Raw genomic sequence first — 144,179 nt, forward strand, 5'->3', positions numbered from 1 at the left:
TAACTTTTGAGTCCAAACTCTATCCAAAATGAAGCCAAACTTTGCAATATCATAAAACTCAAATGGGTTCTTTATTAGTCATATATTAAATTTCATTACATTTAATCGTTCAGGTTTATTAAGTTTTGGGTATATTGTAGTAATATTATTCTACCAACATCTATGCATTTATATCCATATACTATATGCCTATATAAATGTTCATATTTATCTTTGTATATATATACATATATATTTTTATATATATATACATGGGAAAACATGTGGTACCCACAATCGCAGCAACTCTTACACTGTGTAGCCATAGTAGTGAGACACTTCCATATCTCTTTGCCTCTGAACAAAAAACTGCAGTTTCCCCAAAGCAGTGTATTGGGCAGCATTCTCACGCTCTTGCTGGGCCCGCCTTTTCATGGCTTCACGCTCTGGCCTTTGCTCCTTGGTGATGGGATTTGATACTACAGGGCCAGGAATATCGGGTTTCCTCCATGGAATTGGTTGGCGGCTGAAATCTTGGAGTAGGTACTGGTTATGAGGCTTAGGCGGTGAACGGAACTCGTTCCCAGCAGTGGAAACAGGCTTGTGCTGGACAGAAGCGCTGGATGAGGTTGAGTGGGGTTCAGGCCTAGCAACAGCAGACTGAGATACACTAGGCTGGGGAGCATTGGCCAATCCCTGTGTGTATGTATTGGTTACACTTGGCTGAGATGCTTTGGTGGAACCTCTGAGACTCGTGTTGGCAGAAGCTGGTTGAGACAGGCTGACTGCGGTAGGTTGAGCCGTGGTAGCATGAGGCCGTGCAGGGTATGGTACAGTGGGCCTCCTGGAGGCCAGAGACTGTGGCCTGTGAGGAACGGGTCGAGCCTGAGGCTTCTCTGGGGTTAGAAAAGGCAAAGGAACCAACTTGACCTTGCCAGGGGGAGGCAGCTCATCCTGGGATGGGGATGGACACTGGCTTTCACTCCTTTCCCTTTTCTTGACTTGAATGTTTCTAGGGCCTTTACCCTCATGTGGAATATCCAGCCATGATTTCATAGCAGAGTCTCGTGTGCCGCTTGCAGTTTTCTTCTCATTCTTCTTTCCTAGGGCATGAAAAACCTGCACTGACTCCCACATCTGCACGCCTAGGTTGGTTCGAGGTCTTTTGAAGGTCTCTTGGCTAAGCTCAGGGTGGCTTCTCTTGTGCTTCATCTTGGGAATGCTTGCCTTCTCTTCTGTTTTCAGTTTGTTCCCTGACTGCTTGGTTTCTTCACATTTCTTGGGATTGCTTCCCCTGATCCTTTTGGGCTCATTCTGCCCATGGCTCTTTGTTTTGCTCACCCTGCTGGATGCAGGCTTTGGAGGCTGGGCTGTGTTCAGGGAAGCCTTGTCACTGGCTGGGGTGCTACACTAAGTTTCCTCTTTCTTCAGCAGGCCCCGTGGCTGCAGCTGATGGCCTTTGGCCTCGGGAGTTCCATCCACACTTTCCAAGGCGTCGTGCTTGTTCTTGGACACTTGATCAGTGGAATACTTGGTGACCACCGAGTTTTCCTGCAGCAGAATCTCATTGATGGTGTCTGTATCTTTGATGTGGGTTATAGTAGAAATATTGGATTGCTGAAAATCTGTGAAGGAGGTGAAAATCTGGTTAAAATGAATGTCTTGACCATCACAGTGATATCTGTTAGCTACCCACTGTCACATTCCATTCCATTTGTCTCAAGACTCAGAGTATCTAAATTGGCCTTGTTCCATGTAGACTTCTCTCTTGGCCCTAAGGTTAATGTCGACCTGCAGCTGCTAAATGTCAGGTGGAGCATCCTGACTTTCTATTAGTTTCTCAAAGGCAACCAGAGGCTTTCAAACCTTGCTTTCAATTTCATCCTAATGCTTATTCTCTGTGTCTGGATTTGCTGGAGGCAAGACCAAGGTACTAGGAATGTTTACTACTGGATTGATATCGGAATGTCTCCAAAGTCAGGTGACACATGTTTCTCTCAAGGACTTCAACATTTATGCTTGTAGGACTTGGGTTGTCTGCAGTTTGTGACTGGCAAAATTTATGATTCTAGAAAGTTGTGATTCTAGAAAAGTGTATGCATTGCCATGGAAGTTTCTACTGATGTAAAGAAATCACAGCAGAAATCAGTCCCTGGTAAGTAAGATGCTCCATTTATGCACCAATGATTTAAGGGCATTGTCATCACTGAGCAAGGTGTTTCTAGCAGCTAGTTTTAAGCACCATGGACAGGATCGTGAGTTGGAAGATCGTGATAGCTACTCTATGTAAAACTTGTGCTAATTCATTGTCATTATTTCTTTTCCCTTTTCCTCTATAGAATTGTTGTCAGTGAAATAAAAATGAAAGAAGTTTTAAAAGTAGGAAATGATTTGGACATCATGTATGGGTCAGAAGTAAAGTAGTTCCTTACTGTGTTCTTGACTCTGGGTTCAAACAACAAAAAAACCAGCTTTATAAAGTGTCATCTATTTATATAGTTGTCGATTATTGCCAGTGTCCTGTAAGTAAAATAGGTGTTGATTCTCACCCTGATCTGAGAGAACGGCAAGTGAGGGGCAGTCAGGGAGGGGAGGACAGGTTTAGCATGTTTTGAGTGCATTTCTGAGCGTTGAGTGTGTGCCCATGTGCATGTGTGTGTGAGGGAGAGACGGGGAGAATAGAGAGCTAGAGAATGTGATCATGCACTGGATGCTTCTGGGACTTGAACTCAGCCTTTTTTCTTTTGCTGCTTGACTTTTTCTTAGGCCTGATGTATTCTCGCTTTTTTTAGGCATCTATTGTCTGCATTTGGGAACTGACAATGAGATGTTGAAAACACTTTGCAGGCTGACTTTGAAATTTGTTCCTCAGCTCTCAGGCTCCTGATTAGCTAGGCCACAGGCATGATTCAGTGGTGCTCAGCTTCAGGGTGGAATTCCTGCCCATGAAATATGCAAAATATATATTCTCACCTGCTTCCTTTGGGCAGGTTCTCTGCACACAGTAAAGCAAGTTTATCTGCTATTATCAAAACTAATGTTTGACATATTTTCCAATGAAAGCAAAGAACTCGAACAAGAAGGGGATTAATTAGGGAGAATGGATTGTGAGGACAATGTAGACCATGGCCTCACTGAGTGTGCTTTGGGTGGCATCTAAGAGCAGCACAGCCATATTTCCTCACTTATGTATTTACTTAATTATCCAGTGCAATTAGTGGCAGCACTGAGGTTTGAAGCAGTCAGTGCTCCACCACTGGAGCCATACCCTTGGCCCTCTGCCTCATGGCAGAAATTGGAGGTCTCCTTGTGAGTGTGGTGGGTGAGACTGAGGATTTAGACTATATTTGTGGAGTAGTGGAGACTCTATGCAGATGCAGGTCAGCCCCTCCTTTTTGTGCTGCTAATCCTGTTCCTTTCTGTTGTCTGTGCTTACCTTGAACACTGGTTTCTGGGTGGTGTTGAGCAGACACAGAGTAGTAGATTCCAGAAGTGGAGACTGGTGGTGGGACATTTGCGGGCTGAACCTCTTGGAGCATCATCACGATTTCTGGCTGAGGAGCAAAGACCCTGCTCCCTGTATAGGACACAGAGCCATATGATTGCAGGCAGGGACCAGGTTCTCCAGATAACAGAGGGCCCACTGTGCTTCGGTTATAGTAGTAAATTTGGCTGTTTCGTTGGCAGGGAAGTAACAAGCTACTACTCTCTTGTTGTGGGATGTGAGATAACGTCCCCTGAACCAGGCTGGCAGACAGCGATGGATACAGAGGGACTATGGCATTTGCATCCGCATATCGAGATGTCATAGTCATTGAAGGGACTGCTGTGCCCTGGTCAATGAGAGTCACTGTGAAGTCTCCCAGTGCAGAGGACTTTTTATTGTGTCCTGTGTACTCCCATTCAAAAGCACTGGCACAGGAGGAGGCGGCAGTGGAGATGTGGTTCTGGCCAGTAACCCCTGACAGCATGGGTGTGCTGGAATGTTGGCAAAGACCCGTGAGTGGCTGCAAAGAGGTGCCAGAGGTTGATGGCAGTGGCCATGCTGAAGTGAAGGCTGGGGTGGAGACTGTGGAGATGTTGCAGCTGTTGCCTGTTAGAGAAGTGGCATCGTTCTCCACAGGAAGAGGAAGCTGTAGTGAGTTTGCAGCTCCAAGTAAAGATGCATGCTGGAAATTGTCTGCAAGAAGCAAGGGGTGGTTAAAAAATGGATAAGGTTGCCCAACTCTCCCTGTTTTGGAGGAACAGCATATTGGAAGCTGGCTGTGACTGACTGGGAATGCTCTCATTCCAATAGCCACCCACATTCTTCTGATGAACTTTGCAAAGAGGTTCAACAGGAGACACCAAGTGGTTCCTGTGCTGTTTCCTAGGCAGAAGCAGGCTTCTCCTTCTTGTCCTGACTTTCCCTGAGTCACTCCTAACTGTGTCCTAGCATGTGAGCCTTTTGAATCTCAGGTATCCTCAGTGTACTTGTTAGATCACCCATTCACGAGCAGGAAACCTAGGGGCAGAGGCCAGCCTGATTGGCTCAAGTACTTCTTTTGAATTACTATGAGCACCGTGTTCCAAAGGGTGAGCAGGTGAAGAATGCCCAGAAATCAGGAGAACTTGAACTTCCTATAAGCCAGTGGATGTTGGTCTTGAGAAAATAGTTTGCATTTTTCTTGTTATTGTGTAACCTTATCGAAATCTCTGGCCATTTTTAGTGCTTACTTAAAACACAGACCAGAAGATAAGTAAAGAATACAATGACCACCTCAGAGTTCCCAATATACTTTTTGTAGGAAACCTGAAACCCTCTGCTGGGTTGGGTGGCTCACTCCGGTAATCCTAGCTACTCAGGAGGCTGAGATCTGAGGGTTAAGGTTCAAAATCAGCTGGAGCACAAAAAGACCTGAGACTCTTATTTCCAATTAAGCTCCAGAAAACGGGAACTGGGACTTGGCTCTAGGGTAGGATGGTAGCTCTGAGCTGAAGAGCTGAGGGATTCTCCCAGGCCCTTGTCAAAACCCATGACCCACACAAAAGAAGAAAAGGAAGGGGCCAGGAGTTTGGCCTAGTGGTTGAAGTGCTTGCCTAGCATGCATGAAGACCCGGGTTCGATTCCTTGGTACCACATACACAGAAAAAAGCTAGAAGTGGTGTTGAGGCTCAAGTGGTAGAGCTCTAGCCTTGACAAAGTCCAAGGACAGTGCTCAGGCCCTGAGCTCGAGCCCAGGACTGGCAAAAAAAAAAGAAGACTGAGACGTTCTGAACTTCAAGTCACTCATCAATGATATATTATACATGCTGAAAACAATGATATCAGTAATAATATTGAATAATGAATGTAAGTGACATATTATACATGACTGATATGGAACAAAATAGAAAGACATTAAAGCTAATTTGGATGTATGTCAAATATTCATTATAGTATACTTACCAATAAATAAAGTGATCTTATTACATATGCAATGTTGTGAAAACAAACATTTTCTCATCTATTTCAGACAAAAACCATCACAGGATTAGAAAGTGGTTTTGAATTATATGTGTGTGTCTGTGTGTGCCTGTGTGTGTGTGTGTGTGTGCGTGTGCACGTGTGTGTGTGTGTGTGTGTGTGTGTGTGTGTGTGTGTGTGTTTTGTATTCTGGGAGTTGAACTGAAGTTGGTATAGGTGTAATGTGTGTGGAGGCAGAAAAATGCATTAAATGTAAATATTCAAGCAGTCACGCTTTGTTTTTGCTAGTCCTGTTCTTGAGCTCAGGGCCTGAGCACTGTCCTTGGACTTTCTCAAGGCCAGAGCTCTACTACTAGAGCCTCAGCACCACTTCTAGCTTTTTTCTATGTGTGTGATACCAAGGAATTGATCCTGCATCTTCATGCATGCTAGGCAAGCACTCTACCACTAGGCCAAACTCCCAGCCCCCATGCTGTTTTTAAATACAGATTTTATTCTTATACTTCTGCATGTGAAATGTTTGAAATTATACTTTCAAGATAAAATTCTGGAAAGGACTATTTTGGACAATAGGGCCTAATATGTGCTATGTAACTGTTGTATCCTGTTTACACGGTGAAAGTTTTCAGAGCTCAGAGGCTCAGAATTTCTATTTTCTGGTCTTTCTCAGCTTGTGGAAGCTGTTGAATTTCCTTAGCGAAAGCTTTCTTTCTCCACTTAAAGGCATACCACTCCAATCTGTTCTTATATCGCTCATCTCTCATTCTTCTCCCTGGATTGACAATAGTGAATCTTCCTTTTCATGAACATGGATAACTCTTCATTTACTCGACTGCTCCTTTGATTTTCTCACCAAAGCTTGGTAATTTTCAGCATGTACATCTTACACATATCTTTTGTAATTATTCTAAGTATCTCATAATTTTGGTAGTATAAATGGCACTCTCAATTCAATTTCCAGTTGCTTTTTGAGAATGATTAATCATTGTCTTCTGACCCTATATCCTGGAAGTTAGGTAACTTGTTTTTTTTTTACATCATCCCTCATGCCATATACATGGTCATAATTGACATAGATCAATATTTTTGAATGTGCAGGAGACCTAGTATCCCTAGCACATGGGATAGTGTGGTTAGACAATCACTTTTTTTTTTTGCCTGTCCTGGGCTTGAGCTCAGGGCCTCGGCACTGTCCTTGGACTTTCTCAAGGCTAGAGCTCTACCACTTGAGCCTCAGGACCACTTCTGACTTTGTTTTTTTTTTCCAATGTATGTGGTACCAAAGAATCGAACCTGGCTTTTTCGTGCATGTGAGGCAAACACTCTACCAGTAGGCCAAACTCCTAGTCCCAGACAATCACTTTTGTCAGGACATTAATACCAGATTGGACAATATAGCACAAATGTAGAAAAGAAAAAATCAGAACAAAGAAAGACAAACCAAAATGATTTCTCTAAATATCATACCTCAATGTAAAGATAGTAATTGTTCTAGCTGGGTATTTAAATCAATTTAGTATAAATAGCAGCATCAAAAAATCTTTAAAAACCGTTTGAAATGGGAATTAATGCACCATCTATCTGGCAAATATCATGTAACCCTTATATAACAGTAAAAAAAATATATATATAAACGTTTGAAAACCAATCTGAGAAAAATATTGATACAAATGTAAAATAAACACTTAGAAGTCTATCATTATCATCATTATTACAGCTTTTAGTTGAAACCTGCTTCTGATACAAATTAGAATACTTTATTAAAAAATGCATGTTCAGCTCTCATGATTCAAGGCTGTAATCCTAACTACTGGAGCTTGAGGTTTGAAAATTATTATTTCAAGCCAGTCCTTCCCATAAAGTCTGTAGGACTCTTATTAACGGTTAAATATCAAAACCTGGAATTGGAGACCTGATGAGTTGTAGAGCTCTACCTATAAGCTAAAAAGCTCAGAGACAGTGTCAAGCTTGGAGTTTAAATCTTGGTATTCATACAAACACACACACACACACACACACACACACACACACACACACACACACTTCCATGAAGTCTAAATATAAGAATGAAAAGTAATGTTGAAATATATTACAGAACCTTCTGTGTAATCCCTCTCAAGAAATATTCCTTAAAATAATTTGGAATACATATCTAAAATGTTTACATTGGAAACTGTCAAGGCTCAGTAGCTCCCTTCTCTAATCCTGTTTGGGAAACAGTCTGCTGGACAGTGGTTTGAGATCCATCTAGGCTGGTTACTGAACACCTCATCTCAATCAAAGAAGCCCTCTGTTAGTAGATCATGACTGTGGCCCAAGGTACAAGAGAGTCCTTCCTAGGTGGTAGGATCATGGTTCAAGATTTGCCTGACCTAAAATTTCATATCTTCAAAAAAAACCTAAGTAAAACAAAGAAAGCTAAAGGAGTGGCTGGCACCTGTGCCGGCCCTAAGTTAGTCAGGTTGACAAAAGGCTCGTTCAAAGCATCATCTGTATTCAGAGTCAACGACAAAAAAAACAAACACATAACAAACCTAAAGCAGGAACCAGCTAAAAGTGACATCTCAGAAACTGCTTTTAATGATTCTCTGTTTTAACCTTAGTTGGCTTTTGGTCCATCAATGTGGCTAACACTAACTTCATTTTGCCTGGCTCTGGTTAGATTGCCCTCGGTTTTCTGTGTGTGGATTTAAAAATGTTTGATCCTCTTCAACATTCTATTGAAACCACCGCTGTTTTCTTGAGAATGTCTCCATGCTCTTCATGTCTTTGGCTCTGTGTTATTTCTCATCACCTTCTTCATCTTTTCTTCACCTCTAGTTCCTGGTGAACCTTTCCTTCTAGATCATCTGCCTCATTCTAGTCCCGTCATCCCCTCTCTCTTCCTGTTTTTCTCTTTACCTTGTCTGAGCAGAAATATGGAAACACACACTATGCTTAAATTTACGACATTTGATATAAACGTAACTATATAGACATCAAAACCTATGACTCTAGAGACATAATGTTTTATTTCATAAATTAATATGTTTCTATGACATACAATCCCTTAGCCTAGTTTTGATTAAGTTCTAAATACTAAGTCCCAGTGATTGTAAATAGAGATTCCCTCCTGGAACACTTGTTGGTTAAACTTGTCATTTAAAATATGATGTAAAAATCAATGTTAATAAATTCTCCAATTAAAAAATTTTTACTACATTTGAAATACCAAAGTGGAACTAATTTTTAGAGGATACTGTTAAAAATGAAGTATCTTGGTATAGGGATTTCAACACGACTAGGTTTCCTTCTCCATTAGTTTGTTTAAAATTGACTCTCTGAAGAAATCTGTAGCTTCATTCTCCATTCATAAATGTCATTAAAAATACAGTGCTGGAGGGCCGGGAGTTTGGCCTAATAGTAGAGTGCTTGCCTAGCATGCATGAAGACCTGGGATCGATTCCTCGGTACCCCACATACATAGCAAAAAGCTGGAAGTGGTGCTGAGGCTCAAGTGGTAGACTGCTAGCCTTGAGAAAGTCCAAGGACAGTGCTCAAGCCCTGAGCTCAAGCCCAAGACGGGCAAAAAAAATACAGTGCTGGAAAACAAAGCTATCACAAGATAAACAATTCATTTTCTTCATGTTGCAGACAAAGCAACAGATTTTTGTCACAAAGTAAATCATGTGGCTAAGTCATATATACCTAGTAAACATCACAGCCCAACATTTCTAATTCAATACTTGAAGCTGTTTTGATTCTACTATTAAATTTAGGGAGCAGGGGAGTCTAATGAAAACTCTAAATCCCTTTTTCTTCTTACCTGACATACTGAGACAATGGGTAATATCAACTGGAGAAACAAGGGATGAAGAATGACACTAGAGGATGTGTGCGTAGCTGAAGCTAAAGAGCAAGAGTGTGTCCAGTACGGAGCTCACTGGACACTGGTCACTAGCGATGATCCAAATATACGCATGGACGATGCCATGGAAACCCCAAGATTCTACCAAGTAGTGATAGGTTCAGTGGGAGAATGATGTCATTACTCAGGCAGTTGAAAGGCCTGGAGTAGCCAATCACAACATCAGAATCTGAACCAGAAGCTGGGTTTGGGTAGAGAATGGCAGGAGAGCTCTAGTAGCTCTCTAATGCTTGATCTTTGGTGACTGCAAGACAGACAGGAAATCCCCTTTCGTCTACGTTCTTATATTGAGGACATCACCTCTGTTTCTCACCAATGTTCATTAATAGTTATTTTTAATTTGCTTATTTTGCTTTCTATATTATATGATAATTACATATTGCATATATAGTTCACATGTTTGAGGGATAAGGAAAGGGACTTTGAGATTGAAAACTTCATTGTTCTGAAACCGTTTAGTTGAGCCATTTGAATTTTCAAATAGTAGAAGCAGAATGAAAGAGCTTTTACCTAGTTGAAGAGTAGTGTTGATGATACCTTGTAGAGGATGATGTCATCTAAGGCACTTGCTTTCTAGTTTCTTGCCCCTGAAATCCTTATTCTGGGTTGTTCTAGCCATGTTGGACTTGGATCCCTCTTTATATTTCTCTTGTTCACTTAGGAACTGGTTCTTGGAAAACCTATTAGGTTTTGCATTCTTTTTTATTTCATTTTAAAACTTAATTTACTTTATTCTTATTGTAGTGGTGGTATACAGAGGTATTGCAATTACACAAGTCAGGTAATAAGTATATTTCCATTTATACAGTATCTTCCCTTCCCTCATGCTCTCCCAGTCCCTCTTGTCTCTATCCACAAGTTATGTAGCTCACTTTCGTTGGTGTCCAGTGGGCTCCACTGCTCTGTTTTTGTCATTTTACCCTTGAGTTCTGTACACCTCCCAAACCCTTCTGAAGAGGTATACTTGAATACACCATACATAAGGTAAAGAAGACAGATCATCAAAAATTAAAAACTAAACAAAAGAAAGGGGGAAAAAGCATGTTTCTTCCCTCCACCTTTTGGAGTTCATTTCTGAATTTTATATGAATAAAAAGAGGCACATGGGCTTTGCATTTTTGTTTCTCTCCTAATGGTGCCCTCTTTTGTTCTCAATGTTTGTGATTATCTAGAATCCTTTCTAATTTATATCCCAATGCATTTTAGATCTCATTTTTGCACATCCAAAAGAATATGCACGATTTGTGTCTCTGAGTTTGGCTTAGCTCACCTAACATGGTTTGTTCTAGTTCTATTTCCTTGCAGATGATATTACTTTATTCTTCCTAATGGCTGTGTAAAATTCCATTGTGTATAGGTACCACATAGTTTGGATCCACTCATCTATTGTGGGGCATCTGAGTTGCTCTATATCTTGCCTATTATGAATAGCGAAGCAATAAAAACGGTCTGTGTTTAGTTTTTTTGAGGAACCTCCATACTGCTGTTCAGAGAGGTTGTACTGCTTTACATTCCCACCAATATGTAGAAGAGTTACTTTCCCCCCAAGATTTCCACCAATATTTGCAGTTCAAATTCACAATGTTGGACAATCTGACAGGGGTGAGATGGAATTTCAGAGTTGTTTTAATTTGCGTTTCCTTTATGGCCAGGGTTGATGAGCATTTCCTCAAGTGTATCTTTGCCATTCTCACCTCTTCTGAGAAATCTCTACTTAGCTCTCTTGCCCATTAAGTGATTGCTTTATAAGGTTTGGTAGGGGTTGGTTTCTTAAGCTCTTTGCGTATATTGGATATGAGGACTTTCATATATGGCTTGAAAAGGAAGATCTTTTCCCAGCAATCCTTTTTTTTTTGCCACTTCTTTGGCTTGAACTCAGGGTCTGGGCACCATCCATGGGCTTCTTTTGCTTAAAGCTAGCACTCTATCACTTGAGCCACAGCACCCCTTTTGGCTATTTCTGTTTATATGGTACTGAGGAATCCAACTCAGGGTTTCATGCATGTGTGGCAAGCACTGTACCACTAAGCCACATTCCAGTCTACTTGTAGTTTTTGAATGGCTGATTGGAGATAAGAATCTCACAAGGACTTTTTTTGGGGGGCCAGTCCTGGGGCTTGAAGTCAGGGCCTGAGCTTTCTCAAGGCTAGAGCTCTACCACTTGAGCCACAGCACCAGTTCTGTCTTTTCTACATATGTGGTACCGAGGAATCGAACCCAGGTCTTCGTGCATGCTAGGCAAGCACTCTACCACTAGGCCAAACTCCAGCAATTCTTTTTTTTAATTTTTTATTGTAATTAATAAAAATTTTACATGATATTTGCCAGATAGAAGGTGCATTAATTCACATACATTGATACACTTTCACATGTCTTGGTACCCATTACCCTCCTCCCCACCCCCCACCCGTGTGGTTTCCCCCCCCCCACCAATTCTTTTATAGTTTATTTTTTTTTCTGGATTCTGTGCCTTGAGCTTTTTTGATCAAGGCTGTGCTCTATTGCTTAAGCCATAGTACCACTTCTGGCTCGTGGCTTAACTGTACATAAGAGTCTTGTCACAGACTTTCTTAACTGGGATGGCTTTGAACTGTGGTCTTCCTGAGTAGCTATGATTACAGGCATGAGCCCCTAGTACACCACGAGTTGTGCATTCTCATACTCATAGATGTCAACTCCTAGAGATACAGGTCTCTTTTTTGCATAGCCCTGATACTTTGAAAAGTAGAAGCAAATACTAAAGAAATGGAATACACAGAGGAAGGCAGACTTCTGTCTGACTTAAAAGGCTTTTATTGTAAAGATGATATACATAGGGGTTACAGTTACTTAAGTCAGGTAACGAGTACATTTCCTTTTGAACAGTGTTACCGCCTCCCTCATTCTCCCCCGGGTTTGCCTTCTCCCCACTTGAAGTTATATCGTTCATTTCCAACATAGTGTCTAGTCCGTGTCACTGCTAAATTGGCTTACCCTTTATCTCACCATTTCTGTGCTTCTTCCAGTGATAGCCAGACCAGTCCCCACAATTTGTGTCAGAAGAAAAGGAATGAATATGGAATCCAAGATAAAAAGGATGTCATTCTAGTTGAAATTAACTGGTTTTGCTTAACATGAAACTATCAATCATATTCTGGAGCAAGGCTCCTATTGCAAACTCTACATAGTAATCTATTGGTTTGTGTACTTATAGTTGCTGAGAAACATTGCACAGAAAACCAACTAGCGTTACCTTTCTACAATTGTGATGATTATTTCTATGTCAAGATGACTTTACTCCTGCCTAGGTAAATCAGTACTATCCATGGTAATAACTGGCTCAACCTCATGAGGCCTGACCTCTCGAGCCTACATCTCCAGCCCAGCTTCTGTGATATTCCCCAAGTCTCTGCATGTTTTCTGTATTGGGTAGACAGCATATGAGTAGGCCATCTGTTCAGATTGTTAGCAGAGTCCACAGCTACTGTAGAGGCATATACACAAGACACATTTATTATAGAAACAATCTTTGTTTTCATTCTTGTGTATATTTTTATTATCTTTAAATAGTTGTACAAAGGCAGTATCAACCATCCATTTCCCATCAAGAGCTCCAGAAATCAAACCAATGGCTTAGTGATTGTCTATTTTAAGAAGATGGAGTCATAGGATGTTCATTTGGGATGTTCATGTGTGACATGAGGTGTGGGACATCACAGACCAGCATTCCACATTTTGTCTTGAAAGTAGCAAAAGAGCCAGGTGCTGGTGGCTCATGTCTGTAATCCTAGCTACTGAAGAGGCTGAGATCAGAGGATCACAGTTTCAAAGAAGCCTGGGTACCATAGTCGAGGAGACTCTTATCTCCAATTAACCACCAGAAAACTGGAATGGCACTGTGGCTCAGAGACAATGCCCAAGGCCTGAGTTCAAACCCCTCGATCAAAAAAAAAAAATCAAATAGCATTTTCCCATTGGGTATGATCCAACTAAGGCTGTGCTGTATTGATGAAATCTACTCTCTTAGATACTATAGTTACAATACCTGGTCATGTGAGACATTCCACCAATGCTGGTTAAAAGGATGGGGGATCCATGAGGGATGGTATTTATTTATTTATTTATTTATGAGCCAGTCCTGTAGACTGAGCTCAGGGCCTTTGCACTGTCTTTGGGCTTTCTCAAGGCTGAAGCTCTAGCACTTGAGCCACAGCACCACTTCTCCCGTTTTCTATGTATGTGGTACCAAGGAATCAAACCCGGGTCTTCGTGCTTGCTAGGGAAGCACTCTACTGCTAGGGCAAACTCCAGACCTGGTCCATGAGCATTTTTGTTCATGATCAGACCTCTACTGAAACTGCAACTCTCATTTGTGATTAACTAGAGATAAGAGCCCAAGGGGCTTTCATGCCCAAGCTGATTTCCAACCCCAGTCCTCTGATCTCAGCTTCCTGACTTGCAAGAGTTAGAAGCAGAAATCTTTTCATTTGGTTGGTGGGAAAGATTTGTTAATAATTTAATGTGAAGTATAAATGTGCTCAATTGTAAGTTGCAAACCAATATGATATTAGGGATTTCTTTTCACTTTCATGTTTATTGAAATTTTATAATCAGGGAAGTTTTTCATAATTGTCAATGTTTGTTGTAACATTGCCGCCTTGACAATGTCTAAGGTACTGATCAGTTTCTTTTGTGCCGTTATATATACATTTGTTCATTTCTTTTCATCTCTCTTTTTTTTTTCTTTGCCAGTCCTCGACTTGAGTTCAGGGCCTGAGCGCTGTCCTTGGACTTTCTCAAGGCTAGAGCTCTACCACTTGAGCCTCAGCACCACTTCCACCTTTTTTCATGTATGTGGTACCGAGGAATCGAACCTGGGTCTTAGTGCATGCTGGGCAAGCACTCTACCACTAGGCCAAACTCCCGGCCCTCTTTTCATCTGTTTTTTTTGAAATTTAAAAATTTTTACTGTTAGGGTGATTTACAGAGGGGTTACAATCAGATAAATCAGTTAATGAGTACATTGCCTTTTAAACAGGATTATCTGCTCCCTCATTATCTCCCAGTTTTTCCCCTTTCCTGTTCCCTGCCCCTGCCAGATTATAGAGTTCATTTACAACAGTGGCTAGTGAGTCTCACTGCTGAATTGGTTTAGCCTTTGTCCTACTGCTTTCCCTTCTCCTCCCCAAACCAAATGAACGTATATATAATACAAAGGATACATATATTTTAAAAAAATGTGACAAAAGAGAATATACCAAGGAGAAAAAAGAAAGAAAAAAAAGAAAGAATTGCAAACAGTACAATAAAAAAACCTCTTTATTCCATTTCTTGGACTTCATTTTGATCCTAGAGAACGTTCTATGATCATACGTACATAGCTATTGAGCCCTTGTGATCCTCTCCTAAGAACAGCTTCCGGTCCATTATATGATGAGTTGTCTCTGTCCCAGTGTAGCCAGGTGGCCTGTGGGCTCCATCCCTGGTGTTTACGTTCCTCCTAGAGGTACGTGGATAGCTCCAGGGCTCAGACACAACCACCACTGCAGCCACTGCTGTTGTGACTGCTGGCACAATCAGTGTACGTGGGTACTGAATTCTGTCTTCTTCTGCAAGCAGTTTATAATTTTCTTCTTTGGTATAAATCTCTGTATAAAGAATAGCTACGTTGGAGTGACTGTCTAGATGTGAAAAGCTTGATGGGACCCTCAAGTTCTGCTTCCTCAGGGGACTTAGTTGGGTCAGTTATCCATCTGCCATCTTCTCCAAAATTCAACGTTTTAAAATCAATTTATTCAATTGTAACGGCTTTGTGAAAATGACTAGTAGGAGAAATGATACACATTCAGGTGTGTAAAAGTAGGGAGGTACTGGTGAACCATTCTAATAATCCTCAGGAAGCTGGGACCCGAGGATAGTGGTAGAAGTAGATATGGATCAAGTGACTGTGCATTGGCCTCAAGTATGAGTAAAAAACAATGCAATATAGACTACATTTGGTTTCATTCTGAAAATGTACTATTGTGCCTCTGACTAGTGTACGTCTAAATGGTGTGATGAATTATATTTCAGGAAAGTTTTTTGTTTTATTGTGTGGGTCCTGTGGTTTGAACTCAGGGTCTGAGCACTCCCTCTGAGTTTTTCTGGCTTAAAGCCAGGTCTCAACCATATCAGCCAGAGCTCTTCTTTTGGCTTTTTGATGGTAAATTAGAAATAAGTGTCACACAAAATTATGTCACAGGAATGATCATTCCTGCATAGGCTGTCATTGAAGAGCAATCCTCAGTCCGCAGCCTCTGCGCTAGCTAGGAATACAGGCACGAGCCAATGGCTCAAGAAATGGTTTTCAGCACAATTTAGTAAGCTTCCTACAATGATCCTCCACCCTGTGTCCTTCTACTCGGTTCTCCTTTCCTGTCCTCTCAGTCACCATCGCCTACTCCCCATCCAGCTGTGCCTCTTGTGGCCTCTGAAGTGGAACACAGGGCCCTGCAGCTTGACTGCAGTGTCTCATTGCTGTGTCTCCCTGGGGTTCTCCCGGAATAGACACTAGGAGCAGATTTTGCTTGTGCTGGTCCTTTGCAGCGAGTGGTGTGGGAACCAGCAAGGCAAGAAGGAGCAGTGCAGGACACATTTAGTGTTTTGTCTACTTCACATATTTGATCTTGTCCACCCATTAACTCCAGATCCTCAGTTGGGAAATTTAGGTTGGAAATCTAGGTGCACTTGCATTCTCTGAGGAATTCAGACACTCAGGCCTCCATTGGAGGCCTCGACCTTTGAATTTAATGTGATCCCAGCCCACAGCTGAACCTCACAAATCAAGTGGACCAGTGATACTAGCCCTGTGTGTTTAGTGATTAATTGAAGTATTATAGCACATCTTGCTGCCCTGAATAATTAAATGGGTACTGAATAAATAAATAAATGATCCTAAATGATGAGGCCATTCTCAGGGTGGACTTTATGCTACTTTGCTTCACTGACTAGGCCCCAGGATAGCCTTTGTCCCCAGGATAACCATGAGCTCTTGGCTCTAATGTGGTAGATTTCTCTCATATCATGCATTTGCCTTTTCTTCTTCTCATCTTAGATAACTGCATCGTGTGTGTGTGTGTGCGTGTGTGTGTGTGTGTGTGTGTGTGTGTGTGCCAATACTGGGGGTAGAATTGAGGGCCAGTGTGTTTCACTTATCTTTTTCACTCAGTGCTACTGTAAACTTCCCTTTCCACTCTATGCTGCTCAAATTACAATGAGCTTATGACTTATTTGTCTGCCATTGCTGCCTTAGAGTCTCAGTATTCATCTCTCAGTCTCTTGATTGGCTAGGATTACAAGGAAGAGCCATGACCACCTGGCTTCAAAGTGTGTGGGTCCCCTGCTTCACCTGCCCCCTAAAGCTCAACATCTTTCACAGTACCCCAGAGCCTTTTACTGTACTTTTTCTTGCCACTCCTAGAGCTTGATCTCAGCACCTGAACACTGCCCTTGGGCTTCTTTTGCTCAAGGCTAGCATTCTAACAGTTGAGCCACTGGGTGATTTCCGGCTTTTTCAGTGTATGTGGTAACAAGGAATTGAACTCAGGGCTTCATGCATGCTAGGCAAGCACTCTACCACTTGCTCATGCTCCAGGCGCTGTTTTCTCCCATTTTTGAAAAGTATTTTCTAAGTAGTATTTAGAACCCAACCTTAGAAATTCAGTCTTATAACACGGCTCCATGATTCTTCTAAAAGACAAAATGACCTTTCCTTTTTTCTTCCTACTCTTGGACTCTGTTGGTTCTGATGTCTTTAATCCTCCCATGCACAATTCAAGTGCAACTTTTCTCCACCCTCAATCCAATTTCTTCTTTCAAGTTTAACTTTTGAGTCCAAACTCTATCCAAAATGAAGCCAAACTTTGCAATATCATAAAACTCAAATGGGTTCTTTATTAGTCATATATTAAATTTCATTACATTTAATCGTTCAGGTTTATTAAGTTTTGGGTATATTGTAGTAATATTATTCTACCAACATCTATGCATTTATATCCATATACTATATGCCTATATAAATGTTCATATTTATCTTTGTATATATATACATATATATTTTTATATATATATACATGGGAAAACATGTGGTACCCACAATCGCAGCAACTCTTACACTGTGTAGCCATAGTAGTGAGACACTTCCATATCTCTTTGCCTCTGAACAAAAAACTGCAGTTTCCCCAAAGCAGTGTATTGGGCAGCATTCTCACGCTCTTGCTGGGCCCGCCTTTTCATGGCTTCACGCTCTGGCCTTTGCTCCTTGGTGATGGGATTTGATACTACAGGGCCAGGAATATCGGGTTTCCTCCATGGAATTGGTTGGCGGCTGAAATCTTGGAGTAGGTACTGGTTATGAGGCTTAGGCGGTGAACGGAACTCGTTCCCAGCAGTGGAAACAGGCTTGTGCTGGACAGAAGCGCTGGATGAGGTTGAGTGGGGTTCAGGCCTAGCAACAGCAGACTGAGATACACTAGGCTGGGGAGCATTGGCCGATCCCTGTGTGTATGTATTGGTTACACTTGGCTGAGATGCTTTGGTGGAACCTCTGAGACTCGTGTTGGCAGAAGCTGGTTGAGACAGGCTGACTGCGGTAGGTTGAGCCGTGGTAGCATGAGGCCGTGCAGGGTATGGTACAGTGGGCCTCCTGGAGGCCAGAGACTGTGGCCTGTGAGGAACGGGTCGAGCCTGAGGCTTCTCTGGGGTTAGAAAAGGCAAAGGAACCAACTTGACCTTGCCAGGGGGAGGCAGCTCATCCTGGGATGGGGATGGACACTGGCTTTCACTCCTTTCCCTTTTCTTGACTTGAATGTTTCTAGGGCCTTTACCCTCATGTGGAATATCCAGCCATGATTTCATAGCAGAGTCTCGTGTGCCGCTTGCAGTTTTCTTCTCATTCTTCTTTCCTAGGGCATGAAAAACCTGCACTGACTCCCACATCTGCACGCCTAGGTTGGTTCGAGGTCTTTTGAAGGTCTCTTGGCTAAGCTCAGGGTGGCTTCTCTTGTGCTTCATCTTGGGAATGCTTGCCTTCTCTTCTGTTTTCAGTTTGTTCCCTGACTGCTTGGTTTCTTCACATTTCTTGGGATTGCTTCCCCTGATCCTTTTGGGCTCATTCTGCCCATGGCTCTTTGTTTTGCTCACCCTGCTGGATGCAGGCTTTGGAGGCTGGGCTGTGTTCAGGGAAGCCTTGTCACTGGCTGGGGTGCTACACTCAGTTTCCTCTTCCTTCAGCAGGCCCCGTGGCTGCAGCTGCTGGCCTTTGGCCTCGGGAGTTCCATCCACACTTTCCAAGGCGTCGTGCTTGTTCTTGGACACTTGATCAGTGGAATACTTGGTGACCACCGAGTTTTCCTGCAGCAGAATCTCATTGGTGGTGTCTGTATCTTTGATGTGGGTTATAGTAGAAATATTGGATTGCTGAAAATCTGTGAAGGAGGTGAAAATCTGGTTAAAATGAATGTCTTGACCATCACAGTGATATCTGTTAGCTACCCACTGTCACATTCCATTCCATTTGTCTCAAGACTCAGAGTATCCAAATTGGCCTTGTTCCATGTAGACTTCTCTCTTGGCCCTAAGGTTAATGTCGACCTGCAGCTGCTAAATGTCAGGTGGAGCATCCTGACTTTCTATTAGTTTCTCAAAGGCAACCAGAGGCTTTCAAACCTTGCTTTCAATTTCATCCTAATGCTTATTCTCTGTGTCTGGATTTGCTGGAGGCAAGACCAAGGTACTAGGAATGTTTACTACTGGATTGATATTGGAATGTCTCCAAAGTCAGGTGACACATGTTTCTCTCAAGGACTTCAACATTTATGCTTGTAGGACTTGGGTTGTCTGCAGTTTGTGACTGGCAAAAATTATGATTCTAGAAAGTTGTGATTCTAGAAAAGTGTATGCATTGCCATGGAAGTTTCTACTGATGTAAAGAAATCACAGCAGAAATCAGTCCCTGGTAAGTAAGATGCTCCATTTATGCACCAATGATTTAAGGGCATTGTCATCACTGAGCAAGGTGTTTCTAGCAGCTAGTTTTAAGCACCATGGACAGGATCGTGAGTTGGAAGATCGTGATAGCTACTCTATGTAAAACTTGTGCTAATTCATTGTCATTATTTCTTTTCCCTTTTCCTCTATAGAATTGTTGTCAGTGAAATAAAAATGAAAGAAGTTTTAAAAGTAGGAAATGATTTGGACATCATGTATGGGTCAGAAGTAAAGGAGTTCGTTACTGTGTTCTTGACTCTGGGTTCAAACAACAAAAAAACCAGCTTTATAAAGTGTCATCTATTTATATAGTTGTCGATTATTGCCAGTGTCCTGTAAGTAAAATAGGTGTTGATTCTCACCCTGATCTGAGAGAACGGCAAGTGAGGGGCAGTCAGGGAGGGGAGGACAGGTTTAGCATGTTTTGAGTGCATTTCTGAGCGTTGAGTGTGTGCCCATGTGCATGTGTGTGTGAGGGAGAGACGGGGAGAATAGAGAGCTAGAGAATGTGATCATGCACTGGATGCTTCTGGGACTTGAACTCAGCCTTTTTTCTTTTGCTGCTTGACTTTTTCTTAGGCCTGATGTATTCTCGCTTTTTTTAGGCATCTATTGTCTGCATTTGGGAACTGACAATGAGATGTTGAAAACACTTTGCAGGCTGACTTTGAAATTTGTTCCTCAGCTCTCAGGCTCCTGATTAGCTAGGCCACAGGCATGATTCAGTGGTGCTCAGCTTCAGGGTGGAATTCCTGCCCATGAAATATGCAAAATATATATTCTCACCTGCTTCCTTTGGGCAGGTTCTCTGCACACAGTAAAGCAAGTTTATCTGCTATTATCAAAACTAATGTTTGACATATTTTCCAATGAAAGCAAAGAACTCGAACAAGAAGGGGATTAATTAGGGAGAATGGATTGTGAGGACAATGTAGACCATGGCCTCACTGAGTGTGCTTTGGGTGGCATCTAAGAGCAGCACAGCCATATTTCCTCACTTATGTATTTACTTAATTATCCAGTGCAATTAGTGGCAGCACTGAGGTTTGAAGCAGTCAGTGCTCCACCACTGGAGCCATACCCTTGGCCCTCTGCCTCATGGCAGAAATTGGAGGTCTCCTTGTGAGTGTGGTGGGTGAGACTGAGGATTTAGACTATATTTGTGGAGTAGTGGAGACTCTATGCAGATGCAGGTCAGCCCCTCCTTTTTGTGCTGCTAATCCTGTTCCTTTCTGTTGTCTGTGCTTACCTTGAACACTGGTTTCTGGGTGGTGTTGAGCAGACACAGAGTAGTAGATTCCAGAAGTGGAGACTGGTGGTGGGACATTTGCGGGCTGAACCTCTTGGAGCATCATCACGATTTCTGGCTGAGGAGCAAAGACCCTGCTCCCTGTATAGGACACAGAGCCATATGATTGCAGGCAGGGACCAGGTTCTCCAGATAACAGAGGGCCCACTGTGCTTCGGTTATAGTAGTAAATTTGGCTGTTTCGTTGGCAGGGAAGTAACAAGCTACTACTCTCTTGTTGTGGGATGTGAGATAACGTCCCCTGAACCAGGCTGGCAGACAGCGATGGATACAGAGGGACTATGGCATTTGCATCCGCATATCGAGATGTCATAGTCATTGAAGGGACTGCTGTGCCCTGGTCAATGAGAGTCACTGTGAAGTCTCCCAGTGCAGAGGACTTTTTATTGTGTCCTGTGTACTCCCATTCAAAAGCACTGGCACAGGAGGAGGCGGCAGTGGAGATGTGGTTCTGGCCAGTAACCCCTGACAGCATGGGTGTGCTGGAATGTTGGCAAAGACCCGTGAGTGGCTGCAAAGAGGTGCCAGAGGTTGATGGCAGTGGCCATGCTGAAGTGAAGGCTGGGGTGGAGACTGTGGAGATGTTGCAGCTGTTGCCTGTTAGAGAAGTGGCATCGTTCTCCACAGGAAGAGGAAGCTGTAGTGAGTTTGCAGCTCCAAGTAAAGATGCATGCTGGAAATTGTCTGCAAGAAGCAAGGAGTGGTTAAAAAATGGATAAGGTTGCCCAACTCTCACTGTTTTGGAGGAACAGCATATTGGAAGCTGGCTGTGACTGACTGGGAATGCTCTCATTCCAATAGCCACCCACAATCTTCTGATGAACTTTGCAAAGAGGTTCAACAGGAGACACCAAGTGGTTCCTGTGCTGTTTCCTAGGCAGAAGCAGGCTTCTCCTTCTTGTCCTGACTTTCCCTGAGTCACCCCTAACTGTGTCCTAGCATGTGAGCCTTTTGAATCTCAGGTATCCTCAGTGTACTTGTTAGATCACCCATTCACGAGCAGGAAACCTAGGGGCAGAGGCCAGCCTGATTGGCTCAAGTACTTCTTTTGAATTACTATGAGCACCGTGTTCCAAAGGGTGAGCAGGTGAAGAATGCCCAGAAATCAGGAGAACTTGAACTTCCTATAAGCCAGTGGATGTTGGTCTTGAGAAAATAGTTTGCATTTTTCTTGTTATTGTGTAACCTTATCGAAACCTCTGGCCATTTTTAGTGCTTACTTAAAACACAGACCAGAAGATAAGTAAAGAATACAATGACCACCTCAGAGTTCCCAATATACTTTTTGTAGGAAACCTGAAACCCTCTGCTGGGTTGGGTGGCTCACTCCGGTAATCCTAGCTACTCAGGAGGCTGAGATCTGAGGGTTAAGGTTCAAAATCAGCTGGAGCACAAAAAGACCTGAGACTCTTATTTCCAATTAAGCTCCAGAAAACGGGAACTGGGACTTGGCTCTAGGGTAGGATGGTAGCTCTGAGCTGAAGAGCTGAGGGATTCTCCCAGGCCCTTGTCAAAACCCATGACCCACACAAAAGAAGAAAAGGAAGGGGCCAGGAGTTTGGCCTAGTGGTTGAAGTGCTTGCCTAGCATGCATGAAGACCCGGGTTCGATTCCTTGGTACCACATACACAGAAAAAAGCTAGAAGTGGTGTTGAGGCTCAAGTGGTAGAGCTCTAGCCTTGAGAAAGTCCAAGGACAGTGCTCAGGCCCTGAGCTCGAGCCCAGGACTGGCAAAAAAAAAGAAGACTGAGACGTTCTGAACTTCAAGTCACTCATCAATGATATATTATACATGCTGAAAACAATGATATCAGTAATAATACTGAATAATGAATGTAAGTGACATATTATACATGACTGATATGGAACAAAATAGAAAGACATTAAAGCTAATTTGGATGTATGTCAAATATTCATTATAGTATACTTACCAATAAATAAAGTGATCTTATTACATATGCAATGTTGTGAAAACAAACATTTTCTCATCTATTTCAGACAAAAACCATCACAGGATTAGAAAGTGGTTTTGAATTATATGTGTGTGTCTGTGTGTGCCTGTGTGTGTGCACGTGTGTGTGTGTGTGTGTGTGTGTGTGTGTGTGTGTTTTGTATTCTGGGAGTTGAACTGAAGTTGGTATAGGTGTAATGTGTGTGGAAGCAGAAAAATGCATTAAATGTAAATATTCAAGCAGTCACGCTTTGTTTTTGCTAGTCCTGTTCTTGAGCTCAGGGCCTGAGCACTGTCCTTGGACTTTCTCAAGGCCAGAGCTCTACTACTAGAGCCTCAGCACCACTTCTAGCTTTTTTCTATGTGTGTGATACCAAGGAATTGATCCTGCATCTTCATGCATGCTAGGCAAGCACTCTACCACTAGGCCAAACTCCCAGCCCCCATGCTGTTTTTAAATACAGATTTTATTCTTATACTTCTGCATGTGAAATGTTTGAAATTATACTTTCAAGATAAAATTCTGGAAAGGACTATTTTGGACAATAGGGCCTAATATGTGCTATGTAACTGTTGTATCCTGTTTACACGGTGAAAGTTTTCAGAGCTCAGAGGCTCAGAATTTCTATTTTCTGGTCTTTCTCAGCTTGTGGAAGCTGTTGAATTTCCTTAGCGAAAGCTTTCTTTCTCCACTTAAAGGCATACCACTCCAATCTGTTCTTATATCGCTCATCTCTCATTCTTCTCCCTGGATTGACAATAGTGAATCTTCCTTTTCATGAACATGGATAACTCTTCATTTACTCGACTGCTCCTTTGATTTTCTCACCAAAGCTTGGTAATTTTCAGCATGTACATCTTACACATATCTTTTGTAATTATTCTAAGTATCTCATAATTTTGGTAGTATAAATGGCACTCTCAATTCAATTTCCAGTTGCTTTTTGAGAATGATTAATCATTGTCTTCTGACCCTATATCCTGGAAGTTAGGTAACTTGTTTTTTTTTTTTACATCATCCCTCATGCCATATACATGGTCATAATTGACATAGATCAATATTTTTGAATGTGCAGGAGACCTAGTATCCCTAGCACATGGGATAGTGTGGTTAGACAATCACTTTTTTTTTTTTTTTTGCCTGTCCTGGGCTTGAGCTCAGGGCCTCGGCACTGTCCTTGGACTTTCTCAAGGCTAGAGCTCTACCACTTGAGCCTCAGGACCACTTCTGACTTTGTTTTTTTTTTCCAATCTATGTAGTACCAAAGAATCGAACCTGGCTTTTTCGTGCATGCGAGGCAAACACTCTACCAGTAGGCCAAACTCCTAGTCCCAGACAATCACTTTTGTCAGGACATTAATACCAGATTGGACAATATAGCACAAATGTAGAAAAGAAAAAATCAGAACAAAGAAAGACAAACCAAAATGATTTCTCTAAATATCATACCTCAATGTAAAGATAGTAATTGTTCTAGCTGGGTATTTAAATCAATTTAGTATAAATAGCAGCATCAAAAAATCTTTAAAAACCGTTTGAAATGGGAATTAATGCACCATCTATCTGGCAAATATCATGTAACCCTTATATAACAGTAAAAAAAAATATATATATAAACGTTTGAAAACCAATCTGAGAAAAATATTGATACAAATGTAAAATAAACACTTAGAAGTCTATCATTATCATCATTATTACAGCTTTTAGTTGAAACCTGCTTCTGATACAAATTAGAATACTTTATTAAAAATGCATGTTCAGCTCTCATGATTCAAGGCTGTAATCCTAACTACTGGAGCTTGAGGTTTGAAAATTATTATTTCAAGCCAGTCCTTCCCATAAAGTCTGTAGGACTCTTATTAACGGTTAAATATCAAAACCTGGAATTGGAGACCTGATGAGTTGTAGAGCTCTACCTATAAGCTAAAAAGCTCAGAGACAGTGTCAAGCTTGGAGTTTAAATCTTGGTATTCATACAAACACACACACACACACACACACACACACACACACACACACACACTTCCATGAAGTCTAAATATAAGAATGAAAAGTAATGTTGAAATATATTACAGAACCTTCTGTGTAATCCCTCTCAAGAAATATTCCTTAAAATAATTTGGAATACATATCTAAAATGTTTACATTGGAAACTGTCAAGGCTCAGTAGCTCCCTTCCCTAATCCTGTTTGGGAAACAGTCTGCTGGACAGTGGTTTGAGATCCATCTAGGCTGGTTACTGAACACCTCATCTCAATCAAAGAAGCCCTCTGTTAGTAGATCATGACTGTGGCCCAAGGTACAAGAGAGTCCTTCCTAGGTGGTAGGATCATGGTTCAAGATTTGCCTGACCTAAAATTTCATATCTTCAAAAAAAACCTAAGTAAAACAAAGAAAGCTAAAGGAGTGGCTGGCACCTGTGCCGGCCCTAAGTTAGTCAGGTTGACAAAAGGCTCGTTCAAAGCATCATCTGTACTCAGAGTCAACGAGAAAAAAAACAAACACATAACAAACCTAAAGCAGGAACCAGCTAAAAGTGACATCTCAGAAACTGCTTTTAATGATTCTCTGTTTTAACCTTAGTTGGCTTTTGGTCCATCAATGTGGCTAACACTAACTTCATTTTGCCTGGCTCTGGTTAGATTGCCCTCGGTTTTCTGTGTGTGGATTTAAAAATGTTTGATCCTCTTCAACATTCTATTGAAACCACCGCTGTTTTCTTGAGAATGTCTCCATGCTCTTCATGTCTTTGGCTCTGTGTTATTTCTCATCACCTTCTTCATCTTTTCTTCACCTCTAGTTCCTGGTGAACCTTTCCTTCTAGATCATCTGCCTCGTTCTAGTCCCGTCATCCCCTCTCTCTTCCTGTTTTTCTCTTTACCTTGTCTGAGCAGAAATATGGAAACACACACTATGCTTAAATTTACGACATTTGATATAAACGTAACTATATAGACATCAAAACCTATGACTCTAGAGACATAATGTTTTATTTCATAAATTAATATGTTTCTATGACATACAATCCCTTAGCCTAGTTTTGATTAAGTTCTAAATACTAAGTCCCAGTGATTGTAAATAGAGATTCCCTCCTGGAACACTTGTTGGTTAAACTTGTCATTTAAAATATGATGTAAAAATCAATGTTAATAAATTCTCCAATTAAAAAAATTTTACTACATTTGAAATACCAAAGTGGAACTAATTTTTAGAGGATACTGTTAAAAATGAAGTATCTTGGTATAGGGATTTCAACACGACTAGGTTTCCTTCTCCATTAGTTTGTTTAAAATTGACTCTCTGAAGAAATCTGTAGCTTCATTCTCCATTCATAAATGTCATTAAAAATACAGTGCTGGAGGGCCGGGAGTTTGGCCTAATAGTAGAGTGCTTGCCTAGCATGCATGAAGACCTGGGATCGATTCCTCGGTACCCCACATACATAGCAAAAAGCTGGAAGTGGTGCTGAGGCTCAAGTGGTAGACTGCTAGCCTTGAGAAAGTCCAAGGACTGTGCTCAAGCCCTGAGCTCAAGCCCAAGACGGGCAAAAAAAATACAGTGCTGGAAAACAAAGCTATCACAAGATAAACAATTCATTTTCTTCATGTTGCAGACAAAGCACAGATTTTTGTCACAAAGTAAATCATGTGGCTAAGTCATATATACCTAGTAAACATCACAGCCCAACATTTCTAATTCAATACTTGAAGCTGTTTTGATTCTACTATTAAATTTAGGGAGCAGGGGAGTCTGATGGAAACTCTAAATCCCTTTTTCTTCTTACCTGACATACTGAGACAATGGGTAATATCAACTGGAGAAACAAGGGATGAAGAATGACACTAGAGGATGTGTGCGTAGCTGAAGCTAAAGAGCAAGAGTGTGTCCAGTACGGAGCTCACTGGACACTGGTCACTAGCGATGATCCAAATATACGCATGGACGATGCCATGGAAACCCCAAGATTCTACCAAGTAGTGATAGGTTCAGTGGGAGAATGATGTCATTACTCAGGCAGTTGAAAGGCCTGGAGTAGCCAATCACAACATCAGAATCTGAACCAGAAGCTGGGTTTGGGTAGAGAATGGCAGGAGAGCTCTAGTAGCTCTCTAATGCTTGATCTTTGGTGACTTGAGGTCCTGCAAGACAGACAGGAAATCCCCTTTCGTCTACGTTCTTATATTGAGGACATCACCTCAGTGTTTCTCACCAATGTTCATTAATAGTTATTTTTAATTTGCTTATTTTGCTTTCTATATTATATGATAATTACATATTGCATATATAGTTCACATGTTTGAGGGATAAGGAAAGGGACTTTGAGATTGAAAACTTCATTGTTCTGAAACCGTTTAGTTGAGCCATTTGAATTTTCAAATAGTAGAAGCAGAATGAAAGAGCTTTTACCTAGTTGAAGAGTAGTGTTGATGATACCTTGTAGAGGATGATGTCATCTAAGGCACTTGCTTTCTAGTTTCTTGCCCCTGAAATCCTTATTCTGGGTTGTTCTAGCCATGTTGGACTTGGATCCCTCTTTATATTTCTCTTGTTCACTTAGGAACTGGTTCTTGGAAAACCTATTAGGTTTTGCATTCTTTTTTATTTCATTTTAAAACTTAATTTACTTTATTCTTATTGTAGTGGTGGTATACAGAGGTATTGCAATTACACAAGTCAGGTAATAAGTATATTTCCATTTATACAGTATCTTCCCTTCCCTCATGCTCTCCCAGTCCCTCTTGTCTCTATCCACAAGTTATGTAGCTCACTTTCGTTGGTGTCCAGTGGGCTCCACTGCTCTGTTTTTGTCATTTTACCCTTGAGTTCTGTACACCTCCCAAACCCTTCTGAAGAGGTATACTTGAATACACCATACATAAGGTAAAGAAGACAGATCATCAAAAATTAAAAACTAAACAAAAGAAAGGGGGAAAAAGCATGTTTCTTCCCTCCACCTTTTGGAGTTCATTTCTGAATTTTATATGAATAAAAAGAGGCACATGGGCTTTGCATTTTTGTTTCTCTCCTAATGGTGCCCTCTTTTGTTCTCAATGTTTGTGATTATCTAGAATCCTTTCTAATTTATATCCCAATGCATTTTAGATCTCATTTTTGCACATCCAAAAGAATATGCACGATTTGTGTCTCTGAGTTTGGCTTAGCTCACCTAACATGGTTTGTTCTAGTTCTATTTCCTTGCAGATGATATTACTTTATTCTTCCTAATGGCTGTGTAAAATTCCATTGTGTATAGGTACCACATAGTTTGGATCCACTCATCTATTGTGGGGCATCTGAGTTGCTCTATATCTTGCCTATTATGAATAGCGAAGCAATAAAAACGGTCTGTGTTTAGTTTTTTTGAGGAACCTCCATACTGCTGTTCAGAGAGGTTGTACTGCTTTACATTCCCACCAATATGTAGAAGAGTTACTTTCCCCCCAAGATTTCCACCAATATTTGCAGTTCAAATTCACAATGTTGGACAATCTGACAGGGGTGAGATGGAATTTCAGAGTTGTTTTAATTTGCGTTTCCTTTATGGCCAGGGTTGATGAGCATTTCCTCAAGTGTATCTTTGCCATTCTCACCTCTTCTGAGAAATCTCTACTTAGCTCTCTTGCCCATTAAGTGATTGCTTTATAAGGTTTGGTAGGGGTTGGTTTCTTAAGCTCTTTGCGTATATTGGATATGAGGACTTTCATATATGGCTTGAAAAGGAAGATCTTTTCCCAGCAATCCTTTTTTTTTTTTTTGCCACTTCTTTGGCTTGAACTCAGGGTCTGGGCACCATCCATGGGCTTCTTTTGCTTAAAGCTAGCACTCTATCACTTGAGCCACAGCACCCCTTTTGGCTATTTCTGTTTATATGGTACTGAGGAATCCAACTCAGGGTTTCATGCATGTGTGGCAAGCACTGTACCACTAAGCCACATTCCAGTCTACTTGTAGTTTTTGAATGGCTGATTGGAGATAAGAATCTCACAAGGACTTTTTTTGGGGGGCCAGTCCTGGGGCTTGAAGTCAGGGCCTGAGCTTTCTCAAGGCTAGAGCTCTACCACTTGAGCCACAGCACCAGTTCTGTCTTTTCTACATATGTGGTACCGAGGAATCGAACCCAGGTCTTCGTGCATGCTAGGCAAGCACTCTACCACTAGGCCAAACTCCAGGTCCCACCCAGCAATTCTTTTTTTTAATTTTTTATTGTAATTAATAAAAATTTTACATGATATTTGCCAGATAGAAGGTGCATTAATTCACATACATTGATACACTTTCACATGTCTTGGTACCCATTACCCTCCTCCCCACCCCCCATCCGTGTGGTTTCCCCCCCCCCACCAATTCTTTTATAGTTTATTTTTTTTTCTGGATTCTGTGCCTTGAGCTTTTTTGATCAAGGCTGTGCTCTATTGCTTAAGCCATAGTACCACTTCTGGCTCGTGGCTTAACTGTACATAAGAGTCTTGTCACAGACTTTCTTAACTGGGATGGCTTTGAACTGTGGTCTTCCTGAGTAGCTATGATTACAGGCATGAGCCCCTAGTACACCACGAGTTGTGCATTCTCATACTCATAGATGTCAACTCCTAGAGATACAGGTCTCTTTTTTGCATAGCCCTGATACTTTGAAAAGTAGAAGCAAATACTAAAGAAATGGAAAACACAGAGGAAGGCAGACTTCTGTCTGACTTAAAAGGCTTTTATTGTAAAGATGATATACATAGGGGTTACAGTTACTTAAGTCAGGTAACGAGTACATTTCCTTTTGAACAGTGTTACCGCCTCCCTCATTCTCCCCCGGGTTTGCCTTCTCCCCACTTGAAGTTATATCGTTCATTTCCAACATAGTGTCTAGTCCGTGTCACTGCTAAATTGGCTTACCCTTTATCTCACCATTTCTGTGCTTCTTCCAGTGATAGCCAGACCAGTCCCCACAATTTGTGTCAGAAGAAAAGGAATGAATATGGAATCCAAGATAAAAAGGATGTCATTCTAGTTGAAATTAACTGGTTTTACTTAACATGAAACTATCAATCATATTCTGGAGCAAGGCTCCTATTGCAAACTCTACATAGTAATCTATTGGTTTGTGTACTTATAGTTGCTGAGAAACATTGCACAGAAAACCAACTAGCGTTACCTTTCTACAATTGTGATGATTATTTCTATGTCAAGATGACTTTACTCCTGCCTAGGTAAATCAGTACTATCCATGGTAATAACTGGCTCAACCTCATGAGGCCTGACCTCTCGAGCCTACATCTCCAGCCCAGCTTCTGTGATATTCCCCAAGTCTCTGCATGTTTTCTGTATTGGGTAGACAGCATATGAGTAGGCCATCTGTTCAGATTGTTAGCAGAGTCCACAGCTACTGTAGAGGCATATACACAAGACACATTTATTATAGAAACAATCTTTGTTTTCATTCTTGTGTATATTTTTATTATCTTTAAATAGTTGTACAAAGGCAGTATCAACCATCCATTTCCCATCAAGAGCTCCAGAAATCAAACCAATGGCTTAGTGATTGTCTATTTTAAGAAGATGGAGTCATAGGATGTTCATTTGGGATGTTCATGTGTGACATGAGGTGTGGGACATCACAGACCAGCATTCCACATTTTGTCTTGAAAGTAGCAAAAGAGCCAGGTGCTGGTGGCTCATGTCTGTAATCCTAGCTACTGAAGAGGCTGAGATCAGAGGATCACAGTTTCAAAGAAGCCTGGGTACCATAGTCGAGGAGACTCTTATCTCCAATTAACCACCAGAAAACTGGAATGGCACTGTGGCTCAGAGACAATGCCCAAGGCCTGAGTTCAAACCCCTCGATCAAAAAAAAAAAATCAAATAGCATTTTCCCATTGGGTATGATCCAACTAAGGCTGTGCTGTATTGATGAAATCTACTCTCTTAGATACTATAGTTACAATACCTGGTCATGTGAGACATTCCACCAATGCTGGTTAAAAGGATGGGGGATCCATGAGGGATGGTATTTATTTATTTATTTATTTATGAGCCAGTCCTGTAGACTGAGCTCAGGGCCTTAGCACTGTCTTTGGGCTTTCTCAAGGCTGAAGCTCTAGCACTTGAGCCACAGCACCACTTCTCCCGTTTTCTATGTATGTGGTACCAAGGAATCAAACCCGGGTCTTCGTGCTTGCTAGGGAAGCACTCTACTGCTAGGGCAAACTCCAGACCTGGTCCATGAGCATTTTTGTTCATGATCAGACCTCTACTGAAACTGCAACTCTCATTTGTGATTAACTAGAGATAAGAGCCCAAGGGGCTTTCATGCCCAAGCTGATTTCCAACCCCAGTCCTCTGATCTCAGCTTCCTGACTTGCAAGAGTTAGAAGCAGAAATCTTTTCATTTGGTTGGTGGGAAAGATTTGTTAATAATTTAATGTGAAGTATAAATGTGCTCAATTGTAAGTTGCAAACCAATATGATATTAGGGATTTCTTTTCACTTTCATGTTTATTGAAATTTTATAATCAGGGAAGTTTTTCATAATTGTCAATGTTTGTTGTAACATTGCCGCCTTGACAATGTCTAAGGTACTGATCAGTTTCTTTTGTGCCGTTATATATACATTTGTTCATTTCTTTTCATCTCTCTTTTTTTTTTCTTTGCCAGTCCTCGACTTGAGTTCAGGGCCTGAGCGCTGTCCTTGGACTTTCTCAAGGCTAGAGCTCTACCACTTGAGCCTCAGCACCACTTCCACCTTTTTTCATGTATGTGGTACCGAGGAATCGAACCTGGGTCTTTGTGCATGCTGGGAAAGCACTCTACCACTAGGCCAAACTCCTGGTCCTCTTTTCATCTGTTTTTTTTGAAATTTAAAAATTTTTACTGTTAGGGTGATTTACAGAGGGGTTACAATCAGATAAATCAGTTAATGAGTACATTGCCTATTAAATAGGATTGTCTGCTCCCTCATTATCTCCCAGTCTTTCCCCTTTCCTCTTCTCTGCCCCTGCCAGATTATAGAGTTCATTTCCAACAGTGGCTAGTGAGTCTCACTGCTGAATTGGTTTAGCCTTTGTCCTATTGCTTTCCCTTCTCCTCCCCAAATCAAATGAACGTATATAAAGAAAAAGGGTACATACATTTAAAAAATAGTGACAAAAGAGAATATACCAAGGAGAAAAAAGAAAGAAAAAAAAGAAAGAATTGCAAACAGTACAATAAAAAAACCTCTTTATTCCATTTCTTGGACTTCATTTTGATCCTAGAGAACGTTCTATGATCATACGTACATAGCTATTGAGCCCTTGTGATCCTCTCCTAAGAACAGCTTCCGGTCCATTATATGATGAGTTGTCTCTGTCCCAGTGTAGCCAGGTGGCCTGTGGGCTCCATCCCTGGTGTTTACGTTCCTCCTAGAGGTACGTGGATAGCTCCAGGGCTCAGACACAACCACCACTGCAGCCACTGCTGTTGTGACTGCTGGCATAATCACTGTACGTGGGTACTGAATTCTGTCTTCTTATGCGAGCAGTTTATAATTTTCTTCTTTGGTATAAATCTCTGTATAAAGAATAGCTACGTTGGAGTGACTGTCTAGATGTGAAAAGCTTGATGGGACCCTCAAGTTCTGCTTCCTCAGGGGACTTAGTTGGGTCAGTTATCCATCTGCCATCTTCTCCAAAATTCAACGTTTTGAAATCAATTTATTCAATTGCAACGTCTTTGTGAAAATGACTAGTAGGAAAAATGATACACATTCAGGTGTGTAAAAGTAGGGAGGTACTGGTGAACCATTCTAATAATCCTCAGGAAGCTGGGACCCGAGGATAGTGGTAGAAGTAGATATGGATCAAGTGACTGTGCATTGGCCTCAAGTATGAGTAAAAAACAATGCAATATAGACTACATTTGGTTTCATTCTGAAAATGTACTATTGTGCCTCTGACTAGAGTACGTCTAAATGGTGTGATGAATTATATTTCAGGAAAGTTTTTTGTTTTATTGTGTGGGTCCTGTGGTTTGAACTCAGGGTCTGAGCACTCCCTCTGAGCTTTTCTGGCTTAAAGCCAGGTCTCAACCATATCAGCCAGAGCTCTTCTTTTGGCTTTTTGATGGTAAATTAGAAATAAGTGTCACACAAAATTATGCCACAGGAATGATCATTCCTGCATAGGCTGTCATTGAAGAGCAATCCTCAGTCCGCAGCCTCTGGGCTAGCTAGGAATACAGGCACGAGCCAAGGGCTCAAGAAATGGTTTTCAGCACAATTTAGTAAGCTTCCTACAATGATCCTCCACCCTGTGTCCTTCTACTTGGTTCTCCTTTCCTGTCCTCTCAGTCGCCATCGCCCACTCCCCATCCAGCTGTGCCTCTTGTGGCCTCTGAAGTGGAACACAGGGCCCTGCAGCTTGACTGCAGTGACTCACTGCTGTGCCTGTGCAAATGCCTGTCTCCCTGGGGTTCTCCTGAAATAGACACTAGGAGCAGATTTTGCTTGTGCTGGTCCTTTGCGGCGAGTGGTTTGGGAACCAGCAAGGCAAGAAGGAGCAGTGCAGGACACATTTAGTGTTTTGTCTACTTCACATATTTGATCTTGTCCACCCATTAACTCCAGATCCTCAGTTGGGAAATTTAGGTTGGAAATCTGGGTGCACTTGCATTCTCTGAGGAATTCAGACACTCAGGCCTCCATTGGAGGCCTCGACCTTTGAATTTAATGTGATCCCAGCCCACAGCTGAACCTCACAAATCAAGTGGACCAGTGATACTAGCCCTGTGTGTTTAGTGATTAATTGAAGTATTATAGCACATCTTGCTGCCCTGAATAATTAAATGGGTACTGAATAAATAAATAAATGGTCCTAAATGATGAGGCCATTCTCAGGGTGGACTTTATGCTACTTTGCTTCACTGACTAGGCCCCAGGATAGCCTTTGTCCCCAGGATAACCATGAGCTCTTGGCTCTAATGTGGTAGATTTCTCTCATATCATGCATTTGCCTTTTCCTCTTCTCATCTTAGATAACTGCATCGTGTGTGTGTGTGTGTGTGTGTGTGTGTGTGTGTGTGTGTGCCAATACTGGGGGTAGAATTGAGGGCCAGTGTGTTTCACTTATCTTTTTCACTCAGTGCTACTGTAAACTTCCCTTTCCACTCTATGCTGCTCAAATTACAATGAGCTTATGACTTATTTGTCTGCCATTGCTGCCTTAGAGTCTCAGTATTCATCTCTCAGTCTCTTGATTGGCTAGGATTACAAGGAAGAGCCATGACCACCTGGCTTCAAAGTGTGTGGGTCCCCTGCTTCACCTGCCCCCTAAAGCTCAACATTTTTCACAGTACCCTAGAGCCTTTTACTGTACTTTTTCTTGCCACTCCTAGAGCTTGATCTCAGCACCTGAACACTGCCCTTGGGCTTCTTTTGCTCAAGGCTAGCATTCTAACAGTTGAGCCACTGGGTGATTTCCGGCTTTTTCAGTGTATGTGGTAACAAGGAATTGAACTCAGGGCTTCATGCATGCTAGGCAAGCACTCTACCACTTGCTCATGCTCCAGGCGCTGTTTTCTCCCATTTTTGAAAAGTATTTTCTAAGTAGTATTTAGAACCCAACCTTAGAAATTCAGTCTTATAACACGGCTCCATGATTCTTCTAAAAGACAAAATGACCTTTCCTTTTTTCTTCCTACTCTTGGACTCTGTTGGTTCTGATGTCTTTAATCCTCCCATGCACAATTCAAGTGCAACTTTTCTCCACCCTCAATCCAATTTCTTCTTTCAAGTTTAACTTTTGAGTCCAAACTCTATCCAAAATGAAGCCAAACTTTGCAATATCATAAAACTCAAATGGGTTCTTTATTAGTCATATATTAAATTTCATTACATTTAATCGTTCAGGTTTATTAAGTTTTGGGTATATTGTAGTAATATTATTCTACCAACATCTATGCATTTATATCCATATACTATATGCCTATATAAATGTTCATATTTATCTTTGTATATATATACATATATATTTTTATATATATGGGAAAACATGTGGTACCCACAATCGCAGCAACTCTTACACTGTGTAGCCATAGTAGTGAGACACTTCCATATCTCTTTGCCTCTGAACAAAAAACTGCAGTTTCCCCAAAGCAGTGTATTGGGCAGCATTCTCACGCTCTTGCTGGGCCCGCCTTTTCATGGCTTCACGCTCTGGCCTTTGCTCCTTGGTGATGGGATTTGATACTACAGGGCCAGGAATATCGGGTTTCCTCCATGGAATTGGTTGGCGGCTGAAATCTTGGAGTAGGTACTGGTTATGAGGCTTAGGCGGTGAACGGAACTCGTTCCCAGCAGTGGAAACAGGCTTGTGCTGGACAGAAGCGCTGGATGAGGTTGAGTGGGGTTCAGGCCTAGCAACAGCAAACTGAGATACACTAGGCTGGGGAGCATTGGCCGATCCCTGTGTGTATGTATTGGTTACACTTGGCTGAGATGCTTTGGTGGAACCTCTGAGACTCGTGTTGGCAGAAGCTGGTTGAGACAGGCTGACTGCGGTAGGTTGAGCCGTGGTAGGATGAGGCCGTGCAGGGTATGGTACAGTGGGCCTCCTGGAGGCCAGAGACTGTGGCCTGTGAGGAACGGGTCGAGCCTGAGGCTTCTCTGGGGTTAGAAAAGGCAAAGGAACCAACTTGACCTTGCCAGGGGGAGGCAGCTCATCCTGGGATGGGGATGGACACTGGCTTTCACTCCTTTCCCTTTTCTTGACTTGAATGTTTCTAGGGCCTTTACCCTCATGTGGAATATCCAGCCATGATTTCATAGCAGAGTCTCGTGTGCCGCTTGCAGTTTTCTTCTCATTCTTCTTTCCTAGGGCATGAAAAACCTGCACTGACTCCCACATCTGCACGCCTAGGTTGGTTCGAGGTCTTTTGAAGGTCTCTTGGCTAAGCTCAGGGTGGCTTCTCTTGTGCTTCATCTTGGGAATGCTTGCCTTCTCTTCTGTTTTCAGTTTGTTCCCTGACTGCTTGGTTTCTTCACATTTCTTGGGATTGCTTCCCCTGATCCTTTTGGGCTCATTCTGCCCATGGCTCTTTGTTTTGCTCACCCTGCTGGATGCAGGCTTTGGAGGCTGGGCTGTGTTCAGGGAAGCCTTGTCACTGGCTGGGGTGCTACACTCAGTTTCCTCTTTCTTCAGCAGGCCCCGTGGCTGCAGCTGCTGGCCTTTGGCCTCGGGAGTTCCATCCACACTTTCCAAGGCGTCGTGCTTGTTCTTGGACACTTGATCAGTGGAATACTTGGTGACCACCGAGTTTTCCTGCAGCAGAATCTCATTGATGGTGTCTGTATCTTTGATGTGGGTTATAGTAGAAATATTGGATTGCTGAAAATCTGTGAAGGAGGTGAAAATCTGGTTAAAATGAATGTCTTGACCATCACAGTGATATCTGTTAGCTACCCACTGTCACATTCCATTCCATTTGTCTCAAGACTCAGAGTATCCAAATTGGCCTTGTTCCATGTAGACTTCTCTCTTGGCCCTAAGGTTAATGTCGACCTGCAGCTGCTAAATGTCAGGTGGAGCATCCTGACTTTCTATTAGTTTCTCAAAGGCAACCAGAGGCTTTCAAACCTTGCTTTCAATTTCATCCTAATGCTTATTCTCTGTGTCTGGATTTGCTGGAGGCAAGACCAAGGTACTAGGAATGTTTACTACTGGATTGATATTGGAATGTCTCCAAAGTCAGGTGACACATGTTTCTCTCAAGGACTTCAACATTTATGCTTGTAGGACTTGGGTTGTCTGCAGTTTGTGACTGGCAAAATTTATGATTCTAGAAAGTTGTGATTCTAGAAAAGTGTATGCATTGCCATGGAAGTTTCTACTGATGTAAAGAAATCACAGCAGAAATCAGTCCCTGGTAAGTAAGATGCTCCATTTATGCACCAATGATTTAAGGGCATTGTCATCACTGAGCAAGGTGTTTCTAGCAGCTAGTTTTAAGCACCATGGACAGGATCGTGAGTTGGAAGATCGTGATAGCTACTCTATGTAAAACTTGTGCTAATTCATTGTCATTATTTCTTTTCCCTTTTCCTCTATAGAATTGTTGTCAGTGAAATAAAAATGAAAGAAGTTTTAAAAGTAGGAAATGATTTGGACATCATGTATGGGTCAGAAGTAAAGGAGTTCGTTACTGTGTTCTTGACTCTGGGTTCAAACAACAAAAAAACCAGCTTTATAAAGTGTCATCTATTTATATAGTTGTCGATTATTGCCAGTGTCCTGTAAGTAAAATAGGTGTTGATTCTCACCCTGATCTGAGAGAACGGCAAGTGAGGGGCAGTCAGGGAGGGGAGGACAGGTTTAGCATGTTTTGAGTGCATTTCTGAGCGTTGAGTGTGTGCCCATGTGCATGTGTGTGTGAGGGAGAGACGGGGAGAATAGAGAGCTAGAGAATGTGATCATGCACTGGATGCTTCTGGGACTTGAACTCAGCCTTTTTTCTTTTGCTGCTTGACTTTTTCTTAGGCCTGATGTATTCTCGCTTTTTTTAGGCATCTATTGTCTGCATTTGGGAACTGACAATGAGATGTTGAAAACACTTTGCAGGCTGACTTTGAAATTTGTTCCTCAGCTCTCAGGCTCCTGATTAGCTAGGCCACAGGCATGATTCAGTGGTGCTCAGCTTCAGGGTGGAATTCCTGCCCATGAAATATGCAAAATATATATTCTCACCTGCTTCCTTTGGGCAGGTTCTCTGCACACAGTAAAGCAAGTTTATCTGCTATTATCAAAACTAATGTTTGACATATTTTCCAATGAAAGCAAAGAACTCGAACAAGAAGGGGATTAATTAGGGAGAATGGATTGTGAGGACAATGTAGACCATGGCCTCACTGAGTGTGCTTTGGGTGGCATCTAAGAGCAGCACAGCCATATTTCCTCACTTATGTATTTACTTAATTATCCAGTGCAATTAGTGGCAGCACTGAGGTTTGAAGCAGTCAGTGCTCCACCACTGGAGCCATACCCTTGGCCCTCTGCCTCATGGCAGAAATTGGAGGTCTCCTTGTGAGTGTGGTGGGTGAGACTGAGGATTTAGACTATATTTGTGGAGTAGTGGAGACTCTATGCAGATGCAGGTCAGCCCCTCCTTTTTGTGCTGCTAATCCTGTTCCTTTCTGTTGTCTGTGCTTACCTTGAACACTGGTTTCTGGGTGGTGTTGAGCAGACACAGAGTAGTAGATTCCAGAAGTGGAGACTGGTGGTGGGACATTTGCGGGCTGAACCTCTTGGAGCATCATCACGATTTCTGGCTGAGGAGCAAAGACCCTGCTCCCTGTATAGGACACAGAGCCATATGATTGCAGGCAGGGACCAGGTTCTCCAGATAACAGAGGGCCCACTGTGCTTCGGTTATAGTAGTAAATTTGGCTGTTTCGTTGGCAGGGAAGTAACAAGCTACTACTCTCTTGTTGTGGGATGTGAGATAACGTCCCCTGAACCAGGCTGGCAGACAGCGATGGATACAGAGGGACTATGGCATTTGCATCCGCATATCGAGATGTCATAGTCATTGAAGGGACTGCTGTGCCCTGGTCAATGAGAGTCACTGTGAAGTCTCCCAGTGCAGAGGACTTTTTATTGTGTCCTGTGTACTCCCATTCAAAAGCACTGGCACAGGAGGAGGCTGCAGTGGAGATGTGGCTCTGGCCAGTAACCCCTGACAGCATGGGTGTGCTGGAATGTTGGCAAAGACCCGTGAGTGGCTGCAAAGAGGTGCCAGAGGTTGATGGCAGTGGCCATGCTGAAGTGAAGGCTGGGGTGGAGACTGTGGAGATGTTGCAGCTGTTGCCTGTTAGAGAAGTGGCATCGCTCTCCACAGGAAGAGGAAGCTGTAGTGAGTTTGCAGCTCCAAGTAAAGATGCATGCTGGAAATTGTCTGCAAGAAGCAAGGAGTGGTTAAAAAATGGATAAGGTTGCCCAACTCTCCCTGTTTTGGAGGAACAGCATATTGGAAGCTGGCTGTGACTGACTGGGAATGCTCTCATTCCAATAGCCACCCACAATCTTCTGATGAACTTTGCAAAGAGGTTCAACAGGAGACACCAAGTGGTTCCTGTGCTGTTTCCTAGGCAGAAGCAGGCTTCTCCTTCTTGTCCTGACTTTCCCTGAGTCACCCCTAACTGTGTCCTAGCATGTGAGCCTTTTGAATCTCAGGTATCCTCAGTGTACTTGTTAGATCACCCATTCACGAGCAGGAAACCTAGGGGCAGAGGCCAGCCTGATTGGCTCAAGTACTTCTTTTGAATTACTATGAGCACCGTGTTCCAAAGGGTGAGCAGGTGAAGAATGCCCAGAAATCAGGAGAACTTGAACTTCCTATAAGCCAGTGGATGTTGGTCTTGAGAAAATAGTTTGCATTTTTCTTGTTATTGTGTAACCTTATCGAAACCTCTGGCCATTTTTAGTGCTTACTTAAAACACAGACCAGAAGATAAGTAAAGAATACAATGACCACCTCAGAGTTCCCAATATACTTTTTGTAGGAAACCTGAAACCCTCTGCTGGGTTGGGTGGCTCACTCCGGTAATCCTAGCTACTCAGGAGGCTGAGATCTGAGGGTTAAGGTTCAAAATCAGCTGGAGCACAAAAAGACCTGAGACTCTTATTTCCAATTAAGCTCCAGAAAACGGGAACTGGGACTTGGCTCTAGGGTAGGATGGTAGCTCTGAGCTGAAGAGCTGAGGGATTCTCCCAGGCCCTTGTCAAAACCCATGACCCACACAAAAGAAGAAAAGGAAGGGGCCAGGAGTTTGGCCTAGTGGTTGAAGTGCTTGCCTAGCATGCATGAAGACCCGGGTTCGATTCCTTGGTACCACATACACAGAAAAAAGCTAGAAGTGGTGTTGAGGCTCAAGTGGTAGAGCTCTAGCCTTGAGAAAGTCCAAGGACAGTGCTCAGGCCCTGAGCTCGAGCCCAGGACTGGCAAAAAAAAAAGAAGACTGAGACGTTCTGAACTTCAAGTCACTCATCAATGATATATTATACATGCTGAAAACAATGATATCAGTAATAATACTGAATAATGAATGTAAGTGACATATTATACATGACTGATATGGAACAAAATAGAAAGACATTAAAGCTAATTTGGATGTATGTCAAATATTCATTATAGTATACTTACCAATAAATAAAGTGATCTTATTACATATGCAATGTTGTGAAAACAAACATTTTCTCATCTATTTCAGACAAAAACCATCACAGGATTAGAAAGTGGTTTTGAATTATATGTGTGTGTCTGTGTGTGCCTGTGTGTGTGTGTGTGTGTGCGTGTGCACGTGTGTGTGTGTGTGTGTGTGTGCGTGTTTTGTATTCTGGGAGTTGAACTGAAGTTGGTATAGGTGTAATGTGTGTGGAGGCAGAAAAATGCATTAAATGTAAATATTCAAGCAGTCACGCTTTGTTTTTGCTAGTCCTGTTCTTGAGCTCAGGGCCTGAGCACTGTCCTTGGACTTTCTCAAGGCCAGAGCTCTACTACTAGAGCCTCAGCACCACTTCTAGCTTTTTTCTATGTGTGTGATACCAAGGAATTGATCCTGCATCTTCATGCATGCTAGGCAAGCACTCTACCACTAGGCCAAACTCCCAGCCCCCATGCTGTTTTTAAATACAGATTTTATTCTTATACTTCTGCATGTGAAATGTTTGAAATTATACTTTCAAGATAAAATTCTGGAAAGGACTATTTTGGACAATAGGGCCTAATATGTGCTATGTAACTGTTGTATCCTGTTTACACGGTGAAAGTTTTCAGAGCTCAGAGGCTCAGAATTTCTATTTTCTGGTCTTTCTCAGCTTGTGGAAGCTGTTGAATTTCCTTAGCGAAAGCTTTCTTTCTCCACTTAAAGGCATACCACTCCAATCTGTTCTTATATCGCTCATCTCTCATTCTTCTCCCTGGATTGACAATAGTGAATCTTCCTTTTCATGAACATGGATAACTCTTCATTTACTCGACTGCTCCTTTGATTTTCTCACCAAAGCTTGGTAATTTTCAGCATGTACATCTTACACATATCTTTTGTAATTATTCTAAGTATCTCATAATTTTGGTAGTATAAATGGCACTCTCAATTCAATTTCCAGTTGCTTTTTGAGAATGATTAATCATTGTCTTCTGACCCTATATCCTGGAAGTTAGGTAACTTGTTTTTTTTTTACATCATCCCTCATGCCATATACATGGTCATAATTGACATAGATCAATATTTTTGAATGTGCAGGAGACCTAGTATCCCTAGCACATGGGATAGTGTGGTTAGACAATCACTTTTTTTTTTTTTGCCTGTCCTGGGCTTGAGCTCAGGGCCTCGGCACTGTCCTTGGACTTTCTCAAGGCTAGAGCTCTACCACTTGAGCCTCAGGACCACTTCTGACTTTGTTTTTTTTTTCCAATGTATGTGGTACCAAAGAATCGAACCTGGCTTTTTCGTGCATGCGAGGCAAACACTCTACCAGTAGGCCAAACTCCTAGTCCCAGACAATCACTTTTGTCAGGACATTAATACCAGATTGGACAATATAGCACAAATGTAGAAAAGAAAAAATCAGAACAAAGAAAGACAAACCAAAATGATTTCTCTAAATATCATACCTCAATGTAAAGATAGTAATTGTTCTAGCTGGGTATTTAAATCAATTTAGTATAAATAGCAGCATCAAAAAATCTTTAAAAACCGTTTGAAATGGGAATTAATGCACCATCTATCTGGCAAATATCATGTAACCCTTATATAACAGTAAAAAATATATATATATAAACGTTTGAAAACCAATCTGAGAAAAATATTGATACAAATGTAAAATAAACACTTAGAAGTCTATCATTATCATCATTATTACAGCTTTTAGTTGAAACCTGCTTCTGATACAAATTAGAATACTTTATTAAAAAATGCATGTTCAGCTCTCATGATTCAAGGCTGTAATCCTAACTACTGGAGCTTGAGGTTTGAAAATTATTATTTCAAACCAGTCCTTCCCATAAAGTCTGTAGGACTCTTATTAACGGTTAAATATCAAAACCTGGAATTGGAGACCTGATGAGTTGTAGAGCTCTACCTATAAGCTAAAAAGCTCAGAGACAGTGTCAAGCTTGGAGTTTAAATCTTGGTATTCATACAAACACACACACACACACACACACACACACACACACACACACACACACACACTTCCATGAAGTCTAAATATAAGAATGAAAAGTAATGTTGAAATATATTACAGAACCTTCTGTGTAATCCCTCTCAAGAAATATTCCTTAAAATAATTTGGAATACATATCTAAAATGTTTACATTGGAAACTGTCAAGGCTCAGTAGCTCCCTTCCCTAATCCTGTTTGGGAAACAGTCTGCTGGACAGTGGTTTGAGATCCATCTAGGCTGGTTACTGAACACCTCATCTCAATCAAAGAAGCCCTCTGTTAGTAGATCATGACTGTGGCCCAAGGTACAAGAGAGTCCTTCCTAGGTGGTAGGATCATGGTTCAAGATTTGCCTGACCTAAAATTTCATATCTTCAAAAAAAACCTAAGTAAAACAAAGAAAGCTAAAGGAGTGGCTGGCACCTGTGCCGGCCCTAAGTTAGTCAGGTTGACAAAAGGCTCGTTCAAAGCATCATCTGTACTCAGAGTCAACGAGAAAAAAAACAAACACATAACAAACCTAAAGCAGGAACCAGCTAAAAGTGACATCTCAGAAACTGCTTTTAATGATTCTCTGTTTTAACCTTAGTTGGCTTTTGGTCCATCAATGTGGCTAACACTAACTTCATTTTGCCTGGCTCTGGTTAGATTGCCCTCGGTTTTCTGTGTGTGGATTTAAAAATGTTTGATCCTCTTCAACATTCTATTGAAACCACCGCTGTTTTCTTGAGAATGTCTCCATGTTCTTCATGTCTTTGGCTCTGTGTTATTTCTCATCACCTTCTTCATCTTTTCTTCACCTCTAGTTCCTGGTGAACCTTTCCTTCTAGATCATCTGCCTCGTTCTAGTCCCGTCATCCCCTCTCTCTTCCTGTTTTTCTCTTTACCTTGTCTGAGCAGAAATATGGAAACACACACTATGCTTAAATTTACGACATTTGATATAAACGTAACTATATAGACATCAAAACCTATGACTCTAGAGACATAATGTTTTATTTCATAAATTAATATGTTTCTATGACATACAATCCCTTAGCCTAGTTTTGATTAAGTTCTAAATACTAAGTCCCAGTGATTGTAAATAGAGATTCCCTCCTGGAACACTTGTTGGTTAAACTTGTCATTTAAAATATGATGTAAAAATCAATGTTAATAAATTCTCCAATTAAAAAAATTTTACTACATTTGAAATACCAAAGTGGAACTAATTTTTAGAGGATACTGTTAAAAATGAAGTATCTTGGTATAGGGATTTCAACACGACTAGGTTTCCTTCTCCATTAGTTTGTTTAAAATTGACTCTCTGAAGAAATCTGTAGCTTCATTCTCCATTCATAAATGTCATTAAAAATACAGTGCTGGAGGGCCGGGAGTTTGGCCTAATAGTAGAGTGCTTGCCTAGCATGCATGAAGACCTGGGATCGATTCCTCGGTACCCCACATACATAGCACCACTTCCAGTGGTGCTGAGGCTCAAGTGGTAGACTGCTAGCCTTGAGAAAGTCCAAGGACAGTGCTCAAGCCCTGAGCTCAAGCCCAAGACGGGCAAAAAAAATACAGTGCTGGAAAACAAAGCTATCACAAGATAAACAATTCATTTTCTTCATGTTGCAGACAAAGCACAGATTTTTGTCACAAAGTAAATCATGTGGCTAAGTCATATATACCTAGTAAACATCACAGCCCAACATTTCTAATTCAATACTTGAAGCTGTTTTGATTCTACTATTAAATTTAGGGAGCAGGGGAGTCTGATGGAAACTCTAAATCCCTTTTTCTTCTTACCTGACATACTGAGACAATGGGTAATATCAACTGGAGAAACAAGGGATGAAGAATGACACTAGAGGATGTGTGCGTAGCTGAAGCTAAAGAGCAAGAGTGTGTCCAGTACGGAGCTCACTGGACACTGGTCACTAGCGATGATCCAAATATACGCATGGACGATGCCATGGAAACCCCAAGATTCTACCAAGTAGTGATAGGTTCAGTGGGAGAATGATGTCATTACTCAGGCAGTTGAAAGGCCTGGAGTAGCCAATCACAACATCAGAATCTGAACCAGAAGCTGGGTTTGGGTAGAGAATGGCAGGAGAGCTCTAGTAGCTCTCTAATGCTTGATCTTTGGTGACTTGAGGTCCTGCAAGACAGACAGGAAATCCCCTTTCGTCTACGTTCTTATATTGAGGACATCACCTCAGTGTTTCTCACCAATGTTCATTAATAGTTATTTTTAATTTGCTTATTTTGCTTTCTATATTATATGATAATTACATATTGCATATATAGTTCACATGTTTGAGGGATAAGGAAAGGGACTTTGAGATTGAAAACTTCATTGTTCTGAAACCGTTTAGTTGAGCCATTTGAATTTTCAAATAGTAGAAGCAGAATGAAAGAGCTTTTACCTAGTTGAAGAGTAGTGTTGATGATACCTTGTAGAGGATGATGTCATCTAAGGCACTTGCTTTCTAGTTTCTTGCCCCTGAAATCCTTATTCTGGGTTGTTCTAGCCATGTTGGACTTGGATCCCTCTTTATATTTCTCTTGTTCACTTAGGAACTGGTTCTTGGAAAACCTATTAGGTTTTGCATTCTTTTTTATTTCATTTTAAAACTTAATTTACTTTATTCTTATTGTAGTGGTGGTATACAGAGGTATTGCAATTACACAAGTCAGGTAATAAGTATATTTCCATTTATACAGTATCTTCCCTTCCCTCATGCTCTCCCAGTCCCTCTTGTCTCTATCCACAAGTTATGTAGCTCACTTTCGTTGGTGTCCAGTGGGCTCCACTGCTCTGTTTTTGTCATTTTACCCTTGAGTTCTGTACACCTCCCAAACCCTTCTGAAGAGGTATACTTGAATACACCATACATAAGGTAAAGAAGACAGATCATCAAAAATTAAAAACTAAACAAAAGAAAGGGGGAAAAAGCATGTTTCTTCCCTCCACCTTTTGGAGTTCATTTCTGAATTTTATATGAATAAAAAGAGGCACATGGGCTTTGCATTTTTGTTTCTCTCCTAATGGTGCCCTCTTTTGTTCTCAATGTTTGTGATTATCTAGAATCCTTTCTAATTTATATCCCAATGCATTTTAGATCTCATTTTTGCACATCCAAAAGAATATGCACGATTTGTGTCTCTGAGTTTGGCTTAGCTCACCTAACATGGTTTGTTCTAGTTCTATTTCCTTGCAGATGATATTACTTTATTCTTCCTAATGGCTGTGTAAAATTCCATTGTGTATAGGTACCACATAGTTTGGATCCACTCATCTATTGTGGGGCATCTGAGTTGCTCTATATCTTGCCTATTATGAATAGCGAAGCAATAAAAACGGTCTGTGTTTAGTTTTTTTGAGGAACCTCCATACTGCTGTTCAGAGAGGTTGTACTGCTTTACATTCCCACCAATATGTAGAAGAGTTACTTTCCCCCCAAGATTTCCACCAATATTTGCAGTTCAAATTCACAATGTTGGACAATCTGACAGGGGTGAGATGGAATTTCAGAGTTGTTTTAATTTGCGTTTCCTTTATGGCCAGGGTTGATGAGCATTTCCTCAAGTGTATCTTTGCCATTCTCACCTCTTCTGAGAAATCTCTACTTAGCTCTCTTGCCCATTAAGTGATTGCTTTATAAGGTTTGGTAGGGGTTGGTTTCTTAAGCTCTTTGCGTATATTGGATATGAGGACTTTCATATATGGCTTGAAAAGGAAGATCTTTTCCCAGCAATCCTTTTTTTTTTTTTGCCACTTCTTTGGCTTGAACTCAGGGTCTGGGCACCATCCATGGGCTTCTTTTGCTTAAAGCTAGCACTCTATCACTTGAGCCACAGCACCCCTTTTGGCTATTTCTGTTTATATGGTACTGAGGAATCCAACTCAGGGTTTCATGCATGTGTGGCAAGCACTGTACCACTAAGCCACATTCCAGTCTACTTGTAGTTTTTGAATGGCTGATTGGAGATAAGAATCTCACAAGGACTTTTTTTGGGGGGCCAGTCCTGGGGCTTGAAGTCAGGGCCTGAGCTTTCTCAAGGCTAGAGCTCTACCACTTGAGCCACAGCACCAGTTCTGTCTTTTCTACATATGTGGTACCGAGGAATCGAACCCAGGTCTTCGTGCATGCTAGGCAAGCACTCTACCACTAGGCCAAACTCCAGCAATTCTTTTTTTTAATTTTTTATTGTAATTAATAAAAATTTTACATGATATTTGCCAGATAGAAGGTGCATTAATTCACATACATTGATACACTTTCACATGTCTTGGTACCCATTACCCTCCTCCCCACCCCCCACCCGTGTGGTTTCCCCCCCCCCACCAATTCTTTTATAGTTTATTTTTTTTTCTGGATTCTGTGCCTTGAGCTTTTTTGATCAAGGCTGTGCTCTATTGCTTAAGCCATAGTACCACTTCTGGCTCGTGGCTTAACTGTACATAAGAGTCTTGTCACAGACTTTCTTAACTGGGATGGCTTTGAACTGTGGTCTTCCTGAGTAGCTATGATTACAGGCATGAGCCCCTAGTACACCACGAGTTGTGCATTCTCATACTCATAGATGTCAACTCCTAGAGATACAGGTCTCTTTTTTGCATAGCCCTGATACTTTGAAAAGTAGAAGCAAATACTAAAGAAATGGAATACACAGAGGAAGGCAGACTTCTGTCTGACTTAAAAGGCTTTTATTGTAAAGATGATATACATAGGGGTTACAGTTACTTAAGTCAGGTAACGAGTACATTTCCTTTTGAACAGTGTTACCACCTCCCTCATTCTCCCCCGGGTTTGCCTTCTCCCCACTTGAAGTTATATCGTTCATTTCCAACATAGTGTCTAGTCCGTGTCACTGCTAAATTGGCTTACCCTTTATCTCACCATTTCTGTGCTTCTTCCAGTGATAGCCAGACCAGTCCCCACAATTTGTGTCAGAAGAAAAGGAATGAATATGGAATCCAAGATAAAAAGGATGTCATTCTAGTTGAAATTAACTGGTTTTACTTAACATGAAACTATCAATCATATTCTGGAGCAAGGCTCCTATTGCAAACTCTACATAGTAATCTATTGGTTTGTGTACTTATAGTTGCTGAGAAACATTGCACAGAAAACCAACTAGCGTTACCTTTCTACAATTGTGATGATTATTTCTATGTCAAGATGACTTTACTCCTGCCTAGGTAAATCAGTACTATCCATGGTAATAACTGGCTCAACCTCATGAGGCCTGACCTCTCGAGCCTACATCTCCAGCCCAGCTTCTGTGATATTCCCCAAGTCTCTGCATGTTTTCTGTATTGGGTAGACAGCATATGAGTAGGCCATCTGTTCAGATTGTTAGCAGAGTCCACAGCTACTGTAGAGGCATATACACAAGACACATTTATTATAGAAACAATCTTTGTTTTCATTCTTGTGTATATTTTTATTATCTTTAAATAGTTGTACAAAGGCAGTATCAACCATCCATTTCCCATCAAGAGCTCCAGAAATCAAACCAATGGCTTAGTGATTGTCTATTTTAAGAAGATGGAGTCATAGGATGTTCATTTGGGATGTTCATGTGTGACATGAGGTGTGGGACATCACAGACCAGCATTCCACATTTTGTCTTGGAAGTAGCGAAAGAGCCAGGTGCTGGTGGCTCATGTCTGTAATCCTAGCTACTGAAGAGGCTGAGATCAGAGGATCACAGTTTCAAAGAAGCCTGGGTACCATAGTCGAGGAGACTCTTATCTCCAATTAACCACCAGAAAACTGGAATGGCACTGTGGCTCAGAGACAATGCCCAAGGCCTGAGTTCAAACCCCTCGATCAAAAAAAAAAAATCAAATAGCATTTTCCCATTGGGTATGATCCAACTAAGGCTGTGCTGTATTGATGAAATCTACTCTCTTAGATACTATAGTTACAATACCTGGTCATGTGAGACATTCCACCAATGCTGGTTAAAAGGATGGGGGATCCATGAGGGATGGTATTTATTTATTTATTTATTTATGAGCCAGTCCTGTAGACTGAGCTCAGGGCCTTAGCACTGTCTTTGGGCTTTCTCAAGGCTGAAGCTCTAGCACTTGAGCCACAGCACCACTTCTCCCGTTTTCTATGTATGTGGTACCAAGGAATCAAACCCGGGTCTTCGTGCTTGCTAGGGAAGCACTCTACTGCTAGGGCAAACTCCAGACCTGGTCCATGAGCATTTTTGTTCATGATCAGACCTCTACTGAAACTGCAACTCTCATTTGTGATTAACTAGAGATAAGAGCCCAAGGGGCTTTCATGCCCAAGCTGATTTCCAACCCCAGTCCTCTGATCTCAGCTTCCTGACTTGCAAGAGTTAGAAGCAGAAATCTTTTCATTTGGTTGGTGGGAAAGATTTGTTAATAATTTAATGTGAAGTATAAATGTGCTCAATTGTAAGTTGCAAACCAATATGATATTAGGGATTTCTTTTCACTTTCATGTTTATTGAAATTTTAAAATCAGGGAAGTTTTTCATAATTGTCAATGTTTGTTGTAACATTGCCGCCTTGACAATGTCTAAGGTACTGATCAGTTTCTTTTGTGCCGTTATATATACATTTGTTCATTTCTTTTCATCTCTCTTTTTTTTTTCTTTGCCAGTCCTCGACTTGAGTTCAGGGCCTGAGCGCTGTCCTTGGACTTTCTCAAGGCTAGAGCTCTACCACTTGAGCCTCAGCACCACTTCCAGCTTTTTTCATGTATGTGGTACCGAGGAATCGAACCTGGGTCTTTGTGCATGCTGGGAAAGCACTCTACCACTAGGCCAAACTCCTGGTCCTCTTTTCATCTGTTTTTTTTGAAATTTAAAAATTTTTACTGTTAGGGTGATTTACAGAGGGGTTACAATCAGATAAATCAGTTAATGAGTACATTGCCTATTAAATAGGATTGTCTGCTCCCTCATTATCTCCCAGTCTTTCCCCTTTCCTCTTCTCTGCCCCTGCCAGATTATAGAGTTCATTTCCAACAGTGGCTAGTGAGTCTCACTGCTGAATTGGTTTAGCCTTTGTCCTATTGCTTTCCCTTCTCCTCCCCAAATCAAATGAACGTATATAAAGAAAAAGGGTACATACATTTAAAAAATAGTGACAAAAGAGAATATACCAAGGAGAAAAAAGAAAGAAAAAAAAGAAAGAATTGCAAACAGTACAATAAAAAAACCTCTTTATTCCATTTCTTGGACTTCATTTTGATCCTAGAGAACGTTCTATGATCATACGTACATAGCTATTGAGCCCTTGTGATCCTCTCCTAAGAACAGCTTCCGGTCCATTATATGATGAGTTGTCTCTGTCCCAGTGTAGCCAGGTGGCCTGTGAGCTCCATCCCTGATGTTTACGTTCCTCCTAGAGGTACGTGGATAGCTCCAGGGCTCAGACACAACCACCACTGCAGCCACTGCTGTTGTGACTGCTGGCATAATCACTGTACGTGGGTACTGAATTCTGTCTTCTTATGCGAGCAGTTTATAATTTTCTTCTTTGGTATAAATCTCTGTATAAAGAATAGCTACGTTGGAGTGACTGTCTAGATGTGAAAAGCTTGATGGGACCCTCAAGTTCTGCTTCCTCAGGGGACTTAGTTGGGTCAGTTATCCATCTGCCATCTTCTCCAAAATTCAACGTTTTAAAATCAATTTATTCAATTGCAACGTCTTTGTGAAAATGACTAGTAGGAAAAATGATACACATTCAGGTGTGTAAAAGTAGGGAGGTACTGGTGAACCATTCTAATAATCCTCAGGAAGCTGGGACCCGAGGATAGTGGTAGAAGTAGATATGGATCAAGTGACTGTGCATTGGCCTCAAGTATGAGTAAAAAACAATGCAATATAGACTACATTTGGTTTCATTCTGAAAATGTACTATTGTGCCTCTGACTAGAGTACGTCTAAATGGTGTGATGAATTATATTTCAGGAAAGTTTTTTGTTTTATTGTGTGGGTCCTGTGGTTTGAACTCAGGGTCTGAGCACTCCCTCTGAGCTTTTCTGGCTTAAAGCCAGGTCTCAACCATATCAGCCAGAGCTCTTCTTTTGGCTTTTTGATGGTAAATTAGAAATAAGTGTCACACAAAATTATGCCACAGGAATGATCATTCCTGCATAGGCTGTCTTTGAAGAGCAATCCTCAGTCCGCAGCCTCTGGGCTAGCTAGGAATACAGGCACGAGCCAAGGGCTCAAGAAATGGTTTTCAGCACAATTTAGTAAGCTTCCTACAATGATCCTCCACCCTGTGTCCTTCTACTTGGTTCTCCTTTCCTGTCCTCTCAGTCGCCATCGCCCACTCCCCATCCAGCTGTGCCTCTTGTGGCCTCTGAAGTGGAACACAGGGCCCTGCAGCTTGACTGCAGTGACTCACTGCTGTGCCTGTGCAAATGCCTGTCTCCCTGGGGTTCTCCTGAAATAGACACTAGGAGCAGATTTTGCTTGTGCTGGTCCTTTGCGGCGAGTGGTTTGGGAACCAGCAAGGCAAGAAGGAGCAGTGCAGGACACATTTAGTGTTTTGTCTACTTCACATATTTGATCTTGTCCACCCATTAACTCCAGATCCTCAGTTGGGAAATTTAGGTTGGAAATCTGGGTGCACTTGCATTCTCTGAGGAATTCAGACACTCAGGCCTCCATTGGAGGCCTCGACCTTTGAATTTAATGTGATCCCAGCCCACAGCTGAACCTCACAAATCAAGTGGACCAGTGATACTAGCCCTGTGTGTTTAGTGATTAATTGAAGTATTATAGCACATCTTGCTGCCCTGAATAATTAAATGGGTACTGAATAAATAAATAAATGGTCCTAAATGATGAGGCCATTCTCAGGGTGGACTTTATGCTACTTTGCTTCACTGACTAGGCCCCAGGATAGCCTTTGTCCCCAGGATAACCATGAGCTCTTGGCTCTAATGTGGTAGATTTCTCTCATATCATGCATTTGCCTTTTCCTCTTCTCATCTTAGATAACTGCATCGTGTGTGTGTGTGTGTGTGTGTGTGTGTGTGTGTGCCAATACTGGGGGTAGAATTGAGGGCCAGTGTGTTTCACTTATCTTTTTCACTCAGTGCTACTGTAAACTTCCCTTTCCACTCTATGCTGCTCAAATTACAATGAGCTTATGACTTATTTGTCTGCCATTGCTGCCTTAGAGTCTCAGTATTCATCTCTCAGTCTCTTGATTGGCTAGGATTACAAGGAAGAGCCATGACCACCTGGCTTCAAAGTGTGTGGGTCCCCTGCTTCACCTGCCCCCTAAAGCTCAACATTTTTCACAGTACCCTAGAGCCTTTTACTGTACTTTTTCTTGCCACTCCTAGAGCTTGATCTCAGCACCTGAACACTGCCCTTGGGCTTCTTTTGCTCAAGGCTAGCATTCTAACAGTTGAGCCACTGGGTGATTTCCGGCTTTTTCAGTGTATGTGGTAACAAGGAATTGAACTCAGGGCTTCATGCATGCTAGGCAAGCACTCTACCACTTGCTCATGCTCCAGGCGCTGTTTTCTCCCATTTTTGAAAAGTATTTTCTAAGTAGTATTTAGAACCCAACCTTAGAAATTCAGTCTTATAACACGGCTCCATGATTCTTCTAAAAGACAAAATGACCTTTCCTTTTTTCTTCCTACTCTTGGACTCTGTTGGTTCTGATGTCTTTAATCCTCCCATGCACAATTCAAGTGCAACTTTTCTCCACCCTCAATCCAATTTCTTCTTTCAAGTTTAACTTTTGAGTCCAAACTCTATCCAAAATGAAGCCAAACTTTGAAATATCATAAAACTCAAATGGGTTCTTTATTAGTCATCTATTAAATTTCATTACATTTAATCGTTCAGGTTTATTAAGTTTTGGGTATATTGTAGTAATATTATTCTACCAACATCTATGCATTTATATCCATATACTATATGCCTATATAAATGTTCATATTTATCTTTGTATATATATACATATATATTTTTATATAGATATATATATGGGAAAACATGTGGTACCCACAATCGCAGCAACTCTTACACTGTGTAGCCATAGTAGTGAGACACTTCCATATCTCTTTGCCTCTGAACAAAAAACTGCAGTTTCCCCAAAGCAGTGTATTGGGCAGCATTCTCACGCTCTTGCTGGGCCCGCCTTTTCATGGCTTCACGCTCTGGCCTTTGCTCCTTGGTGATGGGATTTGATACTACAGGGCCAGGAATATCGGGTTTCCTCCATGGAATTGGTTGGCGGCTGAAATCTTGGAGTAGGTACTGGTTATGAGGCTTAGGCGGTGAACGGAACTCGTTCCCAGCAGTGGAAACAGGCTTGTGCTGGACAGAAGCGCTGGATGAGGTTGAGTGGGGTTCAGGCCTAGCAACAGCAGACTGAGATACACTAGGCTGGGGAGCATTGGCCGATCCCTGTGTGTATGTATTGGTTACACTTGGCTGAGATGCTTTGGTGGAACCTCTGAGACTCGTGTTGGCAGAAGCTGGTTGAGACAGGCTGACTGCGGTAGGTTGAGCCTTGGTAGCATGAGGCCGTGCAGGGTATGGTACAGTGGGCCTCCTGGAGGCCAGAGACTGTGGCCTATGAGGAACGGGTCGAGCCTGAGGCTTCTCTGGGGTTAGAAAAGGCAAAGGAACCAACTTGACCTTGCCAGGGGGAGGCAGCTCATCCTGGGATGGGGATGGACACTGGCTTTCACTCCTTTCCCTTTTCTTGACTTGAATGTTTCTAGGGCCTTTACCCTCATGTGGAATATCCAGCCATGATTTCATAGCAGAGTCTCGTGTGCCGCTTGCAGTTTTCTTCTCATTCTTCTTTCCTAGGGCATGAAAAACCTGCACTGACTCCCACATCTGCACGCCTAGGTTGGTTCGAGGTCTTTTGAAGGTCTCTTGGCTAAGCTCAGGGTGGCTTCTCTTGTGCTTCATCTTGGGAATGCTTGCCTTCTCTTCTGTTTTCAGTTTGTTCCCTGACTGCTTGGTTTCTTCACATTTCTTGGGATTGCTTCCCCTGATCCTTTTGGGCTCATTCTGCCCATGGCTCTTTGTTTTGCTCACCCTGCTGGATGCAGGCTTTGGAGGCTGGGCTGTGTTCAGGGAAGCCTTGTCACTGGCTGGGGTGCTACACTCAGATTCCTCTTCCTTCAGCAGGCCCCGTGGCTGCAGCTGCTGGCCTTTGGCCTCGGGAGTTCCATCCACGCTTTCCAAGGCGTCGTGCTTGTTCTTGGACACTTGATCAGTGGAATACTTGGTGACCACCGAGTTTTCCTGCAGCAGAATCTCATTGATGGTGTCTGTATCTTTGATGTGGGTTATAGTAGAAATATTGGATTGCTGAAAATCTGTGAAGGAGGTGAAAATCTGGTTAAAATGAATGTCTTGACCATCACAGTGATATCTGTTAGCTACCCACTGTCACATTCCATTCCATTTGTCTCAAGACTCAGAGTATCCAAATTGGCCTTGTTCCATGTAGACTTCTCTCTTGGCCCTAAGGTTAATGTCGACCTGCAGCTGCTAAATGTCAGGTGGAGCATCCTGACTTTCTATTAGTTTCTCAAAGGCAACCAGAGGCTTTCAAACCTTGCTTTCAATTTCATCCTAATGCTTATTCTCTGTGTCTGGATTTGCTGGAGGCAAGACCAAGGTACTAGGAATGTTTACTACTGGATTGATATTGGAATGTCTCCAAAGTCAGGTGACACATGTTTCTCTCAAGGACTTCAACATTTATGCTTGTAGGACTTGGGTTGTCTGCAGTTTGTGACTGGCAAAATTTATGATTCTAGAAAGTTGTGATTCTAGAAAAGTGTATGCATTGCCATGGAAGTTTCTACTGATGTAAAGAAATCACAGCAGAAATCAGTCCCTGGTAAGTAAGATGCTCCATTTATGCACCAATGATTTAAGGGCATTGTCATCACTGAGCAAGGTGTTTCTAGCAGCTAGTTTTAAGCACCATGGACAGGATCGTGAGTTGGAAGATCGTGATAGCTACTCTATGTAAAACTTGTGCTAATTCATTGTCATTATTTCTTTTCCCTTTTCCTCTATAGAATTGTTGTCAGTGAAATAAAAATGAAAGAAGTTTTAAAAGTAGGAAATGATTTGGACATCATGTATGGGTCAGAAGTAAAGGAGTTCGTTACTGTGTTCTTGACTCTGGGTTCAAACAACAAAAAAACCAGCTTTATAAAGTGTCATCTATTTATATAGTTGTCGATTATTGCCAGTGTCCTGTAAGTAAAATAGGTGTTGATTCTCACCCTGATCTGAGAGAACGGCAAGTGAGGGGCAGTCAGGGAGGGGAGGACAGGTTTAGCATGTTTTGAGTGCATTTCTGAGCGTTGAGTGTGTGCCCATGTGCATGTGTGTGTGAGGGAGAGACGGGGAGAATAGAGAGCTAGAGAATGTGATCATGCACTGGATGCTTCTGGGACTTGAACTCAGCCTTTTTTCTTTTGCTGCTTGACTTTTTCTTAGGCCTGATGTATTCTCACTTTTTTTAGGCATCTATTGTCTGCATTTGGGAACTGACAATGAGATGTTGAAAACACTTTGCAGGCTGACTTTGAAATTTGTTCCTCAGCTCTCAGGCTCCTGATTAGCTAGGCCACAGGCATGATTCAGTGGTGCTCAGCTTCAGGGTGGAATTCCTGCCCATGAAATATGCAAAATATATATTCTCACCTGCTTCCTTTGGGCAGGTTCTCTGCACACAGTAAAGCAAGTTTATCTGCTATTATCAAAACTAATGTTTGACATATTTTCCAATGAAAGCAAAGAACTCGAACAAGAAGGGGATTAATTAGGGAGAATGGATTGTGAGGACAGTGTAGACCATGGCCTCACTGAGTGTGCTTTGGGTGGCATCTAAGAGCAGCACAGCCATATTTCCTCACTTATGTATTTACTTAATTATCCAGTGCAATTAGTGGCAGCACTGAGGTTTGAAGCAGTCAGTGCTCCACCACTGGAGCCATACCCTTGGCCCTCTGCCTCATGGCAGAAATTGGAGGTCTCCTTGTGAGTGTGGTGGGTGAGACTGAGGATTTAGACTATATTTGTGGAGTAGTGGAGACTCTATGCAGATGCAGGTCAGCCCCTCCTTTTTGTGCTGCTAATCCTGTTCCTTTCTGTTGTCTGTGCTTACCTTGAACACTGGTTTCTGGGTGGTGTTGAGCAGACACAGAGTAGTAGATTCCAGAAGTGGAGACTGGTGGTGGGACATTTGCGGGCTGAACCTCTTGGAGCATCATCACGATTTCTGGCTGAGGAGCAAAGACCCTGCTCCCTGTATAGGACACAGAGCCATATGATTGCAGGCAGGGACCAGGTTCTCCAGATAACAGAGGGCCCACTGTGCTTCGGTTATAGTAGTAAATTTGGCTGTTTCGTTGGCAGGGAAGTAACAAGCTACTACTCTCTTGTTGTGGGATGTGAGATAACGTCCCCTGAACCAGGCTGGCAGACAGCGATGGATACAGAGGGACTATGGCATTTGCATCCGCATATCGAGATGTCATAGTCATTGAAGGGACTGCTGTGCCCTGGTCAATGAGAGTCACTGTGAAGTCTCCCAGTGCAGAGGACTTTTTATTGTGTCCTGTGTACTCCCATTCAAAAGCACTGGCACAGGAGGAGGCGGCAGTGGAGATGTGGTTCTGGCCAGTAACCCCTGACAGCATGGGTGTGCTGGAATGTTGGCAAAGACCCGTGAGTGGCTGCAAAGAGGTGCCAGAGGTTGATGGCAGTGGCCATGCTGAAGTGAAGGCTGGGGTGGAGACTGTGGAGATGTTGCAGCTGTTGCCTGTTAGAGAAGTGGCATCGCTCTCCACAGGAAGAGGAAGCTGTAGTGAGTTTGCAGCTCCAAGTAAAGATGCATGCTGGAAATTGTCTGCAAGAAGCAAGGAGTGGTTAAAAAATGGATAAGGTTGCCCAACTCTCACTGTTTTGGAGGAACAGCATATTGGAAGCTGGCTGTGACTGACTGGGAATGCTCTCATTCCAATAGCCACCCACAATCTTCTGATGAACTGTGCAAAGAGGTTCAACAGGAGACACCAAGTGGTTCCTGTGCTGTTTCCTAGGCAGAAGCAGGCTTCTCCTTCTTGTCCTGACTTTCCCTGAGTCACTCCTAACTGTGTCCTAGCATGTGAGCCTTTTGAATCTCAGGTATCCTCAGTGTACTTGTTAGATCACCCATTCACGAGCAGGAAACCTAGGGGCAGAGGCCAGCCTGATTGGCTCAAGTACTTCTTTTGAATTACTATGAGCACCGTGTTCCAAAGGGTGAGCAGGTGAAGAATGCCCAGAAATCAGGAGAACTTGAACTTCCTATAAGCCAGTGGATGTTGGTCTTGAGAAAATAGTTTGCATTTTTCTTGTTATTGTGTAACCTTATAGAAACCTCTGGCCATTTTTAGTGCTTACTTAAAACACAGACCAGAAGATAAGTAAAGAATACAATGACCACCTCAGAGTTCCCAATATACTTTTTGTAGGAAACCTGAAACCCTCTGCTGGGTTGGGTGGCTCACTCCGGTAATCCTAGCTACTCAGGAGGCTGAGATCTGAGAATTAAGGTTCAAAATCAGCTGGAGCACAAAAAGACCTGAGACTCTTATTTCCAATTAAGCTCCAGAAAACGGGAACTGGGACTTGGCTCTAGGGTAGGATGGTAGCTCTGAGCTGAAGAGCTGAGGGATTCTCCCAGGCCCTTGTCAAAACCCATGACCCACACAAAAGAAGAAAAGGAAGGGGCCAGGAGTTTGGCCTAGTGGTTGAAGTGCTTGCCTAGCATGCATGAAGACCCGGGTTCGATTCCTTGGTACCACATACACAGAAAAAAGCTAGAAGTGGTGTTGAGGCTCAAGTGGTAGAGCTCTAGCCTTGAGAAAGTCCAAGGACAGTGCTCAGGCCCTGAGCTCGAGCCCAGGACTGGCAAAAAAAAAGAAGACTGAGACGTTCTGAACTTCAAGTCACTCATCAATGATATATTATACATGCTGAAAACAATGATATCAGTAATAATACTGAATAATGAATGTAAGTGACATATTATACATGACTGATATGGAACAAAATAGAAAGACATTAAAGCTAATTTGGATGTATGTCAAATATTCATTATAGTATACTTACCAATAAATAAAGTGATCTTATTACATATGCAATGTTGTGAAAACAAACATTTTCTCATCTATTTCAGACAAAAACCATCACAGGATTAGAAAGTGGTTTTGAATTATATGTGTGTGTCTGTGTGTGCCTGTGTGTGTGCACGTGTGTGTGTGTGTGTGTGTGTGTGTGTGTGTGTGTGTGTGTGTGTGTTTTGTATTCTGGGAGTTGAACTGAAGTTGGTATAGGTGTAATGTGTGTGGAAGCAGAAAAATGCATTAAATGTAAATATTCAAGCAGTCACGCTTTGTTTTTGCTAGTCCTGTTCTTGAGCTCAGGGCCTGAGCACTGTCCTTGGACTTTCTCAAGGCCAGAGCTCTACTACTAGAGCCTCAGCACCACTTCTAGCTTTTTTCTATGTGTGTGATACCAAGGAATTGATCCTGCATCTTCATGCATGCTAGGCAAGCACTCTACCACTAGGCCAAACTCCCAGCCCCCATGCTGTTTTTAAATACAGATTTTATTCTTATACTTCTGCATGTGAAATGTTTGAAATTATACTTTCAAGATAAAATTCTGGAAAGGACTATTTTGGACAATAGGGCCTAATATGTGCTATGTAACTGTTGTATCCTGTTTACACGGTGAAAGTTTTCAGAGCTCAGAGGCTCAGAATTTCTATTTTCTGGTCTTTCTCAGCTTGTGGAAGCTGTTGAATTTCCTTAGCGAAAGCTTTCTTTCTCCACTTAAAGGCATACCACTCCAATCTGTTCTTATATCGCTCATCTCTCATTCTTCTCCCTGGATTGACAATAGTGAATCTTCCTTTTCATGAACATGGATAACTCTTCATTTACTCGACTGCTCCTTTGATTTTCTCACCAAAGCTTGGTAATTTTCAGCATGTACATCTTACACATATCTTTTGTAATTATTCTAAGTATCTCATAATTTTGGTAGTATAAATGGCACTCTCAATTCAATTTCCAGTTGCTTTTTGAGAATGATTAATCATTGTCTTCTGACCCTATATCCTGGAAGTTAGGTAACTTGTTTTTTTTTTTACATCATCCCTCATGCCATATACATGGTCATAATTGACATAGATCAATATTTTTGAATGTGCAGGAGACCTAGTATCCCTAGCACATGGGATAGTGTGGTTAGACAATCACTTTTTTTTTTTTTGCCTGTCCTGGGCTTGAGCTCAGGGCCTCGGCACTGTCCTTGGACTTTCTCAAGGCTAGAGCTCTACCACTTGAGCCTCAGGACCACTTCTGACTTTGTTGTTTTTTTTTTCCAATGTATGTGGTACCAAAGAATCGAACCTGGCTTTTTCGTGCATGCGAGGCAAACACTCTACCAGTAGGCCAAACTCCTAGTCCCAGACAATCACTTTTGTCAGGACATTAATACCAGATTGGACAATATAGCACAAATGTAGAAAAGAAAAAATCAGAACAAAGAAAGACAAACCAAAATGATTTCTCTAAATATCATACCTCAATGTAAAGATATTAATTGTTCTAGCTGGGTATTTAAATCAATTTAGTACAAATAGCAGCATCAAAAAATCTTTAAAAACCGTTTGAAATGGGAATTAATGCACCATCTATCTGGCAAATATCATGTAACCCTTATATAACAGTAAAAAATATATATATATAAACGTTTGAAAACCAATCTGAGAAAAATATTGATACAAATGTAAAATAAACACTTAGAAGTCTATCATTATCATCATTATTACAGCTTTTAGTTGAAACCTGCTTCTGATACAAATTAGAATACTTTATTAAAAAATGCATGTTCAGCTCTCATGATTCAAGGCTGTAATCCTAACTACTGGAGCTTGAGGTTTGAAAATTATTATTTCAAGCCAGTCCTTCCCATAAAGTCTGTAGGACTCTTATTAACGGTTAAATATCAAAACCTGGAATTGGAGACCTGATGAGTTGTAGAGCTCTACCTATAAGCTAAAAAGCTCAGAGACAGTGTCAAGCTTGGAGTTTAAATCTTGGTATTCATACAAACACACACACACACACACACACACACACACACACACACACACACTTCCATGAAGTCTAAATATAAGAATGAAAAGTAATGTTGAAATATATTACAGAACCTTCTGTGTAATCCCTCTCAAGAAATATTCCTTAAAATAATTTGGAATACATATCTAAAATGTTTACATTGGAAACTGTCAACGCTCAGTAGCTCCCTTCCCTAATCCTGTTTGGGAAACAGTCTGCTGGACAGTGGTTTGAGATCCATCTAGGCTGGTTACTGAACACCTCATCTCAATCAAAGAAGCCCTCTGTTAGTAGATCATGACTGTGGCCCAAGGTACAAGAGAGTCCTTCCTAGGTGGTAGGATCATGGTTCAAGATTTGCCTGACCTAAAATTTCATATCTTCAAAAAAAACCTAAGTAAAACAAAGAAAGCTAAAGGAGTGGCTGGCACCTGTGCCGGCCCTAAGTTAGTCAGGTTGACAAAAGGCTCGTTCAAAGCATCATCTGTACTCAGAGTCAACGAGAAAAAAAACAAACACATAACAAACCTAAAGCAGGAACCAGCTAAAAGTGACATCTCAGAAACTGCTTTTAATGATTCTCTGTTTTAACCTTAGTTGGCTTTTGGTCCATCAATGTGGCTAACACTAACTTCATTTTGCCTGGCTCTGGTTAGATTGCCCTCGGTTTTCTGTGTGTGGATTTAAAAATGTTTGATCCTCTTCAACATTCTATTGAAACCACCGCTGTTTTCTTGAGAATGTCTCCATGTTCTTCATGTCTTTGGCTCTGTGTTATTTCTCATCACCTTCTTCATCTTTTCTTCACCTCTAGTTCCTGGTGAACCTTTCCTTCTAGATCATCTGCCTCGTTCTAGTCCCGTCATCCCCTCTCTCTTCCTGTTTTTCTCTTTACCTTGTCTGAGCAGAAATATGGAAACACACACTATGCTTAAATTTACGACATTTGATATAAACGTAACTATATAGACATCAAAACCTATGACTCTGGAGACATAATGTTTTATTTCATAAATTAATATGTTTCTATGACATACAATCCCTTAGCCTAGTTTTGATTAAGTTCTAAATACTAAGTCCCAGTGATTGTAAATAGAGATTCCCTCCTGGAACACTTGTTGGTTAAACTTGTCATTTAAAATATGATGTAAAAATCAATGTTAATAAATTCTCCAATTAAAAAATTTTTACTACATTTGAAATACCAAAGTGGAACTAATTTTTAGAGGATACTGTTAAAAATGAAGTATCTTGGTATAGGGATTTCAACACGACTAGGTTTCCTTCTCCATTAGTTTGATTAAAATTGACTCTCTGAAGAAATCTGTAGCTTCATTCTCCATTCATAAATGTCATTAAAAATACAGTGCTGGAGGGCCGGGAGTTTGGCCTAATAGTAGAGTGCTTGCCTAGCATGCATGAAGACCTGGGATCGATTCCTCGGTACCCCACATACATAGCACCACTTCCAGTGGTGCTGAGGCTCAAGTGGTAGACTGCTAGCCTTGAGAAAGTCCAAGGACAGTGCTCAAGCCCTGAGCTCAAGCCCAAGACGGGCAAAAAAAATACAGTGCTGGAAAACAAAGCTATCACAAGATAAACAATTCATTTTCTTCATGTTGCAGACAAAGCACAGATTTTTGTCACAAAGTAAATCATGTGGCTAAGTCATATATACCTAGTAAACATCACAGCCCAACATTTCTAATTCAATACTTGAAGCTGTTTTGATTCTACTATTAAATTTAGGGAGCAGGGGAGTCTGATGGAAACTCTAAATCCCTTTTTCTTCTTACCTGACATACTGAGACAATGGGTAATATCAACTGGAGAAACAAGGGATGAAGAATGACACTAGAGGATGTGTGCGTAGCTGAAGCTAAAGAGCAAGAGTGTGTCCAGTACGGAGCTCACTGGACACTGGTCACTAGCGATGATCCAAATATACGCATGGACGATGCCATGGAAACCCCAAGATTCTACCAAGTAGTGATAGGTTCAGTGGGAGAATGATGTCATTACTCAGGCAGTTGAAAGGCCTGGAGTAGCCAATCACAACATCAGAATCTGAACCAGAAGCTGGGTTTGGGTAGAGAATGGCAGGAGAGCTCTAGTAGCTCTCTAATGCTTGATCTTTGGTGACTTGAGGTCCTGCAAGACAGACAGGAAATCCCCTTTCGTCTACGTTCTTATATTGAGGACATCACCTCAGTGTTTCTCACCAATGTTCATTAATAGTTATTTTTAATTTGCTTATTTTGCTTTCTATATTATATGATAATTACATATTGCATATATAGTTCACATGTTTGAGGGATAAGGAAAGGGACTTTGAGATTGAAAACTTCATTGTTCTGAAACCGTTTAGTTGAGCCATTTGAATTTTCAAATAGTAGAAGCAGAATGAAAGAGCTTTTACCTAGTTGAAGAGTAGTGTTGATGATACCTTGTAGAGGATGATGTCATCTAAGGCACTTGCTTTCTAGTTTCTTGCCCCTGAAATCCTTATTCTGGGTTGTTCTAGCCATGTTGGACTTGGATCCCTCTTTATATTTCTCTTGTTCACTTAGGAACTGGTTCTTGGAAAACCTATTAGGTTTTGCATTCTTTTTTATTTCATTTTAAAACTTAATTTACTTTATTCTTATTGTAGTGGTGGTATACAGAGGTATTGCAATTACACAAGTCAGGTAATAAGTATATTTCCATTTATACAGTATCTTCCCTTCCCTCATGCTCTCCCAGTCCCTCTTGTCTCTATCCACAAGTTATGTAGCTCACTTTCGTTGGTGTCCAGTGGGCTCCACTGCTCTGTTTTTGTCATTTTACCCTTGAGTTCTGTACACCTCCCAAACCCTTCTGAAGAGGTATACTTGAATACACCATACATAAGGTAAAGAAGACAGATCATCAAAAATTAAAAACTAAACAAAAGAAAGGGGGAAAAAGCATGTTTCTTCCCTCCACCTTTTGGAGTTCATTTCTGAATTTTATATGAATAAAAAGAGGCACATGGGCTTTGCATTTTTGTTTCTCTCCTAATGGTGCCCTCTTTTGTTCTCAATGTTTGTGATTATCTAGAATCCTTTCTAATTTATATCCCAATGCATTTTAGATCTCATTTTTGCACATCCAAAAGAATATGCACGATTTGTGTCTCTGAGTTTGGCTTAGCTCACCTAACATGGTTTGTTCTAGTTCTATTTCCTTGCAGATGATATTACTTTATTCTTCCTAATGGCTGTGTAAAATTCCATTGTGTATAGGTACCACATAGTTTGGATCCACTCATCTATTGTGGGGCATCTGAGTTGCTCTATATCTTGCCTATTATGAATAGCGAAGCAATAAAAACGGTCTGTGTTTAGTTTTTTTGAGGAACCTCCATACTGCTGTTCAGAGAGGTTGTACTGCTTTACATTCCCACCAATATGTAGAAGAGTTACTTTCCCCCCAAGATTTCCACCAATATTTGCAGTTCAAATTCACAATGTTGGACAATCTGACAGGGGTGAGATGGAATTTCAGAGTTGTTTTAATTTGCGTTTCCTTTATGGCCAGGGTTGATGAGCATTTCCTCAAGTGTATCTTTGCCATTCTCACCTCTTCTGAGAAATCTCTACTTAGCTCTCTTGCCCATTAAGTGATTGCTTTATAAGGTTTGGTAGGGGTTGGTTTCTTAAGCTCTTTGCGTATATTGGATATGAGGACTTTCATATATGGCTTGAAAAGGAAGATCTTTTCCCAGCAATCCTTTTTTTTTTTGCCACTTCTTTGGCTTGAACTCAGGGTCTGGGCACCATCCATGGGCTTCTTTTGCTTAAAGCTAGCACTCTATCACTTGAGCCACAGCACCCCTTTTGGCTATTTCTGTTTATATGGTACTGAGGAATCCAACTCAGGGTTTCATGCATGTGTGGCAAGCACTGTAGCACTAAGCCACATTCCAGTCTACTTGTAGTTTTTGAATGGCTGATTGGAGATAAGAATCTCACAAGGACTTTTTTTGGGGGGCCAGTCCTGGGGCTTGAAGTCAGGGCCTGAGCTTTCTCAAGGCTAGAGCTCTACCACTTGAGCCACAGCACCAGTTCTGTCTTTTCTACATATGTGGTACCGAGGAATCGAACCCAGGTCTTCGTGCATGCTAGGCAAGCACTCTACCACTAGGCCAAACTCCAGCAATTCTTTTTTTTAATTTTTTATTGTAATTAATAAAAATTTTACATGATATTTGCCAGATAGAAGGTGCATTAATTCACATACATTGATACACTTTCACATGTCTTGGTACCCATTACCTTCCTCCCCACCCCCCACCCGTGTGGTTCCCCCCCCCCACCAATTCTTTTATAGTTTATTTTTTTTTCTGGATTCTGTGCCTTGAGCTTTTTTGATCAAGGCTGTGCTCTATTGCTTAAGCCATAGTACCACTTCTGGCTCGTGGCTTAACTGTACATAAGAGTCTTGTCACAGACTTTCTTAACTGGGATGGCTTTGAACTGTGGTCTTCCTGAGTAGCTATGATTACAGGCATGAGCCCCTAGTACACCACGAGTTGTGCATTCTCATACTCATAGATGTCAACTCCTAGAGATACAGGTCTCTTTTTTGCATAGCCCTGATACTTTGAAAAGTAGAAGCAAATACTAAAGAAATGGAATACACAGAGGAAGGCAGACTTCTGTCTGACTTAAAAGGCTTTTATTGTAAAGATGATATACATAGGGGTTACAGTTACTTAAGTCAGGTAACGAGTACATTTCCTTTTGAACAGTGTTACCGCCTCCCTCATTCTCCCCCGGGTTTGCCTTCTCCCCACTTGAAGTTATATCGTTCATTTCCAACATAGTGTCTAGTCCGTGTCACTGCTAAATTGGCTTACCCTTTATCTCACCATTTCTGTGCTTCTTCCAGTGATAGCCAGACCAGTCCCCACAATTTGTGTCAGAAGAAAAGGAATGAATATGGAATCCAAGATAAAAAGGATGTCATTCTAGTTGAAATTAACTGGTTTTACTTAACATGAAACTATCAATCATATTCTGGAGCAAGGCTCCTATTGCAAACTCTACATAGTAATCTATTGGTTTGTGTACTTATAGTTGCTGAGAAACATTGCACAGAAAACCAACTAGCGTTACCTTTCTACAATTGTGATGATTATTTCTATGTCAAGATGACTTTACTCCTGCCTAGGTAAATCAGTACTATCCATGGTAATAACTGGCTCAACCTCATGAGGCCTGACCTCTCGAGCCTACATCTCCAGCCCAGCTTCTGTGATATTCCCCAAGTCTCTGCATGTTTTCTGTATTGGGTAGACAGCATATGAGTAGGCCATCTGTTCAGATTGTTAGCAGAGTCCACAGCTACTGTAGAGGCATATACACAAGACACATTTATTATAGAAACAATCTTTGTTTTCATTCTTGTGTATATTTTTATTATCTTTAAATAGTTGTACAAAGGCAGTATCAACCATCCATTTCCCATCAAGAGCTCCAGAAATCAAACCAATGGCTTAGTGATTGTCTATTTTAAGAAGATGGAGTCATAGGATGTTCATTTGGGATGTTCATGTGTGACATGAGGTGTGGGACATCACAGACCAGCATTCCACATTTTGTCTTGAAAGTAGCAAAAGAGCCAGGTGCTGGTGGCTCATGTCTGTAATCCTAGCTACTGAAGAGGCTGAGATCAGAGGATCACAGTTTCAAAGAAGCCTGGGTACCATAGTCGAGGAGACTCTTATCTCCAATTAACCACCAGAAAACTGGAATGGCACTGTGGCTCAGAGACAATGCCCAAGGCCTGAGTTCAAACCCCTCGATCAAAAAAAAAAAATCAAATAGCATTTTCCCATTGGGTATGATCCAACTAAGGCTGTGCTGTATTGATGAAATCTACTCTCTTAGATACTATAGTTACAATACCTGGTCATGTGAGACATTCCACCAATGCTGGTTAAAAGGATGGGGGATCCATGAGGGATGGTATTTATTTATTTATTTATTTATGAGCCAGTCCTGTAGACTGAGCTCAGGGCCTTAGCACTGTCTTTGGGCTTTCTCAAGGCTGAAGCTCTAGCACTTGAGCCACAGCACCACTTCTCCCGTTTTCTATGTATGTGGTACCAAGGAATCAAACCCGGGTCTTCATGCTTGCTAGGGAAGCACTCTACTGCTAGGGCAAACTCCAGACCTGGTCCATGAGCATTTTTGTTCATGATCAGACCTCTACTGAAACTGCAACTCTCATTTGTGATTAACTAGAGATAAGAGCCCAAGGGGCTTTCATGCCCAAGCTGATTTCCAACCCCAGTCCTCTGATCTCAGCTTTCTGACTTGCAAGAGTTAGAAGCAGAAATCTTTTCATTTGGTTGGCGGGAAAGATTTGTTAATAATTTAATGTGAAGTATAAATGTGCTCAATTGTAAGTTGCAAACCAATATGATATTAGGGATTTCTTTTCACTTTCATGTTTATTGAAATTTTATAATCAGGGAAGTTTTTCATAATTGTCAATGTTTGTTGTAACATTGCCACCTTGACAATGTCAAAGGTACTGATCAGTTTCTTTTGTGCCGTTATATATACATTTGTTCATTTCTTTTCATCTCTCTTTTTTTTTTCTTTGCCAGTCCTCGACTTGAGTTCAGGGCCTGAGCGCTGTCCTTGGACTTTCTCAAGGCTAGAGCTCTACCACTTGAGCCTCAGCACCACTTCCAGCTTTTTTCATGTATGTGGTACCGAGGAATCGAACCTGGGTCTTAGTGCATGCTGGGCAAGCACTCTACCACTAGGCCAAACTCCCGGCCCTCTTTTCATCTGTTTTTTTTGAAATTTAAAAATTTTTACTGTTAGGGTGATTTACAGAGGGGTTACAATCAGATAAATCAGTTAATGAGTACATTGCCTTTTAAACAGGATTATCTGCTCCCTCATTATCTCCCAGTTTTTCCCCTTTCCTCTTCCCTGCCCCTGCCAGATTATAGAGTTCATTTCCAACAGTGGCTAGTGAGTCTCACTGCTGAATTGGTTTAGCCTTTGTCCTACTGCTTTCCCTTCTCCTCCCCAAACCAAATGAACGTATATATAATACAAAGGATACATATATTTAAAAAAAATGTGACAAAAGAGAATATACCAAGGAGAAAAAAGAAAGAAAAAAAAGAAAGAATTGCAAACAGTACAATAAAAAAAATCTCTTGATTCCATTTCTTGGAGTTCATTTTGATCCTAGAGAACGTTCTATGATCATACGTACATAGCTATTGAGCCCTTGTGATCCTCTCCTAAGAACAGCTTCCGGTCCATTATATGATGAGTTGTCTCTGTCCCAGTGTAGCCAGGTGGCCTGTGGGCTCCATCCCTGGTGTTTACGTTCCTCCTAGAGGTACGTGGATAGCTCCAGGGCTGCAGCCACTGCTGTTGTGACTGCTGGCACAATCAGTGTACGTGGGTACTGAATTCTGTCTTCTTATGCGAGCAGTTTATAATTTTCTTCTTTGGTATAAATCTCTGTATAAAGAATAGCTACGTTGGAGTGACTGTCTAGATGTGAAAAGCTTGATGGGACCCTCAAGTTCTGCTTCCTCAGGGGACTTAGTTGGGTCAGTTATCCATCTGCCATCTTCTCCAAAATTCAACGTTTTAAAATCAATTTATTCAATTGTAACGGCTTTGTGAAAATGACTAGTAGGAGAAATGATACACATTCAGGTGTGTAAAAGTAGGGAGGTACTGGTGAACCATTCTAATAATCCTCAGGAAGCTGGGACCCGAGGATAGTGGTAGAAGTAGATATGGATCAAGTGACTGTGCATTGGCCTCAAGTATGAGTAAAAAACAATGCAATATAGACTACATTTGGTTTCATTCTGAAAATGTACTATTGTGCCTCTGACTAGTGTACGTCTAAATGGTGTGATGAATTATATTTCAGGAAAGTTTTTTGTTTTATTGTGTGGGTCCTGTGGTTTGAACTCAGGGTCTGAGCACTCCCTCTGAGCTTTTCTGGCTTAAAGCCAGGTCTCAACCATATCAGCCAGAGCTCTTCTTTTGGCTTTTTGATGGTAAATTAGAAATAAGTGTCACACAAAATTATGCCACAGGAATGATCATTCCTGCATAGGCTGTCATTGAAGAGCAATCCTCAGTCCGCAGCCTCTGCGGTAGCTAGGAATACAGGCACGAGCCAATGGCTCAAGAAATTGTTTTCAGCACAATTTAGTAAGCTTCCTACAATGATCCTCCACCCTGTGTCCTTCTACTCGGTTCTCCTTTCCTGTCCTCTCAGTCGCCATCGCCCACTCCCCATCCAGCTGTGCCTCTTGTGGCCTCTGAAGTGGAACACAGGGCCCTGCAGCTTGACTGCAGTGACTCACTGCTGTGCCTGTGCAAATGCCTGTCTCCCTGGGGTTCTCCTGAAATAGACACTAGGAGCAGATTTTGCTTGTGCTGGTCCTTTGCGGCGAGTGGTTTGGGAACCAGCAAGGCAAGAAGGAGCAGTGCAGGACACATTTAGTGTTTTGTCTACTTCACATATTTGATCTTGTCCACCCATGAACTCCAGATCCTCAGTTGGGAAATTTAGGTTGGAAATCTGGGTGCACTTGCATTCTCTGAGGAATTCAGACACTCAGGCCTCCATTGGAGGCCTCGACCTTTGAATTTAATGTGATCCCAGCCCACAGCTGAACCTCACAAATCAAGTGGACCAGTGATACTAGCCCTGTGTGTTTAGTGATTAATTGAAGTATTATAGCACATCTTGCTGCCCTGAATAATTAAATGGGTACTGAATAAATAAATAAATGATCCTAAATGATGAGGCCATTCTCAGGGTGGACTTTATGCTACTTTGCTTCACTGACTAGGCCCCAGGATAGCCTTTGTCCCCAGGATAACCATGAGCTCTTGGCTCTAATGTGGTAGATTTCTCTCATATCATGCATTTGCCTTTTCTTCTTCTCATCTTAGATAACTGCATCGTGTGTGTGTGTGTGTGTGTGTGTGTGTGTGTGTGTGTGTGTGTGCCAATACTGGGGGTAGAATTGAGGGCCAGTGTGTTTCACTTATCTTTTTCACTCAGTGCTACTGTAAACTTCCCTTTCCACTCTATGCTGCTCAAATTACAATGAGCTTATGACTTATTTGTCTGCCATTGCTGCCTTAGAGTCTCAGTATTCATCTCTCAGTCTCTTGATTGGCTAGGATTACAAGGAAGAGCCATGACCACCTGGCTTCAAAGTGTGTGGGTCCCCTGCTTCACCTGCCCCCTAAAGCTCAACATTTTTCACAGTACCCTAGAGCCTTTTACTGTACTTTTTCTTGCCACTCCTAGAGCTTGATCTCAGCACCTGAACACTGCCCTTGGGCTTCTTTTGCTCAAGGCTAGCATTCTAACAGTTGAGCCACTGGGTGATTTCCGGCTTTTTCAGTGTATGTGGTAACAAGGAATTGAACTCAGGGCTTCATGCATGCTAGGCAAGCACTCTACCACTTGCTCATGCTCCAGGCGCTGTTTTCTCCCATTTTTGAAAAGTATTTTCTAAGTAGTATTTAGAACCCAACCTTAGAAATTCAGTCTTATAACACGGCTCCATGATTCTTCTAAAAGACAAAATGACCTTTCCTTTTTTCTTCCTACTCTTGGACTCTGTTGGTTCTGATGTCTTTAATCCTCCCATGCACAATTCAAGTGCAACTTTTCTCCACCCTCAATCCAATTTCTTCTTTCAAGTTTAACTTTTGAGTCCAAACTCTATCGAAAATGTAGCCAAACTTTGCAATATCATAAAACTCAAATGGGTTCTTTATTAGTCATATATTAAATTTCATTACATTTAATCGTTCAGGTTTATTAAGTTTTGGGTATATTGTAGTAATATTATTCTACCAACATCTATGCATTTATATCCATATACTATATGCCTATATAAATGTTCATATTTATCTTTGTATATATATACATATATATTTTTATATAGATATATATATGGGAAAACATGTGGTACCCACAATCGCAGCAACTCTTACACTGTGTAGCCATAGTAGTGAGACACTTCCATATCTCTTTGCCTCTGAACAAAAAACTGCAGTTTCCCCAAAGCAGTGTATTGGGCAGCATTCTCACGCTCTTGCTGGGCCCGCCTTTTCATGGCTTCACGCTCTGGCCTTTGCTCCTTGGTGATGGGATTTGATACTACAGGGCCAGGAATATCGGGTTTCCTCCATGGGATTGGTTGGCGGCTGAAATCTTGGAGTAGGTACTGGTTATGAGGCTTAGGCGGTGAACGGAACTCGTTCCCAGCAGTGGAAACAGGCTTGTGCTGGACAGAAGCGCTGGATGAGGTTGAGTGGGGTTCAGGCCTAGCAACAGCAGACTGAGATACACTAGGCTGGGGAGCATTGGCCGATCCCTGTGTGTATGTATTGGTTACACTTGGCTGAGATGCTTTGGTGGAACCTCTGAGACTCGTGTTGGCAGAAGCTGGTTGAGACAGGCTGACTGCGGTAGGTTGAGCCGTGGTAGGATGAGGCCGTGCAGGGTATGGTACAGTGGGCCTCCTGGAGGCCAGAGACTGTGGCCTATGAGGAACGGGTCGAGCCTGAGGCTTCTCTGGGGTTAGAAAAGGCAAAGGAACCAACTTGACCTTGCCAGGGGGAGGCAGCTCATCCTGGGATGGGGATGGACACTGGCTTTCACTCCTTTCCCTTTTCTTGACTTGAATGTTTCTAGGGCCTTTACCCTCATGTGGAATATCCAGCCATGATTTCATAGCAGAGTCTCGTGTGCCGCTTGCAGTTTTCTTCTCATTCTTCTTTCCTAGGGCATGAAAAACCTGCACTGACTCCCACATCTGCACGCCTAGGTTGGTTCGAGGTCTTTTGAAGGTCTCTTGGCTAAGCTCAGGGTGGCTTCTCTTGTGCTTCATCTTGGGAATGCTTGCCTTCTCTTCTGTTTTCAGTTTGTTCCCTGACTGCTTGGTTTCTTCACATTTCTTGGGATTGCTTCCCCTGATCCTTTTGGGCTCATTCTGCCCATGGCTCTTTGTTTTGCTCACCCTGCTGGATGCAGGCTTTGGAGGCTGGGCTGTGTTCAGGGAAGCCTTGTCACTGGCTGGGGTGCTACACTCAGTTTCCTCTTTCTTCAGCAGGCCCCGTGGCTGCAGCTGCTGGCCTTTGGCCTCGGGAGTTCCATCCACACTTTCCAAGGCGTCGTGCTTGTTCTTGGACACTTGATCAGTGGAATACTTGGTGACCACCGAGTTTTCCTGCAGCAGAATCTCATTGGTGGTGTCTGTATCTTTGATGTGGGTTATAGTAGAAATATTGGATTGCTGAAAATCTGTGAAGGAGGTGAAAATCTGGTTAAAATGAATGTCTTGACCATCACAGTGATATCTGTTAGCTACCCACTGTCACATTCCATTCCATTTGTCTCAAGACTCAGAGTATCCAAATTGGCCTTGTTCCATGTAGACTTCTCTCTTGGCCCTAAGGTTAATGTCGACCTGCAGCTGCTAAATGTCAGGTGGAGCATCCTGACTTTCTATTAGTTTCTCAAAGGCAACCAGAGGCTTTCAAACCTTGCTTTCAATTTCATCCTAATGCTTATTCTCTGTGTCTGGATTTGCTGGAGGCAAGACCAAGGTACTAGGAATGTTTACTACTGGATTGATATTGGAATGTCTCCAAAGTCAGGTGACACATGTTTCTCTCAAGGACTTCAACATTTATGCTTGTAGGACTTGGGTTGTCTGCAGTTTGTGACTGGCAAAATTTATGATTCTAGAAAGTTGTGATTCTAGAAAAGTGTATGCATTGCCATGGAAGTTTCTACTGATGTAAAGAAATCACAGCAGAAATCAGTCCCTGGTAAGTAAGATGCTCCATTTATGCACCAATGATTTAAGGGCATTGTCATCACTGAGCAAGGTGTTTCTAGCAGCTAGTTTTAAGCACCATGGACAGGATCGTGAGTTGGAAGATCGTGATAGCTACTCTATGTAAAACTTGTGCTAATTCATTGTCATTATTTCTTTTCCCTTTTCCTCTATAGAATTGTTGTCAGTGAAATAAAAATGAAAGAAGTTTTAAAAGTAGGAAATGATTTGGACATCATGTATGGGTCAGAAGTAAAGGAGTTCGTTACTGTGTTCTTGACTCTGGGTTCAAACAACAAAAAAACCAGCTTTATAAAGTGTCATCTATTTATATAGTTGTCGATTATTGCCAGTGTCCTGTAAGTAAAATAGGTGTTGATTCTCACCCTGATCTGAGAGAACGGCAAGTGAGGGGCAGTCAGGGAGGGGAGGACAGGTTTAGCATGTTTTGAGTGCATTTCTGAGCGTTGAGTGTGTGCCCATGTGCATGTGTGTGTGAGGGAGAGACGGGGAGAATAGAGAGCTAGAGAATGTGATCATGCACTGGATGCTTCTGGGACTTGAACTCAGCCTTTTTTCTTTTGCTGCTTGACTTTTTCTTAGGCCTGATGTATTCTCGCTTTTTTTAGGCATCTATTGTCTGCATTTGGGAACTGACAATGAGATGTTGAAAACACTTTGCAGGCTGACTTTGAAATTTGTTCCTCAGCTCTCAGGCTCCTGATTAGCTAGGCCACAGGCATGATTCAGTGGTGCTCAGCTTCAGGGTGGAATTCCTGCCCATGAAATATGCAAAATATATATTCTCACCTGCTTCCTTTGGGCAGGTTCTCTGCACACAGTAAAGCAAGTTTATCTGCTATTATCAAAACTAATGTTTGACATATTTTCCAATGAAAGCAAAGAACTCGAACAAGAAGGGGATTAATTAGGGAGAATGGATTGTGAGGACAATGTAGACCATGGCCTCACTGAGTGTGCTTTGGGTGGCATCTAAGAGCAGCACAGCCATATTTCCTCACTTATGTATTTACTTAATTATCCAGTGCAATTAGTGGCAGCACTGAGGTTTGAAGCAGTCAGTGCTCCACCACTGGAGCCATACCCTTGGCCCTCTGCCTCATGGCAGAAATTGGAGGTCTCCTTGTGAGTGTGGTGGGTGAGACTGAGGATTTAGACTATATTTGTGGAGTAGTGGAGACTCTATGCAGATGCAGGTCAGCCCCTCCTTTTTGTGCTGCTAATCCTGTTCCTTTCTGTTGTCTGTGCTTACCTTGAACACTGGTTTCTGGGTGGTGTTGAGCAGACACAGAGTAGTAGATTCCAGAAGTGGAGACTGGTGGTGGGACATTTGCGGGCTGAACCTCTTGGAGCATCATCACGATTTCTGGCTGAGGAGCAAAGACCCTGCTCCCTGTATAGGACACAGAGCCATATGATTGCAGGCAGGGACCAGGTTCTCCAGATAACAGAGGGCCCACTGTGCTTCGGTTATAGTAGTAAATTTGGCTGTTTCGTTGGCAGGGAAGTAACAAGCTACTACTCTCTTGTTGTGGGATGTGAGATAACGTCCCCTGAACCAGGCTGGCAGACAGCGATGGATACAGAGGGACTATGGCATTTGCATCCGCATATCGAGATGTCATAGTCATTGAAGGGACTGCTGTGCCCTGGTCAATGAGAGTCACTGTGAAGTCTCCCAGTGCAGAGGACTTTTTATTGTGTCCTGTGTACTCCCATTCAAAAGCACTGGCACAGGAGGAGGCGGCAGTGGAGATGTGGTTCTGGCCAGTAACCCCTGACAGCATGGGTGTGCTGGAATGTTGGCAAAGACCCGTGAGTGGCTGCAAAGAGGTGCCAGAGGTTGATGGCAGTGGCCATGCTGAAGTGAAGGCTGGGGTGGAGACTGTGGAGATGTTGCAGCTGTTGCCTGTTAGAGAAGTGGCATCGCTCTCCACAGGAAGAGGAAGCTGTAGTGAGTTTGCAGCTCCAAGTAAAGATGCATGCTGGAAATTGTCTGCAAGAAGCAAGGGGTGGTTAAAAAATGGATAAGGTTGCCCAACTCTCCCTGTTTTGGAGGAACAGCATATTGGAAGCTGGCTGTGACTGACTGGGAATGCTCTCATTCCAATAGCCACCCACAATCTTCTGATGAACTTTGCAAAGAGGTTCAACAGGAGACACCAAGTGGTTCCTGTGCTGTTTCCTAGGCAGAAGCAGGCTTCTCCTTCTTGTCCTGACTTTCCCTGAGTCACTCCTAACTGTATCCTAGCATGTGAGCCTTTTGAATCTCAGGTATCCTCAGTGTACTTGTTAGATCACCCATTCACGAGCAGGAAACCTAGGGGCAGAGGCCAGCCTGATTGGCTCAAGTACTTCTTTTGAATTACTATGAGCACCGTGTTCCAAAGGGTGAGCAGGTGAAGAATGCCCAGAAATCAGGAGAACTTGAACTTCCTATAAGCCAGTGGATGTTGGTCTTGAGAAAATAGTTTGCATTTTTCTTGTTATTGTGTAACCTTATCGAAATCTCTGGCCATTTTTAGTGCTTACTTAAAACACAGACCAGAAGATAAGTAAAGAATACAATGACCACCTCAGAGTTCCCAATATACTTTTTGTAGGAAACCTGAAACCCTCTGCTGGGTTGGGTGGCTCACTCCGGTAATCCTAGCTACTCAGGAGGCTGAGATCTGAGGGTTAAGGTTCAAAATCAGCTGGAGCACAAAAAGACCTGAGACTCTTATTTCCAATTAAGCTCCAGAAAACGGGAACTGGGACTTGGCTCTAGGGTAGGATGGTAGCTCTGAGCTGAAGAGCTGAGGGATTCTCCCAGGCCCTTGTCAAAACCCATGACCCACACAAAAGAAGAAAAGGAAGGGGCCAGGAGTTTGGCCTAGTGGTTGAAGTGCTTGCCTAGCATGCATGAAGACCCGGGTTCGATTCCTTGGTACCACATACACAGAAAAAAGCTAGAAGTGGTGTTGAGGCTCAAGTGGTAGAGCTCTAGCCTTGACAAAGTCCAAGGACAGTGCTCAGGCCCTGAGCTCGAGCCCAGGACTGGCAAAAAAAAAAGAAGACTGAGACGTTCTGAACTTCAAGTCACTCATCAATGATATATTATACATGCTGAAAACAATGATATCAGTAATAATACTGAATAATGAATGTAAGTGACATATTATACATGACTGATATGGAACAAAATAGAAAGACATTAAAGCTAATTTGGATGTATGTCAAATATTCATTATAGTATACTTACCAATAAATAAAGTGATCTTATTACATATGCAATGTTGTGAAAACAAACATTTTCTCATCTATTTCAGACAAAAACCATCACAGGATTAGAAAGTGGTTTTGAATTATATGTGTGTGTCTGTGTGTGCCTGTGTGTGTGTGTGTGTGTGCGTGTGCACGTGTGTGTGTGTGTGTGTGTGTGTGTGTTTTGTATTCTGGGAGTTGAACTGAAGTTGGTATAGGTGTAATGTGTGTGGAGGCAGAAAAATGCATTAAATGTAAATATTCAAGCAGTCACGCTTTGTTTTTGCTAGTCCTGTTCTTGAGCTCAGGGCCTGAGCACTGTCCTTGGACTTTCTCAAGGCCAGAGCTCTACTACTAGAGCCTCAGCACCACTTCTAGCTTTTTTCTATGTGTGTGATACCAAGGAATTGATCCTGCATCTTCATGCATGCTAGGCAAGCACTCTACCACTAGGCCAAACTCCCAGCCCCCATGCTGTTTTTAAATACAGATTTTATTCTTATACTTCTGCATGTGAAATGTTTGAAATTATACTTTCAAGATAAAATTCTGGAAAGGACTATTTTGGACAATAGGGCCTAATATGTGCTATGTAACTGTTGTATCCTGTTTACACGGTGAAAGTTTTCAGAGCTCAGAGGCTCAGAATTTCTATTTTCTGGTCTTTCTCAGCTTGTGGAAGCTGTTGAATTTCCTTAGCGAAAGCTTTCTTTCTCCACTTAAAGGCATACCACTCCAATCTGTTCTTATATCGCTCATCTCTCATTCTTCTCCCTGGATTGACAATAGTGAATCTTCCTTTTCATGAACATGGATAACTCTTCATTTACTCGACTGCTCCTTTGATTTTCTCACCAAAGCTTGGTAATTTTCAGCATGTACATCTTACACATATCTTTTGTAATTATTCTAAGTATCTCATAATTTTGGTAGTATAAATGGCACTCTCAATTCAATTTCCAGTTGCTTTTTGAGAATGATTAATCATTGTCTTCTGACCCTATATCCTGGAAGTTAGGTAACTTGTTTTTTTTTTACATCATCCCTCATGCCATATACATGGTCATAATTGACATAGATCAATATTTTTGAATGTGCAGGAGACCTAGTATCCCTAGCACATGGGATAGTGTGGTTAGACAATCACTTTTTTTTTTTTTTGCCTGTCCTGGGCTTGAGCTCAGGGCCTCGGCACTGTCCTTGGACTTTCTCAAGGCTAGAGCTCTACCACTTGAGCCTCAGGACCACTTCTGACTTTGTTTATTTTTTCCAATGTATGTGGTACCAAAGAATCGAACCTGGCTTTTTCGTGCATGCGAGGCAAACACTCTACCAGTAGGCCAAACTCCTAGTCCCAGACAATCACTTTTGTCAGGACATTAATACCAGATTGGACAATATAGCACAAATGTAGAAAAGAAAAAATCAGAACAAAGAAAGACAAACCAAAATGATTTCTCTAAATATCATACCTCAATGTAAAGATATTAATTGTTCTAGCTGGGTATTTAAATCAATTTAGTATAAATAGCAGCATCAAAAAATCTTTAAAAACCGTTTGAAATGGGAATTAATGCACCATCTATCTGGCAAATATCATGTAACCCTTATATAACAGTAAAAAATATATATATATAAACGTTTGAAAACCAATCTGAGAAAAATATTGATACAAATGTAAAATAAACACTTAGAAGTCTATCATTATCATCATTATTACAGCTTTTAGTTGAAACCTGCTTCTGATACAAATTAGAATACTTTATTAAAAAATGCATGTTCAGCTCTCATGATTCAAGGCTGTAATCCTAACTACTGGAGCTTGAGGTTTGAAAATTATTATTTCAAACCAGTCCTTCCCATAAAGTCTGTAGGACTCTTATTAACGGTTAAATATCAAAACCTGGAATTGGAGACCTGATGAGTTGTAGAGCTCTACCTATAAGCTAAAAAGCTCAGAGACAGTGTCAAGCTTGGAGTTTAAATCTTGGTATTCATACAAACACACACACACACACACACACACACACACACACACACACACACACACACACTTCCATGAAGTCTAAATATAAGAATGAAAAGTAATGTTGAAATATATTACAGAACCTTCTGTGTAATCCCTCTCAAGAAATATTCCTTAAAATAATTTGGAATACATATCTAAAATGTTTACATTGGAAACTGTCAAGGCTCAGTAGCTCCCTTCTCTAATCCTGTTTGGGAAACAGTCTGCTGGACAGTGGTTTGAGATCCATCTAGGCTGGTTACTGAACACCTCATCTCAATCAAAGAAGCCCTCTGTTAGTAGATCATGACTGTGGCCCAAGGTACAAGAGAGTCCTTCCTAGGTGGTAGGATCATGGTTCAAGGTTTGCCTGACCTAAAATTTCATATCTTCAAAAAAAACCTAAGTAAAACAAAGAAAGCTAAAGGAGTGGCTGGCACCTGTGCCGGCCCTAAGTTAGTCAGATTGACAAAAGGCTCGTTCAAAGCATCATCTGTATTCAGAGTCAACGACAAAAAAAACAAACACATAACAAACCTAAAGCAGGAACCAGCTAAAAGTGACATCTCAGAAACTGCTTTTAATGATTCTCTGTTTTAACCTTAGTTGGCTTTTGGTCCATCAATGTGGCTAACACTAACTTCATTTTGCCTGGCTCTGGTTAGATTGCCCTCGGTTTTCTGTGTGTGGATTTAAAAATGTTTGATCCTCTTCAACATTCTATTGAAACCACCGCTGTTTTCTTGAGAATGTCTCCATGCTCTTCATGTCTTTGGCTCTGTGTTATTTCTCATCACCTTCTTCATCTTTTCTTCACCTCTAGTTCCTGGTGAACCTTTCCTTCTAGATCATCTGCCTCGTTCTAGTCCCGTCATCCCCTCTCTCTTCCTGTTTTTCTCTTTACCTTGTCTGAGCAGAAATATGGAAACACACACTATGCTTAAATTTACGACATTTGATATAAACGTAACTATATAGACATCAAAACCTATGACTCTGGAGACATAATGTTTTATTTCATAAATTAATATGTTTCTATGACATACAATCCCTTAGCCTAGTTTTGATTAAGTTCTAAATACTAAGTCCCAGTGATTGTAAATAGAGATTCCCTCCTGGAACACTTGTTGGTTAAACTTGTCATTTAAAATATGATGTAAAAATCAATGTTAATAAATTCTCCAATTAAAAAATTTTTACTACATTTGAAATACCAAAGTGGAACTAATTTTTAGAGGATACTGTTAAAAATGAAGTATCTTGGTATAGGGATTTCAACACGACTAGGTTTCCTTCTCCATTAGTTTGATTAAAATTGACTCTCTGAAGAAATCTGTAGCTTCATTCTCCATTCATAAATGTCATTAAAAATACAGTGCTGGAGGGCCGGGAGTTTGGCCTAATAGTAGAGTGCTTGCCTAGCATGCATGAAGACCTGGGATCGATTCCTCGGTACCCCACATACATAGCACCACTTCCAGTGGTGCTGAGGCTCAAGTGGTAGACTGCTAGCCTTGAGAAAGTCCAAGGACAGTGCTCAAGCCCTGAGCTCAAGCCCAAGACGGGCAAAAAAAATACAGTGCTGGAAAACAAAGCTATCACAAGATAAACAATTCATTTTCTTCATGTTGCAGACAAAGCACAGATTTTTGTCACAAAGTAAATCATGTGGCTAAGTCATATATACCTAGTAAACATCACAGCCCAACATTTCTAATTCAATACTTGAAGCTGTTTTGATTCTACTATTAAATTTAGGGAGCAGGGGAGTCTGATGGAAACTCTAAATCCCTTTTTCTTCTTACCTGACATACTGAGACAATGGGTAATATCAACTGGAGAAACAAGGGATGAAGAATGACACTAGAGGATGTGTGCGTAGCTGAAGCTAAAGAGCAAGAGTGTGTCCAGTACGGAGCTCACTGGACACTGGTCACTAGCGATGATCCAAATATACGCATGGACGATGCCATGGAAACCCCAAGATTCTACCAAGTAGTGATAGGTTCAGTGGGAGAATGATGTCATTACTCAGGCAGTTGAAAGGCCTGGAGTAGCCAATCACAACATCAGAATCTGAACCAGAAGCTGGGTTTGGGTAGAGAATGGCAGGAGAGCTCTAGTAGCTCTCTAATGCTTGATCTTTGGTGACTTGAGGTCCTGCAAGACAGACAGGAAATCCCCTTTCGTCTACGTTCTTATATTGAGGACATCACCTCAGTGTTTCTCACCAATGTTCATTAATAGTTATTTTTAATTTGCTTATTTTGCTTTCTATATTATATGATAATTACATATTGCATATATAGTTCACATGTTTGAGGGATAAGGAAAGGGACTTTGAGATTGAAAACTTCATTGTTCTGAAACCGTTTAGTTGAGCCATTTGAATTTTCAAATAGTAGAAGCAGAATGAAAGAGCTTTTACCTAGTTGAAGAGTAGTGTTGATGATACCTTGTAGAGGATGATGTCATCTAAGGCACTTGCTTTCTAGTTTCTTGCCCCTGAAATCCTTATTCTGGGTTGTTCTAGCCATGTTGGACTTGGATCCCTCTTTATATTTCTCTTGTTCACTTAGGAACTGGTTCTTGGAAAACCTATTAGGTTTTGCATTCTTTTTTATTTCATTTTAAAACTTAATTTACTTTATTCTTATTGTAGTGGTGGTATACAGAGGTATTGCAATTACACAAGTCAGGTAATAAGTATATTTCCATTTATACAGTATCTTCCCTTCCCTCATGCTCTCCCAGTCCCTCTTGTCTCTATCCACAAGTTATGTAGCTCACTTTCGTTGGTGTCCAGTGGGCTCCACTGCTCTGTTTTTGTCATTTTACCCTTGAGTTCTGTACACCTCCCAAACCCTTCTGAAGAGGTATACTTGAATACACCATACATAAGGTAAAGAAGACAGATCATCAAAAATTAAAAACTAAACAAAAGAAAGGGGGAAAAAGCATGTTTCTTCCCTCCACCTTTTGGAGTTCATTTCTGAATTTTATATGAATAAAAAGAGGCACATGGGCTTTGCATTTTTGTTTCTCTCCTAATGGTGCCCTCTTTTGTTCTCAATGTTTGTGATTATCTAGAATCCTTTCTAATTTATATCCCAATGCATTTTAGATCTCATTTTTGCACATCCAAAAGAATATGCACGATTTGTGTCTCTGAGTTTGGCTTAGCTCACCTAACATGGTTTGTTCTAGTTCTATTTCCTTGCAGATGATATTACTTTATTCTTCCTAATGGCTGTGTAAAATTCCATTGTGTATAGGTACCACATAGTTTGGATCCACTCATCTATTGTGGGGCATCTGAGTTGCTCTATATCTTGCCTATTATGAATAGCGAAGCAATAAAAACGGTCTGTGTTTAGTTTTTTTGAGGAACCTCCATACTGCTGTTCAGAGAGGTTGTACTGCTTTACATTCCCACCAATATGTAGAAGAGTTACTTTCCCCCCAAGATTTCCACCAATATTTGCAGTTCAAATTCACAATGTTGGACAATCTGACAGGGGTGAGATGGAATTTCAGAGTTGTTTTAATTTGCGTTTCCTTTATGGCCAGGGTTGATGAGCATTTCCTCAAGTGTATCTTTGCCATTCTCACCTCTTCTGAGAAATCTCTACTTAGCTCTCTTGCCCATTAAGTGATTGCTTTATAAGATTTGGTAGGGGTTGGTTTCTTAAGCTCTTTGCGTATATTGGATATGAGGACTTTCATATATGGCTTGAAAAGGAAGATCTTTTCCCAGCAATCCTTTTTTTTGTTTGCCAGTTCTTTGGCTTGAACTCAGGGTCTGGGCACCATCCATGGGCTTCTTTTGCTTAAAGCTAGCACTCTATCACTTGAGCCACAGCACCCCTTTTGGCTATTTCTGTTTATATGGTACTGAGGAATCCAACTCAGGGTTTCATGCATGTGTGGCAAGCACTGTACCACTAAGCCACATTCCAGTCTACTTGTAGTTTTTGAATGGCTGATTGGAGATAAGAATCTCACAAGGACTTTTTTTGGGGGGCCAGTCCTGGGGCTTGAAGTCAGGGCCTGAGCTTTCTCAAGGCTAGAGCTCTACCACTTGAGCCACAGCACCAGTTCTGTCTTTTCTACATATGTGGTACCGAGGAATCGAACCCAGGTCTTCGTGCATGCTAGGCAAGCACTCTACCACTAGGCCAAACTCCAGGCCCCACCCAGCAATTCTTTTTTTTAATTTTTTATTGTAATTAATAAAAATTTTACATGATATTTGCCAGATAGAAGGTGCATTAATTCACATACCTTGATACACTTTCACATGTCTTGGTACCCATTACCCTCCTCCCTACCCCCCACCCGTGTGGTTTCCCCCCCCCCACCAATTCTTTTATAGTTTATTTTTTTTTCTGGATTCTGTGCCTTGAGCTTTTTTGATCAAGGCTGTGTTCTATTGCTTAAGCCATAGTACCACTTCTGGCTCGTGGCTTAACTGTACATAAGAGTCTTGTCACAGACTTTCTTAACTGGGATGGCTTTGAACTGTGGTCTTCCTGAGTAGCTATGATTACAGGCATGAGCCCCTAGTACACCACGAGTTGTGCATTCTCATACTCATAGATGTCAACTCCTAGAGATACAGGTCTCTTTTTTGCATAGCCCTGATACTTTGAAAAGTAGAAGCAAATACTAAAGAAATGGAATACACAGAGGAAGGCAGACTTCTGTCTGACTTAAAAGGCTTTTATTGTAAAGATGATATACATAGGGGTTACAGTTACTTAAGTCAGGTAACGAGTACATTTCCTTTTGAACAGTGTTACCGCCTCCCTCATTCTCCCCCGGGTTTGCCTTCTCCCCACTTGAAGTTATATCGTTCATTTCCAACATAGTGTCTAGTCCGTGTCACTGCTAAATTGGCTTACCCTTTATCTCACCATTTCTGTGCTTCTTCCAGTGATAGCCAGACCAGTCCCCACAATTTGTGTCAGAAGAAAAGGAATGAATATGGAATCCAAGATAAAAAGGATGTCATTCTAGTTGAAATTAACTGGTTTTACTTAACATGAAACTATCAATCATATTCTGGAGCAAGGCTCCTATTGCAAACTCTACATAGTAATCTATTGGTTTGTGTACTTATAGTTGCTGAGAAACATTGCACAGAAAACCAACTAGCGTTACCTTTCTACAATTGTGATGATTATTTCTATGTCAAGATGACTTTACTCCTGCCTAGGTAAATCAGTACTATCCATGGTAATAACTGGCTCAACCTCATGAGGCCTGACCTCTCGAGCCTACATCTCCAGCCCAGCTTCTGTGATATTCCCCAAGTCTCTGCATGTTTTCTGTATTGGGTAGACAGCATATGAGTAGGCCATCTGTTCAGATTGTTAGCAGAGTCCACAGCTACTGTAGAGGCATATACACAAGACACATTTATTATAGAAACAATCTTTGTTTTCATTCTTGTGTATATTTTTATTATCTTTAAATAGTTGTACAAAGGCAGTATCAACCATCCATTTCCCATCAAGAGCTCCAGAAATCAAACCAATGGCTTAGTGATTGTCTATTTTAAGAAGATGGAGTCATAGGATGTTCATTTGGGATGTTCATGTGTGACATGAGGTGTGGGACATCACAGACCAGCATTCCACATTTTGTCTTGAAAGTAGCAAAAGAGCCAGGTGCTGGTGGCTCATGTCTGTAATCCTAGCTACTGAAGAGGCTGAGATCAGAGGATCACAGTTTCAAAGAAGCCTGGGTACCATAGTCGAGGAGACTCTTATCTCCAATTAACCACCAGAAAACTGGAATGGCACTGTGGCTCAGAGACAATGCCCAAGGCCTGAGTTCAAACCCCTCGATCAAAAAAAAAAAATCAAATAGCATTTTCCCATTGGGTATGATCCAACTAAGGCTGTGCTGTATTGATGAAATCTACTCTCTTAGATACTATAGTTACAATACCTGGTCATGTGAGACATTCCACCAATGCTGGTTAAAAGGATGGGGGATCCATGAGGGATGGTATTTATTTATTTATTTATTTATGAGCCAGTCCTGTAGACTGAGCTCAGGGCCTTAGCACTGTCTTTGGGCTTTCTCAAGGCTGAAGCTCTAGCACTTGAGCCACAGCACCACTTCTCCCGTTTTCTATGTATGTGGTACCAAGGAATCAAACCCGGGTCTTCGTGCTTGCTAGGGAAGCACTCTACTGCTAGGGCAAACTCCAGACCTGGTCCATGAGCATTTTTGTTCATGATCAGACCTCTACTGAAACTGCAACTCTCATTTGTGATTAACTAGAGATAAGAGCCCAAGGGGCTTTCATGCCCAAGCTGATTTCCAACCCCAGTCCTCTGATCTCAGCTTCCTGACTTGCAAGAGTTAGAAGCAGAAATCTTTTCATTTGGTTGGTGGGAAAGATTTGTTAATAATTTAATGTGAAGTATAAATGTGCTCAATTGTAAGTTGCAAACCAATATGATATTAGGGATTTCTTTTCACTTTCATGTTTATTGAAATTTTATAATCAGGGAAGTTTTTCATAATTGTCAATGTTTGTTGTAACATTGCCGCCTTGACAATGTCAAAGGTACTGATCAGTTTCTTTTGTGCCGTTATATATACATTTGTTCATTTCTTTTCATCTCTCTTTTTTTTTTCTTTGCCAGTCCTCGACTTGAGTTCAGGGCCTGAGCGCTGTCCTTGGACTTTCTCAAGGCTAGAGCTCTACCACTTGAGCCTCAGCACCACTTCCAGCTTTTTTCATGTATGTGGTACCGAGGAATCGAACCTGGGTCTTAGTGCATGCTGGGCAAGCACTCTACCACTAGGCCAAACTCCCGGCCCTCTTTTCATCTGTTTTTTTTTGAAATTTAAAAATTTTTACTGTTAGGGTGATTTACAGAGGGGTTACAATCAGATAAATCAGTTAATGAGTACATTGCCTTTTAAACAGGATTATCTGCTCCCTCATTATCTCCCAGTTTTTCCCCTTTCCTCTTCCCTGCCCCTGCCAGATTATAGAGTTCATTTCCAACAGTGGCTAGTGAGTCTCACTGCTGAATTGGTTTAGCCTTTGTCCTACTGCTTTCCCTTCTCCTCCCCAAACCAAATGAACGTATATATAATACAAAGGATACATATATTTAAAAAAATTGTGACAAAAGAGAATATACCAAGGAGAAAAAAGAAAGAAAAAAAAGAAAGAATTGCAAACAGTACAATAAAAAAAAATCTCTTGATTCCATTTCTTGGAGTTCATTTTGATCCTAGAGAACGTTCTATGATCATACGTACATAGCTATTGAGCCCTTGTGATCCTCTCCTAAGAACAGCTTCCGGTCCATTATATGATGAGTTGTCTCTGTCCCAGTGTAGCCAGGTGGCCTGTGGGCTCCATCCCTGGTGTTTACGTTCCTCCTAGAGGTACGTGGATAGCTCCAGGGCTGCAGCCACTGCTGTTGTGACTGCTGGCACAATCAGTGTACGTGGGTACTGAATTCTGTCTTCTTATGCGAGCAGTTTATAATTTTCTTCTTTGGTATAAATCTCTGTATAAAGAATAGCTACGTTGGAGTGACTGTCTAGATGTGAAAAGCTTGATGGGACCCTCAAGTTCTGCTTCCTCAGGGGACTTAGTTGGGTCAGTTATCCATCTGCCATCTTCTCCAAAATTCAACGTTTTAAAATCAATTTATTCAATTGTAACATCTTTGTGAAAATGACTAGTAGGAAAAATGATACACATTCAGGTGTGTAAAAGTAGGGAGGTACTGGTGAACCATTCTAATAATCCTCAGGAAGCTGGGACCCGAGGATAGTGGTAGAAGTAGATATGGATCAAGTGACTGTGCATTGGCCTCAAGTATGAGTAAAAAACAATGCAATATAGACTACATTTGGTTTCATTCTGAAAATGTACTATTGTGCCTCTGACTAGAGTACGTCTAAATGGTGTGATGAATTATATTTCAGGAAAGTTTTTTGTTTTATTGTGTGGGTCCTGTGGTTTGAACTCAGGGTCTGAGCACTCCCTCTGAGCTTTTCTGGCTTAAAGCCAGGTCTCAACCATATCAGCCAGAGCTCTTCTTTTGGCTTTTTGATGGTAAATTAGAAATAAGTGTCACACAAAATTATGCCACAGGAATGATCATTCCTGCATAGGCTGTCATTGAAGAGCAATCCTCAGTCCGCAGCCTCTGCGGTAGCTAGGAATACAGGCACGAGCCAATGGCTCAAGAAATTGTTTTCAGCACAATTTAGTAAGCTTCCTACAATGATCCTCCACCCTGTGTCCTTCTACTCGGTTCTCCTTTCCTGTCCTCTCAGTCGCCATCGCCCACTCCCCATCCAGCTGTGCCTCTTGTGGCCTCTGAAGTGGAACACAGGGCCCTGCAGCTTGACTGCAGTGACTCACTGCTGTGCCTGTGCAAATGCCTGTCTCCCTGGGGTTCTCCTGAAATAGACACTAGGAGCAGATTTTGCTTGTGCTGGTCCTTTGCGGCGAGTGGTTTGGGAACCAGCAAGGCAAGAAGGAGCAGTGCAGGACACATTTAGTGTTTTGTCTACTTCACATATTTGATCTTGTCCACCCATGAACTCCAGATCCTCAGTTGGGAAATTTAGGTTGGAAATCTGGGTGCACTTGCATTCTCTGAGGAATTCAGACACTCAGGCCTCCATTGGAGGCCTCGACCTTTGAATTTAATGTGATCCCAGCCCACAGCTGAACCTCACAAATCAAGTGGACCAGTGATACTAGCCCTGTGTGTTTAGTGATTAATTGAAGTATTATAGCACATCTTGCTGCCCTGAATAATTAAATGGGTACTGAATAAATAAATAAATGATCCTAAATGATGAGGCCATTCTCAGGGTGGACTTTATGCTACTTTGCTTCACTGACTAGGCCCCAGGATAGCCTTTGTCCCCAGGATAACCATGAGCTCTTGGCTCTAATGTGGTAGATTTCTCTCATATCATGCATTTGCCTTTTCTTCTTCTCATCTTAGATAACTGCATCGTGTGTGTGTGTGTGTGTGTGTGTGTGTGTGTGTGTGTGCCAATATTGGGGGTAGAATTGAGGGCCAGTGTGTTTCACTTATCTTTTTCACTCAGTGCTACTGTAAACTTCCCTTTCCACTCTATGCTGCTCAAATTACAATGAGCTTATGACTTATTTGTCTGCCATTGCTGCCTTAGAGTCTCAGTATTCATCTCTCAGTCTCTTGATTGGCTAGGATTACAAGGAAGAGCCATGACCACCTGGCTTCAAAGTGTGTGGGTCCCGTGCTTCACCTGCCCCCTAAAGCTCAACATTTTTCACAGTACCCTAGAGCCTTTTACTGTACTTTTTCTTGCCACTCCTAGAGCTTGATCTCAGCACCTGAACACTGCCCTTGGGCTTCTTTTGCTCAAGGCTAGCATTCTAACAGTTGAGCCACTGGGTGATTTCCGGCTTTTTCAGTGTATGTGGTAACAAGGAATTGAACTCAGGGCTTCATGCATGCTAGGCAAGCACTCTACCACTTGCTCATGCTCCAGGCGCTGTTTTCTCCCATTTTTGAAAAGTATTTTCTAAGTAGTATTTAGAACCCAACCTTAGAAATTCAGTCTTATAACACGGCTCCATGATTCTTCTAAAAGACAAAATGACCTTTCCTTTTTTCTTCCTACTCTTGGACTCTGTTGGTTCTGATGTCTTTAATCCTCCCATGCACAATTCAAGTGCAACTTTTCTCCACCCTCAATCCAATTTCTTCTTTCAAGTTTAACTTTTGAGTCCAAACTCTATCCAAAATGAAGCCAAACTTTGCAATATCATAAAACTCAAATGGGTTCTTTATTAGTCATCTATTAAATTTCATTACATTTAATCGTTCAGGTTTATTAAGTTTTGGGTATATTGTAGTAATATTATTCTACCAACATCTATGCATTTATATCCATATACTATATGCCTATATAAATGTTCATATTTATCTTTGTATATATATACATATATATTTTTATATAGATATATATATGGGAAAACATGTGGTACCCACAATCGCAGCAACTCTTACACTGTGTAGCCATAGTAGTGAGACACTTCCATATCTCTTTGCCTCTGAACAAAAAACTGCAGTTTCCCCAAAGCAGTGTATTGGGCAGCATTCTCACGCTCTTGCTGGGCCCGGCTTTTCATGGCTTCACGCTCTGGCCTTTGCTCCTTGGTGATGGGATTTGATACTACAGGGCCAGGAATATCGGGTTTCCTCCATGGAATTGGTTGGCGGCTGAAATCTTGGAGTAGGTACTGGTTATGAGGCTTAGGCGGTGAACGGAACTCGTTCCCAGCAGTGGAAACAGGCTTGTGCTGGACAGAAGCGCTGGATGAGGTTGAGTGGGGTTCAGGCCTAGCAACAGCAGACTGAGATACACTAGGCTGGGGAGCATTGGCCGATCCCTGTGTGTATGTATTGGTTACACTTGGCTGAGATGCTTTGGTGGAACCTCTGAGACTCGTGTTGGCAGAAGCTGGTTGAGACAGGCTGACTGCGGTAGGTTGAGCCTTGGTAGCATGAGGCCGTGCAGGGTATGGTACAGTGGGCCTCCTGGAGGCCAGAGACTGTGGCCTATGAGGAACGGGTCGAGCCTGAGGCTTCTCTGGGGTTAGAAAAGGCAAAGGAACCAACTTGACCTTGCCAGGGGGAGGCAGCTCATCCTGGGATGGGGATGGACACTGGCTTTCACTCCTTTCCCTTTTCTTGACTTGAATGTTTCTAGGGCCTTTACCCTCATGTGGAATATCCAGCCATGATTTCATAGCAGAGTCTCGTGTGCCGCTTGCAGTTTTCTTCTCATTCTTCTTTCCTAGGGCATGAAAAACCTGCACTGACTCCCACATCTGCACGCCTAGGTTGGTTCGAGGTCTTTTGAAGGTCTCTTGGCTAAGCTCAGGGTGGCTTCTCTTGTGCTTCATCTTGGGAATGCTTGCCTTCTCTTCTGTTTTCAGTTTGTTCCCTGACTGCTTGGTTTCTTCACATTTCTTGGGATTGCTTCCCCTGATCCTTTTGGGCTCATTCTGCCCATGGCTCTTTGTTTTGCTCACCCTGCTGGATGCAGGCTTTGGAGGCTGGGCTGTGTTCAGGGAAGCCTTGTCACTGGCTGGGGTGCTACACTCAGTTTCCTCTTTCTTCAGCAGGCCCCGTGGCTGCAGCTGCTGGCCTTTGGCCTCGGGAGTTCCATCCACACTTTCCAAGGCGTCGTGCTTGTTCTTGGACACTTGATCAGTGGAATACTTGGTGACCACCGAGTTTTCCTGCAGCAGAATCTCATTGGTGGTGTCTGTATCTTTGATGTGGGTTATAGTAGAAATATTGGATTGCTGAAAATCTGTGAAGGAGGTGAAAATCTGGTTAAAATGAATGTCTTGACCATCACAGTGATATCTGTTAGCTACCCACTGTCACATTCCATTCCATTTGTCTCAAGACTCAGAGTATCCAAATTGGCCTTGTTCCATGTAGACTTCTCTCTTGGCCCTAAGGTTAATGTCGACCTGCAGCTGCTAAATGTCAGGTGGAGCATCCTGACTTTCTATTAGTTTCTCAAAGGCAACCAGAGGCTTTCAAACCTTGCTTTCAATTTCATCCTAATGCTTATTCTCTGTGTCTGGATTTGCTGGAGGCAAGACCAAGGTACTAGGAATGTTTACTACTGGATTGATATTGGAATGTCTCCAAAGTCAGGTGACACATGTTTCTCTCAAGGACTTCAACATTTATGCTTGTAGGACTTGGGTTGTCTGCAGTTTGTGACTGGCAAAATTTATGATTCTAGAAAGTTGTGATTCTAGAAAAGTGTATGCATTGCCATGGAAGTTTCTACTGATGTAAAGAAATCACAGCAGAAATCAGTCCCTGGTAAGTAAGATGCTCCATTTATGCACCAGTGATTTAAGGGCATTTTCATCATTGAGCAAGGTGTTTCTAGAGGCTGGTCTTAACGACCATGGACAGGACTGTGAGTTGGAAGATTGTGATAGCTACTCTATGTAAAACTTCTGCTAATTCATTGTCATTATTTCTTTTCCCTTTTGCTCTATAGAATTGTTGTCAGTGAAATAAAAATGAAAGAAATTTTAAAAGTAGGAAATTATTTGGACATCATGTATGGGTCAGAGGTAAAATAGTTCCTTACTGTGTTCTTGACTCTGGGTTCAAAGAACAAAAAATCAGCCTTATAAGGTGTCATCTATTTATATGGTTTAGTCAATTATTGCCAGTGTCCTGTAAGTAAAATAGGTGTTGATTCTCACCCTGATCTGAGAGAATGGCAAGTAAGGGGCGGTCAGGGAGGGGAGGACAGGTTTAGCATGTTTTGAGTGCATTTCTGAGCGTTGAGTGTGTGCCCATGTGCATGTGTGTGTGAGGGAGAGACGGGGAGAATAGAGAGCTAGAGAATGTGATCATGCACTGGATGCTTCTGGGACTTGAACTCAGCCTTTTTTCTTTTGCTGCTTGACTTTTTCTTAGGCCTGATGTATTCTCGCTTTTTTTAGGCATCTATTGTCTGCATTTGGGAACTGACAATGAGATGTTGAAAACACTTTTCAGGCTGACTTTGAAATTTGCTCCTTAGCTCTCAGGCTCCTGAGTAGCTAGGCCACAGGCATGATCCAGTGGTGCTCAGCTCCAGGGTGGAATTCCTGCCCATGAAATATGCAAAATATAAATTCACACCTGCTTCCTTTGGGCAGGTTCTCTGCACACAGTAAAGCAAGTTTATCTGCTATTATCAAAACTAATGTTTGGCATATTTTCCAATGAAAGCAAAGAACTCAATCAAGAAGGGGATTAATTAGGGAGAATGGATTGTGAGGACAATGTAGACCATGGCCTCACTGAGTGTGCTTTGGGTGGCATCTAAGAGCAGCACAGCCATATTTCCTCACTTATGTATTTACTTAATTATCCAGGGCAATTAGTGGCAGCACTGAGGTTTGAAGCAGTCAGTGCTCCACCACTGGAGCCATACCCTTGGCCCTCTGCCTCATGGCAGAAATTGGAGGTCTCCTTGTGAGTGTGGTGGGTGAGACTCAGGATTTACACTATATTTGTGGAGTAGTGGAGACTCTATGCAGATGCAGGTCAGCCCCTCCTTTTTGTGCTGCTAATCCTGTTCCTTTCTGTTGTCTGTGCTTACCTTGAACACTGGTTTCTGGGTGGTGTTGAGCAGACACAGAGTAGTAGATTCCAGAAGTGGAGACTGGTGGTAGGACATTTGTGGGCTGAACCTCTTGGAGCATCATCACGATTTCTGGCTGAGGAGCAAAGACCCTGCTCCCTGTATAGGACACAGAGCCATATGATTGCAGGCAGGGACCAGGTTCTCCAGATAACAGAGGGCCCACTGTGCTTTGGTTATAGTAGTAAATTTGGTTGTTTCGTTGGCAGGGAAGTAACAAGCTACTACTCTCTTGTTGTGGGATGTGAGATAACGTCCCCTGAACCAGGCTGGCAGACAGCGATGGATAAAGAGGGACTATGGCATTTGCATCCGCATATCGAGATGTCATAGTCATTGAAGGGACTGCTGTGCCCTGGTCAATGAGAGTCACTGTGAAGTCTCCCAGTGCAGAGGACTTCTTTTTATTGTGTCCTGTGTTCTCCCATTCAAAAGCACTGGCACAGGAGGAGGCGGCAGTGGAGATGTGGTTCTGGCCAGTAACCCCTGACAGCATGGGTGTGCTGGAATGTTGGCAAAGACCCATGAGTGGCTGCAAAGAGGTGTCAGAGGGCGATGGCAGTGGCCATGCTGAAGTGAAAGCTGGGGTGGAGACTGTGGAGATGTTGCAGCTGTTGCCTGTTAGAGAAGTGGCATCGCTCTCCACAGGAAGAGGAAGCTGTAGTGAGTTTGCAGCTCCAAGTAAAGATGGATGCTGGAAATTGTCTGCAAGAAGCAAGGTGGTGGTTAAAAAATGGATAAGGTTGCCCAACTCTCACTGTTTTGGAGGAACAGCATATTGGAAGCTGGCTGTGACTGACTGGGAATGCTCTCATTCCAATACCCACCCACATTCTTCTGATGAACTTTGCAAAGAGGTTCAACAGGAGACACCAAGTGGTTCCTGTGCTGTTTCCTAGGCAGAAGCAGGCTTCTCCTTCTTGTCCTGACTTTCCCTGAGTCACTCCTAACTGTGTCCTAGCATGTGAGCCTTTTGAATCTCAGGTATCCCTAGTGAACTTGTTAGATCACCCTTTCAAGAGCAGGAAACCTAGGGGCAGAGGCCAGCCTGATTGGCTCAAGTACTTCTTTTGAATTACCATGAGCACCGTGTCCCAAAGGGTGAGCAGGTGAAGAATGCCCAGAAATCAGGAGAACTTGAACTTCCTATAAGCCAGTGGATGTTGGTCTTGAGAAAATAGTTTGCATTTTTCTTGTTATTGTGTAACCTTATAGAAATCTCTGGCCATTTTTAGTGCTTACTTAAAACACAGACCAGAAGATAAGTAAAGTCTACAATGACTACCTCAGAGTTCCCAATATACTTTTTGTAGGAAACCTGAAACCCTCTGCTGGGTTGGGTGGCTCACTCCGGTAATCCTAGCTACTCAGGGGGCTGAGATCTGAGGATTAAGGTTCAAAATCAGCTGGAGCACAAAAAGACCTGAGACTCTTATTTCCAATTAAGCTCCAGAAAACGGGAACTGGGACTCGGCTCTAGGGTAGGATGGTAGCTCTGAGCTGAAGAGCTGAGGGATTCTCCCAGGCCCTTGTCAAATACCATGACCCACACAAAAGAAGAAGAGGAAGGGGCCAGGAGTTTGGCCTAGTGGTTGAAGTGCTTGCCTAGCATGCATGAAGACCCGGGTTTCATTCCTTGGTACCACATACACAGAAAAAAGCTAGAAGTGGTGCTGAGGCTCAACTGGTAGAGCTCTAGGCTTGACAAAGTCCAAGGACAGTGCTCAGGCCCTGAGCTCAAGCCCAGGACTGGCAAAAAAAAGAAGAAGAAGAAGAAAAAGAAGACTGAGACGTTCTGAACTTCAAGTCACTCATCAATGATATATTATACATGCTGAAAACAATGATATCAGTAATAATATTGAATAATGAATGTAAGTGACATATTATACATGACTGATATGGAACAAAATAGAAAGACATTAAATCTAATTTGGATGTATGTCAAATATTCATTATAGTATACTTACCAATAAATAAAGTGATCTTATTACATATGCAATGTTCTGAAAACAAACATTTTCTCATCTATTTCAGACAAAAACCATCACAGGATTTGAAAGTGGTTTTGAATTATATGTGTGTGTCTGTGTGTGCCTGTGTGTGTGTGTGTGTGCGTGTGCATGTGTGTGTGTGTGTTTGTGTGTGTGTGTGTTTTGTATTCTGGGAGTTGAACTGAAGTTGGTATAGGTGTAATGTGTGTGGAAGCAGAAAAATGCATTAAATGTAAACATTCAAGCAGTCACGCTTTGTTTTTGCTAGTCCTGTTCTTGAGCTCAGGGCCTGAGCACTGTCCTTGGACTTTCTCAAGGCCAGAGCTCTACTACTAGAGCCTCAGCACCACTTCTAGCTTTTTTCTATGTGTGTGATACCAAGGAATTGATCCTGCATCTTCATGCATGCTAGGCAAGCACTCTACCACTAGGCCAAACTCCCAGCCCCCATGCTGATTTTAAATACAGATTTTATTCTTATACTTCTGCATGTGAAATGTTTGAAATTATACTTTCAAGATAAAATTCTGGAAAGGACTATTTTCGACAATAGGGCCTAATATATGCTATGTAACTGTTGTATCATGTTTACAGGGTGAAAGTTTTCAGAGCTCAGCGGCTCAGAATTTCTATTTTCTGGTCTTTCTCAGCTTGTGGAAGCTGTTGAATTTCCTTAGCGAAAGCTTTCTTTCTCCACTTAAAGGCATACCACTCCAATCTGTTCTTATATCGCTCATCTCTCACTCTTCTGTCTGGATTGACAATAGTGAATCTTCCTCTTCATGAACATGGATAACTCTTCATTTACTCGACTGCTCCTTTGATTTTCTCACCAAAGCTTGGTAATTTTCAGCATGTACATCTTACACATATCTTTTGTAATTATTCTAAGTATCTCATAATTTTGGTAGTATAAATGGCACTCTCAATTCAATTTCCAGTTGCTTATTCAGAATGATTAATCATTGTCTTCTGACCCTATATCCTGGACGGTAGGTAACTTGTTTTTTTTTTTACATCATCCCTCATGCCATATACATGGTCATAATTGACATAAATCAATATTTGTGAATGTGCAGGAGACCTAGTATCCCTAGCACATGGGATAGTGTGGTTAGACAATCACTTTTTTTTTTTTGCCTGTCCTGGGCTTGAGCTCAGGGCCTCGGCACTGTCCTTGGACTTTCTCAAGGCTAGAGCTCTACCACTTGAGCCTCAGGACCACTTCTGACTTTGTTTTTTTTTTCCAATGTATGTGGTACCAAAGAATCGAACCTGGCTTTTTCGTGCATGCGAGGCAAACACTCTACCAGTAGGCCAAACTCCTAGTCCCAGACAATCACTTTTGTCAGGACATTAATACCAGATTGGACAATATAGCACAAATGTAGAAAAGAAAAAATCAGAACAAAGAAAGACAAACCAAAATGATTTCTCTAAATATCATACCTCAATGTAAAGATATTAATTGTTCTAGCTAGGTATTTAAATCAATTTAGTGTAAATAGCAGCATCAAAAAATCTTTAAAAAGCGTTTGAAATGGGAATTAATGCACCATCTATCTGGCAAATACCATGTAACCCTTACATTAATTACAATAAAATATATATATATAAACATTTGAAAACCAATCTGAGAAAAATATTGATACAAATGTAAAATAAACACTTAGAATTCTATCATTATCATCATTATTTACAGCTTTTAGTTGAAACCTGGTTCTGATACAAATTAGAATACTTTATTAAAATATGCATGTTCAGCTCTCATGACTCAAGGCTGTAATCCTAACTACTGGAGCTTGAGGTTTGAAAATTATTATTTCAAGCCAGTCCTTCCCATAAAGTCTTTAGGACTCTTATTAATGGTTAAATATCAAAACCTGGAATTGGAGACCTGATGAGTTGTAGAGCTCTACCTATAAGCTAAAAAGCTCAGAGACAGTGTCAAGCTTGGAGTTTAAATCTTGGTATTCATACAAACACACACACACACACACACACACACACACACACACACACACACACACTGTTCCATGAAGTCTAAATATAAGAATGAAAAGTAATGTTGAAATATATTACAGAACCTTCTGTGTAATCCCTCTCAAGAAATATTCCTTAAAAATAATTTGGAATACATATCTAAAATGTTTACATTGGAAATTGTCAAGGCTCGGTAGCTCCCTTCTCTAATCCTATGTGGGAAACAGTCTGCTGGACAGTGGTTTGAGATCCATCTAGGCTGGTTACTGAACACCTCATCTCAATCAAATAAGCCCTCTGTTAGTAGATCATGACTGTGGCCCAAGGTACAAGAGAGTCCTTCCTAGGTGGTAGGATCATGGTTCAAGATTTGCCTGACCTAAAATTTCATATCTTCAAAACAAAACCTAACTAAAACAAAGAAAGCTAAAGGAGTGGCTGGCACCTGTGCCAGGCCCTAAGTTAGTCAGGTTGACAAAAGGCTCGTTCAAAGCATCATCTGTATTCAGAGTCAACGAGAAAAAAAACAAACACATAACAAACCTAAAGCAGGAACCAGCTAAAAGTGACATCTCAGAAACTGCTTTTAATGATTCTCTGTTTTAACCTTAGTTGGCTTTTGGTCCATCAATGTGGCTAACACTAACTTCATTTTGCCTGGCTCTGGTTAGATTGCCCTCGGTTTTCTGTGTGTGGATTTAAAAATGTTTGATCCTCTTCAACATTCTATTGAAACCACCGCTGTTTTCTTGAGAATGTCTCCATGTTCTTCATGTCTTTGGTTCTGTCTTATTTCTCATCATCTTCTTCATCTTTTCTTCACCTCTAGTTCCTGGTGAACCTTTCCTTCTCATCATCTGCCTCGTTCTAGTCCCGTCATCCCCTCTCTCTTCCTGTTTTTCTCTTTACCTTGTCTGAGCAGAAATATGGAAACACACACTATGCTTTAAATTTACGACATTTGATATAAACGTAACTATATAGACATCAAAACCTATGACTCTGGAGACATAATGTTTTATTTCATAAATTAATATGTTTCTATGACATACAATCCCTTAGCCTAGTTTTGATTAAGTTCTAAATACTAAGTCCCAGTGATTGTAAATAGAGATTCCCTCCTTGAACACTCGTTGGTTAAACTTGTCATTTAAAATATGATGTAAAAATCAATGTTAATAAATTCTCCAATTAAAAAAATTTTACTAAATTTGAAATACCAAAGTGGAACTAATTTTTAGAGGATACTGCAACAAATGAAGTATCTTGGTATAGGGATTTCAACACAACTAGGTTTCCTTCTCCATTAGTTTGTTTAAAATTGACTCTGAAGAAATCTGTAGCTTCATTCTCCATTCATAAATGTCATTAAAAATACAGTGCTGGAGGGCCGGGAGTTTGGCCTAGTGGTAGAGTGCTTGCCTAGCATGCATGAAGACTTGGGTTCGATTCCTCGGTACCCCACATACATAGCAAAAAGCTGGAAGTGGTGCTGAGGCTCAAGTGGTAGACTGCTAGCCTTGAGAAAGTCCAAGGACAGTGCTCAAGCCCTGAGCTCAAGCCCAAGATGGGCAAAAAAAAAAATGCAGTGCTGGATAACACAGCTATCACAAGATAAACAATTCATTTTCTTCATGTTGCAGACAAAGCAACAGATTTTTGTCAGAAAGTAAATCATGTGGCCAAGTCATATATACCTAGTAAATATCACAGCCCAACATTTCTAATTCAATACTTGCAGCTGTTTTGATTCTACTATTAAATTTAGGGAGCAGGGGAGTCTAATGAAAACTCTAAATCCCTTTTTCTTCTTACCTGACATACTGAGACAATGGGTAATATCAACTGGAGAAACAAGGGATGAAGAATGACACTAGAGGATGTGTGCGTAGCTGAAGCTAAAGAGCAAGAGTGTGTCCAGTACGGAGCTCACTGGACACTGGTCACTAGCGATGATCCAAATATACGCATGGACGATGCCATGGAAACCCCAAGATTCTACCAAGTAGTGATAGGTTCAGTGGGAGAATGATGTCATTACTCAGGCAGTTGAAAGGCCTGGAGTAGCCAATCACAACATCAGAATCTGAACCAGAAGCTGGGTTTGGGTAGAGAATGGCAGGAGAGCTCTAGTAGCTCTCTAATGCTTGATCTTTGGTGACTTGAGGTCCTGCAAGACAGACAGGAAATCCCCTTTCGTCTACGTTCTTATATTGAGGACATCACCTCAGTGTTTCTCACCAATGTTCATTAATAGTTATTTTTAATTTGCTTATTTTGCTTTCTATATTATATGATAATTACATATTGCATATATAGTTCACATGTTTGAGGGATAAGGAAAGGGACTTTGAGATTGAAAACTTCATTGTTCTGAAACCGTTTAGTTGAGCCATTTGAATTTTCAAATAGTAGAAGCAGAATGAAAGAGCTTTTACCTAGTTGAAGAGTAGTGTTGATGATACCTTGTAGAGGATGATGTCATCTAAGGCACTTGCTTTCTAGTTTCTTGCCCCTGAAATCCTTATTCTGGGTTGTTCTAGCCATGTTGGACTTGGATCCCTCTTTATATTTCTCTTGTTCACTTAGGAACTGGTTCTTGGAAAACCTATTAGGTTTTGCATTCTTTTTTATTTCATTTTAAAACTTAATTTACTTTATTCTTATTGTAGTGGTGGTATACAGAGGTATTGCAATTACACAAGTCAGGTAATAAGTATATTTCCATTTATACAGTATCTTCCCTTCCCTCATGCTCTCCCAGTCCCTCTTGTCTCTATCCACAAGTTATGTAGCTCACTTTTGTTGGTGTCCAGTGGGCTCCACTGCTCTGTTTTTGTCATTTTACCCTTGAGTTCTGTACACCTCCCAAACCCTTCTGAAGAGGTATACTTGAATACACCATACATAAGGTAAAGAAGACAGATCATCAGAAATTAAAACTAAACAAAAGAAAGGGGGAAAAAGGACGTTTCTTCCCTCCACCTTTTGGAGTTCATTTCTGAATTTTATATGAATAAAAAGAGGCACATGGGCTTTGCATTTTTGTTTCTCTCCTAATGGTGCCCTCTTTTGATCTCAATGTTTGTGATTATCTAGAATCCTTTCTAATTTATATCCCAATGCATTTTAGATCTCATTTTTGCACATCCAAAAGAATATGCACGATTTGTGTCTCTGAGTTTGGCTTAGCTCACCTAACATGATTTGTTCTAGTTCTATTTCCTTGCAGATGATATTACGTTATTCTTCCTAATGGCTGTGTAAAATTCCATTGTGTATAGGTACCACATAGTTTGGATCCACTCATCTATTGTGGGGCATCTGAGTTGCTCTATATCTTGCCTATTATGAATAGCGAAGCAATAAAAACGGTCTGTGTTTAGTTTTTTTGAGGAACCTCCATATTGCTATTTAGAGAGGTTTTACTCCTTTACATTCCCACCAATATGTAGTAGAGTTACTTTCCCCCCAAGATTTCCACCAATATTTGCAGTTCAAATTCACAATGTTGGACAATCTGACAGGGGTGAGATGGAATTTCAGAGTTGTTTTAATTTGCGTTTCCTTTATGGCCAGGGTTGATGAGCATTTCCTCAAGTGTATCTTTGCCATTCTCACCTCTTCTGAGAAATCTCTACTTAGCTCTCTTGCCCATTAAGTGATTGCTTTATAAGGTTTGGTAGGGGTTGGTTTCTTAAGCTCTTTGCATATATTGGGTATGAGGACTTTGATATATGGCTTGAAAAGGAAGATCTTTTCCCAGCAATCATTTTTTTTTTTTGCCAGTTCTTTGGCTTGAACTCAGGGTCTGGGCACCATCCATGGGCTTCTTTTGCTTAAAGCTAGCACTCTATCACTTGAGCCACAGGCCCCCTTTTGGCTATTTCTGTTTATATGGTACTGAGGAATCCAACTCAGGGTTTCATGCATGTGTGGCAAGCACTGTACCACTAAGCCACATTCCAGTCTACTTGTAGTTTTTGAATGGCTGATTGGAGATAAGAATCTCACAAGGACTTTTTTTTTTGGCCAGTCCTGGGGCTTGAAGTCAGGGCCTGAGCTTTCTCAAGGCTAGAGCTCTACCACTTGAGCCACAGCGCCAGTTCTGGCTTTTCTACATATGTGGTACCGAGGAATCGAACCCAGGTCTTCGTGCATGGTAGGCAAGCACTCTACCACTAGGCCAAACTCCAGGCCCCACCCAGCAATTCTTTTTTTAAAAAATTTTTTATTGTAATTAATAAAAAGTTTACATGATATTTGCCAGATAGAAGGTACATTAATTCACATACATTGATACCCTTTCACATGTCTTGGTGCCCATTACCCTCCTCTCCAACCCCCTCACCCGTCTTGGTTTTTCCCCCCCAGCAATTCTTTTCTACTTTATTTTTTTTTCTGGATTCTGTGGCTTGAGCTTTTTTGATTAAGGCTGTGCTGTATTACTTGAGCCATAGTACCACTTCTGACTCGTGGCTTAACTGTATATAAGAGTCTTGTCACAGGGTGGGGGGTGGGTGGGGGAGAGAAATGGGTACCAAGATGTGTGTAAGGGTATCAGTGTATGTGAATTAATGCACCTTCTATCTGGCAAATATCATGTAACCCTTTTACTAATTACAATAAAAAAAAAGTAAAAAAAAAGTAAAAAAAAACAACAAAAAAAATATTAAACAAAAAAAAAGTCTTGTCACAGACTTTCTTACCTGGGATGGCTTTGAACTGTGATCCTCCTGAGTAGCTATGATTACAGGCATGAGCCCCTAGTACACCACTAGTAGTGCATTCTCATACTCATAGATGTCAACTCCTAGAGATACAGGTCTCTTTTTTGCATAGCCCTGATACTTTGAAAAGTAGAAGCAAATACTAAAGAAATGGAATACACAGAGGAAGGCAGACTTCTGTCTGACTTAAAAGGCTTTTATTGTAAAGATGATATACATAGGGGTTACAGTTACTTAAGTCAGGTAAGGAGTACATTTCCTTTTGAACAGTGTTACCGCCTCCCTCATTCTCCCCCAGGTTTGCCTTCTCCCCACTTGAAGTTATATCGTTCATTTCCAACATAGTGTCTAAGTCCGTGTCACTGCTAAATTGGCTTACCCTTTATCTCACCATTTCTGTGCTTCTCCTGCCCCTCCCCAAATCAGATAAACATATCCAAGACAATGGGTACAGAAAGAAAAAAGCGACAAAAGGGAATAAACCAAAGAAAAAAGGAAGCCGGGCATGGTGATACATATCTGTAATGCTAGCTACTCAGGAGGCTGAGATCTGAGGATTGAGGTTCAAAGCCAGCCCGGGCACTAAAGACCAGGAGACTTTTTTTTTCTTTCATTTCCATTGACTTTATTTGAGATACCACAAATTACAGATAGTAAGGGACTTGCACACAACTTGGCGATTGGTTACATTTAGAAAAATAAGATGGTGATCCAGTTCTATCCATGCTCAGCTAGGTTCAGTTTCCTGATGGTGTGTGCACAGGAGGAAAGAACCCCAAACGCACTCAGTAACTCCTTAGGCTCCAGAGCTATTACTCCACTGGAAAGGTCAGGAGCAAACACTGTGTCATACACCAACACCGGAACTTTGGCGATTTGGGCCCCTGGCTTTCATATGGGAGTGCTCAGAAGGGAGCCCGGGAGAGACAAGGCATGGCTAACATGGCAGAGCAGAAGAGCCAGGAAGAAGCTCCTCTGTGACTAACCAGTCGCCCTGGGGCTCCCAGCTAATCAATTTGCACATCTTTGTGCGAAGACAGAAGTAAGTGCAGATCTGGATTTTCTGGCTTGGCTGTAGGGTTGTCAGTGTTGACAGCAACAGATCCTTAACCTGACCATTGCCTTCCCCGTTGCCCCTAATGGCCACACATGAAAACCCAAGAGACTCTTATCTCCAGTTAACCACTATAAAACTGGAAGTGGTGCTCTGGCTCCAGAGGTGGGGTGGTAGCCTTGAGCTGTAAAGCTCAAGGAAAGCAGGACCAACAGAAAACAAAAACAAACAAAAAATAACAACAATAAAATACAGGACAAAGAGTCAATTAAAAAACAAAACCTCCTCTGGTAGTTCTAAAAACCCACATGCTTCCATTTTTGCAGTTCATTATGATAAGCATAATTTTACATAATCAGCTGGATATCATTATTGAGCCATTGTGATCCTCTCCTAAGAGTATCCTCTTTTGTTCTCACTGTGAGAATGTTTAGAGTACTGTTTAATTAACCATGTCCAAGTGTAATTATTTGTCTTTTACTATCTAACAGAAGACATAGATTCTCTCATTTATACAATGTGCCGATAAATGTTTCTCACTTTAAACACAATTCTTTGGCTCAAATTTGTATCCCTGGCTCCTCTCACCATTCAAGTACCCAGTGTCTGGTTCTTTCATATGTCAGAAGCAAGGAGGGAGGCTGTTTTATCTCTCCTGTAAGTGAAACAAGGGTGTCAGTTACTGAAGCTTCCTTCTCCTCATTAAGAACTACTATGGGATTCTGAGGCCCTTGTCTATATGCAAAGTCAGGCAAACAGAGAAACTACACAATAATAGAGCACAGGAAAGATGTGCATATGGAAAGAAAGAGGTTCATGTGATCAGGGGTTTTTTTTCTCCTGAAATAAGTCAACACAATTTAACCTCATTTTGTATGAAAGGATCATACAATTTAGTACTCTTTGTTCAGAAACTACTCAGGCATTTATATAAGTAGAAGGAATACATATAATTTTTCTTATAAAGATGTTGTACAGAGGGTATATAGATGAGGAGAAATATTTTGGAAGATAAATATGAATAGTTTTTCTTTTTGTGTTTTATGTAAAATATCTCATTTAAGCTATTGAATAGTATGTTCTGAGACTTTTAATGCTTTCAAAAATTCTGCTTTATCTACTGTATTTTCTTGTTTCATCTTAGTAATCCAATATAGTTGAGACGTACTGCTTTTTATTTGATTGTGTATATGCTTGTATAGTAAGGCTTAGACTCAAAGGGTGGCAATAGCACTGAGCATTTTTGCTTAACTTTAGTGGTCTACCACTGGAGGCACAGGTACATTTCCAGCTTTTTCTTTTTCTTTTTTTTTTCTTTTTTTTCGGTTGTGGGGCTTGATCTCTGGGCCTGGACGCTGTCCCTGAGCTCTTGAACTCAAGGCCACCACCCTACCCCTGGAAACACGGTATCATTTCCAGTTTTCTGGTGTTTAATTAGAGATAAGAGTCTCATGGTCTTTAGTGCCTGTGCTGGCTTTGAACCTCAATCCTCAGAACTCAGCCTCCTGAGTAACTAGGATTCCAATCATGAGCCACTGTGCCAGGCTTCATTTCAAACTTTTTTTTTTGATAGGTCATGGGGCTTGAAGTGGGCCTGGGCCCTGTCCCTGAGCTCTTTATCTCAAGGCTACCACCCTATCCCTAGGCCTGGGTGTTGTCCATGAGCTCTTCAGGTCAAGGCTACCACCCTACCCTTGAGCCAAGCCATTCCCATTTTCTAGAGGTTAATTGAAATAAGAGTCTCTGGTCCTTTTTTGCCCACCTGGCTTTGAACCTTGCTCAGATCTCGGCCTCCCGTTTAGCTAGGATTACATGTGTGAGCCATCATGCCTGGCTTTTCTCCAGCTTTTCTATGGTGGTTAATTTTTATAACATTGTCTTGGAATTTCTGACAGACTGTCTTGGAACTCTGATCCTCAGATTTTAGCTTCTTGTGTAGCTAGAACTACTGTTCCAAGACCTAGGCTCCTAGTAAAGCCTATTTAATATAGAGAGGAAATAGTACCAAGGCTGGAACTCACTCAGCTCCTTTCCCTGTTCCTTGTGTTACCTGCTCAATACTCGCTTCCACAACTTGATCCACAGCACCACCGCCAATTAATTGCATGTTCTTTCCATGGCAATTATTTATTTTGAAACACATTGAACAAAGTTGGATTTTGTTGAAACAAAGGCTCTAGAAAAGGCACTGTTGTGAGTCATACTGCGCAAACAAGGGTCAGGATCAAATTTTGTAGTCAGCCAACCAGCTCTCACTGCTTTGTCTTAGCTCCCCATCCCCCAGTTAGTGTTTGTCTTGTGACTTCAGTTGTGGCTCCTCACTAACTTCCCTTGGGCTGTGATAAACTGAGTGAGGCTGAGTTTCTGATGATTTCCATGAGCAAGAGCTGGCTCAGGGTAAGAAATGTATGGACAGAATCATTTTCCTTTGTGGTAAGCTCTAAGACATGTTTAGATCATTGCAGCTTAGCGCTGTACTCACTCTACATATAAATACCAAGAGCCTGTGAGAAGACAAACACATAGGTAGACCTCCAAAGATAAACTTCCTCATCCCTTGTAATAATGCTTCCAATTATTTTGAGGTATGAAGTCTTTGAATGATTCTGTGGCTGATGAAGCTTGTTAGATGACACATTGGAGGACTTGACAATCTAAAGTGTATAAAGTTTTGAAGATTTTTTTCATCCTTTAGGCTCAGTTCCATACTTCAAGTAGGCAAATTCTATAAAACTGATATGTAACTCAGAGCTAATACCGTATTTGACACCAGCACACCAGATTAATCTCTATTTGGTCTATGGAAATCAAGGAACTCTAAAGCTACCTCAGGAAGGAATGTGAGAGTCAGAGGGATGTGGTGCACAATTCACTATCTCTTGTGCATAAACCCTGGAGATAACCCCTGGACTTCCCAATTTTAATTTCATGTAGACATATGTTGCTTATCTTGTTCTGTTCCTTAGTTTCTACAACTCTTATCTTTTCTTTTGACAGGATTGACTTAGGAGAGAATTTCCTGGAATACAGCAGACTTAAAATTGTTCCAGCGATAGCCAGACCAGTCCCCACAATTTGTGTCAGAAGAAAAGGAATGAATATGGAGTCCAAGGTAAAAAGGATATCATTCTAGTTGAAATTAACTGGTTTTACTTGACATGAAACTATCAAGCATATTCTGGAGCAAGGGTCCTACTGCAAACCCTACATACTAATCTATTGGTTTGCGTACTTATAGTTGCTGAGAAACATTGCACAGAAAACCAACTAGCGTTACCTTCTACAATTGTGATGATTATTTCTATGTCAAGATGACTTTACTCCTGCCTAGGTAAATCAGTACTGTCCATGGTAATAAGTGGCTCAACCTGGTGAGGCTTGACCTCACGAGCCTACCCGTCCAGTTCAGTTTCTGTGATATTCCCCAAGTCTGTGTGTGTTTTCTGTATTGGGTAGACAGCATATGAGGAGGCCATCTGTTCAGATTGTTAGCAGAGTCCACAGCTACTGTAGAGGCATATACACAAGACACATTTATTATAGAAACAATCTTTGTTTTCATTCTTGTGTATATTTTTATTATCTTTAAATAGTTGTACAAAGGCAGTATCAACCATCCATTTCCCATCAAGAGCTCCAGAAATCAAACCAATGGCTTAGTGATTGTCTATTTTAAGAAGATGGAGTCATAGGATGTTCATTTGGGATGTTCATGTGTGACATGAGGTGTGGGACATCACAGACCAGCATTCCACATTTTGTCTTGAAAGTAACAAAAGTGCCAGGTGCTGGTGGCTCATGTCTGTAATCCTAGCTACTGAAGAGGCTGAGATCAGAGGATCACAGTTTCAAAGAAGCCTGGGTACCAGAGTCCAGGAGACTCTTATCTCCAATTAACCACCAGAAAACTGGAATGGCACTGTGGCTCAGGGACAATGCCCAAGGCCTGAGTTCACACCCCTCGACCGAAAAAAAAAAAAAAAAAAAAAGAATCAAGTAGCAAATTCCCATTGGGTACGATCCAACTAAAGCTGTGCTGTATTGATGAAATCTACTCTCTTAGATACTAGAGTTACAATACCTGGTCATGTGAGACATTCCACCAATGCTAGTTAAAAGGATGGGGGATACATGAGTAATGGTACTTATTTATTTGTTCATTTATTAGCCAGTCCTGTAGACTGAGCTCAGGGCCTTAGCACTGTCTTTGGGCTTTCTCAAGGCTGAAGCTCTAGCACTTGAGCCACAGCACCGCTTCTCCCCTTTTCTATGTATATGGTACCAAGGAATCAAACCCGGGTCTTTGTGCTTGCTAGGGAAGCACTCTACTGCTAGGGCAAACTCCAGACCTGGTCCATGAGCATTTTTGTTCATGATCAGACCTCTACTGAAACTGCAACTCTCATTTGTGATTAACTAGAGATAAGAGCCCAAGGGGCTTTCATGCCCAAGCTGATTTCCAACCCCAATCCTCTGATCTCAGCTTCCTGACTTGCAAGAGTTAGAAGCAGAAATCTTTTCATTTGGTTGGTGGGAAAGATTTGTTAATAATTTAATGTGAAGTATAAATGTGCTCAATTGTAAGTTGCAAACATACATGATATTAGGGATTTCCTTTCACTTTCATGCTTATTGAAATTTTATAATCAGGGAAATTTTTCATAATTGTCAATGTTTGTTGTAACATTGCTGCCTTGACAATGTCAAAAGTACTGATCAGTATTTTTGTGCCGTTATATATTCATTTGTTCATTTCTTTTCCTCTTTTTTTTTTCTTGGCCAGGCCTAGGCTTGAGCTCAGGGCATGGGCACTGTCCTTGGACTTTCTCAAGGCTAGAGCACTACCACTTGAGCCTCAGCACCACTTCTAGCTTTTTTCATGTATGTGGTACCAAGGAATCGAACCTGGGTCTTTGTGCATGCTAGGGAAGAACTCTACCACTAGGCCAAACTCCCAGCCCTCTTTTCATCTCTTTTTTTTGAAATTTAAAAATTTTTACTGTTAGGGTGATTTACAGAGGGGTTACAATCAGATAAATCAGTTAATGAGTACATTGCCTTTTAAACAGGATCATCTGCTCCCTCATTATCTCCCAGTTTTTCCCCTTTCCTCTTCCCTGCCCCTGCCAGGTTATATAGTTCATTTCCAACAGTGGCTAGTGAGTCTCACTGCTGAATTGGTTTAGCCTTTGTCCTACTGCTTTCCCTTCTCCTCCCCAAATCAAATGAATGTATATAAAGACAAAGGGTACATACATTTAAAAAATAGTGACAAAAGAGAATATACCAAGGAGAAAAAAGAAAGAAAAAAAGAAAGAATTGCAAACAGTACAATAAAAAAACCTCTTGATTCCATTTCTTAGAGTTCATTTTGATCCTAGAGAACGTTCTATGATCATACGTACATAGCTATTGAGCCCTTGTGATCCTCTCCTAAGAACAGCTTCCGGTCCATTATATGATGAGTTGTCTCTGTCCCAGTGTAGCCAGGTGGCCTGTGGGCTCCCTCCCTGGTGTTTACGTTCCTCCTAGAGGTACGTGGATAGCTCCAGGGCTCAGACACAACCACCACTGCAGCCACTGCTGTTGTGACTGCTGGCACAATCACTGTACGTGGGTACTGAATTCTGTCTTCTTATGCGAGCAGTTTATAATTTTCTTCTTTGGTATAAATCTCTGTATAAAGAATAGCTACGTTGGAGTGACTGTCTAGATGTGAAAAGATTGATGGGACCCTCAAGTTCTGCTTCCTCAGGCGACTTAGTTGGGTCAGTTATCCATCTGCCATCTTCTCCAAAATTCAACTTTTTAAAATCAATTTATTCAATTGTAATGTCTTTGTGAAAATGACTAGTAGGAAAAATGATACACATTCAGGTGTGTAAAAGTAAGGAGGTACTAGTGATCCATTCTAATAATCGTCAGGAAACTGGGACCCGAGGATAGTGGTAGAAGTAGATCTGGATCATGTGACTGTGCATTGGCCTCAAGTATGAGTAAAAAACAATGCAATATAGACTACATTTGGTTTCATTCTGGAAATGTACTATTGTGCCTCTGACTAGTGTACGTCTAAATGGTGTGATGAATTATATTTCAGGAAAGTTTTTTGTTTTATTGTGTGGGTCCTGTGGTTTGAACTCAGGGTCTGAGCACTCCCTCTGAGCTTTTTTGGCTTAAAGCCAGGTCTCAACCATATCAGCCAGAGCTCTTCTTTTGGCTTTTTGATGGTAAATTAGAAATAAGTGTCACACAAAATTATGTCACAGGAATGATCATTCCTGCATAGGCTGTCTTTGAAGAGCAATCCTCAGTCCGCAGCCTCTGCGCTAGCTAGGAATACAGGCACGAGCCAATGGCTCAAGAAATGGTTTTCAGCACAATTTAATAAACTTCCTACAATGATCCTCCACCCTGTGTCCTTCTTCTCGGTTCTCCTTTCCTGTCCTCTCAGTCGCCATCGCCCACTCCCCATCCAGCTGTGCCTCTTGTGGCCTCTGAAGTGGAACACAGGGCCCTGCAGCTTGACTGCAGTGACTCATTGCTGTGCCTGTGCAAATGCCTGTCTCCCTGGGGTTCTCCTGGAATAGACACTAGGAGCAGAATTTGCTTGTGCTGGTCCTTTGCGGCGAGTGGTTTGGGAACCAGCAAGGCAAGAAGGAGCAGTATAGGACACATTTAGTGTTTTGTCTACTTCACATATTTGATCTTGTCCACCCATTAACTCCAGATCCTCAGTTGGGAAATTTAGGTTGGAAATCTGGGTGCACTTGCAATCTCTGAGGAATTCAGAGACTCAGGCCTCCATTGGAGGCCTCGACCTTTGAATTTAATGTGATCCCAGCCCACAGCTGAATCTCACAAATCAAGTGGACCAGTGATAATAGCCCTGTGTGTTTAGTGATTAATTGAAGTACTATAGCACATCTTTCTGCCCTGAATAATTAAATGGGTACTGAATAAATAAATAAATAAATAAATAATCCTAAATGATTCTCAGGGTGGACTTTATGCTACTTTGCTTCACTGGCTAGGCCCCAGGATAGCCTTTGTCCCCAGGATAACCATGAGCTCTTGGCTCTAATGTGGTAGATTTCTCTCATATCATGCATTTGCCTTTTCTTCTTCTCATCTTAGATAACTGCATCTTGTGTGTGTGTGTGTGTGTGTGTGTGTGTGTGTGTGTGTGTGTGTGTGTGTGTATTGTGTGCCAACTGGGGTAGAATTGAGGGTCAATGTGTTTCACTTATCTTTTTCACTCAGTGCTACTGTAAACTTCCCTTTCCACTCTATGCTGCTCAAATTACAATGAGCTTATGACTTATTTGTCTGCCATTGCTGCCTTAGAGTCTCAGTATTCATCTCTCAGTCTCTTGATTGGCTAGGATTACAAGGAAGAGCCATGACCACCTGGCTTCACCTGCCCCCTAAAGCTCAACATTTTTCACAGTACCCTAGAGCTTTTTACTGCACTTTTTCTTGCCATTCCTAGAGCTTGATGTCAGCACCTGAACACTGCCCTTGGGCTTCTTTTGCTCAAGGCTAGCATTCTAACAGTTGAGCCACTGGGTGATTTCCGGCTTTTTCAGTGTATGTGGTAACAAGGAATTGAATCCAGGTCTTCATGCATGCTAGGCAAGCACTCTACCACTTGGTCATGCTCCAGGCGTTGTTTTCTCCCATTTTTGAAAAATAGTTTCTAAGTAGGATTTAGAACCCAACCATAGAAATTAACTCTTATAACATTGCTCCATGATTCTTCTAAAAGACAAAATGACCTTTCCTTTTTTCCTTCCGACTCTTGGACTCTGTTGGTTCTGATGTCTTTAATCCTCCCATGCACAATTCAAGTGCAACTTTTCTCCACCCTCAATCCAATTTCTTCTTTCAAGTTTAACTTTTGAGTCCAAACTCTATCCAAAATGAAGCCAAACTTTGCAATATCATAAAACTCAAATGGGTTCTTTATTAGTCATATATTAAATTTCATTACATTTAATCGTTCAGGTTTATTAAGTTTTGGGTATATTGTAGTAATATTATTCTACCAACATCTATGCATTTATATCCATATACTATATGCCTATATAAATGTTCATATTTATCTTTGTATATATATATACATATATATTTTTATATATGTATGGGAAAACATGTGGTACTCAAAGTGGTACCCACAATCGCAGCAACTCTTACACTGTGTAGCCATAGTAGTGAGACACTTCCATATCTCTTTGCCTCTGAACAAAAAACTGCAGTTTCCCCAAAGCAGTGTATTGGGCAGCATTCTCACGCTCTTGCTGGGCCCGCCTTTTCATGGCTTCACGCTCTGGCCTTTGCTCCTTGGTGATGGGATTTGATACTACAGGGCCAGGAATATCGGGTTTCCTCCATGGAATTGGTTGGCGGCTGAAATCTTGGAGTAGGTACTGGTTATGAGGCTTAGGCGGTGAACGGAATTTGTTCCCAGCAGTGGAAACAGGCTTGTGCTGGACAGAAGCACTGGATGAGGTTGAGTGGGGTTCAGGCCTAGCAACAGCAGACTGAGATACACTAGGCTGGGGAGCATTGGCCGATCCCTGTGTGTATGTATTGGTTACACTTGGCTGAGATGCTTTGGTGGAACCTCTGAGACTCGTGTTGGCAGAAGCTGGTTGAGACAGGCTGACTGCGGTAGGTTGAGCTGTGTTAGGATGAGGCCGTGCAGGGTATGGTACAGTGGGCCTCCTGGAGGCCAGAGACTGTGGCCTATGAGGAACGGGTCGAGCCTGAGGCTTCTCTGGGGTTAGAAAAGGCAAAGGAACCAACTTGACCTTGCCAGGGGGAGGCAGCTCATCCTGGGATGGGGATGGACACTGGCTTTCACTCCTATCCCTTTTCTTGACTTGAATGTTTCTAGGGCCTTTACCCTCATGTGGAATATCCAGCCATGATTTCATAGCAGAGTCTCGTGTGCCGCTTGCAGTTTTCTTCTCATTCTTCTTCCCTAGGGCATGAAAAACCTGCACTGACTCCCACATCTGCACGCCTAGGTTGGTTCTAGGTCTTTTGAAGGTCTCTTGGCTAAGCTCAGGGTGGCTTCTCTTGTGCTTCATCTTGGGAATGCTTGCCTTCTCTTCTGTTTTCAGTTTTTTCCCTGACTGCTTGGTTTCTTCACATTTCTTGGGATTGTTTCCCCTGATGCTTTTGGGCTCATTCTGCCCATGGCTCTTTGTTTTCCTCACCCTGCTGGATGCAGGCTTTGGAGGCTGGGCTGTGTTCAGGGAAGCCTTGTCACTGGCTGGGGTGCTACACTCAGTTTCCTCTTTCTTCAGCAGGCCCTGTGGCTACAGCTGCTGGCCTTTGGCCTCGGGAGTTCCATCCACACTTTCCAAGGCGTCGTGCTTGTTCTTGGACACTTGATGAGTGGAATACTTGGTGACCACGGAGTTTTCCTGCAGCAGAATCTCATTGATGGTGTCTGTATCTTTGATGTGGGTTATAATAGAAATATTGGATTGCTGAAGATCTGTGAATGAATTGAAAATCTGGTTAAAATGAATGTCTTCACCAGCACAGTGATATCTGTAAGCTACCCACTGTCACATTCAATTCTATTGCCTCAAGACTCAGAGTTTCCAAATTGGCCTTGTTCCATGTAGACTTCTGTCTTGGCCTTAAGGTTAATGTCGACCTGCAGCTGCTAAATGTCAGGTGGAGCCTCCTGACTTTCTATTAGTTTCTCAAAGGCAACCAGAGGCTTTCAAAGCTTGCTCTCAATTTCATCCTAATGCTTATTCTCTGTGCCTGGATTTGCTCGAGGCAAGACCAAGGTACTAGGAATGTTTACTACTGGATTGATATTGGAATGTCTCCAAAGTCAGGTGACACATGTTTCTCTCAAGGACTTCAACATTTATGCTTCTAGGACGTGGGTTGTCTGCAGTTTGTGGCCGGCAAAATTTATGATTCTAGAAAGTTGTGATTCTAAAAAAGTGTGTGCATTGCCAGGGAAGTTTCTACTGATGTAAAGAAATCACAGCAGAAATCAGTCCCTGGTAAGTAAGATGCTCCATTTATGCACCAATGATTTAAGGGCATTTTCATCATTGAGCAAGGTGTTTCTAGGAGCTGGTCTTAAGGACCATGGACAGGACTGTGAGTTGGAAGATAGTGATAGCTACTCTATGTAAAACTTGTGCTAATTCGTTGTCATTATTTCTTTTCCCTTTTCCTCTATAGAATTGTTGTCAGTGAAATAAAAATGAAAGCAATTTTAAAAGTAGGAAATTATTTGGACATCATGTATGGGTCAGAGGTAAAGTAGTTCCTTACTGTGTTCTTGACTCTGGGTTCAAACAACAAAAAAAATAGCTTTAAAAAGTGTCATCTATTTATATAGTTTAGTCGATTACTGCCAGTGTCCTGTAAGTAAAATAGGTGTTGATTCTCACCCTGATCTGAGAGAATGGCAAGAGAGGGGTGGTCAGGGAGGGGAGGACAGGTTTAGCATGTTTTGAGTGCATTTCTGAGCGTTGAGTGTGTGCCCATGTGCATGTGTGTGTGAGGGAGAGACGGGGAGAATAGAGAGCTAGAGAATGTGATCATGCACTGGATGCTTCTGGGACTTGAACTCAGCCTTTTTTCTTTTGCTGCTTGACTTTTTCTTAGGCCTGATGTATTCTCGCTTTTTTTAGGCATCTATTGTCTGCATTTGGGAACTGACAATGAGATGTTGAAAACACTTTTCAGGCTGACTTTGAAATTTGTTCCTCAGCTCTCAGGCTCCTGAGTAGCTAGGCCACAGGCATGATCCAGTGGTGCTCAGTTCCAGGGTGGAATTCCTGCCCATGAAATATGCAAAATATATATTCTCACCTGCTTCCTTTGGGCAGGTTCTCTGCACACAGTAAAGCAAGTTTAGGTGCTATTATCAAAACTAATGTTTGACATCTCTTCCAATGAAAGCAAAGAACTCAATCAAGAAGGAGATTAATTAGGGACAATGGATTGTGAGGACAATGTAGTCCATGGCCTCACTGAGTGTGCTTTGGGTGGCATCTAAGAGCAGCACAGCCATATTTCCTCACTTATGTATTTACTTAATTATCCAGTGCAATTAGTGGCAACACTGAGGTTTGAAGCAGTCAGTGCTCCACCACTGGAGCCATACCCTTGGCCCTCTGCCTCATGGCAGAAATTGGAGGTCTCCTTGTGAGTGTGGTGGGTGAGACTGAGGATTTAGACTACATTTGAGGAGTAGTGGAGACTCTATGCAGATGCAGGTCATCCCCTCCTTTTTGTGCTGTTAATCCTGTTCCTTTCTGTTGTCTGTGCTTACCTTGAACATTGGTTTCTGGGTGGTGTTGAGCAGACACAGAGTAGTAGATTCCAGAAGTGGAGACTGGTGGTGGGACATTTGCGGGCTGAACCTCTTGGAGCATCATCACGATTTCTGGCTGAGGAGCAAAGACCCTGCTCCCTGTATAGGACACAGAGCCATATGAATGCAGGCAGGGACCAGGTTCTCCAGATAATAGAGGGCCCACTGTGCTTCGGTTATAGTAGTAAATTTGGTTGTTTCGTTGGCAGGGAAGTAACAAGCTACTACTCTCTTGTTGTGGGATGTGAGATAACGTCCCCTGAACCAGGCTGGCAGACAGCGATGGATACAGAGGGACTATGGCATTTGCATCTGCATATCGAGATGTCATAGTCATTGAAGGGACTGCTGTGCCCTGGTCAATGAGAGTCACTGTGAAGTCTCCCAGTGCAGAGGACTTCTTTTTATTGTGTCCTCTGTACTCCCATTCAAGAGCACTGGCACAGGAGGAGGCTGCAGTGGAGATGTGGTTCTGGCCAGTAACCCCTGACAGCATGGGTGTGCTGGAATGTTGGCAAAGACCCGTGAGTGGCTGCAAAGAGGTGCCAGCGGTTGATGGCAGTGGCCATGCTGAAGTGAAGGCTGGGGTGGAGACTGTGGAGATGTTGCAGCTGTTGCCTGTTAGAGAAGTGGCATCGCTCTCCACAGGAAGAGGAAGCTGTAGTGAGTTTGCAGCTCCAAGTAAAGATGCATGCTGGAAATTGTCTGCAAGAAGCAAGGTGGTGGTTAAAAAATGGATAAGGTTGCCCAACTCTCACTGTTTTGGAGGAACAGCATATTGGAAGCTGGCTGTGACTGACTGGGAATGCTCTCATTCCAATAGCCACCCACATTCTTCTGATGAACTTTCCAAAGAGGTTCAACAGGAGACACCAAGTGGTTCCTGTGCTGTTTCCTAGGCAGAAGCAGGCTTTTCCTTCTTGTCCTGACTTTCCCTGAGTCACTCATAACTGTGTCCTAACATGTGAGCCTTTTGAATCTCAGGTATCCCTAGTGAACTTGTTAGATCACCCTTTCAAGAGCAGGAAACCTAGGGGCAGAGGCCAGCCTGATTGGCTCAAGTACTTCTTTTGAATTAGTATGAGCACTGTGTTCCAAAGGGTGAGCAGGTAAAGAATGCACAGAAATCAGGAGAACTTGGACTTCCTATAAGCCAGTGGATGTTGGTCTTGAGAAAATAGTTTGCATTTTTCTTGTTATTGTGTAACCTTATACAAATCTGGGGCCATTTTTAGAGTTCACTTAAAAAATACAGACAAAACGTTAGCTTAATTCTGCCTTCTGACCTGAAGTCACAATGAGTACCTCAGAGTTAGGTTGTCAAGAAATGCTTTTTGAGAGAAATCTGTGAAACATTTTGTGGTTCCACTTATTCATCAATGATATAGTATACACAGTAAAAGCAAGAATAATGACAGTAAAATATTGAATAATGAATAAAAGTGATATTACTGATGTAGAACAAGTTATAATCAGCTCTGATAAAGTAGACAAAAGTTAAAAATGTGACATTTATAGCTAATTTTCTGAAGATATTAAGGAAAATTTGGATATGTGTCAAATATCCAATACAGTACATGTACCTGTAAATGGTATTCTATACGTAGTATTATACCAATGCACACATTCTATTTCATTTTATCCAAAAACAAGCGAGGAAGTGACAGTTTTGAATTTAGAATGCATGTGTGTTTGTGTGCATGTCCCTCTTTGTGGACTTGCACTCAGAGCCTGAACATTCTGCGTAGGTTTTTTTTGTTTGTTTGTTTGTTTTGCTTTTTATTTTTTTGTTTGGTTGCCTGGGGCTAGCATTATTCCACTTGAGCCACAACTCTCCTTCTAGGTTTTTGTGGTCAACTGTAGATAAGGATCTTAAGGATGTTTTTGTCCAGGATGGCTTTAAACTGCCATGTTCACATCTCATACCCCATTTCCCTAGAATGACAGGTACTTACCACTGGCACCAGGTTAGCAATTCTTTTTTTTTTTTTTCTGAGGCATTCCATCCGTTGAGGAAGCTGCCATTAAACTTGTAATCTTCAACCTTAACTTCTGAAATGGCTGGAATCCAAGTAGCTTGGAGTACAAGATACCACCATTTGTTTTGGTTTTGGTCTTGGGGCTTGAGCTCTGGGCACTGTCTCTTAGCTCTTCAGCTCAAGGCTCCTGCCGTACCCCTCCTGGAGAGTGGCAGCACCACTTCCAGTTTTCCAGTGGTTATCTGGAGATAAGAGTCTCATGGTCTTTAGGGTCTTTAGTGCCCAGGCTGGCTTTGAACCAAGATCCTCAGTTCTCAGCCTCCTGTGTGGCTAGGAATAAGCCTGACTTTGGCTTATTTTTTAATGTAATTCAAACCAGTACATATGGTTCCTCCATTTAAAAGCACACCTATCGCTCACACTCCTGCTACAGTTGGCAATAGTGAGTCTTCCTCTCCCTGAACAGGAATAACTCTTTATGTTTCTTTGATTTCTCTCACCGAAGCTTTGTAGTTTTCAACACATACATTTTGCACATATGTTTTCTAATTATTGTACCTCATAATTTGGTGGTATAAATGTTCTTTAATTCAGTTTCTAAGAATGATTAATATTGCCTGACATTCCATCCTGACAGTTAGGTAACTCATTTTCTTTGGGATTTGTTTACATCAACAATCATACCATAATTGATGTAGACCAATATATATATATACATATATGTATATATATACATTTTAAATGTAGAAATTGCCCTCTGTTTTCTGTGTGTTGATTTTAAAATGTTTGATCCTCTTCAACATTCTGTTCTAAACCAACTCTCTTTACTTTTTTCTTTATTTTATTTTTAATTGTTGGGGTAATATATAGAGGGGTTACAATTACATTCACCAGGTAGTAGGTACATTACTTCTTACACATTGATACCCCTTCTCATTTTTTTGTCCCCATTTCCCTCCCCTCCCAATCATCTTGTTTTCCCCCCTTCCCTTCCCTATTTCAAAAAACAAATAAATGTACATACAATATACCAGGTAACAAAGTCAGATACAGTAACAATATGAGATTAACCAAAGGGCAAAAATAGGTACAAGAAATAACATAGTACTTTAAGAACAACAATCACACAGAATAGAGCTGTTGTTTCCACATCCTAGAGCTCCTTTCATTTAGTCTCATCCTACATGACCTTATGTACCTAGGTTTTGAGCTATTGTAAATCTCTGCGAGGAAAGTCCTAGATGTGTACTACTTATTATAAATGAGAGAAATCATGCAGCCTATGTTCCTTTGGGTCTGGCTTACTTCACTTAATATGATTTTTTTCAAAGTCTTTCCATTTCCTTCCAAATGGGACGATGTCATTCTTTCTGATGGCATCATGGAATTTCATTGCATATAAATAACACATCTTGTTGATCCAATCATCTACTGAGGAGCATCTGGGTTGGTTCCATATCTTTGCTATTAAACCACCTCTCTTTTTTTTTGAGAATGTCTCCATGTTCTCCATGTCTTTGATTCTACCCTATTTCTCATTCTCCTCTTTATCGTTTATTAACACATCTAGTTCCTGGTGAACTTTTCCTTCCAGAATATCTGCCTTGTGCTAGCCCAGTCATCTCTCCTCTCTTTCTTCTTTTCTCTTTACTTCATTTAAGCTGAAATATTAAATTAATTACATGTTATTCTTTGAATGCACTATTTTTTTGGCCGGTCCAGGGGCTTGAACTCAGGGCCTGAGCACTGTCCTTTGGCTTTTTCCTGAAAGCTTGCACTCTGCCACGTGAGCCACAGCACTACTTCTGGCCTTTTCTATGTATGTAGTACTGAGGAATCGAACCTGGGTCTTGGTGCATGCTAGGCAAGCACTCTACCACTAGGCCAGACTCCTGGTCCTGCACTAAATATGAAATAGTAAAGTGGAATTAATTTTTTTAAGTAAAAAAATCTGACGGTTTTATTTTCACATTTCACAATACCAATGAAATCTGTCCTTTTTGTACCACTTTTCCCCTCCCAATTTATTATTTTGATAAAGAAAGCAAGTCTTCCTTGTCGTGCAGTTGGAAAATACCCAGAGTGTCAGCACTTGAACAAATAATATAAAACTGATAGAGGGTCCTCCCCCACCCCTTTTCCTTAATTGTCTGGTCGAGTCATTCCTGGCTGAGTGGGCACCATCATGGGACGAGCAGGAGGCCTCATCACTGGAGGCCAGGCATCATTGGCCTGTGGCCTCCCGTGGGCAGCCTCATTCCAGGAGCAGGTCCCATGGGCATCATCCCAGGAGGACGTGGGCCCATCATTGGCATCATGGGAGGGCCTCCCATGTGGGGTGCTGGCATCATACCAGGTCGAGGAGGACCCAGGAGGCTAGGAGGTGGTAGGATCATTGGCCCAGCAGGAGGAGGAGCAGGGAATGGAGTGGGAGGCATTTTCCCTTGTTGAAATGCAGCGGTTGTCTTGTCAATCAAGCTCTGAGCCTGCTCTTCCATCCATGTCTGATAGTAGTCTTTCACATTCTCTTTGTTTCCTAGCACTGCAGTGTGTCTGTCTCACAGATGGAGAGTCATGGGTGAGGTATGTGTCCCAGTAATCACAATAAAATTTGGGCATGTTGCTGTGTGGGCCGTTGTCTTTGTTCCTTGCCACCAGGAAATCAGTGGAATTAATTTTCAGAGGTCACTGTTACAAATGAAGTATCTTCGTAAAGAGTTTTCAACACACCTAGGTTTCCTTCTCTATTGGTTTGTTTAAAATTGCTACTCTGAAGAAATCTGTAGCTTCATGCCTTTTAAGACACAGTGTTAGAATCAAAGTAATCACATTATCTTCATGTAGCAGACAAAGCAACAGATCTTATCAGAGTCAATCATGTGGTTAAGTCACAACTTAGTAAATATCACAGCTAAAGTAGAACTGAAGTCTTTACATTTCTAATTCAATACTTGCCCCCACTGAAGTTGTTTGGATTCTACTACTAAAGTTATGGAGTAGGGGAATCTAATGAAAACTCTAAATCCCTTTTTCTTCTTACCTGACATACTGAGACAATGGGTAATATCAACTGGAGAAACAAGGGATGAAGAATGACACTAGAGGATGTGTGCGTAGCTGAAGCTAAAGAGCAAGAGTATGTCCAGTACGGAGCTTACTGGACACTGGTCACTGGCGATGATCCAAATGTACACATGGACGATGCCATGGAAACCCCAAGATTCTACCAAGTAGTGATAGGTTCAGTGGGAGAATGATGTCATTACTCAGGCAGTTGAAAGGCCTGGAGTAGCCAATCACAACATCAGAATCTGAACCAGAAGCTGGGCATGGGTAGAGAATGGCAGGAGAGCTCTAGTAGCTCTTTAATGCTTGATCTTTGGTGACTTGAGGTCCTGCAAGACAGACAGGAAATCCCCTTTTGTCTAGGTTTGTTGAGGACATTATCTCAGTGTTTCTCACCAATGTTCATTAATAAAGCCATTTATAATTTGTCCACTATATTTCATCTTCTAGTAGTATTATAATTACTTATTGCACATAGTTATTGTACTTGAGGAAGAAGGGACCTTGAGATTAAGAACTTACAGTTGTTCTGAGACCCTTTTTGATGACCTGATTAATGAACTCACTGGACCTTTCAAATACCCCAAAAATGAGTAGGGTGATGCACATTGATGGCATCTTGTAAGGAATTTTGTAATCCAAGGCACTTGTCTTCTAGTGACTTCTTGAAATCTTTGATCTAGGTTGTTCTAGGCTAGATTGGACTTCCATCTCTCTTCTGTTTTTCATTTTTCTCTCCTTTATTTTAGTAATTATTTCTTAGAGAAACCTTAATTTTGCATTCTATTATATGTTTTATTTTATTATAGTCCTGGGATTTGAGACTCGGGGCAAGGGCTTAGTCCCATAACATTTACTTTTTAAATCAAGGCTAGCACTGTACCATTTGAACCATAACTACACATGTGACTTCTTGGTGGTAAATTGACTACAAGTCTCATAGGCTTTCCTTCCTAGACTGACTTTGAACCGTGATCCTCATATCTCAGCCTCCTGAGTAGCAATGATTACAGGCATGAACCCCTACTACACATGAGATTTTGAATTCTTACACTCATAGTTGTCAACTCCTAGTCAGAGAGATTTTCTTTCCATTGCCCTGATACATCAAAAGATGGTCTTTGCCGATCAGAAGCAAACACCAAATATGAAAGACACAGATGAATGCAGGCTTTGGCCCATAATTTGCTGCCCCTGGTGCTTTGGGCCATGCAGTTACCCACTGTCTTGTTCTTTCTTATGCTAGAAGCATAAAGATTTAAAACAAACATCTCTTCTAGAAGTGAAATGAAGGTGGCAGTTACTGTAGTTTCTTCCTCCTAACCATCCAGGACTATGGAATTCTGGGGCTCTCATGTTCTCTATCTGTCATACTTGGATGAAAAGTCAGGAAAAATGGGGAGCAAAATAGATAGAGCAAAATGATGGAGTCCAGGAAAATATCCATAGGGGAGAATAGAGATTCATGTGTTCAGGTTTTGGTTTATTTTGTTTTCATGAAATAAGCACAATTTAGTCTCAGTTTGTTTTAAAGGATCATACAATTAGTGTTTTTGTTCCAAAACTTCTCAGAACTTTATGCACCAAAGGAGAAAGTACTTTAAAAGTTAAATATTAATGGTTTTTCCCTTTTTTATGTAAAATATCTCATTTATGCCACTGACAAGTATGTTTAGAGGCTCTGAATGCTTTCAAAGGTTCTGAATTATCTATGTGCTTTCTTGGTTTCTTTCTTTTCTTTTCTTTTTTTGCCAGTCCTGTGCCTTGAGCTCAGGGCCTGAGCACTGTCCTTGGACTTTCTCAAGGCTAGAACTCTACCACTTGAGCCGCAGCATCACTTCTGGCTTTTTTTTTCTATGTATGTACTACCTAGGAATTGAACCCGGGTCTTCGTGCATGCTAGGCAAGCACTCTACCACTAGGCCAAACTCCCAGCCCATGACTTCACTTTTTGCTCCTCACTATCTTCCCTTGGGCTGTGACAAACTGAGTGAGGATGAGCAAGAGCTGGCTCAGGGTAAGAAATGTATGAACAGAATTATTTTCCTTTGTGGTAAGCTCTAAGACATGCTTAGATCATTCTAGTTTAGTGCTGGTGTACTCACTCAACATATAAATACCAAGAGCCTGTGAGAAGACAAACACATAGGAAGGCCTCCAAAGATAAATTTCCTCATCTCTTGTAATAATGCTTCCAATGCATGTAGAGATGTGGCTTGAAGTAAATAAAGCTTTGAAGATTTTGTCTTCCTTTGGGCTCAGTTTCATACTTTAAGTAGGCAAATTCTATAAAACTGGTTTGTAACTCAAAGTTAATAACATATATTTAACATCAACACACAAGATTAATCTCTATTTGGTCTATGGAAATCAAGGAACTCTATAGCTACCACAAGAAGGAATATGAGATTCAGAAGAATGTGGTGCACAATTCAGCTATCTCTTGTGCATAAACCCTGGAGATAATCCCTGGACTTTCCAATTTTAATTCTATGTAGACATATGCTGCTTATCTTGTTCTGTTCCTGAGTTTCTACAACTCTTATCTTTTTTTTTCCAGGATTGACTTAGGGGAGAATTTCTTGGAGGAGAGAAGACAAAAGATTGTTCCAGTGATAGCCAGACCAGTCCCCACAATTTGTGTCAGAAGAAAAGGAATGAATATGGAGTCCAAGATAAAAAGGATATCATTCTAGTTGAAATTAACTGGTTTTATTTAACATGAAACTATCATGCATATTCTGGAGCAAGGGTCCTATTGCAAACTCTACATACTAATCTATTGGTTTGTCTACTTATAGTTGCTGAGAAACATTGCACAGAAAACCAACTAACGTTACCTTTCTACAATTGTGATGATTATTTCTATGTCAAGATGACTTTATTCCTGCCTAGGTAAATCAGTACTGTCCATGGTAATAACTGGCTCAACCTCATGAGGCTTGACCTCACGAGCCTACCCCTCGAGCTCAGCTTCTGTGATATTCCCCAAGTTTGTGTGTGTTGTTTGTATTGGGTAGAGAGCATATGAGGAGGCCATCTGTTCAGATTGTTAGCAGAGTCCACAGCTACTGTAGAGGCATATACACAAGACACAGGTATTATAGAAACAATCTTTGTTTTCATTCTTGTGTATATTTTTATTATCTTTAAATAGTTGTACAAAGGCAGTATCAACCATCCATTTCCCATCAAGAGCTCCAGAAATCAAACCAATGGCTTAGTGATTGTCTATTTTAAGAAGATGGAGTCATAGGATGTTCATTTGGGATGTTCATGTGTGACATGAGGTGTGTGACATCACAGACCAGCATTCCACATTTTGTCTTGAAAGTAGCAAATGTTCCTTGGGTTAAGGATAATGATGGGGTGTAGCAAGGGGTGAGAAAATGAATGATTAGTAGGGACTATTCAAGGTCTGTGTGTACCATCCAACCCAGCTGTACTGACAAAATCTGTTCTGTTAGATGCCAGAGCTACAATACCTGGTCACGGGAGGCATTCCACCAATGCTGGTTAAAAGGGTAGGGGATCCATGAGCAATTTCTCAACCTGATGCAGAGAGCCCTTCAAGACAGCTGGCCTACTTTGGAACTACAAACTATTCTCATTAATTTTTCTGGGTCACAAGCTCTGGCCACAAGAGCATAGTGCAAAAGAATCCATGTGACCAAGTTAGGAAGGCCAGTCTCCTAATGTAATAAGAAAGAACAGACCCAATCGCAGACTGAAAGCTACTTGTCTAGCACTGAATTGTCCCTTACCTTGAGTTTCATGGGGATAGTGTATATTGTAGCAGAGCTCCGTGTCTGTGTAACGTACTTGAGCATATTGAATCAGAGTGCACAGCTTGGACCTCGTTGTTCAATGGAGTCAGCATTAAGAACATTATAATTTCTTTCTTTCTTTTTTTTTTTGCCAGTCCTTTGCTTGAGCTCAGGGCCTGAGCACTGTCCTTGGACTTTCTCAAGGCTAGAGGTCTACCAGTTGAGCCCTCAGCACCATTTCCGGCTTTTTTCTATGTATGTGGTACTGAGGAATCGAACCCAGGTCTTCGTGCATGCTAGGCAAGCACTCTACCACTAGGCCAAACTCCTAGCCATGTAATTTCTTTTTGTCTCTAGTTGCAGTCACTTAATTCTAGCCTGCATTCTCCACATCATCTTAACCACTAACATTAATTGTTGTGTGTGTGTCTGTGTCTTGGTGTGTGCTGGCACTGCAGATTGAATTTGAATCCAGCTCAAGGCTAATGCTCAGCCACTTGAGCCATACTTCCTAGAGACGCACATCTATATTTTGTATTCATCAAAACACCTAAGACTTGAAGTCCTTCCTTATTCTTTCTGGTTTTAATTCAAGACTGGAAACACCTATATAGTATTGGCCTTCTGCCGGGGCCAGCCGGCAGCAAACCAGGGTTCGCGGATTGGGATTCCTGAAATAGGGGCAAGGACTAGGAAAAAATAGAAGAGAGACAAACAGATGGAGTTCGGGAGGACTACAGCCCAAGTCAGCAGTCCAAGAAGACTGTGAGCTCCAGACTGCCGCCTAAGACTCTCTCGTTTATTTTAAGTTCCGACCTTAAATACTCTTCTTAAAACTTGGAGTTGCCAGAGGCTACATTCATACAAAATAGTAAACAAATCACATATAGGATAAATGAGAAAGGATTAACATTGCTTAAAGTCATCATGATAAGAACTGATTGACATTGCTTAAAGTCATCATGATAAGAACTGATTGACTTTGCTTAAAGTCATCCTGATCAGAGTTACTTCCTTGTGTATACAGTTGTGTAGGTCCAAGGTCAGGTCCAAGGTCATTGACCCCACAGTCGGTCCCCAACATCTCCCCCGTCTGTCTTTTAAAAGATGCGGTCTTGCTTGTCTTGGGTTGGGTGGATCGCTGACTCTGCCTTACCCGTCATGGGGAACTTCTTCAGATCAAGCTGAAGGCCCTGTCTTAGGTTGGTCAGAGAGCGTCCCCTCTTATCCCATCCTTGACTGCGATTCCTCTCGGGGGGGGAATTCATCCATCTGGGGCTTAGAACTGCGGAGTTGTTCGATTGGTGACTGTTGCAGATGTGACCATTGGACGGCTACTGGCCATAGGTGTTGATTTGTTCCCAACCATAGCTTCAGTTGTCACTTTACTTGGAGTAGAAACAACAGCAGTTGGCTTGATATTGGCTGTTGGTGGATCTGAAGTGCTGGCAATTCCTCATTCTTCAGAAGCTGCAGTCGTTTTCAACGTGATCAGTCTCTGCTGTTCTGGGACCTTACTAGTAGGTTCTTGAGGCTCTTTTCTCTGCTCCAAGTGCCTCCCTTTATGATCTCGGAGTTCTCTCTCCAATCTACTGATTCGACCTTCTTAATGGGACTTAAGAGCTGTCATACAATCATCAAGTACATTTTTTTTGATCTAACATTCCATTCTCCCCCCTCTTTAAAACAATGCAATAATTCAAACATAAATGATTTTCTTGATTAAACCTTGAACATGTTCACTCACTCATTCACACACATTCATACTCAAAGATTTTAAAGTGCACAAAATTAATATTGGCCATTCATTTTCCGGAAGTTTGTGTCAAGAGAGCTTTGCCAATTTTACTCTTGCAGGTGAGAACCAGGTTCAAAAGAAAACTTTAGAAAAAACATAAGGATCCATATTTAAAACTGGTACCAATTTCAAAGACAAAACTGGACAAGAAAAAATATGTAACATAATTTTACTCTTGCAGGTGAGAACCAGGTTCAAAACAAAACTTTAGAAAAAACATAAGGATCCATATTTAAAACTGGTACCAATTTCAAAGACAAAACTGGACAAGAAAAAATATGTAACATGAACAAGACAAAGAAACAGAGACTTTTACACTTAACACAAAAACATGAATTCAGGTCTTTTCTGCATTACTGGATGCATTACTGGAGGGTTGGGGGTGAAGGTCCAGTGGGTCGCTGCTTGGATGACCACTGTCACTCTCCACAATCCGAACATAGCGTTCGGGCAGCCAGCGGGCATCATTTTCTTCCTGTGAGAAAACACATACATGCCCTCTACCCCAGGTTAGAACAGGATCTGGTCCGTGCCAAGCACCAGTTAGGGGATCCTTCCATTTTACTAAGGCAAAAGCACGCTGCTCTCTTTTTTCCCAGAATCGCTGAGCAGCAGATAAATTATTTGAATCCAGATTCAAAAAATTTAAAACAAATAAAGCATGATTAAGTATATTCACAGGAGTAGCGGGATACGACTCTCCTTTCTGTATTTTAGCAATTTGATGTTTTAATAATCCATTAGCTCTCTCCACGATGCCTTGACCTTGAGGATTGTAAGGAATGCCTGTAATATGAGTGATATTATAAGAATGGCAGAAGGACTGAAATGCTTGGCCTACATAGCCAGGGCCATTATCTGTTTTTATTTGCGAGGGAATCCCCATCACAGCAAAACATCGAATGCAGTGAGAAATACAATGTTTAGTAGCTTCCCCAGCAAGGGGGGTGGCTAGGATAAAATTAGAATAAGTATCTACAGTAACATGAACATATTTTAATCGGCCAAATGATGGAACATGTGTGACATCCATCTGCCAAATGTGATTAGAAAGCAGTCCTCGTGGATTTATACCTAAATGAGGAGCTGGTGAGAAGGGCACACAGTTGGAGCAAGTTTTAACTATTTGACGTGCCGCTTCTCTAGATAATTTAAACTGTCGGCGCAAGGCTCGGCTGTTTTGATGATGGATGGCATGTGACTGCTTAGCAAGTTCAACTTGAGTTAAATAAACTCTGGTGGAAGAATCAGTAACTGCGTTACCCTCACTTAAAGGGCCAGGAAGATTAGTGTGAGCTCGAATGAAGCCAAAAAAACAGGGGTGGTTGCGAGAACAAAGCAAAGTTTGTACTTGGCGAAATTGGGTCTGGATATTGGAGTTAGTAGTTCCAATAAAGGGAACAGTTTCTATGACTTGAAGAGCACGAATTACATATTGGCTGTCTGAGTATAAGTTAAAGGGCTCATCTTGTAACAGGACGAGTGCTTGTAAAACAGCCTCTAACTCTACCTCTTGGGCGGAGGTAAAACCCGTAACCCAAGATTGAGTTTTCCCATTAATGGTCAAAGCAGCCGTTCCATTAGAGGATCCGTCTGTAAATACTAAAGCGGCAGAAGATAAAGGCGAGGCCCGTACTATGGAAGGAAATAGGAACGTATGACACGTAGCAAATTGGAGGAGTTTGTTAGATGGGTAGTGATGCAAAATTTTTCCCGTATAATTGGCCCAAGCAATGGCCCAAGAATCGCAATGGGCGAATAGCCAATCTTGTTGTTGTGAATTATATGGGACACAGATAAAATGAGGTTCCTGACCTAAATATTTACGGGAATCCACTCGGCACATATGTATCAGATTAGCTACCAATTCGTAGTAGGGGGTCAGCACTTTGCCAGGTGTTGATGGTAGATAAAGCCATAAAAGTGGGCCATCCTGCCACAATACAGCAGTTGGGGAGTGAGAAGTAGCTAAAATGTAAACTCCCCATGGTTTAGAGTAGTCACAATAGTTCACTTGTTGCTGGGAAATTGCCTTTTCTACGATTTGGATGGCCCTCTCGGCGTCGGGATTTAAATTGCGCAAGGATGTAGGGTTGGTATCTCCTTTTAAGAGATCAAAGAGGGGTTTTAACTCTCCTGTGGACAGCTTTAGATAAGGACGAAGCCAATTTATATCTCCTAAGAATTGCTGAAAATCATGAAGGGTTCTTAAGTGTGAAGTTTTTAATTGTATTTTTTGGCTTTTAAAATAGTGTGGGCCTAATATATGGCCTAAATACGTAAAAGGGGGATGTTCCTGAACCTTTTCAGCTGCTATTATAAGGCCAAAGCGGCTCAGATCTTGCTTTAGTTGTCCAAAGGCTTGTCGTACGACGATAGGGTCAGAACAAGCCAACAAGATGTCGTCCATATAATGAACAATATAAACAGAAGAGAATTTTTCACGGGTGGAAGAAATGGCTCTAGCTACAAAACTTTGACATAAAGTTGGGCTATTTGCCATGCCCTGTGGGAGCACAAGCCAATGATATCGCTTCATGGGTTCTTTAAAATTAACAGAGGGGACGCTGAAGGCAAAGCGCTTACAGTCTTGAGGCGCCAGGGGTATAGTATAGAAACAATCCTTCAAATCTATAATAATCTTATAAGTATCCTTTGGGATTGCCATGGGGGAAGGCAAGCCGGGCTGTAAGGCTCCCATCAGTTCCATAGTTGCATTTATCTTTCTCAGATCCTGTAACAGCCTCCATTTACCTGACTTTTTCTTTATAACAAAAATTGGAGAATTCCATGGAGAGTTAGAAGGGGCCACATGTCCCAAGTCTAGTTGTTCCTGTACCAGCTGCTGAACTGCAATGATCTTTTCTAGAGAAAGAGGCCACTGTTCGACCCATACCGGTTCTTCCGAGAGCCAATTTATGGGATCAGCATGAGGGGCAGGACAAACAACAGCCCCCGTTAAAGAATACCCTAATCCTTGTCTCGTAGGGTGAGACTGGGGTTGGAGTGGCTCTAGCTCCCCCTGTGCTGCTCGGCCTAGTCCCCTAAAGGGGAGGAGGCCTTGATCAAGTAACTGCTTAGTGACCGCAGCACTAGGACTAAACATATACACTCCCATTTTTTCCATGATATCACGACCCCATAAATTAATTGGCAGATGATCCAAGACAAATGGCTGAAAATGACCAGAGTGCCCTTCTTCATCTCTCCAAACAAGGATCGCACTGCTCTGCTGTGGGTCAGTTGCTTGCCCAATCCCCTGTAGGGAAGTCATAGAGGTTGTCAGGGGCCATTGGGCTGGCCAATGCTTTTTAGATATTACAGACACATCCGCTCCTGTGTCTAATATTCCTTTAAAGGGTTTTTCTTGTATAAATATAGTCATCTCAGGCCTCTCTTGTTTTATGCTTTGTACCCAATAGATATCAGAGGATCCAAATCCTCTCTGTCCGCATGGGGCAGAAGAATTAGCAGTCTCCCCATGAGATAAAGGGACAAGTATTAGTTGTGCTAATTTTTGACCGGCTGGGATTGATACTACGTGTTTCGGGGCAGAGGCCATAACTTTGATTTCTCCAGTGAAATCCTGGTCAATTTTGCCAGGTGTAATCTGTATCCCTTTAAGGGCTGAGCTACTTCGCCCTAACAGCAATCCAGCCACTCCCGGGGGAAGGGGACCGAAGACCCCCGTGGGGAGAGCTTGTGTCCCCATCTCTGGGGTCAATACTGAGCAGGTGGAGGAACAGAGGTCCAATCCTGCGCTGCCTGGGGTGGCACGGAAGAGGCTGGAGACTGATTTTGGGGGGTTGTTAGAAGATTTACTTGTGGCCGAGAAGAGGGAGGGACTGCCCCATGGTTTTGCGGGGCCAGAGGCTGGCCCCTTCTCCAGTTTCCCGAAAGCGGGCGGCCATTGCGATCTGTTCTTGACCTGCAATCTTTAGCCCAGTGCTTCCCTTTACCACAGCGTGGACATGTGCCAGGTAATTTTTCTCTCTTTAACCTGGCCTGGCGTGGGCATTGCGTCATCCAATGTCCTATTTGTCCACAAGAGAAGCAACGCCCTGGGGGTCTAGCAGCCCGGGCCTCTGGCCTCTGGCCTCTATATTTTAGAAATTCAGTAGCAGTCTTTCCTTGAGGAGCGGCGGCTAAAGTGAGGCCTTGTACATGGGAGGGTCCAATATCAGCACATAGTGAAATAAAGTCATTGATTCCTCCCTTATTCCTATGGGGTCTGATAGCCGCCTGACAGGCGGCGTTGGCATTTTCATAGGCTATGTGTCTAAGTATAATCTTCCTTGCGTTCTCATCTTGTACTAGGTGGTCTGCAGTCTCCATTAATCGAGACAAAAATTCTAGATAAGGTTCATTCGGTCCCTGTTTAACTTCTACTAAATTTTTTGTACGATGGGAATTACGTAACCTTTTCCAAGCCTCTCTCGCCGCAGCATTTATTTGTAAATAGGCTTCCTTTGCATAACCCAATTGATCTTCGGTGTTTTTATAGATTCCCTCTCCTAACAACTGATCAAAAGTGTAAGGCAGGTTCTTAGACCTATTTGTTTCAATTTTAGCCCGACACTGTGCAGTGAACTCTGTCTCCCATAATAAGTACTCTCCCGCACTAAGGCATGCTCTGGCAAGCCGCTTCCAGTCATTTGGGCATACAATACCAGCACACGCGGCCTCTAATATTACTTGAGTAAAAGGGGCAGTTGGCCCATATTGGGAGCAGGCACTCTTTAAATCCTGCAATAGTTTAACAGTAACAGGTTGATGGTATACTTGTTCATCCTGATCAACTAAACTAGGGAAGCATCGAGGCTCTGAAATAACTTCCCTCTCTCTAGCAGCCTGAGCCAGGTTTAATTGCGATGCACTGTGCCTGGTTGTAGTGCCTGTTAAAAGGGACTTATTGCTAGGGCCTTTAGGCTTGAAAGGTTGGAAAAGGGATTGAGGCCGTAAGGCTGCAGCCGGAGGCGGTGGGTGTGAGGGATAGGATTTAGAATCAGAAACCATAGTGGCCTGAGGGTCATATCTCCTTCCTACTTCTGGAGGGGCTCTCTGCTCTATCCCCATTTTAGATAGTAGATGTAGCATTTCTTCTAATCTCTTTTCTATTGTAGCTATCCGGTCCTCCATCGGCTCATCATAACTTTCCTCCCTCATATTAAAATTTGAATTCTGATACTCAATATCTACTGGTTGTTGTTCCCTTATCAAGATCTCACTTAGACTCTCTTGGGCTGCGGCATATGGCTCAGTCTCAGGTTTTTCAGAAGGGTCCTTTAATTCATAAAGTTCCCTTAATTCAAATTCAGCATTCTCATGTTCAGGATCTATGCCTTCACTTACTAAATTATATACATCAATAGCCTCTACTGGGGTCTTTTCGGGGCCATATACATTATAATAATCTTTAATTCTTTTTCCTATCCCCTGCCAGGCTTTTTGCAATTCCTCCTCTATAGACCTCGGGCATGCCTCCTCGAGAAACTGTAGGAAGCTCTGAAGTGCCCCTTTTTCCACCCACATTCCGTGGGCTTCAAGTAGGCCTGTTAAGATCGGTAAATATGACATATAGCTATTAACTTGACCCATAATTTTTTTTTCTCCTGACTATACACTCTCCTAATAGTCCTACGACGTGTTACTCACCACAGGGGGGGTCCTTCACCTTGTCCCAGATTTTCAGGTCCCTGTTCGGGCGCCAGTTGCCGGGGCCAGCCGGCAGCAAACCAGGGTTCGCGGATTGGGATTCCTGAAATAGGGGCAAGGACTAGGAAAAAATAGAAGAGAGACAAACAGATGGAGTTCGGGAGGACTACAGCCCAAGTCAGCAGTCCAAGAAGACTGTGAGCTCCAGACTGCCGCCTAAGACTCTCTCGTTTATTTTAAGTTCCGACCTTAAATACTCTTCTTAAAACTTGGAGTTGCCAGAGGCTACATTCATACAAAATAGTAAACAAATCACATATAGGATAAATGAGAAAGGATTAACATTGCTTAAAGTCATCATGATAAGAACTGATTGACATTGCTTAAAGTCATCATGATAAGAACTGATTGACTTTGCTTAAAGTCATCCTGATCAGAGTTACTTCCTTGTGTATACAGTTGTGTAGGTCCAAGGTCAGGTCCAAGGTCATTGACCCCACAGTCGGTCCCCAACAGCCTTCTACCAATGATGGAGAAGTTTTGTTAGTGTAAGCTACTGAACTGTTTGTGGCTGCAAATATCCCCTGCTGTGTTACTCTGTATTCAATATAGTACTATTTATTAGGGTAGGCATTTTAAAAAATCTCTCATTGGAGTTGCTCTCATACAACAGCCTATTCTTTGCCATACCTTTTAGAAATTTGCCTTTGCTTAGGTCTGGATTAAAGAAAATATTGTATTTTTAAAGTAGTTATAGAAAGGAGTTGCCATTTAGCAAATCAATGTATGAATACAGTGCTTCTTTTTTTTTTTCTGCCAGTCTTGGGCTTGGGCTCAAGGCCTGAGCACTGTCCCTGGATTTTCTCAAGGCTACTGCTCTATACCACTTGAGCCACAGCACCACTTCTGGCTTTTTGCTATGTATGTGGTACCGAGGAATCGAACCCGGGTCTTTGCGCATGCTAGGCAAGCAGTCTATCACTAGGCCAAACTCCCAGCCAATGCTTCTTAATCGAAATTACACCTTTCAACATTCTTATCTACCCTTCCCAACTCTTCCTTCATTTTTAAAAAAAAAATTGGTTTGTATTGAGATTTTTTGGCCATTTAACAAACAATTCATGTATACAATGAATATTGATCAGCATCATCCCTTCAACAGCTTCATCCCCCACCACCTACCTCTTCCCTAGTTTTTCTCAATTCTGTGGTATAGATAATGCATTCTTGCCTGCAGTCTTCTCCTTTCCTCTTTTGTCCCTCTACTCTTATCCCCTCTAGCAAATACCCATTTCCTGGTACTTATTTTGTTGGACTTTGACATGTAAAGAATTATACTACTTTCACTCTTTATGTAATTTACTATGCTTCGTTTAGTTATTTATAATGACATGCATACCACAAAGTATGCTTACTTATATATTTGCAGGCACATTCTAGCTCCTACAAACGAGGAAGACCCTGCAACCTGTATTTCTCTGGATATAGCTTACTTTACTTAATATAATTTTTTCTAATGGATGAGTAGAATTCCATAATATATATATACACACATATGTATAAATTATTGATCCACTCATCCATCAAGGAGTATCTGGGCTGATTCCAGACCTTGAGTGTAGTAAATAACGCTGCCATATAAATGGTTGTGCTGGAAGCCATAGCCTATCCTTGAACCTTTGGAATGTGATCCCAGCCCACTGCTGAACCTCACTAGTCAAATGGAGCAGTGGTACTGGCCTGTGTGTTTGAAGATCAATTGAGAAAGTACTTCTTGCAGCCTTGTGCATAGTGTGGTAAGTAAATGGTCATTTATGGTCAGGCCATGTTGTAGGTGGATTTCATGCTGCTGTAGTTCACTTGGCTAGGCCCCAGGTGAGCTGCTGTCCCTAGGATGACGATGACCCCTTGTCTCTCCTGTGGTAAGATGTCCCCATATTATGTATTCACTTTCCCACTTCTAATCTTAGATAACTCAAACATGTTGGCATTATGTACTGAATTTTACTTCCTAAATGGTGGTGGTGGTGGTGGTGATGGTGTGTGTGCATTTGGGTTTCAACTAATGGCTAGCTTTTAGCTTTTTGCTCAAAGCTGATGCTTGTAACACTTGAGCCACAACTTCATTTTTGGCTGTTTGCTTCTTAAACAGAAATATGAATCTCATGGATTTGTCTGTGTGACCTTTGAATAGCACAGTGATTCTCATACATCAGCCTCCTTAGTAGCTAGGATCACAAGCATTAGTCACTGCTCTCTAGCTTCTAAAGTTATTTATCAGGTAGGTTATGAGACATGATTCTATTCTCTGTGAGATGTGTTTTCACATTTCTCAGGTCAATCAAGACATACCTTCTGCTCTTTTTCCCCTAATATATATATATATATATATATATATATATATATATATATATATATTTGCTAGCTCTGGGCTTGAGCTCAGGGCCTGAGCACTGTCCTTGGACTTTCTCAAGGCTAGAGCTCTACCACTTGAGCCTCAGCACCATTTCTGGCTTTTTTTTTTCACTTTATGTATGTGATACTGAGGAATTAAACCCAGGTCTTCATGCGTGTTAGGCAAGCACTCTACCACTAGGCCAAACTCCCGGCCCCTTCCCTAACATTTTTATAGTTTTATTCTTTGAACTCAACTCAGACTTATCTTACTTCTCCTATTAGCCCATCCATGAGTTTTCATATGAGCTTAAATTTCTTGTCCTTTCTCTTCCTGAATCATATTCTTGTTTATGTCCTTAACTTTTCTCCTGCTACTCTGTTCTTCCATCCAGCTTTCAGCACCTTCTTTCCAATAAAGCCTTTGAGCTTCACCTCTACCCCCAAAAATCTTCTTTTCTTGCTTTCATACTCAGGTCTCTGTTCCAGTATAATGGGATTTGATACTAGGGGTCCCGGAATATGGGGTTTCCTCCATGAAATTGGTTCATTGCAGCATTATTTACTATAGCGAAGATATGGAACCAACCCAGATGCTCCTCAGTAGATGATTGGATCAACAAGATGTAGTATTTATACACAATGGAATTCTATGCTGCTGTCAGAAAGAATGACATTGACCCATTTGGAAGGAAATGGAAAGACTTAGAAAAAATCATATTAAGTGAAGTAAGCCAGACTCAAAGAAACATAGGCTGCATTTTGTTTCCCTCATTTGTAATAATTAGTACAAACCTAGGATTCTCCTAGCAGAGGATTACAATAGAGCAAAGCCTAGGTACATGAGGTCATATAGGATGAGACTAAATGAAAGGAGCTCTAGAATGTGGAAACAAGAGCTTTACCTCGTGTGATTGTTGTTCTCAACGTACTGTTGTTTCTCTTCTCTTGTTTTGCCCTTCGGTTAATCTCATATTGTTACTGTATCTGACTTTGTTGCCTGGTATATTGTGTATATGTGTATTTGTTTATTTAAAATAGGAAAGGGAAGGGGGGGAAACAAGGTGATTGGGAGGGGTTGAGGGAAGGGACATGGGACAAAAACATGAGAAGTAACGCACCTACTATCTGGTGAACGTAACTGTAGCCCCTCTATACCTTACCCTACGATAAAAATAAAAAAGATTTTTAAAAAACCCCAGCGTTTCAGGAAGCCTGGCCGCTGACGTCACCGGAAGCCGGCTCGTGACGTCGCACGCCGGGCGGCGGCGCACGCGCACTCGCGGGGGCGGCTTTCCGGGTCCTTTGTACCCAGCTTCTCGCTGCGTCGCGGAGGTGGCCGTCACCACGGCTTCGGTCCGCTGGACACAGGGTGGGCGACATCTCGGTGGCCACATGAACACGTGGCATCACTCCCGCGGAGGCCGGGGTCGCGGACGCGACTTTTCAGGACGTCCCCCGGCTAAGAAGAAGGGCGGAAACCAGGTCCCGGAAAGGTAACGCGCTTCCCTGCCGGGCCCAGCCGCGGCCGGCGTCCGCGCCCCGACCCGGCCCGCCGCGCCGCCGGCCCCGCGCGCCCCGGGCGGTGCCCTCGCAGCCGAGTGTCCCAGGCGTTGGTGATGTCCCTGGGTCTCTTAGAAGCGAGGCTTTTCCCTGCGCTCCCTCCGCTCGGAGGCGGAACCGTGGGTGCAGGGACGCGACCTGATTACCAGGGCGACCCCTCTGCCCAGCCCCGCGTCGTCCTCGTCGTGTGGTAGAGGGTTAAGTTGGAGACGCAGTCCGTGGAAGGACGGCTTGTCGTGGTTGCCCGGCGTCCCCCACGGCACGCTGGTGCTTCCTCACAGACGTCCTGCGTGTGAGACTTGGCCGTGAATCCTTTTGCTCTGGAAACCTGCAACACCCTAATTGCACATTTTGCAGCACCTGTTGTTGCATTTGTGTCCTAACAGTGGCCGTGCGTGTGCGTTCTTTCTTTCCAATCCGTTTCTCACACACGAAATTTTTGATACTGGTATCCTGTTCATTAAAATGGGGTTGGAATTACAAGATAACGCATGGGACTTGACCGTAAAGCATTGTTTTAACAGTGAAAACAAGCTTCTTCTCATCCCCGTGTCCGTAGTCTGGGGTTCTCTCCGCTCTCTCATCCCCATCTCTTGTGACTCTTGCCTCTAGTTTTTATGCTTTTGATATATGGAACGGCCCTAGTAAATTCTAACCTATCCCAATATTATTCTTCACTGTAACTCACCTAGCATTATCAAGAGAAGTTCAGAGTCCCTTACTATCAGGTTTAAATTCTTCATATATGATAAACATCAAGTCCTCTACTGATTGAATTTGATGGTATCACCAATGGAAGGGGAAGAATTGATGACACCTTAAAATGGGCTACTTGGCTAGGTTTTATCAGAGATATACAAGTTTTCACAACCCCTGATTTTAGATAGTCCTTGTTTGTGAAGCCCTTTTCACTCTTTTCTTGCATTGTATCGATGTCCCAAATGTGGAAGCAAGAAGAAAAGAATAGATTATTACTAGGAGGAGATGACTAAGCTAAGTGAATGGAAAAAATGCAAAGCATAGGGGGGAATTGTTTAGGCTGTTTCCCATTTTCAAGGAATCTGTGTTCTATGGAAAGAATCATGATTAACATGCAATTTGACTAATAAAATCATATATGATAGGTGGAAAGACTATTTACCAGTTGGACATCGGATGCCTGGAACTCGTTTTATTGCTTTCAAAGTTCCTTTGCAAAAGGTAAGGAAAAGTTAATTCAATGCTGTTTCATAAATCATATAGAACACTGGTTCTTAACTCTGGCTTACTCCATTTCCCTCTGTGTGTCAAATACTTGGTAATGTCCCTATACCTTCCTGAAATGAAATTTACAAGTAAATAGAACCAATTTCCATGCATAATTTTAAAGAACCAGTATAATATCCTAAGTCTAATATAAAGTATATAATAAAGTAGTATTTTAGTATGGAAATGTGTGATTATGACTATACTAGAAGACAAAGAAATTTCATTTTCACTTTTTTTATAAAGTGATCACTGTTGCAAAAGTTAATATACATAAAAAAACAAATTCTAGTTCTGTTTGTATTTGTGAAATGGAGGTAGGTTCTGAAGTTTAAAAAATAGGGACATGGGCCAGGAGTTTGGCCTAGTGGTTGAGTGCTTGCCTAGCATGCACAAAGACCTGGGTTCGATTCCTCGGTACCACATACATAGAAAAGAGACAGAAGTGATGATGTGGCTCAAGTGGAAGAGCTCTAGCCTTGAGAAAACACCAAGGACAGGACTGGCCAAAAAAAAAGGGAGGGGGTGACAATTGTCAAGATGCACCCTACTCATAAACGAACATAGTGAACGGAAATTCCTTTATACAATTATGTAAAAATAAAATGAATATTTAAAAAAAAATAGGGACATAAAATTTCCCCTAAGTTAATGTTGACCAAGACATTTTATAATCATTTACGAAGGGGGACACAGATAAAGAAATGGAGGTATCAGGTGAGTTTTTTCTGCTCATTTTGATTATTGGCAAAGAAATTAGAAATATAGCTGCCAAAAGAGTGAAAAGTTTGCTTTGAATCCCATTGTATGTTACTTATCACCCGAGGGTTTAAAGAAATGCATAATCTCGCCGGCATGGGTGCAATCTAGCTGGGTGCAATCTAGCCGGGAACAATGGCTCATGCCTGTAATCCTAGCTACTCAGGAGGCTGAGATCTGAGGATTAAGGTTCAAAGCCAGCCCCAGCACAAAAGGACCTGAGATTCTTGTCTCCAGGTAACCTCTAGAAAATGGGAAGTGGAACTTGGCTCTCTTATCTCCATTTAACCTCTGGAAAATGGGAAGTGGGGCTTGGTTCTAGGGTAGGGCGGTAGCCTAGAGCTCTGGGACAGTCCTCAGGCCCAGGGATAGGGAGGTAGCCTTGAGTTGAAGAGCTCAAGGACAGCGCCCAGGCCGAGTTAAAGCCCCATGACCCACACACAAAAAAAGCATAATCTCATAGGGAATCTTAAACATTTACCTTCTCTTATTTCATTTTCTGATAGAAGTTTGAAGTGAATCTTGCTCCAGAAGAATGCTTTTCCCCTTTGGATCTGTTTACCAAAATCCAGGAACAAAATGAAGAGCTTGGATTGATTATTGATTTAACATATACTCAGCGATATTATAAACCAGAGGTAAAAGACACTTTAATAAAGAATTTTCTTCATTCTTATGCTAACTCATGATAACTAAGTAGTTTTCATCTTGCGCCAATGTAAAGCCTGACCTTCTTTCATGGTTAGTGATAATTTTTAAAGGGGAACAAATGTACATTTTTTTGTTGTTTTTTGTGTTGGTCCTGGGTCTTGGGTTCAGTGCCTGTATGCTGTCTCTGAGCTTTTCTGCTCAAGGTTAGCACTCTACTTCTTGAACCACAACTCTTCTTCCCCATTTTGCTGGTTAATTGGAAGTATCACATTTTCCTTCCTAGTTTGGCTTTGAATCATGATCCTCCTGAATAGCTAGAATTATTACCTTGAGCCATTGCCACCTAACAGTTGCATGTGTTCTAATTATCCTAAAATAACATTGGAGGCTGTGTATGAAGACAAATGCCTGTATTTTAGGGGGGGGGGGTCATGTGGCTTGAACTTGGCCTGGGCGCTGTCCTTGAACTCTTCAGCTCAAGGCTACTACCCTACCTCTTGCCTAGGCATTGTCCCTGAGCTCTTCAGCTCTGGGCTACCGCCCTACCCTTGAGTCAAGCCCCACTTCCCTTTTCTAAAAGTTAATTGGAGATAAGAGTCTCAAGTCCTTTTGTGCCGGTGCTGGCTCTAAACTTTGATCCTCAGATCTCGGCCTCCTGAGTAGCTACAATTTACAAGAGCCACCATGCCTGCCTGGCTGAATGCCTATAATCTTACCACTCTGTGAAGTTGAGAAAGAAGTTTCTGACTTTTAGTCCAGCTTGGCCCAGTAAGGTCCAATTTTACACACACACACACACACACACACACACACACACACTGGATTTTGTGTATGTGGTACTGAGGAATCAAACTCAGAGCTTCATGCATGCTAGGCAAGCACCACCCTCTAGGCCACACTCCCTGTCCCACCTGTGCTATACCTTCTATCTTAATGAAATTGCCTTAGGTACCTTATACAAGCAGATCATGTAATATTTTCCTTCTCTGCCTGGCTTATTTTATTAATCATGTTTTCAAGGTTCATTCTGTTGCATGGTCAGAGTCTTATTCTTTCTATGGCTGAATAATCCAGTGTCCATATTATCATATTTTGTTTAATCTTAAAAAAACAGCAAACTCTTTTATCATCTTTTATCATCTTTTATCATCTTTTATCATCTTGCTTTTCAGTCATTGTCATAAATCTCATATATATATATATATACAGAAATTGATACATTTATAGGTGCCTTCTGCACATTAATTCATTAAGCTTTAATATTTATCACCTAATGACTATTGTGTTTCATCTGCATCCCTGCCTATTTCAACTTGGTCTGTATTATTTTGAAGCAAACCTCAGATATCATATAATTTTATCTCTACATCTTTGCTATATTTATTAATTTATTTATTTTCCAGTTCTGGGCTTGTTCTTAGGGCCTGAGCACTGTCCTTGAGTTTTCTCAAGGCTAGAGCTCTACCACTTGAGCCACAGCACCACTTCTGGCTTTTTCCTATAAACATGGTACCGAGGAAACGAACCTAGGTTTTGTGCATTCTAGGCAAGCACTCTACGACTAGGCCAAACTCCTGGCCCTATACAATTTTTTAAATATCAAATATCCAGTCAGTACTCAATTTGCAGTTTTCTTTTGTCTTTTAAATATCAGAAAAATTCAGTGGTACTAACTAGACACTATGTTGAAAATAAACCATACAAGTTGTGGGTGAGGATAAGAGAGAAAAATTGGGAGGGAACAAGGAAAGGGGTAACGTTGTCCAAAAAGAAATGGACTCTGTCTGTCTTAGGCAACCATAACCTCTTTATATATCACATTTATTTATTTGTTTGTTTGTTTATTGCTAGTCTTGGGGTTTGAACTCAGGGCCTGAGCACTGTCCTTGGTCTTTCTCAAGACTAGCGCTCTACTAGTTAAGCCACAGCACCACTTCCAGCTTTTTCCATATATGTGGTACGGAGGAATCAAACCTGGGTTTTGGTACATGCTAGGCAAGCACTCTACCACTAGGCTAAACTCTCAGCCAATGTCATCTTTATAAGAACAATACAAAATAGTTCAAAAATTGTCTTTTAAATATTGCAAAAATTGTCACTTTTATGTCTCTTTAATCTTTAAAGTCCCCTTCATGTCTCTTCTTTTTCTTCCCTTAAATTTTGTGTTTTTAAGAAATCATGTAGGGTTTGTACCATCTAGATTTTAATAATTACATCTTCATGTCTTCATATATTTTTCAGTCCTTTTCTGCAAATGGGTAGCGGGATTTGAACTCAGGCCTCCACACTTGCTATACTCAGGTAGCTAGACAAGTGCTCCACAACTTCATCCACGCCCTCAGCCTTTTTTTTTTTTTTTTTTTTAAGATAGAGTCTCTTGACTTTACAACAGACTGAGATATTCCTATTTGCTAGGATTACAAGCATGTATCCTCAGATCCAGGGTTTTTTTTTTTTTTTTTGAAGTAGGATCTTTTTCTTTTTTGCCCATCTAGCTTCAAATCCAAATACTATCTCTGCCTTCCAAATTAGAATTACAGACTTGCACCAAGATGCCTACCATATGTGCATTCTGAGGTGGGTTCTTTCAGTATTTGTTAGGCTGGTCTGAGCCCAAATAATTTTCCTACCTCAGCGTCTTGAAGCTGTTTACTAATATGTTATTCCACCTCCTTCCTGTGATACTAGCTGTCACTAATGTCTTCCAAACAGTGATTTTTTTTTCTTTTTCTTTTGTTCTTTTTGTTTTTGTTTTGTTTTTCCTTTTTTGTGACAGGGTCTTGCTGTGTAGTTCAAAATGGCCTTGAATTCAAGTTCCTCCTGCCTCGGCCTCCCAAGTACTGAGATTACAGGTGTGCATCACCATGCCAGGTTAAAAAAGGTGAATTTTATCGTTTGCATTTCACTTATTAAAGAAGTTTCACCTCATTAGGTTGTCCACTAATACAGGCATGACTCTTAAGTTTTCAAAATAATTGGATCCCTAATATCTTTTACTGGTTACTTTGATTTTATTTAGTTAACTGATTTTTTTTTTTTTTAGCAGTATGACTTCATTTCTGTTTTTCCTCAGTAAGGCATAATTCAAGAGCCTTTCTGGATAGTTGGAACTTTCTTTATTTTGACTTCTGAGACCTTTTAAGACAAACCTGCCACTCTTCTTGTTGCTTGTACGGACATAATTTCAGGGTCATCTCAAACATTTCCTGCTCCAAACAAAATCAGTCGTTTTAACAAGGTGCTTCGGTTGGTTTCAGTGAGAATACTTCGAGACTGTTGTTCAAGCATGAGACGCTACTGGGCTGATGTCCTAGATTTTTTTTTCTGTGGACCAAGCTAGGAACTGTGTGTGTATTTGTAATGCAAAATACATTTTGAATTCATGCTAATATTTTCCATTTAAGCTCAGAACTACAGATTTTTCACTTAACCCCTTTGTATCATACCCAGATCTAATTTTGCTCACCTCATGGGTACTTCATAGCTACTTTGTACAGATACTAACCCTTGAAACAAAAAATATTAGGAATAAGTCTTCCATGCAATTTTTAGTTACATTGTACATGAACTCATTCACATAGATATTGCTGTGTTTCATATACCTACTGACCACCCCATAGTATTAATGAAAAACAAATTGTACTTCCAGTCTGGAGCAGCTTTGGTAGAAATTGACTTTTTTATAGGAACTGCTGAGCTGACATACTGAGTTTATTTTAATCTCTTGGCGTATAGTCTGGCCCCTCTAACCACAAATGAAATAATACTTTTGTTTTGTTTTGTTTTGTTTTATAGGATTTGCCAGAAACTGTTTCTTATTTTAAAATATTTACAGTTGGGCATCAGATACCTGATGATGATACCATTTTTAAATTCAAATGTGCTGTTAATGGTTTTCTGAAAGAAAATAAAGACAATGGTGAGTTTTTCCTTATCTGAACTTTGGCATCCATTTTAAATGGAACATTTTTTTTTTTTTTTAATCTGACATTAGGCCAGTTTTCAGTGTAATTAAGATTCCGGTACCAGATAAGTAATAAAGTAAGGTATTTTTCCTTTTATTGATTACAAATAAGCAACTTCCTTTGGAAAGTCATTTTAGTGAGAAATAATGACGTGAACTAACTTATTCATTGCTTAAAAATGTGAATTGGAAATATATAATGAAATTAAAATGTCCCTTTGTCTCATATTCATTAACAGTTGAGAGGTAACTAAAAATTTCAGGGTTGCAGGATGCCAGTAGCTCACATCTGTAATCCTAGCTACACAGTGGGCTGAGATCTGAAGGTTGTAGTTTGAAGACAGCCCTGGCAGAAAAGTCCATGAGTCTCTTATCTCTAATTAACCACCAAAAATAAAATAAAAGTCAGAAGTGGAGCTATGATGGAATTATGACTCAAGTGGTAGAGTGCTAGCCTTAAGCAAAAGAGCTCAGGGAGAGCACCCAAGCCCTGAGTTCAAGCCCCAATACTGACACACTCACCAAAAGAAATCTCAGGGTCTCAGAGTTAAACAGGACAATAAAAAGCAAAGGTTAGGAGTGAAGTAGTGAGTGGGTTAGTAAAATTGCATCTTTGTTGTTATATTTAAGATGTTTCTGGGCCAGAAGTTTGGCCTAGTGGTAGAGTGCCTGCCTAGCACGCATGAAGACCCAGGTTTAATTCCTTAGTACCACATACATAGAAAAAGGCAGAAATGGTGCTGTGGCTCAAGGTAGAGCACTAGCCTTGAGGAAAGCCCAAGGACAGTGCTCAGGCCCTGAGCTCAAGCCCAGGACTGGCCAAAAAAAAAAAAAAAGATCTTTCTGCTTTCTGCTTTGGACATAGTCGATTTATTATTGAAAGTAAAGACCTGACTATCTTATAGCTCATTGGTAGAACACTTACCTAAATGCATGAAGCCCCATTTCAATCCCTAACATTGCCCCCCCCCCCAAAAAAAGAAAAAAAAATTGAAGTTAGCTTTGTTTCATTCAGAAGCAAATTTTATTTTTCTCATAATTTTTTTCACATATTTTTCTATGTTTAAATCAATTTTGGGGCAGTCTTTATGAAGATAGATGAGTTTTAGTTGTTAATACTCAACTAGGCCTTCTGTGATTTTACGTCAAAATAACCTAGACACATCAAGACTGGCTTTCTTCCCCCCTCCCCCCCCCGCAGGGCTTGGATTCAGGGCTTAGGTACTATCCCTGAGCTTTCTCAAAGCTAGCACTTTACCACTTGAGCCACAACACCACTTCTGGCCTTTTCTGTGTATGTGATACCAAGGAATCAAACCCAGGACTTCGTGCATGCTAGGCAAGCACTCTACCACTACTAGGCCACACTCTTAGCCCCAGTATTGGCTTTCTGTTTGATGGTGTTTCATAGTCATGTTTCAAAAAAACCCACAGTCATCTTCAGTATAGTGATGTTGTTGTTGTAACTTGTAAATGTAACTCTTTGCTTATTTTTGATGTATTTTTTCCCGTTATTTCACTTTCTTGTTTAATAGGCAAACTTATTGGTGTTCACTGCACCCATGGCTTAAACAGAACTGGCTATCTAATCTGCAGGTAAGTTTTCAACCCCAAAGGCAAATTGTTTGTAAGTTGGTTTTGTCTGATTGCAGTGGTAATGTAGGATTATTGAAAAACGTGGAGTCAGTGTAGAAATGTGTGATGTTGAAAGCAGTCTTGTCTCACCCAGAGACTAATCATTAATAAGTTTGTAGTTATCTTTTTTAACTTCAAAAAGCATATATATATATATGTAATGTATATAATATGTAGTAGGCATAATATTTAGGCATTTAGTTTATAATTTAATGTGGCAGACATTTCTGTGGAAGTACTTAGAAACTTTATTATGAAAGACTGTGTGTTCCTTTGCCTACAAATGAACATAGAATCAGAAGTTTTTGACATATAAAACATTTAAGTGGTATGCTTTCCTGTGTAAACAGCTTTGAATCCATATACCATTGTCCTAGTGATAATTTTATTCAAACAATTGAATAGTACATTCTTACACATTTTATAGCTATTGCTACATGATACCTATTTATATTCATTCAGAAAATATTGGACACCTAGTATATGTAAGCACTGTACTCACAACCTATCTTTCTGAAGGATATATATGAATCATACAAATACATAACAGAGTTATAACTGATCAGTGCTAAGGAGGAGAGGAATATGGTACCATGAGAGCATATAATGGGAAGGATTTAACCTTAACAAAGAAGCTAGAGGTTCTAAGAGGAATTTTCAACAAATAAAGCTGAAAGTTCTATTGATACTGCACAGGTAGGGACACAGGAAAGAATTATGAACATAAGGGACAGCACAGACCCTGTAATAGAATAACATGTATGGTGTTAGAGAAAGTGGGTAAGTATGTCATTAAAAGGAGCTGGAAGTTTGGGGAGCTAAACCAAGCAGAAATAAGTTTAAACTAAATTTCTCTCTCCTTTCTTGGTTTGTAGAACAATAGAAAGCTGTTGAAATTTTGTGTTAGGGCTGAGTATATGAAACATAGCCATATTGCATGGTCGTCCTATCATTTTACTATGAAATGGAACACACTTAGAGGTAAAAGCAGGGGATCAAGTTAGGAAGTTCTACAGGAATTGTTTATAGTGGTAGCTTAGAATAAGATGTGGTGATCATTTTGGTGGAAAGAAGTCTTAGATTTAAGTAACATTGAGTTGGTGGTAGGCTGAAGATGCAAGTAAGGAAGAAATGGCTGATGGTGATAGCCATGACTTCTGTTTTGGGACCAGACAATTGATTACACAGTATTTTTTATATTTGTTGATGTTTTTCTCAATTTGTGTTTTGTGTGTTCTTGGTTCCTCCTTAATACTCTGTCAGAGTAAGGAAGTCTTCTGTCTTTAGTGTACAAAGTACTTTGATTTTCAATTTTTTCAGATACCTTTTAAACCTCTGCCAGTCTGGTCATGTATTTTCTTACTTAAATTAATATATTAACATAAGCACTTTCAATAGATTTTTTTAATTGTCTTTATTCTTGAAATTAATCCTTTTTTTTTTAGTCATGGCATATCATTTTTTAATAAGTATTGGATTAGATGTGCTGAAGTTGGACCTTTTTTGAAAATCTTTTTTTTTTGTATATATAAGTGACCCAAATTATGTTGTTTTGTTAGATATTTGATTGATGTAGAAGGCATGAGGCCAGATGATGCAATTGAATGTAAGTATAAGGGTTGTCACTATTTTTCCCTTTTTATAAACCTAGTGGTGAAAATGTAGAGGAATTTCTTGTTTTGATAAGGAAATGATTGATTTGTTTCAAAATATGACACACATTTCTACATAAACACACAAACACTCATATAACACACACACACACACACACACACACACACACACACACACACACAAGGAAATAATAAGAAAAGAAACTCTTGGGGCTGGGGAAGCCTTACCTCAGTGGTAAAACTTCTGGATTTGATCCCTACCACCAAAAGAAAAGATACAAAACAATGTGAGGTTGTCCTTTGCCCAATCGTTATCAAGGAATGGACCTGGAAAAAAAACAAGATCTAATAGCCTAAATAAATAGTCAATGAGTTTCAGGTTTGGTTTGCTTTCTCTGGGAAGAGTTCGTTTTTTGTGTGATTATGTCTAACAGTTCATCTACTTCCAACCCCTCAGTATTCAATAGGTGCCGAGGACATTGCATAGAAAGACAAAACTACATTGAAGACCTTCAGAATGGGCCTATCAGGAAGTAAGTCTTACGTTTTATGTGTGAGATTTGTGGTTATAGGAATGGTCTGGGTGGGAGAGGGTGATTGATATCTTCATAGGTCAAATATATATAGCCACTAAATTGCCTACTGCCTTTGGAAGCCAGTAATACTGTGTAGATTATTTTCTTCGAGGAATTGGAATTCCAGTAGGTCAGTTGGTGTTGAAGACTCCACACGAATGGATCCAGTCCACACCATTAACAAGTCTGTTAACCAAGGACCTAGGTACAATCTACATCGGACCCATGGCTATTCAGTGGTACCTCCAGCACCTCCTCGGCGTTTTCACATCCAAACCCCCAGCTTCCAACAGTCATTCAGGTACCTCTGCTTTTCCTTTTTCTGTAACTGAAGTAGAAATCAACCCAGTACATCAGTGAAAATACAGTATAATGATATTGTTCTATTTTAGAAAGTCAAATAGAAAACAGAATATATGACTCTTCAGAGGCACTTCAGAAAAGGACTTTAAAGTTTTCATTAATTTTAAGCTTAGTTGAAGCAGAGGATTTGATGTGTGGTTACCAGAAAAAATTGTTCCTTGTTTTTCTTTTTGTGATGGGGAAACAGCACTAGGCAAACACTACTACTGAGCTATGCCCACAGCCCTTGTATTATGGCTGGATATGATAGCACAGCTTAGAACCCCAGCTACTCAACGAGGCAAGCTAGGATGATTGCAATGTGAGGCTGATGTAGGCAAAAGCACAAGACCTTATACAAAAAAGAAAGTAACAATAACAAAAAAGCTTGATGGTGTAGCTTAAGCCCAGAGTTCCTGCCTAGCAAACACAAGGCCCTGAGTTGACCCCCAGTACTGCCCTCCCCAACACACAAAGAAAAAGATTCTTAGTTCCATTAATTGTGGTATAGTTTTTAGATTAAGGAAGGTGCTTATTTAAAGAGCAGATGAAAATTAAGGGAAATAATAAAATCTCCAAAGGTACATTTGCAAAAGATTTTTATTGTTGGTATCAGTCCTGGGGCTTGAGCCGAGGGCCTTGCATTTTCACTATTTTGCTTAATGTACCGTTGAGCCACACCTCTTCTTCTGGCATTTTTGTCTCAGATTTGTCTACCTGGCCTGGCTTTAAATTGAGATCCTCAGATCTCAGCCTCATGAGTAGCTAGGTTTATAAGCATGAGCCACTGGTGCTCAGCATGCCAAGGATTTGAATAGATAAATCACAGAAATATTTCACTTAGGAAATGGGAAAAATCTCAGTTTGATTAAAATAGGCCTATTATGGTTTTTCAGAGAGACAGACCAGTGGGAGGAAGCAGGTCATGTATTATTGGTAGAATTGGCTCATGTACTTATGAATGCTGAGAAGTTCTACAGCAGGCTGGTTAGACCCAAGGGTGCCAGTTTTTTTTGTTTGTTTGTTTTGTTTTGATTTGGGTTGGTTTTTTTGCCAGTCCTGGGCTTGAGCTCAGGGCCTGAGCACTGTCCTTGGACTTTTCTCAAGGCTAGAGCTCTACCACTTGAGCCTCAGCACCACTTCTGGCTTTTTTCTATGTATGTGGCGCCAAGGAATCGAACCCAGGTCTTTGTGCATGCTAGGCAAGCACTCTACCACTAGGCCAAACTCCCGGCCCCCCAAGGGTGCCAGTTTTGGAGTTCAGTTCACAGGAGAAAACCTCAGACCTAGAGAACCTGGTAAGTCTCAGTTCTGGGATCAAAGGTCTGGAACCTTAGGATGAGGAATAGAGTGAAAGAGGGCACTGTTGGTACAAGTTTTGAGTCCAAAGACCTAGAGATCCGTTGGACAAGGACAGGAAAAGAGAGGTGTTCCAGACACGAGAGAGAGAGAAAGTTCTCCTTATTTTCTTGTTCTATTGGTGTGCTAGCCAATTGAGTGTATCTTCTCCACTTAATTTACCAGTTTAACACCATAGTGTTTTTTTAGAAACATATTCAACAGACATCTAGAAATAACGCTTTAGTAGCTCTCTGGGTCTTGTTTACTCCAGTCAAGTTATACCTAAAATAAACCATCACAAATACCAAGGTAGAATTCTAAAATGAACCATCACAAATACTAAAATAGAATTCTTTCTTAATTTAGACTTGTCAGGCAGTTATTCCACTATTTGTTATTTTTCAAGGAGGATCTTTCATTTATGCATCTGGCTTGAACCTTGATCTTCCTGTTTGTCTTCTGTACTTGAGATGACAAATATCGCCCCTCTGCCCAGCTTTTTGTGGGTTGAGATGAAGTCTTAGAAACTTTTTGTCTGGGCAGGCTTCAGACTATGTTTTTCTTCAGTTGCTAAGATTTCAGGCATGAACCACTACTACACCTGGCTTAGCAGCAGTTCTTAGTCCAATGTAGAGGTTATCAGGCTAGACTTGTGTGATATTTGGTGAGATACGTAATATCTGAATTTCCATTTCCTCATAGGTCAGTTGGAGATTTTAGAAACATCCCATAGATAAGAATTATTGCTGATTGCTACATGAGTTAAAGCAATTTAGAACACTTAACAGTTTAACATTTTAAGAAGACAAACATTTCAAAAAGATGTTGCTACTGGTGACATCGAAAGTTGGTATAACCTTGTTGAAATAATTTTACTAGCCATAAAAATACTTGTAATTTAGCCAGGCACTAGTGGCTCACACCTGTAATCCTGACTACTCAGGAGGCTGAGAACTGAGGATCACAGTTCAAAGCCAGACTGAGCAGGAAAGCCCATGAGATTCTTATGGCCAATAAACTACTCAGAAAAAGCCAGAAGTGGTACTGTGGCTCAAGTGGTAGAGCACTGGTCTTGAGCACAAAGAGACTCAGGGGGCCAGCTCCTAGGCCCTGAGTTCAAGTCCCAGTACTTTCATGTTGAAGCTAAGGAAACCCTTGGAAAAGGCTATACTCATTCTGTATTCAGCACATTTCTCAAACTTCCTATTTTATCCCACTCAGTGAGGGAATGAGGTGCTCTGTCGACAGTTGTGTGTATTCTGACATGTTAATCCCAAAAGAATTTATGGGAAGGGAGAAACTGGTAATAGAGTGTATTTTTAACAACAAAGACTATTGCTAAGTAATCATATCCATATAGTCAAATT

The 144,179-nt window shown here is 41.4% G+C and overlaps 8 protein-coding genes and 1 pseudogene across 10 annotated transcripts in view; 1 reads left to right on the forward strand and 8 right to left on the reverse strand.

Moving 5' to 3' along the window:
- Positions 1-288: 288 nt before the first annotated feature.
- On the reverse strand, positions 289-15,744 carry LOC150060562 (uncharacterized protein C2orf78-like). Its single transcript, XM_090337562.1, is given in 5 exon segments — positions 289-1,623; positions 3,423-4,159; positions 9,231-9,284; positions 9,287-9,313; positions 15,684-15,744. Coding segments are annotated over 5 exon segments (2,214 nt in total).
- Positions 15,745-17,459: 1,715 nt separating this feature from the next.
- LOC150060563 (uncharacterized protein C2orf78-like) lies at positions 17,460-32,920 on the reverse strand. The gene is given in 5 exon segments (XM_090337563.1): positions 17,460-18,794; positions 20,594-21,330; positions 26,383-26,436; positions 26,439-26,465; positions 32,860-32,920. Coding segments are annotated over 5 exon segments (2,214 nt in total).
- A 1,719-nt stretch (positions 32,921-34,639) lies between these two features.
- LOC150060564 (uncharacterized protein C2orf78-like) lies at positions 34,640-50,096 on the reverse strand. The gene is given in 5 exon segments (XM_090337564.1): positions 34,640-35,974; positions 37,774-38,510; positions 43,571-43,624; positions 43,627-43,653; positions 50,036-50,096. Coding segments are annotated over 5 exon segments (2,214 nt in total).
- Positions 50,097-51,817: 1,721 nt separating this feature from the next.
- On the reverse strand, positions 51,818-67,258 carry LOC150060565 (uncharacterized protein C2orf78-like). The gene is given in 5 exon segments (XM_090337566.1): positions 51,818-53,152; positions 54,952-55,688; positions 60,750-60,803; positions 60,806-60,832; positions 67,198-67,258. Coding segments are annotated over 5 exon segments (2,214 nt in total).
- A 1,731-nt stretch (positions 67,259-68,989) lies between these two features.
- LOC150060566 (uncharacterized protein C2orf78-like) lies at positions 68,990-78,951 on the reverse strand. The gene is given in 5 exon segments (XM_090337567.1): positions 68,990-70,324; positions 72,124-72,860; positions 77,924-77,977; positions 77,980-78,006; positions 78,909-78,951. Coding segments are annotated over 5 exon segments (2,196 nt in total).
- A 7,221-nt stretch (positions 78,952-86,172) lies between these two features.
- LOC150060567 (uncharacterized protein C2orf78-like) lies at positions 86,173-105,564 on the reverse strand. Its single transcript, XM_090337568.1, is given in 5 exon segments — positions 86,173-87,507; positions 89,308-90,047; positions 95,135-95,188; positions 95,191-95,217; positions 105,504-105,564. Coding segments are annotated over 5 exon segments (2,217 nt in total).
- A 1,731-nt stretch (positions 105,565-107,295) lies between these two features.
- LOC150060568 (uncharacterized protein C2orf78-like) lies at positions 107,296-111,413 on the reverse strand. The gene is made up of 5 exons (XM_090337569.1): positions 111,266-111,413; positions 110,500-111,170; positions 109,961-109,982; positions 108,444-108,611; positions 107,296-108,221 (listed from the first exon to the last, which is right to left on the reverse strand). The coding sequence occupies exons 1-5, from the start codon at positions 111,411-111,413 to the stop codon at positions 107,296-107,298; spliced, it is 1,935 nt and encodes a 644-aa protein (XP_090193695.1).
- A 3,173-nt stretch (positions 111,414-114,586) lies between these two features.
- Positions 114,587-115,063, reverse strand: LOC150060569 (U1 small nuclear ribonucleoprotein C pseudogene; annotated as a pseudogene).
- Positions 115,064-131,787: 16,724 nt separating this feature from the next.
- Positions 131,788-144,179, forward strand: part of Dusp11 (dual specificity phosphatase 11) — a 14,157-nt gene continuing 1,765 nt past the window's right edge. Inside the window, exons 1-7 of one of the 3 annotated variants that reach the window (XM_090336678.1) lie at positions 131,788-131,887; positions 133,198-133,329; positions 137,138-137,261; positions 138,842-138,902; positions 140,501-140,547; positions 141,012-141,087; positions 141,227-141,430. In XM_090336678.1, the coding sequence (XP_090192804.1) occupies positions 131,843-131,887; positions 133,198-133,329; positions 137,138-137,261; positions 138,842-138,902; positions 140,501-140,547; positions 141,012-141,087; positions 141,227-141,430 (689 nt within the window). In that variant the 5' untranslated portion in view covers positions 131,788-131,842. Of the gene's footprint in view, positions 131,888-133,197; positions 133,330-136,118; positions 136,224-137,137; positions 137,262-138,841; positions 138,903-140,500; positions 140,548-141,011; positions 141,088-141,226; positions 141,431-144,179 lie in introns of those variants that run through there. The other 2 variants (XM_090336679.1, XM_090336680.1) reach the window with 2 other exon arrangements.

Source organism: Megascapheus bottae, chromosome 7, assembly GCF_031878675.1.
Source record: "Megascapheus bottae isolate mThoBot1 chromosome 7, mThoBot2.hap1, whole genome shotgun sequence".
Taxonomy (NCBI): domain Eukaryota; kingdom Metazoa; phylum Chordata; class Mammalia; order Rodentia; family Geomyidae; genus Megascapheus; species Megascapheus bottae.

Excerpts from the sequence above, each read along its gene's own strand:
- LOC150060568 (XM_090337569.1), bottom strand. The coding sequence starts at position 111,413 with ATGAGTGACTCAGGGAAAGTCAGGACAAGAAGGAAAAGCCTGCTTCTG. Across the intron at positions 111,171-111,265 it reads TTGGAATGAGAGCATTCCCA|ACAATTTCCAGCATGCATCT; the intron begins GTCAGTCACAGC and ends TGCTTCTTGCAG. Across the intron at positions 108,222-108,443 it reads TGGAACTCCCGAGGCCAAAG|AAGAGAAGGCAAGCATTCCC; the intron begins GCCAGCAGCTGT and ends AACTGAAAACAG.